This window comes from Anomalospiza imberbis, chromosome 5, assembly GCF_031753505.1.
Source record: "Anomalospiza imberbis isolate Cuckoo-Finch-1a 21T00152 chromosome 5, ASM3175350v1, whole genome shotgun sequence".
In the NCBI taxonomy this organism is placed as follows: domain Eukaryota; kingdom Metazoa; phylum Chordata; class Aves; order Passeriformes; family Viduidae; genus Anomalospiza; species Anomalospiza imberbis.
Window position 1 is genome coordinate 69,448,867 of NC_089685.1, and position 109,349 is coordinate 69,558,215.

Here is a 109,349-nt window from a genome sequence, read left to right on the forward strand (position 1 = left end):
GATGATCTCCACGGCTTAGTTGTGGGATGGTCGACTTGTTTTCAGCCTCAATTATCTTTTCAAATAATAAGGTCCTTTGTTAACCTCTGACTTGCTGAGCACTGTGTAGGCAGCCTATTAAGTACTTCACAGTCCTCTTTTCACCCTATGATTCGGGCAGCTCTAGAGATTTAGTGCCATGATTGTCCTATTTCCGACCAGTCTGAATCTTCAACTGCCACATGAACAGCAACACCAGAGAACCTGCTTTGACCGTGGCAAGCTTAGGAAAATAAACCACGGTGGCTGGGAAGATCGAGGCAGAACCTACGTGCTTATTATAGAAAGTGTTTTAATGCTTTCAGCCTAACTTTTGGTATTGATTTACAGGGCATGCTTCCCTGCTAAGACTATTTAGAGTCAGCTCCTTTGGGGATTTAGGATGCCGTGATCCTATCTCCTAAAATTATTCTACTAACTTTCTAGTATTGAATTTCTCCTGGTGAGCACACCTTTTGGAATGAGACAGCCTTGCAAGGGGAGCTCAGAATAGACATATTGTTCCAGCAGCTCAGAGTGCATTGGAAATGTGAACTGCTGTGAACTGCTGCTTGATTTGACACAGAAAGACCATGTAGAGTCCTGACGTGGACAAGTGTTCTTGAATACAAATTTGAGTTATTTAAGGTTTTGTTTCCAATCATCAGAGCTATCATCAGTCATGTCTGTCCATCCACTCTCCCTTTCAAATTCACCATGACCTCCTCATGGCCTTATTTCACTTAACCTTGCTGTGTTTACAGTGACCTCCATCCTCATGACTTTGTTGTACTCGGAGTGCCAGGCTGACACACCAGCATGCAGCTCTCTCACTCACAAAGACACTCCATGAGAAAAGTAAGGGCAGCTGCTGTCTATCCCTGAGAGCAATAATTAAGTTCCCAATCCCTGGCAGAATCCACCCCATTTTCCATCCTTGAAGGTCTGGTCAGAGTTCATACATTACTTTGCTGTGGAGGGATTTTATTTTGGTGGTGTACACAGCTGCAGTGTACTCGTGACCCTTTACCCTCATCCATTTCTTTTCATTCAGATATATCATAACACTCTATAAATACAACTGAAATTACAAATCAAATAAGCCTTCTGTTAGGTAGGAAAGACAACGACATTATCCTCTCTGTTCCCCTGGCTACATCTGCTGAAGGATGGTGGCAGTGGGAGACAGGAGAGCTACAGCCTAAAGTTCACTTTGATAAGCTAAAAATATTAGAAATACAACTTGTCCCATCTAGGGTGTAGTTCCAAAATATATTAATTACAGCTTAGTAGTTTTTCTGCCACGTTTCAAGCAAGTTCTTTCAGGCTGTCTACACTGAGTCATTTTTTTGGAAATAAACTTTTTGGATCTAACATTAAATGAGAAATTATTTCAGATTTGGTAATACAGACTGGGTTTTCAACTTCCTCCTTGAACAGGCATCTGGAACAAAAATGTGTCTAGAAAATTTTGGCTTGCCTTTTGAGTCTGCCTGGGCTCAGACTGCTCCCAAAGCTGAAAACATCACTGAGAGACAAGGGCTGGATTCCTCACGGGCTGCCCTTCCCCCAGTGCCAAGAAGTAACCATGTATGTCTAAGGCTACATTAACTAATTAGACATCTAATCCTACCTTTGTCTGCACCTGGCATTGCCAAGAAAGACGAGAAGGAGCAGCAAGTACGGGAGGTACAGAGGGCAAGAGAACATCAGCTCGTCAGGGAAACAGGGCAATACACTGCTTGAGACATTAATCCCACACACAGTGTAAGCACACCTCTCAAACAGGTGAGACCCTGAAATAGCACGCAGATCTTCCAGAGGACAGGAGAAATCCTCCCAGAAGAAAGGTGCTGCACATTCATTGACTGCGTTAAAAAAAAAAACAAAAACCAAAAAAAAAAAAAAAAAAAAAAACCCACAAACAAACCACAACAACCTAAAAACATCACACGCTGTTCACTAACAAGCAATTACCAGTTAATTACTGTATCAAGTTCACCAGCACAAACAGCAGTAGTATATTCTGGAATTTTCAAGTCAAGATGCAGGAGATGCATTGCCTGCTTGTAGAGATAATTAACGCAGATCACAGTAAATGTGCATTCAGAATGAGGGACGGATGACTGACAGACACTGTGAAAAGTAATACCGACGTGTCAGGAAGTTAGGTCAAAAATGAGAAGAACCATTTTCTCAAATCACCTTGTTAGCCTTGTGGTGCAAATAGTTCCAGGATTCACACTGTCAAGCCTTTCTCCCCTTCATGAGAGCACAAGGCTAGCTTTTGAAAAAAGAGGAAAGGTGGAGACTAATGGATGAGAGTTGATTTTGGCAAGCTGGGCCTTGAGAAGTGGTATTAACTGTTGGAGGGGTTGTGACTCTAAAGCGATGAGCAAAGAGACGCTGTGCTAGGCAAACAGGGTGTAATTGACCCACAGTGATGACAGGCTTCAGTATTTTCTCACAGATAATAACTAGCTGAAGAAAAGAAGATGCCTTAGGCCTCTAGCCAAATTGGTCACCTTACAGCTATGAAATACCCCACCCAGCACTAATGATGACTGTTATAATAGTAACAATTAAATCAAAGTAACTGCTCCTATTCTTTGACAGCTGCCTTGCCAAGGCCAGCATTTTGTTTGATTATGAAGCAAAGAAAGGAACTTAACTTAAAATTGCCCTTTGTTTCGGAAAGGTTCTGTTATTATCTGAGTAAAACTCAAGTTTTGACAAGTTGTGAACACAGCCCGGTGTTCCCAGTTTGTTTCCAGTGTTCCCACCTCACACAGCGTTTGTGCATCTGTGATAAAGGCCAAGACAGAGATTGGCTCTTCTGTTTTATGTGATACCCCCCAGGCTGGGCTGTGGCTGTGGCTGCCCCGTAGTTGTCTCTTCTGCCTTCTACTGCCCTCGCCTGTTGTTTACGTAGGTTTGGATATAGCCAAAATCACACATGAGTGCATTTAAATACACTAAGAACATTAGCAGGTGTGCCCAAAATCAGGTGAGCCTCCTCTAAACAGTTCTATTTTTGAAACAAAGCCCAGGTTTGATGCTGTGCCACAACGCTTGGTGAGATAAGAAAGCACCACCATGGGCCATCTGTTCAAAGCACAGCCGGAGAGCGTTCACCTTCCCCCAGCCCCGGGCTCTGCCAGCAGCTAGGGAAGCCCTGAATCTGGGCTAATTGAGGGGATCTGCAGCCAGCCAGCTTCATATTTAATAGGGATTTACTGCTGATGGAAATTACAAGTGAATTACAGATTCCAGCACGTCATGGTCTCGCCAGAGTCAAACAAAAGCACGTGGTGATAAGAACAGGGTGCTGCACACTGGGACCTGAGGTCTCCATGGGCCTCATTGCTTTGTTAAAGTATTGCTGATAAGCTGTGGGGTACTACAGAGATCCACATCTTTCCTAGAGACTACGCTTTCCTCAGTTGTGTTTATAATGCCGTTTATAACTTCCAGTTCTTCTGTTTGTTTTTATAGGAGTGTAGGAGGGTTTCTTTCTCTTCAAATCAAATCATAGGGCCTCACCATTTCTAGCTCAAAGTCTCCCTAATGCTGCTAATCTCCTATTAACAGCCTACTGACACAGAAGAGACAACAGAAAAAGACTGATTGCCAGCCCTCTGGCCCTGTGACCGTGTGCTGGTCAGATCTGGATTAATAGTTGAGGCGATTTACCTCAGGAGGCCGTGTCACAGGTGCCTGAAACTCTAAACTCTCCTCGAACTGCCTGGCAGGAGAGGGAGGAGGGGAACCACTAAATCCACAGATGATGCACACACAAGCAAGGCCCTGATGAAAATAATTTTTCTTTTCCTATAGAAAAATCAGGATGACTGTGGGAAAAAAAACTCCTTGACTTCATAAAAAAGGCAACGAGCTGGGCATGGACATTCCACCCAGGACACAAAACCCACTGTGGTACTGGCTCATACTGCCCTGTCACTGACAGCAAGTTCGTTTGGCTTTTCTGGTCGCTAGAAATTGCTATCCAAGAGCACAGGCAAACACCCTGCTTCCCTCCAGTGCTTGTGTAGTAGGATAGGTTGCCCTGCTGGGCAGCTGGTTCAAGTACAAAAGGGACCCTTTCAGCTTTAAGACAATTTAAGCCGCTCCCGTTCAAGGAAAGATGGAAAAACAGCATCATTCTTATTTGGCAACAAGCATCCGTGTGACAGCTCCGTTCAGCAGCCCAAGCAGTCTCAGGCTCCCCTCCCGGGCTGGACCGCACCGCCTACATTGGCCGTGCCGGCTGTGCTGCTCCATGACGCTACAGAGCAGGAGGAGGGTGCTGGGATGCCGGGTGCAGCCGGCCAGCTGCACTTGACATCACCCAGCAGCGGAGTGTCCGCACAGAGCATCTGAGCTGCACCTGGAGTCTGCCAGCGAGAGAAACAGAGGCAGGAGCTGCTGCTGCTGCTGCTGCCTGGGGCCAGGTCAGCCGCAGAGGCTTCACGTGTGCCCGACAATTTGAGCTCCAGCATGTCTCATCTCCACGAAGGCGATTATATTGCAGAATTATTTCATTTTGGTTGTTAACAAATTGCCGGTAAAATAGGTAATTGTTCCTGGCCTGAAGTTCAACAATCCTGTTACTGAGTGTTATTTGCAGGTCAGAGAGCTGCAAGAGGTTTGGCCTTCAAGGCACCACACTGTCCTCTCTAGGAAGAGGGGTGAAGTACAAAAACATTCTACCATGCCTTGCAGAGAAATTAATTTAACCTATAATCACTGGTACTACAAGGCTGCTTGTCTCCTTACACAGCCACACCCTGCAGCTCATGCGGAGCTGCCGTTCAGAGCAACTCCCACCACTGCCTGACCCTTCCCAGCCCCTCACACAATGCGGCAATGCTGCAGCTCGCTGCCTTTCCATAGGTCTTTATTCATCAGGCGCATCCGCAGGGAAACGGGATCTGACTGGCTCCGCTGCTCGCTCCCCCACCTGAAACAACAGCCCCGTCCCAAAAGCTGCCTCCGCGACCGCAACACCTGCTGCAAACATCACCAGAGCGGTGCTGGGCTGCCCTAAGGGACACAACGCTACTAAGAAATCCTTCAACAGCGTCTTTGCCCAACACAAACTTACCTTGTTTTTGTGCTGTCTCACTCCTTTGCTGAGTCTCAGTGAGGAGCATCCAGCCAGTGTGAGTCTTTTTCAAACTTGATTCCTTATCCTTTTTTGGGAATTTGTGCTGGGCACTAGCTGGTGCGAGGCACGTTCTTCCCACAGTGCACTTTGGGACTTGTAGTTCCCAAAAAGGAATGTTGTTTTCCAAATTGCGAGTGTCGAGCAACAGAAACAGAAATCTGAAACGCCTTTACCTCTGCCTTCGCTTGCTGATGGGCCCTTCCTTTCGCATGTGTCTGTGCGGTGGTTTCACCTTAGCCAGCCCCAATCCTTCAGGAACCTCTTCCACAGTTAAGGGCGGTGTGCCAACCCCTTGGATACGCCACTGTGTAAAAGCTGCTACTGCAGAGTGCTCCTGCTGCAGCCGAGAGGGGCAGGTACATGGTCCTGCCTCCTGGAAACAGCTACCTAGAAAAAGAGAGCTCTGATCAAGTTTTTAATCGTATTCGCCACACTGAAATGGCATAGAAAATCCCCTTTGAAAGATGTGTTTCACTCTTCTGCATGTTTTGTATTTAGCCCATTTGATTTTTAATTAAATAATCATAGTCGGGGGACAGATAAATGTGTCAGTTGTTTAAAAAGGTCACAGGATAAATCAATCCTGTCTCTCCTGTAGAGATCCATTTTTGAAGAGCGTTTGCACTGACAGCGGTAATTACCTTGTAACCAAGACACCCTGTTGTTTTTAAATAACAACCAAAGGAGAGTGGGAATCGCTGCCTGCCGGGTGCTGCTCTAGACGCTGTTACTACGGCCGAACTCCATTAACAGCGTAAATGTGCTTAGAACTGCGGGCACGGGGAGCGTGAGGAGAGGCGCTCGGAGGAAGAGGCGGCCGGGAGCGGAGAGCATCCATCAGCCGGGCGGAGCGGAGCGGAGCGGCGGGGAGCGCTCTCCCGTTAGCGCCGCGCCGAGCCCCTTCTCCCGGGGCCACGAGAGCTGGGACACGCTCGGGGCTGGGACACGCTCGGGGCTGGGACACGCTCGGGGCTGGGCTGACGCCCGGCGGCCGCGGGGAGAGCAGCCGAGGCGGGCTGTGCCCTCGGCCCCTTTCCCTCGGCAGCCACACGAGGGAGAAGATGAAGGGAGCGCGTTTGGGCAGGGACGGGCTCCCATGTCGGTCCCAGAGCCGCGGCCCCGGGAGCGCCCCCGGTAGCCCGCTTTCCACCGCTAATCCCCGGAGAGTCACAGCAGGGGTCAGCTGGAAGGGACCGCAGTGGGTCATCCCGTCCCACCTCCCTGCTCACTCAGGGTCACTGCAGAGCACATGGCACGGCAACGCATCCAGGCGATTCTGGAATAGCTCCATTAAAGGGAGACTCCGCACCTTCTCTGGGCAATCTGTTTCCGTGCATGGTCACCGCACAGCAAAGAAGTTCCTTCCCCTGTCCAGGTGCAACTTCTTGTGCATCAGTTTCTGCCCGTTGCCTCTTGTCCTATTGCTTGGTACCACAGGGCAGAGCCTGCCTTTATCTTCTTAGCACCTCCCTTTAGGTATTTATACACATCAAAGAGGTCCCCTCTCGGTCGTCTCTTCCCAAGGCTGAACAGACCCAGCTCCCTCAGCCTTTCCTGGTAAGAGATGCTCCAGCCCTGCAGCCATGCCCGCTGCCCCCCGCCCGGCCCGCCAGCAGTGACTACACGTCCCGGCGGCCCGCGGGGCCGGGGATGCTCCCCGGGACGGCCCTTCCGCTGCCGGGCGGCTCCATCCCGGCTTTCCGGTGCCTGCCCGAGTGGAGCGGAGCCGGGCCCCGGCGGGGGCAGTGGCGGCGCTGGAGCCCGAGGCTGAGCCGGAGCCGTGCGGGGCCGGGGAGAGCCCTCCCGCCGGCGCCATGCGGGGCGAGCCGCCCGCCTGGGCCCCGGCGCCGGCGGCCGCGCTGCTGGAGGAGGCGGCGGACCTGCTGGTGCTGCACCGCGACTTCGCCGCCGCCGTGGAGCGGTGCGAGGCGGGCTGCGACAGCCTGGGCCCCGGCCCCGGCCCCGGCCCCGGCCCCGGCCGCGAGAGGTGCGGGCGCACGGAGCGGACGGGGTGGCGCCGGGAAGCTGCTCGGTGCCGCTTCAGCGCCGGGCTGGCTTCGAACTTCAGGCCACGCCTGCGCTGCTTTGGGGTTTCTTTTAGCCCTGTCGATACGAACGCGTTTCATCTGTGCGTTTTTGAGGGAAGTGCGGCGTGCCCAGGAGCCTTCCCTGCGTTCTCTCAGAGATACAGTCACAGCGCGTATCCTCGGAGCTGGAATTGGCCTTTTTGTAGGGGGCACCTAGAGGGGAAGGAGCGGAAGCAGAGAACTGTGTGGTAGCTGGGCTGCACTGAAGCGCACTGGAAGGGATGCAAGGGGAAATACGGTTGTAAGAAGCGCTTAACTTAGCTTGTCTGTTCCTTACCAGTTTTGCCGAAGTGAAATGCTCCCTTTGTGTTGTGGGGATTCAGGCGCTGGCCGAGATGAACCGGTGGAGAGAAGTTCTGTCTTGGGTCCTACAGTACTACCATGTCCCTGAACATCTGCCTCCAAAAGTTCTGGAGCTGTGGTGAGTTTCTGTCTGTTGCTGTTGGATATACACACGGGGCTCGTGTTAGGTTTGACTTGGGTATTGTGTGATAGTTCACTTGGTGTGGTGTGAGTGAGATCTGGGACAGGCCTGTTCTCCGTGTGCTGGAGCATGCCTGCGAGATTGCTTCATGGTGATCAAGTCTAAAAGGGGTCTTGCTGAGAGAGTAACATCAAAAGCCGCTCTGTTTTCTGCCTCAGAATTCTCTCTGTGCTTTGATGTCGACCCTGACCGATACCTCATGAGAGCTGCTTGTGGGTAGTAGCTGTCAGTGATGTCAGCTTCCACGAAGACTCAGGGTTTTCTCATACTTCTCCCTTGCATCTCAGTATCCTGCTGTACAGCAAAGTGGGAGAGCCGCAGGTGATGCTGGAGGTCGGCAGCAGCTGGCTGAGAGCCCACGCCAACCAGAGGCTCCCCGAGTTCGGGTCGCTGCTGGAGCTGTACCTGGCGCAGGTGCTGCTGCCGCTGGGGCGCTTCGAGGGCGCGGAGGAGCTGGTGCGGGGCTGTGCCGCGTTTGACAGCGAGCAGCAGCTGGAGTTCCTCGGCACCATCTGCGAGAGCCGCTGCCGCTGGACTCGGCGGGAAGAGACGCGCTCGGCTGCTGAGGAGCAGCAGGACCCAGCCACAGAAACTCTCCTGGGTGGGCTTTCCCTCTGCTGTTTGTGCTCCTTTTTTGCAGTTTCATTTCAAGTTGGTCCCTTACTGGCAAAGGGTAGCAAGTGTTAACTACCTATTAAGAATACTGCCATGATAAACAGGCCATGAGGAAGTTCCCTTGTGTATCACAGCAGGAAATAAAAGACTTAGTGATACCTTTGCTGAGAATTGCAAAGCATATTTAGTCTCTGCCAGCGTCAGGAGATGACAATTAATGCCCAGGATTGAAAGCGCCGTGGAGGTTTGTTTTTTTTTTGGTTTTTTTTTTTTTTTTGGTTTTTTTTTTAAAGTAAAAAAGACAAAGATTACCTGGCAATCCTTTAGGGGCATGTTTTGTTGGCTCTGTGTACAGTTTGCTTCATTTCCATTTACAGTTGAGTCCCAGTAGAACAATGCCTGTCTCACATTTAAAGTACTGCTTCTTCTCCAGAGCTGTAAATCATTTGATGTTTTCTCCCAGGACAGAAGCTGGCACTACTGTGGTATAAGATCATACTGTAGTAAAGTAGATGCCTAAAAAAGGAACTATAATGAAGTGTATTACAAAGTTATACTCTTTCTCTGTCATATAAAAAACCAAACCCAACCCAACTCTCATGCAATCAGACTTCTTGTATCTTATTTCTTATTGGCTCTATCTGTGAGATTACTTTTTAAACTTTACTTTGCCCTAACAGCCTTTCTGTTCTTGTTTTCCAGGAGTGCTGTCCCAAAAGCTCCTGACCATGTTGACGTTGCTACGTAGAGCACTGAGCTCCATGTCAAACCACTTCTATTTACTTCCTTACAAGAAGATGCTCTTGGCTACTTTTTTGCTGTACCTGGTGGTGGTGAGATTAGATCCAGGTACAGGATTAAGATTTCCGATTTTAAAAATTCCATTATGGTTACAGAGAAGAAATGAGTTGCTTTTAATAAATCTGGTCTGTGTAAATGTCTCAGGGAGACAAAAAAGCTGGGTGACTAGGAACTTAATGTGTTTAATGTTTCCAGCTGAAGTGCATGTAGAAAGATGAAGCTCCACAAATGCCAGTTTTCTGCAGACTCTTTCCAGCAGCCAAGGTACAGGCTGTGAGAGGCAGGCAGAGCTGTCCTAGACTCAGCCTTTTCCTCATTGAAGGAAGGAAGAGAACTAGGTTTTTATTAATTCTAGTTGGGGGTCGTTCTTTCTTAATATGTTTAGTGTATGCTAGTTTTACCTAGTTAGTTTTACCAAGTTAGTTTTACCTTTTTGTTCTGCTTTGCAGCTTCTCCCACATCACTGCCATTCATTTACAAACTGGTCCAGCTCTTCCGACAGGCTTGGGCAGCTGTGCTTTCTCCAATCCATAGGCCTCCAGTTCGAGACTAAGTGTCTTCCTCCACTGAAAGTGTCACCTTGTCTTGGGCATGTTACCAGGCTCTTCAGGGGCTGTCCAAATCTGAGATGTGGACTCCTGGAATCTCTTCAGACAGGGAATGGTGGTGTATGAATTTCGAAGCCACAGCAAGTATTCCTGACATTTTGCTTGATCCTGTCCAACGCTAGGGTACAGCCACTCCGTCCATATCTACAAGTGAATAAGAATCCTCCTTTTCAAACACTTTGCTTTGGATGTGTCTCTTGAGTGAGGGTTGTGTAGCCAGTTATGAACTACGGAAGAAGTTCTCATCCTTGCAAATGCTGAGCAGTTCTCTGAACAAGTGCAATTCCTGGAGGACCAGTGACTGGGGGAATATTCTCTTTTCCCTGAGGACATCTGAAAAGCCCAGTTCCTGCAGCATGGGATTTAGGACAAGCACATGGAAGAAAAAACACTGGAGAAATTAAAGCCTACTGCATTGTGAAAGCCATGTTTTCTCTTGTGATTGATGCCTCTTTGGACAGGCACACTGGATTTTAGTCATTTAAGCCAGAAAAAAGAGGAGTTGGGCCAAAAAGACTGTTGTGTTGTATCTATTCTTCTTAAATGCAAATTACAGCACTCAGTGCTTGCCTGATGCATAGTCATTCCTAGAAGCACTTCGTGGTGGTGGTAAGGAAATAAACTTATTTTTTAAAATTATTGTTGCATCCCGGGATGCTCACAAATTATATGCTATGTTATTGTCTAGTTGAACAACTGAAGCTGTGGCTTTGTTTTACTCTTTACCTACCTCTTGCTTTGTTTATGTAGATGTCAAAAAGTCTCTCTGTATATCTAGAATTGCTCCCCGAGCCCCAGTATCCAGAATCCTGGATTAGATGGGAGTAATTTAGTAGTGCTCTGTCAGTCAGAACAAAAGTTTATTTTTTATAGAAAGAGATACTTCTCTGACATCACAAGACCTTCCCCAGATCATTGGTAAGAGAATTGTACACCTGCAGGTCTGTCACCAGACAGCTCCATTTCTGACCACTTGGGGCAGAAATTGGAGGTTTGGGCTGGAACATTCATTTCTCCTCCATCCATTCATCCATCTGTCATTAGTTGACAAAAGGTAAATTCCAAGGAGGGAGCACTGATCTAACAAAATACTGCTTTTAAACGGTTGTGTGCTGGAGGGGACAAGTTAAAGGTGAGAAGCCAGGGACAAATTAGCCTCTGTCATCCCAGCACCTGTGCCAAAAGGGTGTGTAAACTCAAGGATGTCAGCCCAAACTACAGAATGTTGTCAGAGCAGCCTTTGTGGTGGGACCACACCAAACCCATGAGAAGTAGCCAGTGAAGATCCCAGTGTGGTGTCTGACAGCAGTAGTGCCCTTTGTCTCTAGCAGTAACTATACTCCAAGCTGGTGGCTGTTGCTGTTTTCTTCACACAGGGTGTGTTGGTACCCTCAGACTGTGTGTGATCTGTCGCTTTGCTCCCTACTGGGGCACTTGGCAAACAGTGTCATCTTCAGTAGTAAAAACAGTTGTCTGTTTCCTCATAAATTATCCCAAAAAGAACTACACCCCAGCATAATTGTCAGACAAACTCAGGTTATTCGTGAGTGTAATAATGACCTTTCCTAGTTGTGTCAAGAGATTTTAAACCCCAAAGCAATCCCATATGCCTCCCCAAAGTTTTTGTCTGCCAGGTTAAGTAGCACATAGCTTTTCCATATAAAAAAGTAATTTCTTATATACTGCACACACAGGGAAGAGCAGCCTTTGATATTGCTTTGATATTGACATTTCAGTTTATTACTGAAACCAACACTTGATGTCAAATCAGATAGCATGAAACACAGAAGCTCTGTCTGGAGTTGAGCTCTTCCAAGAAATGACCAGGATCAGTCCTCTGCCCCGCTGCTTTGCAAGGCCTCCGGTTAAATCCTTTGTGAGCCAGTTAATGAAATGGCAAACTTCACTCTGAAGTCAGGCCAAATTCTTATCAAAGTGACTGTTAGGTAATGAACACTTTTTGCTGTAGTCTTCTGGCATCATTTTTACTTGGATGGCAGAGATGCTGTTTTGGAGGTTGGTTTGGACCAGTGGTTTCAGCAGGCCATACATAGATTTTAGGATGCTGTTAAGTGTCCTTTACTAGGACTTTTAACATTCAACTTTATTTTAAGTGTAGGTTGGTAACCTTGACTTTATCGGAGTACTACTGATTTAGAATTTATATTGTTTTTAATGCATCATGAGAGAGCAAGAAGACAGAAATAAGCTATCAGAGGGTTTTTTTTGCAATTAATACTAAAACTGCAGTATCTAATTTTTATAATAAAGTGACTACTGATTTACCTCTGTAGAGTTGCTTGTTTGTGCTGTGATTTGAGTATATGAAAAGAAAAGTGTTTATTGTATCGATACACTACAAAGTATATCAAAGTATTCAAGAATTGTTTCACATTGTTTCATAGTTTCAGCATATTTGAATTAAATAGAGAATGTCTTCAGTGTGAATCTGATGAGATCTAATCCACTGATGATTTTGGTAGAGTGTAAGCCTGCATTTTGGCATGGCCAAGACCAATACTACCAAGAATAAAGTATCTGGTATTCATCATTATTAGATTAATGTATCTTTATATTAGAACTAACTACAGTTCTGACCTTACTGTATTAGGGGAGAAAATTATGCAAATAAAAAGTAAAAATGCATAGCACAGTTCTCTGTTTCAGGGATAATGCCTGAAACCAGTATTTTTATCAGTGTAGCAGTGTTATACAGGTACTTAATTACTGGACTTCGGAAGTTCAGAAATCCTGAAGTGACTTGCTGCTGCTTCTCCCAGCAGGTGGCAACAAACCAACAGAAAACAATTATACAGAGAACACAAGGAAAGTGTTAAAATCTTCATTCACTTGCTGAGGAAGGTGTTAAAATGTGTGGGAAAGGCAAAGACTTACACGTCCCAAATTAAAAGCAAAAGAGGATTTTGTGTGATCACCAAAGAACTTACTAAGAGTTCACTGTTTTGTAAAATGGCATAATAATGTTATAAAATAATCCATGATTCTGACACTGTTGGTGAGTCATGTAGGTAACCAGCCTGTAGGGAGGGAGTGATGTACATCCAGTTGAGGATAAAAAAAGCATTTAACTGTCCTTCATTTGCCTCTTGATGTATTTCAATCTCCATCATATTGAGTTGTGGGAAGAAGGAGAAATCACATCACATTCAGGGTGATGGTGTTTGTCTTCCCAAGGCAGTGATGGAGCCCTGCAGTCCTGGCTGTAGCTGAACACCTGCCTGCCCATGGGAAGTGTGAATCCACTCCTTGGTTTGCTTTGCTTGTGTGCACAACTTTTGCTTTGTGTGTTAAACTACACCTCAGTGCACAGGTTCTCTCTGACTCTTCTGATTTAGTGCTCAGTTGCCACCTGGGGTGAAACCAGTGCAACAGTACTTCCGCGTTCTAGATTATTCAAAAATGGCATTTTCAGAGATGTGTCTATCTTTAATTAGAGAAAAAGTCTTTAGGTTTCATATGGCAGCTCACTATCTGCCCACAGAGGTTGAATGCCGGCATCCATCAAGATTACTTACTTTCCAAGAATCCAGGTCCAGGCCATATCTGCCTCACGTCTCTGTGGACTCCCACTGGCAGAGAAAATGCCACAAAGGACTGTTGCAAATTATTTAGTAAGTCACCGACCTCTTTTAGATTTTGTTGCTGCTAGATCTGACACATTGACTCAAAGTGTGCCTAAGAGGTTTTGGGTGGTGGACTGCTCAAAGTATTTGCTGTGAGACCTTTTCCTGATTCTCTGTTAGCATTTCAGATTGTCCAGAGCACGAGAGCTTGTCTGGAATGTTACCACTTCCACTAGAAGAAGAACACTAGAGCAACCTATTCCTTAGTCTCAAAGCAATGATCTAATGGTTTTCTGAAGAACTCTGAGATTCAGCTTAAGCAAAGCAGCAGATGGAAATTATCATGAATATTCTTTGTTAAAAACCAATTATGGCTCCAGGAATTATGTCTCTGTAGCTTTTCCCAGCCAAAATCAAAGAGTAATGATTTGCAAACACGAGGATTTCTCTACTGAGAGAAGCTGCTGCTTTCCAGTGGTGAACTAGTGCAGAAGGAGCAAAGTGGTGGAGGCAACTGCACTAATTTGGTGTCAGAATGTTCCAGATCTGTCCTGCAATAAACACTGCAATAAGAATCAAATTTCTTTCTGCGTTTGGGCAGAGAAGTGAGAGTCTGTACTGAAAGCTGTCCCATACTGCTGACAGCCTGGATGACTGCACATGGAAAGAGAAGTAATAGAAGTAAATTGAAATGTTAATAGAGAAGCCAGGAGATAATTTAAAAGTGCTAGTAGAGCACACTTAAGAATGGTAATTATGTTTACTTTCCAGATCTGTATTTTTGTTTTTCTTCTATCCTTCTCTTTTCCATTCATTTGCTCTCTTGTGCCTTCTGTACTGGAATTTAAGTGTGATTTTCATCTACAGAAGTGATGTTGCTATTGGACATGAAATGAGTACACAGAAGCTTGGTAAGTTCAAAAGAGAAAAAAAAGAGAAAGTTTTATTCGAACATCTGGTATTTATAGAACTCCAAGGGTGACCGTGGATTAGAGGATGGAATTGCCACCTCTCCAACCACACTGGTCCAGAGATCAATCAATCATTTCTCTCCACTTACAGAGAAATAAGTAAACTATTCTATTTATACATGAAACTGTGTGGGAACTCTGACTCTCAAATATGTAAACATTATCAGAAGGCTAAAGAAGTTTTCTGAGAACTTTAAACCTTTCAAAAGAACTATAAAAGAAAACACTTTTAAAAATCAGGGCAACAAAGTATGTGTTGGCAGAGTGGGGAACTGGGATGGTGTGTGCATTGCAGGTGATGTAAAACCCTGAGGTGTGAGAAAGCACAGCGTACAATGTGTTACGTGGCCACGCTCCAAATCAGTAAGCGTGCCAGCCCTGGCTGCACGGAGTTTGAAGCCTGGGCTGTCTCTGAGCCCGGGCTCTGTGGGTGGATTTGCACAGGAGGGGTGGTGGAGGCAGCAGGGTGACCTCTTCGCGCAGCGCGGTGACGCTGAAGCGCAGCAGCAGGTGCCGGGGCCGGGCCCAGGGTGCCTGCTGCCCTGCAGCCCAGAGCCAGGCTCCGGCACAGACCTGCCACCAGTGATCCCTAAGGGAGGGAAGCACCTCTGGAGACACCATGGTAAGGGGGATGGGGGAGCACGGGGACTGGGAGGGCCGTGGGCGAGGGAGGGCAGTGGGGTCTGCTGTCGTTATCAGCAGGTTTTGCCACCGAACCCTGATCTCACACACCACTCACCACGTAAGAAAATGGGAAGGGAGTGCAGAAAATCTCACTGAAGCATTACTGCCTTAAGTTTCTTCAGAGAGTCCCTAACTAGTGGGATTATAAGATAAATTATATGTGGAGTCTTAGCTGTTTGGTACTTTCTGTTGTGACTGCATTTTCTCAACACCAGTTCATCTTCATACGAGACAATTTTTTTTTTTAGAAATAAACCAAAAAAGGTTTTTTACCTTTGTGTCTGTTTCAAATTAATTTAGCCCCAATGGCTATACTGTCCATAGCTATACAAGGTATGCATGTGTGTTTCTGGAGTCCATGAATCCTTTTATATATGTATGCATTTGAGTCAGTGAAAAATGCCCTTTGTTTTTAAGTGTTGGGCGTTTGTTATAAATTTGTAGAAATCTTTCAAAATGTGAAAAAAATCTTCGAATGTGAAAAATCCATTTCACCTTTTATCCCAGTATATCTGTAGCACTGGGTCTAATTTTGGTGCAGAGGAAGAACTATGATACTTTCTGCCAGCTCATCTCACGGGCAAAATACTTCCACAGGCTTCCCAGACCTAGGGAAGTGAGAGTGTTTGTGGAACAGCTGGAAGACTAAAGTCTGCCTTTTGCAGTAAATCCTGGAGCCAGGTATTAGTTTGTTTTTTTAAGAGCCAAAGCTGTCCCAAAGATTTAGTTTCACAAAGGATCTGGTCCTTTCTACTGTTTCTTTATTAGACCTGTCCTGGGTCTACAGACGTTAGTGGTGAGATGTGAAACATGAGTTTGGAATAGGCTCCAAATTAAAATATCACACAAAGATCAGTTTACTCTGACTGTGACGCTGAAGAAGGCCCACCCTCTTCCCTAGTGAAAGACTGGCCTCTATTTTAATGCTGTTCACTATGCAAAGTCAGAAACCTCTTTTTCACTCTCTTCTCTCTTTGGCAGAGTATTTCCAAATTCCAGAATATTTTCTGCTGGGGAAGGAGAAGTTGAAATGGCTCAAAATGCAGAGTTGAGATGTAGTTTCAAACTAGTGCAGCTGAAAACTCAGTCTGAAATGTCTTCAACTGCAGTCCTATATGAAGCTTTACAGTATTAACTTCCTCAGGCAGCATTTACTTGTTCTATCTGTGAAAAAAACAGACCAATTCCTCTACAGTTGAAGACATTCCTCTGAAATGTCTTCAACTACAGTCCTATATGAAGCTTTACAATATTAACTTCCTAAGGCAGCATTTACTTGTTCTATCTGTGAAAAAAACAGACCAATTCCTCTAAATCCTCCAGGTTTTATGTTTAAAATACTGCTTGACTTGTAATTGTAGTTTTGCTTTAAAAGGTATTCTTTTTAAAAGCCAGCTGGCTTCATTGCTGTGTTTGAAAAGAAAATAAACCCTTATTTTTCTGGCTGCCTGCCAGCCTCACAGATTCACACTGGGATTTGAAAGAAAAGGCAGGAGCCTGCCCTGTGACGAGTCAGCATTAATTGAATTCTCTAAGCCCAAATATGCCTTAGGTGTCTCCTGAATAATCCTCCAGATTGCAACACACTGACTTATGAAGCCCCATTGTCACTCAAATAACTCAGAGACTTTAGCACTACTCAGTTGACAAAAACAGGGTTGTGCAAGTACGCTTGAGAGCACGTGCATTTGCAGAGTCAAACAAAATTTTCAGCTTAGAAATTAGTACTGAATAGAAATAATTTGTTTCACTGAATTAAAGATTTAAATTGAGCTTTCATGTTCATTTGAACTTCTGGGGATGACTAGCTGGGGCAGTGCTGACTTTTGAAATTCTAGTTGCTTCTGAAAAAATGTCTTCAGTCGTGTTTCTTAAACATGAATTTATGTCAATTTGTGAAGAAAACGCTGCTCCAGAGATGTAGCTGGTGACACATTGTGACTGAAAATTTAGTTTTTGGGGAGGATAAATTTAATTCTCAGATCACAGAATGATTTTGCTGGGTAAGCAGTTACAGAATTTAATTAAAAAAAAAAAAAACAAACAAAAAACTGGTCAAATCTGAGAGCGCCATTGGTTATCTCTAAATGCAATATTACAAAACAAGAATGAGTGAGAACCATCCCCTGCCCTTAAAGCCAGGCCTGCTTCATAGCTGGGCATCTCAATTCTCCTCCCCTCTCCAAAGCCTGGCACTGGTCAGTGAGCTGCTCACTGGAAAGCATTCTTGACAATGAATTGTTTTCTGCATGGTGCCCAAGCATTGTCTGGAAAAATATTAACTGGCCTAAGCCAAAACGGTGCCAATCTTTTTGAATTATCAATCAGCACAGGAGATCACAGGCCAGCGTTCAGTACTATGACCTGACTTTTTTTTTTTACTCCCTAGTATAGACAGGGCCCTGGGGATCACAAAACCAGAGCTCAGGCAGCTTTAATTGCTCCAAAGCAGAAACCAAATCTGAAAAATTCCACATGCCTGAAACCACTCTCTCCTCAAAAAAATGCCTTTCGCTACACCCAGTGTTGCAATTGATGGGACTAACCCAGAAGTATTTGCTTTATAATTCTGCTTGTGAACTTGTGAAATCCAGCACCGGGGCCTTCATGCTCCCGTACTTTTAAGTGTACAGGATTTTGGAGCAATTGACACCTGCCTGCTTTAGCCTGGTGTTACACAGTTTTCTCCTCCTGGCTGCCACAGAAACAATGCTGGAAGTCATGCAAATACACTGTACTGCAATGGCACTGCCTGACAAGCAATGGACCCCTGATGTAAAATTAATGCCTGCTCAGGAGCTGGAAGGAACATTTGTTTAGACCAAGAAAATCTGGAATAATTTCCTTAGGTGAAAGCAACTCTTCCAAGTTTCCACGCTAGCCTGCTATCAGAGGGTAGAAGGATCAAAAGACATCACCTGCCATGGGTTACATAAGGGTGAAGGATGCCACATGGCTGTGTCAGGTTCCAGCCAGGAGTAAAAATAAACTAAACTGGGATGTGCTTCTCAGCAGGGCCAATCCAGGAAGAAAGGTGGGGTTTGTGTAATTGAAATTGATTTTTCCTGACTGTTTTATAATATACTTCTGTAGTACAGCACACAGATCTCAATTTTGTAAAGAACTGTCCAAATATCTGGCATGTGCATGTGCAATCTCATTGTGGTCATGGGACTGAACAACCAAATGAACAGCTGACAGTGACAATTCACTGATTTTTTGGAAAAGCAATACACTGGGAAAAGCTAACCACAAGGAACAAGGAGGGCTAAGGTACACTGATTTTTCTGACCCTGCCTCTCCTCTCTCCCCTCAGCGTGAGTGCATCTCTGTCCACGTTGGCCAGGCTGGAGTGCAGATAGGAAATGCGTGCTGGGAACTCTTCTGTCTGGAGCACGGCATTCAGCCTGATGGCACCTTCAAGGACCTGCAGGACAAACTCAGCTCTGATGACTCTTTTACCACATTTTTCAATGAAACAGCCACTGGGAAGCATGTGCCACGGGCTGTAATGGTGGACTTAGAACCAACTGTGGTAGGTCAGTATAGAAATAAACCTGCAAAATGGAGATGAGATTGCTTTTCCCCCATATCACCATGCTGTGCCACCAGTCTTCACTGGCACAAAGTGGCCCTTTGCATCTCAGGCTACCACTAGGTAGCATGAAATGAATTTTCTTGTGGATGCCAGATTCTATCACAGGTGTTTACAAACATAAAAACAAGAGGATCCCCAGCAGTTTAATAGCTGGTACACGTGTTGTGTACAACTTCCCTTTGCATCAATAATTAACTTTAAGTTTGTTTATCATTACATTTTTGCCATTCAGATTCTGCTTTTCTTCAGTTTAGATTCAAAGCGGGAGCCTGACCTCTTCCCTCCAATAACAGAAGAATGTCTAAAAATTGGGACACCTGAATTTCTTCACACTTTTTTTTCTGGGGCCTTGTGGATGCAGGCTGTACTTGTCACCGACAAGCTCATGAGAAGATAAGTGGCTGTATTGAAGATGCACAATAAACCAAACAAATGCAGCAATGAAAAAATGCTCCAGAGACATTTCCCTTCTCCATCAGCATCTGTCTTTTGGCATCATGAGCTCCTGTGACTGAGAGCGTGCACTGGTGCCAACAACAACCAGAATTTTCTTACAATTTCTCTTTCTTCTTCAGATGAAGTACGGGCTGGCACCTTCCGGGAACTTTTTCATCCAGAACAGCTGATCACTGGAAAGGAAGATGCAGCCAATAACTATGCCCGTGGCCACTACACCATTGGCAAGGAAAGCATTGATATGGTGCTGGATCGTGTCCGTAAGCTGGTAAGTCCCAGTAGTTCTGAAACAGCAGTTTGGACTCCGCAGAAGAAAGAAGGGCAGAACTAACAGCTTGTTAATTGCAAATGATACCAATGGTTCAGAAAAGAGATTGCAAGTCATACAGACGGTATCTTGGACATACCAGAAGAGAGAAGCCCAGTAGCTGACTTCCCAGCTGCATGCCTCCAGGCATTTTTATAAAGTGGTTACAAATATGTAATTTTTAAATATTAGCACAGCCCTACAGCACCAATACTGAAGGGTGGATTATGCAGTTGTACATTGCTGGTTTCAGCTAGAATAACAGAGCGGTGTGAAGATCAGAGAGAGAGAGGCCCGGACAGATCCCTCTGTCACAAGCTGAGACAGTGAGGAAAGGAAAGGTTGGAACTATCACCAGCCCTTTCCCAGGAAAACTTGACATGAAATCCATGCTGTATACTGCCTAGGACTGCTCACTCCTTCAGCTCACATAGCAAAGTCTTTTCCACATTTTTCAGCTGCTGCTGTTTCACTTTCTCTTTTGCCTTCTAGACTGATGCCTGTTCTGGGCTGCAAGGATTCCTGATCTTCCACAGCTTTGGTGGTGGTACCGGCTCTGGATTTACCTCCTTGCTGATGGAACGCCTCTCTGTGGATTATGGAAAGAAATCCAAACTGGAGTTTGCCATCTACCCAGCCCCTCAGGTCTCCACTGCTGTGGTGGAACCGTACAATTCCATCCTGACCACGCACACCACACTGGAGCATTCTGACTGTGCCTTCATGGTGGACAACGAGGCCATCTACGACATCTGCCGCCGGAACCTGGACATCGAGCGCCCCACCTACACCAACCTCAACCGCCTGATCAGCCAGATCGTGTCCTCCATCACCGCCTCGCTGCGGTTCGACGGCGCCCTCAACGTGGACCTGACGGAGTTCCAGACCAACCTGGTGCCCTACCCGCGCATCCACTTCCCCTTGGTGACCTACGCCCCCATCATCTCCTCCGACAGAGCGCACCACGAGCAGCTCTCGGTGGCCGAGATCACCAACGCCTGCTTCGAGCCCAGCAACCAGATGGTGAAGTGTGACCCGAGGCACGGCAAGTACATGGCCTGCTGCATGCTCTACCGGGGCGATGTCGTCCCCAAGGACGTCAACGTGGCCATTGCTGCCATCAAGACCAAGAGAACCATCCAGTTTGTTGACTGGTGTCCAACAGGCTTCAAGGTGAGTAGGGCTGCCACAAGCTTCTCTTTAGTGTTGAAAGGGGAGGTTCAGTCTAGTAGAAAACTTGTATTTAAAGTTTTCTATCTCATCTATTTCTCCTATTTCCCCTGGAACACAGGGGAATATAGATATTTCCCAATGAACATAAGAAGGATGCATTTATATAAAACGTGCCTTTTCTCCTTTGGACATCCCACTGACACAGGCTCTTAAATATTTAAATAAGTGGAAATTCAAAGTGTGTATATTAAAATTGAAAGAAGTTTTAATTTCAGATTTGACCTTTGGAACAGCCAATGAGCATTGCCTCTGAGGCACAATCTAAAATGGAGGAAATACCAAAGCTGATAAAATTAATACAGGAAATGCTGATATTAGGGAATCGCTTAGTTAACCTAGAAATATTATACAGCCTCTCCCCACTGGTTACACAGCAGTGTCTGGAAATATATTTTCAACAATAATACAGGCATTACCAGTGGAAAAGTATTTGTCACACAAACAGCTCCTTCAACAATGAAAACTTCCAAGTGGGAACCAACGTTTTATGTTAGTTTCTAGTGAGTATCTTGGTGAAACTCTGTGTTCAGTAGCTGTTAAGAAAGCTACAAACTTGTCAGTGTGCATTAAACAGTAGAATAGTATAGATATTAGAGTGTGTTTCATGCTCTTTGACATTTGTAATGGCATTTGCCATCTGGCACCACTCTAGTGGTGAGTATCTGTAACTTCACAAAGTTACAGATACTACAAAGGTGAGTATCTGTAACTTCACTCACCTTTCTTCAGCTCTCTGAATGCCTCCTGCTGTTTTACAGCCTTGTCTCACATTCCTGTTTCCAGGTTGGGATCAACTACCAGCCTCCTACAGTTGTTCCTGGTGGAGACCTAGCCCAAGTTCAGCGGGCAGTCTGCATGCTGAGCAACACCACGGCCATCGCCGAGGCTTGGGCAAGGCTTGACCACAAGTTTGACCTGATGTACGCCAAGAGAGCTTTTGTGCACTGGTATGTGGGTGAAGGCATGGAGGAGGGAGAGTTTGCAGAGGCCCGAGAGGACCTGGCTGCCCTGGAAAAGGACTATGAAGAAGTGGGAACTGACTCGTTTGAAGAAGAGAATGATGGGGAGTAATTTTAAAATACATTTTGTTCCTGGTGAGCACAGAGCTGTCTCTGCATCACTGTACTGCATTCGTCAACAATTAGGTCAGCTTTTCTGTACGTTAAATTTATAAACATAAATTGAGGAGAAGACATTTTTTATTGCATAAATGACAGGCAAATTATCCTGTACGATATCATCAGCTGTGGTAATGCCCCACCACTCCCAGTAATGTAAAAAGACTTGCTCTCCCTTGCACACTTAATGGGAGCCTCTCTAAGCTCTTGTGTACACGATGAACTCACTACATTCCATGTAGGTCATCCCAAAAAGCTGCAGAACCCTGCTTCCTGCTCCTGCATAGGAGCAGCAGAGCCAACAGGGACACCTGCCCAAGCCGGGATTCTATGGAATCCCCAGTCAGCTGTGACACTCTGCGGGATATTTGAAAAGTCGTGGCAATCAGGTGAAGTCCCAGGGGACTGGAAAAAGAGAAACATTGTCCCCAGTGTTAAAAAGGGCAGAAAGGAGGGTCCTGGTGACTGCCAACCTCTTGGACTCACCTCTGTGCCTGGGAAGATCGTGGAAGAAGTCCTCCAAGAAGCTATGCTAAAGCATAAGGAAAGTAGATTTAATTGGATGCTCATGGAAAAATTAATTGGGCACTTATGCATGAAGTACCTAGGTGCTCATGCATAAACTAGTTGGGAATTTATTAACACCTTTGTGCAACAAGTGAGATATTGTCCTGCTTTTAGATTGGGTTCTCCTACATGCATTTATGATCCTCCTTGCTCATTTCAGAATCTGGATTATTTTATGATGCTAATACAGAATTCCTTTCAAGAAGGACCTGCCTATAAAAAGTAAGGCAATTCTTAGAAATACCCAAGTTGCCTTTCTTTCAAGACTGCGAACTTTCAGACCTGAAAACCTTTCTGGGACTGATTCTGCCAGATTTTCTCTCAAAAAGTGAGACAATATCTCTCCTTTGTTCACAGTTGTGTTCATAAATTCTCAGTTAATTAACGCATGAGTGTTAATTACCTCACATTTCCCAGCCTTTCCCCCTTATATTACTCATCCTTTTTCCACCTCATGTTTTCTGCCCTTTTTTCCTCTCCTTTTTCACCTCACCTTTCCTGCCATTTTTTCTCTATGTTCTGCCCTTTCCTCCTCTGTTTAAATACCAAATGTTGGAAAAAGGGAGATTTTCCCCTCAGTTAAACCCTAAATAATGGAAAAGGCAAGTTTTTCTTTAATTGATACCCTTAAAATCACAGGTGAAGGTGGATCCCCTTCAATTTAAACACATAGAATAATGAAAAAGGAGGTTTTGCCCTCAATTTAAACCCCTTTTCCATTGGGGCACACTAGGCAGGGACTGGGCAGGGGACTAGAGGCACTGGGATGGGATTGGGAAGCTGAAATCAAAAAGAGAAAGAAAAAGGATCGTGCCTGCACTGCCCCACCTGCTCAGGTGTGCTGCTCCCCTCTCCTGTCCTGGGGCACAGGGATTGTCCCTTGGCACAGCCTGAGCAGCGCCCCAGGAGCACCCAGGAGTTCCCCCTGCCCTGCAAATGCTGTCACTGTTGTCCTTTGAGAGATTCCCGGAGGTCACCCACTCCAGCAGGGACAGTAACCCCCCTGAGAGCTGCCCTTAGCAGGGCCGGGCCCTCCTCACCATCACTGACCACACCTGGGGCTGCCCTGCCCCTCCTCATCCTCACTCACCACACCTGGGGCTGTCCTGCCCCTCCTCATCCTCACTGACCCCACCTGGGGCTGCCCTGCCCCTCCTCATCCTCACTGACCACACCTGGGGCTGGTCTGACCCTCCTCATCCTCACTGACCACACCTGGGGCTGGTCTGACCCTCCTCATCCTCACTGACCACACCTGGGGCTGGTCTGACCCTCCTCATCCTCACTGACCACACCTGGGGCTGGTCTGACCCTCCTCATCCTCACTGACCACACCTGGGGCTGGTCTGACCCTCCTCACCCTCACTGACCACACCTGGGGCTGCCCTGACCCTCCTCATCCTCACTGACCACACCTGGGGCTGGTCTGACCCTCCTCATCCTCACTGACCACACCTGGGGCTGCCCTGACCCTCCTCACCCTCACTGACCACACCTGGGGCTGCCCTGACCCTCCTCATCCTCACTGACCACACCTGGGGCTGCCCTGCCCCTCCTCATCCTCACTGACCACACCTGGGGCTGCCCTGCCCCTCCTCATCCTCACTGACCACACCTGGGGCTGGTCTGACCCTCCTCATCCTCACTGACCACACCTGGGGCTGCCCTGCCCCTCCTCATCCTCACTGAGCACACCTGGGGCTGGTCTGACCCTCCTCATCCTCACTGACCACACCTGTGGCTGCCCTGCCCCTCCTCATCCTCACTGACCACACCTGGGGCTGGTCTGCCCCTCCTCATCCTCACTGACCACACCTGGGGCTGGTCTGCCCCTCCTCATCCTCACTGACCACACCTGGGGCTGCCCTGACCCTCCTCATCCTCACTGACCACACCTGGGGCTGGTCTGACCCTCCTCATCCTCACTGACCACACCTGGGGCTGTCCTGCCCCTCCTCATCCTCACTGACCACACCTGGGGCTGGTCTGACCCTCCTCATCCTCACTGACCACACCTGGGGCTGTCCTGCCCCTCCTCATCCTCACTGATCACACCTGGGGCTGGTCTGACCCTCCTCATCCTCACTGACCACACCTGGGGCTGGTCTGACCCTCCCCATCCTCACTGAGCACACCTGGGGCTGGTCTGACCCTCCTCATCCTCACTGACCACACCTGGGGCTGCCCTGACCCTCCCCATCCTCACTGACCACACCTGGGGCTGTCCTGCTCCTCCTCCTCCTCACTGAGCACACCTGGGGCTGGTCTGACCCTCCTCATCCTCACTGACCACACCTGGGGCTGGTCTGACCCTCCTCATCCTCACTGACCACACCTGGGGCTGTCCTGCTCCTCCTCCTCCTCGCTGACGCCCCGGAGCTTCCCTGGACGCTGATTTTCGCAGGAATTTCACTAATCCCACCCTGAGTCTCACTCAATAAGTGGAGCAAGCCTTGCTGCTGTTCACACCACACCTGAAACTGACCCAGATGAAGAAAATCGAATGGATCGGGGTTGCTGCTCACCGGCCTAAAGGTGCCGGGATTGGCATCGCGGAAAAACGGGACCGGATTTTTCCGGAATATGGACTGGTGGGAAAACCGGACTGGATTTTTCCCGAAATACGGAATGGGGGAAAACTCGGACTGGATTTTTTCCCAGGATACAGAATGGTGAAAAACCCAGACTGGATTTTTTTCCCGGATTGCAGAATGGGGGAAAACTTGGACTAGACTTTTCCCAGAATACAGAATGGTGAAAAAACCTGGACTAGGTTTTTCCCAGAATGCAGAATGGGCGAAAAACCGGACTGGATTTTTCCCAGAATACGGACTGGTGGGAAAACCCGGAATGGATTTTTCCCAGAATATGGAATGGTGGGAAAACCCGGACTGGGTTTTCCTAGAATACGGAATGGTGGGAAAACCCGGAATGGATTTTTCCCAGAATATGGAATGGTGGAAAAACCCGGACTGGATTTTTTCCCGGAATACGGAATGGTGGGAAAACCCGGACTGGGTTTTTCCCAGAATACGGAATTGGGGAAACCTGGGGGGAAATGGGGTTTGATCCCAGCCTTGTGTACAGAGGTGTAGAGCAGAAAAAATGCTCCTAAACCAAGAAAACCAAGTTGCTCCAGCAGTGCACGCTGCTCAAACACTGGACCATCGCTGGAACGGCCTAGGTGCTGTAAGAGACTGGACTGCTGGTGCTCACGGCTTGGAAAACCGCTGCGTGCTTCTCCAGTGATGCACGGAGGGGCCTCCCAGGTGCAGAAGGGCGTGCTCACCTGAGGCTTCAGCCTGGGTTTCCAGATAAAGAAGGGGCTGATAAGAGGCGAGAATCCTGCGAGGTGGGATAAGTCCCTTACACTATGACTCAGCTGTGGAAACTCTCCGAAGTACTGGGACATTCACAGCTGGGATGAGGCAATTCATGTCGGCTGATTTGCCACAGCACTGGGTGTGGATTTCTTAATTTGCCTAAGGCTTTTTAGACCTCATCCTGGCCACCAACATTACAATTGATTTTATTTGTAAGGACACTCAGTGACCAGGAGCCGTGCTCTTGAAGCAGTCAATGCCTTTTCTGGAGCTGTTTGGACATTTAGGAGTGTCATGGCAATTATCAGGAGCTAGCAGCTTTCGTCCAAGGGGCAGTGTGTTTGGATACTCAAACACTGCCCCTTTCAGCTGGGGCCATCCCTTCATCTGAGCCCGTTTCCTGGGCTCAGGCTTCTGCCTGCTGCCTGCTTTGGAAGTGGCGTGTCGTGACCGAGTTCCGCAGGCAAAGCTTAAAACATTCTTAAGACGTAATTCTCCTAACTAAACGCCCATGAAATAGAGAGTTTTGGAATTCCCTTAAGTTAACAAAGTAAATTAAGCATTTATATTTTAGCTTGTAGGGTTATGTGTTGAATTTTAACCTTTTACTTAAGAAACCTCGGCCATGGTTCAAAGGGCATAAGAAAACGCAAATTTCTGAAGCTTCTTGCATAAAAGAACAATCCCGAGGGATGCAAAGAACCCAGATAAAGAAGCCCCTCTGTCTCCAAGCCTATCAAGACTGACAGACGTTCACAGATAAGCACTGAAGGGCCGAAAGCGCACACACAAAGAGGAGAAGTTCAAAAGTTCAGTAATGAGGAAGACCAAAATCTTCAGCCTCAGAAGACCCCCGAGACCCCCGTGCGACCACCACAGCAAACCACGCCTGCCCAGAAGGGCGTGGACATATTTAGCATGAGAGGCGAGGGCAGGTGGGGCCAGGGGTTGAATATGCATGGCAAAGTTGTGTAATGTATTGCATATGGAACATCTTTGGGAATAAAGATGCGGGTCCGACTGAGGCTCGGGGCACAAGTTTTTGGAGAGCTATCTCACCTGTGCGGGGCAGTGACATACATACCCACTTCATAACTACCCCAGGTTGTGGACTCTCTTTATTTATTCTGCGTATCGCTTCACCCAGGCCCTCACAGGGGTCATTACCAAAAGCAGTTTCAACTGCACGCTGCTTTACTAACTTGCACCTGGCAGATCTAGTTCCTGTTTAACCTCCAGTGTCCTTTTGCACTTTGCTCAGGTGGTTTCATTCTCTGTAGGCAATTTATGGCTTAGCGGTTCTTCTCTCTCCCTTCCTTCCTCCTCTTGGGCAGTTGCCACACAAGCCAGTAATAGAAAGGGAACATCACTAAATTTAAACTATTGCTCAGAGCCTCTGCCACAAAGCCACTGAGTCATTTGTGCTCAGAAGTCGCTGCACGTACCCGCATCCCCCTTGTGACGATTCAGGACGGTTTTTACTGTCCCTGTGCCTCGACTGAAGACCTCAGACTGCTAAGAACTGCAGAGTTGTGCTTCCTCCGACTGAGGCAGGCAGTGTGAGCAGGCTCCCCATTACCTGCCCAGAGGGTTTGCAGCTGGGACTTCTCCACAAGGACAGCTGTGACGGGCTCCAGACAGCGCCGCTGAAAGCCTCCCGTGCGCTGTGTCCTCCCCACGGCTCAGCGAAGCCGGCTAGGGCTGCACAGAGGTTCCTGACACGGGGCTGGGAGCGCCTGCTGTCCTCAGCTGTTTGTGGACGGTGTTAAAGACGGGACCACTCTCCCGGTATTAAAAGTGATTTCAGCATTTGTTATAATACAAAGAAAGGCCTAAAGCATGCGGGCCCGCGGGCCAAGCAGGAATATTCCCACCGGGATGCTGCAGGGCCGGGACTGGGTCCTCTTCCTTGAGCAGCTATGTTCCCGATATTCCAAGTGAAGCGGCACGGGTTCAGTGGGTAAGATGCCCCCTTTTTATCATGTTTTTTGTTCCTTTGGATTGGTTTCTGGTGGGATCCTTCATTTACATGAAGGTTTAAGGTGCTTGATTGGCCCATGACACTTCTGTCCAGGCTGGCTCGTTTCGCCTGGGGGGGGGGGGGGGGTTGCGCTTTACTCAGGTGCAAATGCTCCTAACTACCCTTTTAACCCCTTTTACAATAACCAAACGAACAGTACGTGCTTAACAAGTACCAGCTATTTCACATCAGCTTCTAAGCTATTTTTGACAGACAGTTTAGCCCCAGAAGGCACACGCGAGGTGATCTGTATTAAGGGACAGAGAACCGGCAGTGAAAACCCCTGGGCTCCTTTCTCCCAGCCCTCTCGGTGCCGGGAGGCGGCGCAGGGCGGCTCCGAGTTTCACTTTCTGTGCCTGCTCCCGGCCGAGCGGGAAATGAAAACTGCGCGGCGGGGCTGGAGCTGACGCGGCGGGGCCGCCCCGCTCCGCTGCGCTCCGCCCGCAGCCCTGCCGAGCCCCGCAGCCCCGCCGAGCCCCGCCGGCTCCCGCAGCCCCGCCGAGCCCCGCAGCCCCGCCGAGCCCCGCAGCCCCGCCGAGCCCCGCAGCCCCGCCGGCTCCCGCAGCCCCGCCGAGCCCCGCAGCCCCGCCGAGCCCCGCAGCCCCGCCGGCTCCCGCAGCCCCGCCGAGCTCCCGCAGCCCCGCCGAGCTCCCGCAGCCCCGCCGAGCCCCGCAGCCCCGCCGGCTCCCGCAGCCCCGCCGAGCCCCGCAGCCCCGCCGAGCTCCCGCAGCCCCGCCGAGCTCCCGCAGCCCCGCCGAGCTCCCGCAGCCCCGCCGAGCTCCCGCAGCCCCGCCGGCTCCCGCAGCCCCGCCGAGCCCCGCAGCCCCGCCGAGCTCCCGCAGCCCCGCCGAGCCCCGCAGCCCCGCCGAGCCCCCCGAGGAGCGGCTCCTCCGCTGCGGGCAGACGCGCTGCGCCGTCCGCCGCTGCCCCTCGCCAGCAGGTGCGCGGTGAGCGCGAATGGGTAAGGAGCCGTTTTGCTGGTTTGTGAGACTGGATCCCGGAGGCGCAGTGTGTCAGGAGGGAAGGAAATAGAGAGGGGAATAATAACGGAGAGTAGTTTGGCAGCTGAGTGGGAAGTCTCCTTTCAGTCGCATCCCAGAGAAGTGTGGAGGTGATGCGCTCTTAGGTGCTTCCTTCTCCTCAAGGGTGAGTCTCTGCTGGAGCCAGCACCTCAGGGGGACCATAGAAACATAGAATAGTTTGGGTTGGAAGGGACCTTGAAATCATCTCATTCCAAGCCCCGTGCTGAGGGCAGGGACACCATCCTCAGCAGGTGAACAGATTATTCTGCTAGAATAGATTGCTCAGAGCCCCGTCCAACCTGGCCTCCCTGCTGCAGCCCACCACCTGCCTTAGCGTCATGGGCACCCCAAGATTCCCAGGAAGGAAAAGGAGCTGAGAGGGAAGGGACAGCAAGCGGCAGAGCTGGGAGCCCTTCTCGGGCACAGGGGTACGGGGAGTGAAGGGACAGCTCGGAGTTTGTCATGAGAAACCGGTGTCTTGGGAGGGCGGACGGAGACTGGAGCAGGCCAGGGAGAAAGGGAGGGCGCTGGGCTGGCTGAGGGAGAGGAGTGTGAGGGTAGATGATTATGGGGTGGAGGGTACGAGGAGGGTATCACTGCTCCCTGATCTCTGCCCAGTGCCGGTGCCAGCTGGTGCGCTGAGGTACCCAGTCCTACCCCGACCTGCAAAGGAAACCGAGAAGCAACGCTGCTCCTCCACTGAGAGAGGAGAAATGGGGGGCAGGAGGAGAGCCTGCTGCTCAGCTCCTTGGCTCACTCACCAGCTGTTTTAGATACCTGTGCAGGGAGAAAAGGAGGTCCAGTGCAAGTCTTAGGAAGCCTGTATTTCTGATAGCTGAAACGAGGAGGTTTCAAGGGTTGGGAAATTCTGTTTGTGTCCCTGCTCCCACAACAGGATCCCTGATAGTGGCGACTGGGCGAAAATTTCGTGAAACCAGACACACAAATCCTCCTGTATTCCCCTGCACCTTCCTGCCCTAAGATCCCTAAGATCTTTCTACCTTTTCCTCAAGCCGCTCAAAGTCATTCAGCCCCCACTTGCTCTTTAATCCCACTCTTAGTCCTCCTCTTCCTGACAAAACCTGTGTCTTGCAGGTTTTCTTCATCCCCACCACAGCCCTAGCTATGTTTAGCTACCTCTGCGCGGCCTGCCCCTCTCCTTTCTGTCTCTTTTGACATCCCCACTGCCTGGGAGCATCCCTTACCTCCTGGCTGATTCTACACCAGTTAAACCCACCAGCCTGAGACGGGCTCCCACTCCAGCTCCGCTTTCAGAAACTTGAACGTGTCGTTACATCATCTCCAGGAAAACAGGCAGTCAGTGCACAGGCTCTGTGTTGGCAAGAGAGAAATCAGATGAAATTTATCTTTTCCTGCATTCTAATCTGTTCTAATCACCGGGTTTGGGTATAAAATGTAATGGTCTTGAATCTGCCTTTCAGAGTTTGTTGTTTGTTTTTTTTTTTTTTTTTCACAATAAAAACTCAGCAAATCCGACAATACTTGGTGAATCTTAGTGTGCCACACTTAGAGATCAAAAGTAATCTTCAAAAGTAAACAATCAAAAGTACAATAGGAAATACCTATACTTAAAGGTAATAACCAGGGAAAAAAATCCATTTCTAGCTTTTCTGTCTGAATCTTCAGTAACTTTGATATTTGATGCTATTAGGCATAGTTAACCCAAAATCATGCTTTTAAAACAAAGACTTTTTTTTTTATGAAAGGCAGAACGAGGATTTTGCTTATTTCCCTTTCTTAGTAGCTTTTCTTCATTCTTTCAGTGCTTGGCCTTGGGTTGATTTTATGCGCTGTTTAATATTTGTAGAATAATAATTTCTGAGCGTTTTTTGGGTCTCCACCCTGCCCTTCCCCATGAATATCTGCTCTCTTCTGATTCTGTCTCCATGTTGGCAGTGGGCTTTTAGAAAGTTTAATTTTTGTATAGTTGCATTTGAACTTTTGTCAGATGGTTTTGTTTGTGTATTTTGATTTTGCTTTAGTAGCTGAGTCGCAGGAGAGTGTCAGAGTAATGGTCTGTTGAATACTCCCTTAAAAATTAAGGCATTACAATGGTTCTCTTGCATGGACAGTTACTTTGCCTGTGATCACTTGAAGGAACAGAAAAAGAAACTGATATGTTGGTACTTAAATGTGTTTCAGAATTACACAGTAGTGCTGTGACTCAGGCGCTTAAAACCAGTGCAGGTAGCCCAGCACAGAAACCAAACGTGCTTAGCAGGTCAGAAGAGAAGGTGAAATTTGACCTTTTCAATACTTGGGCTACTTTTTTTTTTTGATAAAAGATTGCTTTTTTTCAAACAGACGAGTTTTGCAACATCTGCTTTTGGGCAATTTTAATCATCTTATTTACCAAATATTTCCGAACAGGGATATGTGGAGTTCCTTGGCTAGATGGAGCTGTTTCTGTGGAACTGAAGGCTCATTTATTTATTTAGCCACAAGAGGAAGACAGGATGAGCAATTGTCGTCAGACTGCGTTTCTGTTCCCTTAGCAATTGCCTGCACTCTTCAACACCCATGTTAATTCAAATACCCCACATGCTGTTGCAGTAATCTTTATTGATATTCCAGGCCAGGCTGGATGGGGCCCCGAGCAACCTGATCTAGTGGATGACATGCCTGCCTGTGGCAGGGGGCTTAAATTAGATTATCTTTAAGGCTCCTTTCCACCGTTCCAACCCAAACCATTCAATGTTTTTTTGATTTCACTTTTTTCATAATGAAAAGGTCTCTTCTGTCCTTGAGCAATATTGTTGATGGGACAAACAAGTGGACGTCAAGAAAGAAGCAAGAAACCAGAGGTGGCACCAAGCGAGATCATGGAGGCGGAAATTGAAGTACAACATAATAAAGAGGAAACCGAAGAGGTGAAGGCCAAAAACCAGAAGGTGACATCAGTCTTTGGTCTGGCAGACTTAAAAAATGGTAATAATGTTTTGCCTATTCTTCACTGTCATATTTTCTGTTTCTTGTGCCTGCTGTTCTGTTCTCTGTCCATAGGCTTAATTTTCTCCTATTCCCTATCTCTTCACTGAGGATAATTCTCATTTTGCCTTGCCAAGTAACCATTCTGAGTTTTTTTAGAATGAATTACATGAAGATCTCAGAGCTTTTTCTGTCTTTAAGTCCTCAAATTGGCCATTGCAGCCAAAAAGGCCCAGTTGATGGCTCTGACTCTTTCCAAACACAGCCAGCATTGCTGGATTTGCTAAACCATGGACTAGGCCCTGGTTATTCTCCTCATACAGGCAGCCTTTGCCTCCTGTTGTTCTATTTTATGTTTAGGTGTGTTATGAGAGGACTGAAAGTAGAGGAACTGGGAGAAATCTGAGAATCATTAGCCAGATTTACTTGGATTTTTTTCTGTCAGTTGCCAAACAAAACCAAATTTTATCTCCTTGATCAACAGAAGAAGAGATTGAACACTTTTTCAGGTCTGACCAAGATGCTGAGCCACTACGCTGAATTACTGAATGTGCACAAGAAGAGTTTGCCACTTCCAAATAACTTTCACTTTCCTTTCTTGTACCCATCCCCAGGCCTCACTTTGTCTTCTTCTCCCCTACAGAAGCTATTGGACTGTACAACCTTGGGCAGAGCTGCTGTCTGAACTCTCTGCTCCAGGTGTTCCTCATGAACATACACTTCACAAGGATACTCCGAAGGTACCTCCTGTTTGAACTCCCTGAGATATTTCCATTGTTGCACTGTTGTCTCCACTCCTTCTTTTATATGGGATGTACATTTGAAGGCTTGGATCACTGAGGTGCTGTCAGGATGCTTTTGGTCCCTCAGCAAGGTCTCTGCCTTGTCGTGTCTGTCACGCACTGACAGGCCCTGCAAAGGTAGAAGTTGCAGTGTTCAGACTGGTTAATCATCCCTGATTCATGTCCTGAACTGAGTCTGTATGGCTTGTATCTCTCTCCTTTCCCTAACAGGATATAATTTTATTCCAGGTTTACTCACAGGCCGTTATAATAAAGGGTGTGTCACCTGTAGCCATATCCACTATTAATTTTGTCACTTGAAGCATGTAAACACAAACATACCCTAATCCCTTGCCTCCAGGCCCTGGCTGCCCTGGCTAGCCCCTGACAGAGAAGTGTTGCTGCAGATCATGAATACCTAGCATTACTTTGTTTGACTGTTGTCCCTGAGTGTTTTGAGGAGGATTTGGGCTTCTGTCTCCCTACTGACCACACTAAGAACTGGTTTGATGTGTTTTCAGTTTATTCACTTCACTGCAGATTTAGTAATCTAAGTGGATCATTCCTATTCAGTCCTTTCTTACCTGCTCACTGCTGAGCAGAGGAGAAAGAAGACAAATTTCAGATATGCAGAAATAATAAGTGTCATAAATGGGCAAAGCTAAATAATGTAGACTGTAGGTTACCACGCTTATTTGAAGAAAGAAAAACCTGTGGGCTACAGTAAATTTAGGGAGAATTAAGATTTTTGTTGGCATATTGTTGAAATACAATCATTATGATATACATGCTCATGAAATTTTGAGGGCATGTTGAGAGTGAGGACGTCGATGAGTGGGAAGCAATAAAGGTCTGGAATTGGCTGTAACTAATGCTGTTCCTAGAGGCCAGAAAGCACTTGAGGTCCTGCTTGGCTTGTCTCTTATTCAGGAGCAAGCCAACTTAAAATTTTGGCCTTTTACTTTAGAACTGTCAGCCTGCACTGTGGGATTCCCTTTCCCTTTTCCCTTCTTTTGCTGAAAATGTTCCCATTCTGGTTCCTCTTGAGCTGCTGTCTCTGCTACTGACTTGTGCTCCTTCAGGTGTGATGTCTGATATTTCTCCAGTGAACCTCTAATTACCACGGGTGCTGCTTCTTCCCCTTTCAGGATCACAGTGCCATCATCTCCTGCGCAGAGGAGGAAAAATGTCCCGTACCAAATGCTCCTGCTGTTGGAGAAGATGCAGTGTGGCAAGTGCAAAGCTGTTAGTCCCACAGACCTGGCTTGCTGCCTTTCAGAGCACAGAGTGAAATGTAAGCAGCCCTGCCTCGTGCCCACCTCTGTCTGCATTATCCAGCACTTACCAGCAGCCCAGACTCCAACATCTCCTCCAGGAATTCAGAAATGCCAGCACTTAGGTACACAATGACACAGTGCTCCCTGTAGCTGCCTCCAGGCTGAGTGCAGTGCTGTGTCTTACTTGTGAAGAGAGGAAAAAACACAAACCCTGCTGGATGCATTTGCTGATATCCAAAGGGTGGGAGGACTATCAGGCTGCTAGAAGATTCAGCTGTGGGTGCTGTGCAGGGCAGAGAGGACAGTTCATTGTTTGATTTGTTTTGCTGTACTGCATCATGAGAGTGAAATAGCTGCTGTTACTTATTAAAAAGAAGGGATAGTGTGGAAAAGGAATGACTTTGCACAGATCCTCCTCCTGCTCCTTCTTATAAGGGCAGAGAGAAGAATTTGCAGGCTAAATCTCCCAGCTGGTTGAAGTTCTAAAAGAGGGAGGTTTTTAATGCATGAGTGACCAGTGACAATGGGATGCCAAGAGTCTGTCTATGTGTACAATACACAGGGTATAACCAAATGCCCTTCTCTGTGTCATATAAAAGCCCAAACAGGAGAGTACTGAAAAGGGAGGTGGCCTGACCTTTATGAAAGAGGGATACTGAGTTTATCTTGTGTTCCTCTTTTCTTGTGTTCAGTTCTCTACTGACTCTGAGTAGATTTGCAGTCAGCCATCTCTCTTCCAGTTAAAGAGAGATAGGGATCAAGTGGTTTATCCTATCTGGTGTATGAGACATAGGGATAGGCCCTCCTGTCATTTTAATCTCAGTACTCAGGAGCATTTTAGCCTTCCTGGGGCATGAGGGGATGGGGAAAACAAGTCTGTGAGTAATAAAGGTGAAAAGGAGAACAGAATCTTCCTTGTATTGCTTCTAAGCAGGATTCAAAGGGGACTATTTGCAAGGGTGTGGTAGGACATGTGACATGGAACTGACAGGACAGGGGGTTATGGTGTGAAATGGAGAGCTGCCTTCGATCAAATATTGGGAAGAAGTTTTTTCCAGTGGGAGTGGTGAGACACTGATGCAGGATGCCCAGAGAAGCTGTGGGTGCTGTGTCCCTGCCAGTGTTCAAGGCCAGATGGGAAGGTGCTTGCTGGTCTAGTGGAAAGGTGTCTTTGCCCGTGGTGGGGGGAGTGGAACCAGATGATGTTTAGGGCTCCTTCCAACCCAAACCATTCTCTGATGCTATGAAATGCACCCCCCAGATCAGTGAGCCATCTGAGCCATCCTCTGGTAGGTACTGAGCATCCTCTTGTCCCTGCATCTGGTGACAAGGACACGACTTTTGCACTGGGTGGTACAAACACTCCTGTCTTTTCCCACTGCCTGCTCAGGTCACATGGAGAAATTGCAGCTGGTGCCCAGTCTAAGCTCTGTCTCTGCAGGGAGGAGCAAGGGACAAGAGGCTGGATCTAAGGCGGGGGGACAAAAAGATCTGTCTGTGCTCGGTGCTGTTCATGATAATGATTGAGGCTGTGTTTTCTGCTCGTGCAGTGTTTGTGCAGCATGATGCTGCTCAGCTCTTTCTGACTCTCTGGAACTTGTTAAAGAAGCAGATGAAAAAGCCAGAGCTGGTAAGGATGGTGACTGAAATGAACCTTTGGCCCTTATCATGTGTGGTTTCCTCTGCTCCTTGAAGGATCCTATTCACTGGCAATTGTCCTAAGTTAAATTTTTAAAAGTATCTCTTCTTTCATAGCATCTTTCAAATGGGACAGAGAATCTTTGTTTCATAAGCTTTGACATTTTGAATCACAGTTAAGTTTTGCTCATCCTGCTTTCAGGGCATGCCAGTCTCCATTCTAATGGGAAAGCTGATTAATAACTAAAAGATTGATCTTTTTGCAGCATTGCATTTAGTTATATGTAATTTCTTTTCCCCCCAAATTTCTGTCAGCATTTATTGGTGTATCTTGAAACAGCTTTTCTATTCTTTGAAGTCAGCCACATGAATTTCACTATAATTAGTCACTGATAGTATGTGATGTATATAACTCCTATGGGACTGGGAAGAGAAAAGTGACTCTTCCCTGATTGACTGTCACAGTTTTAGTAATACAGAAGACAGGCTCCTGCTGCAGTTTCAAGCAAAATAGAACAATTCTGCATCAAAGCAGATATTTAACCCTCTGATCTTATGGGGTGTGTCTTTCCCCTCTGTTAGGGAATGAGGGGAAGGAGTTGTTCTCCTTCAAATTGTGGAAGTACCCTGTCCACATAAGTCATTGTCACATCTTGGTTCCAACCTCAAAGGAATAACCTTGCTTGAAATGTGTGACCAGAGGGGCTTTTCCCACCCACAGGGAAACAGCTCAGCTGTCTTCTTCATAAACCTTGTTTTGGCCTTTTTTTTTCACCCCTCCAGGTTGAAGAGCTGAGTGATTTGTACACGATCTGCATACAGGAGCACCTGGCCTGTCAGAGGTGCTCTTTTGAAGTAAAGAGCAACAGCACCATGTTAACCCTTCCACTCCCTGTGCTGGATGCCAATTCTTACAGGCTGAAGACTCTGGTAAGTTTAGCAGCAGCACTGTTTCCTTAGGAGATGATTCCCCTCTGTTCAGAGTGGATTTTTCAAATGCCAGTGGTCCACTGGACCTTATAGATTCTCTGACCACTTTATACTATTTCAGCATAAAGGAGCTGCTTTGAAAACCACTAAGGCTTTGAAGTAGGTATAAAAGACATTTATACATCAATACCTTCTTTGTGGAATATGTGTACTCTTTTTTTTTTCCCAATGATTGCAATCACAGCAGCAGCTAGGAGAAATGAGGTACCTTTTCTTTCAGGCTGCTGGGCAGTGTTTTTTCCTTTGAATAAAACATGCCTCCTCTAACTTTGCTGGCTTGGACCCTCTGAAATAATGTAGAAATAAAAATCCATCTGAAGGAATTCAGTTGAAGGAAGTCTCTGTCTTTTTAGGAGGACTGTCTGCAATACTTCTTCCATCCAGAGGAGCTGACTGGACAAAACATGTGTTTCTGTCAACAGTGTGGGAGGAAAACAACTTTTCTGCAGGTAATCGGAGAATTATTTCCCCATGTTTCATACCCAGACCTCCCTTGAGGACTGGGGAGGGTGGGGAAAGGACTCAACCATACCGAGTTTAAGAGGAGATCAACAACTCAGATTTGCCAGGACAGCAGTGTCAGTGAGATATAAACCACAGACACCATTCCTCCTGTTGGGAAGGAGGTCCTGTGGTCTAATGTCACAAGGAAGTTGATTTGCTTCTCCTTGCTTTCCTTGTGCTACCAGCCTAGGGCTAGGAAAGCACATGAGAAGTGAAGCAGCCCTTGAGACACCCAAGGCTGGGTGCTGGTGACACTAAAGCTGAGAAACTTGGATATCACAGCTCTGCTGTGTGGATGTGCCTTGTGTGCAGATGGACTACCAAGGTTTGGCCTCTGCTGTCCCCTGGAACTGGCAAATATTCACTGGAGCATTGGCTGTTCTCCATTCTACACACACTGGGGGGCAGTGGCTCTCCAGGGTTTGTCCCCAGGGTTTGTCCCCAGTTTTCAGTTGCATTATTGACTGTTTTACAGAGCATGAAGCTCGTCCATCTGCCACAGACTCTGACCTTGCACCTAAAGCGCTTCTGCTTTGAGAGATCCTCTTGCACGCACAAGCTGAGTCACCACCTGCCATTCCCACAAGAACTTGATCTCAGGGAAGTCTTGACAGAAAGTCAGTGCCAAGCAGATGACAGTGAAAAGGTGAGATACTCCTGTTCAAAAAGGGCAGATTTTCTTCTCCTCTCTGCTCCGTTCTCATAAAAACTTAAGAGATCACACCAATACTTGTCTCAGTTCAAAGTACCCGTCTTAAAAATTTGTGTCTCAAACTTTACCTGTGCCTGGTGTTGTCTCACATCCCATAGTTTTAACTGATTCAGCCATTATTTAACATTCTGTACTCAGATTAAATCACCAAAGGCACCATAACTGGAGCTTCCTGCCTTAAGGACAAAAGCCAGGCTTTGCAGATCTCACCTGTCCAAGACAGGGGAACTCTGTTCCTGGTATTTCCCATGCAGTATTGTTTATATTGTTGGCCACGACAGCTTTGCTAGGTAGCTGAGATGGATCAGCCCCACTGTGGGTCTGTTTCTTTTCCTGGGAAATAACAAGGGGAAGTGTGGCAACAACAGAAGTCACCGCTGCAGCGTTGGCTGTGATGAACCTCTTTGCTGTCCTGCTGCCTTTCTCACCACCCTCTGGTCTCCAGGGAGGCTGCCAGCCCATAGCTGATGGGCAAACCTGAGAGCAAGAGCACGAAAGGATTCTCAAGGCAAATCTGATCTTTTTTCCTTACAAAATGCCCGTCCTTGCTGCCCTGGCTGCTGCTTCTCTACGCTCCGTGGCAGATGAGAATTGCTGGACTGGAAGTTGCTCTTTGTGTCCCTTTGCAGGCTACCTGGCAGTATGAGCTGTTTGCTGTCGTCGCTCATTCGGGATCAAGCAGCTGTGGACATTACTGTGCCTACATTCGGAGGCTCACAGACTGTAAATGGTACTGCTTCAACGACTCTGAGGTCTGCCAGGTGAGCAGATCCAGCCACGTTTCTCTTGTACCTTCCTGGACACTCCTCCAGGTCTCATCCAATCTGACTGGTGCTGACTAGAGAGAACCAGGAAAGGAAACTGAGGCTGCAGAGCTTTGTTCATCTCTGCTACAGGATGCTCTGGGCTGAGGGCAGAGTGACTCTCACTTCTGCACCAAACAAGGCCTCAGGTTCTGTTTTGTGCATTGCAAAATGCAGAAGCATTCTGAATATTGCAGAATATTCAGGATATTTGCTGAATATCCTACTTGATGTATCCTACATCTGTTTAATGTATACATTCAGAACTGTTTTTCCTCAAAGACTCAAAGCAACAAACCAATTTATTGAAAGGTGTTTAGGTCATGGAAGTGCCACTTATGCCACTCTTATGAGAACTCCTGGGATGGTATCAGAATTTTTCCATCTCTTAAGAGTTTTTACCAGGCTCCTCCTGTGTGTTTGTCTTCTCTAGGTATCGTGGGATGATGTTAAATGCACCTATGGACATTCCAACCTCTGCTGGTATGCAAATGCATCCCTGATTTTTCCTAATGCTGCTCTGGACTTTGGAATGAGGGTAGCAAAGAGAGGGGAGACAAACTGGTTTGGGAACATATTGCCTGGGGTCTAGTGGGGATGCAGGAGATGTGCCAGTCAGGATTTCTCCACGCTTTTTGTTTTGATGCATTGTAAGAAATGAGCTCACAGGAGGGAGATAATCTCTCCTATAAACCACAGCACTGCCAGCAAGTCTTGGGAACACTGGAGAGGACCAGTGTAGTTGACCTAAAGCTCAGAAAGCTGAGCAGGAGCAATTCTGGGATGTTAGCTGCAACCTAGATCTTCAAACATACCTTGTGATGTGCTTTCCCTTTGCCTCCACAGGAGAGAAACAGCCTATCTCTTGTTTTATGTGAAAAAGCACCCTCAGCAGCCCTGGCCAGGAGTATCAGAATGTCTCTGAAAGCTGTGCATTGTCTCTGGAGCTCAGCACCTCTGTGCCAGTGAGGACATGTACAAATGTTTCAGAGGAAAGACATTCTGCACCCAGCAACCTCAGGCGTCACGTTTTGTGAAAAACGTGCAGCAGACACTCAGCTGGGGAAAGGACCTAGGAACTGTTGCAGCTAGAGACTTTTTCTTTCGTGTACTTTTTATATTCATGTGACTCTACATGTCCATTTCCTCTTTAAAAGATGGTGAAGCTAGTCCTTGTCTCTGCTGCCTTACTATTTTCCTTAATGCTGATGCCTGGATCCCATTCCAGGGGAAGTGTTTGGCCTGAAAGCCAGTGTGATGTGCCAGGGAGGTGTGTGGTATGACTGGAGAGCTGTGGGAGCCACACAGAGCCAGTAAGAGCTCGAGATTTACTTTATCCTTTTACCACTGTGTTAGATGCTGGAAAGCTGGGCAGGCAACCCCAAAAATCACCCCAGAAACAACTGGAGGAAGGATCAGAAGCCTTATGACACACACATCAGTGGCACACACTCCTTAAAACCTCCCAGAAAATGAATCACTGCAGGGGCTGAGATGTGTCAAGAGGTGTTTTAAATCAGGAGCTATTGGAGCAGTTCTGATTTCCAAGATGATTTGTTTAAAATTGTGCAGGTGATTATTATTTCAACAGGCATATCGGGCTTTTAGAAGCATTTTCTTTCTTGTAGAGGAAAATATTCAGAGCAGCAGAGATTCTGAAGCTGGTTAGTGATTTTGCACAATACAGGCCATACATGGTGATAAGGGAAGTGAGATGCCTTGATATGCTTGAATTTCTGGGATTTTTGATTGTGTGGCTTTTAAAATACTCGTGGCGTTAACTCTTGCTGATCCTCTTGGATTGAGGATCCCAGCAGTTTATGATCTGGAAATACCTTCACCCTAATACACCCTATGACTGTATCTTTACAAAGGTGCTGTTTTTGTGGGCTGAGCAATTATAAAATTATATTAAAATGATATAAATTATATAAAACTATAAAACTAATTTAGATATATTGCCATCTATGTATAACCTAATTTTATTTTGGTAATGATGGTGGAGTTCACAAATCATGTCAATTTTCTGAAGTTAAACTGAAAAATCTTAGAGCATAGCTGGGAAATTACTCATGGTGTAGCAGGTATTTATTTCACTGCATTAGCAAGGTCCATTATTCTGTTTAGCTGTGTATTTGTTTTATTTATTCTGTGGTAAAAAAATCCCAGTGTATTATTTGCCATCAGGATGAGGAATTTTCAGCCTCTTCTCCTTCAGGAATGCATTGGACCCTTTCTAAAGCATCTTGCAATGGGTGAGTAAGAAAACCAAGTCTCTGTTTGCTTTTCCAACACTTTGCCTCTGTAAAGGAGCTGTAAAAAGCTGCATTTTTCTTAGTTGAACTGAGAAGTTAATGGGATAAGAGAACTGACATTTCTAATTAGCTATAACTTTAAATTTCAAAACTTATGCTTATGAAAAATGCCTTAAATGCATCGTAACCTTCCAGGGATGTCACCCATCAAGGAAACAATTGCAGAGATATATTTAAGAATATTTTCAATCAGTAAAAAAAACCTCATTTAATTCCAATGACAAGTAGTCAGTGTTTTTTTGAATAAAATATTATGGGATGCATCCCTTAAAATCAGTCTTGTGGTTTATTCTTGATCTATTCTTCCTAAACACTGAATGCAGATCGAGTATTCAGGGTAGAGCTGCTGCTAATGTTTATCTCCAAGAGCCATGGTGTCTTGATTTGAAAAGAAAGGTGTTTGTTAAGGAAGGCAGGAGCCTTCCTTGAAATGGAAAATGTAAACCCCCTCCCTCCGAATTATTATAATTTTTGAAATTAAGAGGCTCTCAGGCAAAGATATGGGAATAGGAATAACAGTTCTTTACCAGGAAAATTAAAATACAAACACAATAGTACAAACAAATTAAAAGCCACTGCCAGAGTCAGAGCAGGCCCTGACCCCCTGTGGGTCAGGGTGGTGGCAGCAGTCCCATCCCATGGTGGCTCAGCCCTCCTGCAGTGCCAGCTGTGCTTCTGCTGGAGCAGGGATCCTGGACAAGGGTGGAGTTTTCCTCTGAAGCTCCAGGGCTGCTGGAGATGGGCCTGGGCTTCCTCTGGGAATGCAGTGGGGAAGAAAGCTGCTCCTGTGAGAATGCAGTGGGCAAAGGCTGCTGTGGTGTCCCAAAGGTCAGATTGTATCCAGGTAGGAATGCTTGGCTCCTCCCCTGGGTGGAGCATCTCCCCATGGGATGATGGAATTTTCTCAGCCATGCAGGGACACTCACAGAAGAGATCTCCTGGAGGGAGGATGGGTGGTAGAAGAGATAAATAAAACTGCCCAATGAACAGGGGATAACTGCCCCACCTCTGACAGATGGCAATAGAATACGTCCAAACCATGTCTTACAACTCAGGACCCAGGGAAAATCAGCTGAACCTGGACACTTCACCCTTGTGCTGGAGGCACAGTGAGTTTGTTTTCAGGTTTGCTGTCACGTGAAAGCTTAAACTGCTTCCACACGGAGCTGGGCCGTGGGAGAGCGGGAGGGTGAGCGAACTGCAGCGCAAAAACTCCGGTTTAAAAACTCCTGAGCTGAGCTTCTTCTGCAAAAAATCACCTTGGCTGCTCCTGTGTCCACAGCAAAGCCCAGCCTTGCGCTGGATAAACTGCCCAAGGAGTTATTTTCATCCAAGGAAGCCCCTTTCAGCCCAGTGCCTGGGGTTAAGTGCTGGTGTGCTGCTGAACAGGAGAGTGGTGGGAACCTTGCCCCAGGGCTGCTGACATAAAACAGCTCCTGGCATTTCTGCCAGAAACACTTTTCTACCAAAAAACTGCTGCAAAGGAGCTGCAATTATTTGTTCTGTGTTTGAGTCATTGTGCAAATGAAGCCCAGCACCAACAGCAAGAGCTTTGAAAAGCCAGATAAAGCCAAGAGGATGCGTTTGGAGAGATTACTGGAGGTCCTGGTAACTCCTCATTTCCTTTTTTTGTTTGGTTTAGGATTACCATGCAGTAGCAAATTACACATTCTCTGCTTCATCCCTGCCAGACTCTTCCTGAGATTCAGATATTCCTCACCTTCAAGAAACACACAGAATACCAGGGGAAAAAAATAAATGCATCTAATAAATGTCTCACAAAGGTGTCATTTCTAAAATGTCAATATGTAATTTACAAAATCACTGAAGGATGGGGAAACAATGATTCGGAGAGTCATGGTCATCACAGATCTCTATGTAATCCCCTTTTCTCACAAATAAGGAGAAAATCCATGTAGGGGAATGAAATCTCTACCTAGCAGCCCTGGGCACTACAATTGCTGGTTAAACCCTGCTTTCATTGCAGAATTCAGGCCAACAGCAGGTCAACAGACCTGATCTTTTATTTCAAAACCTGGTCTTTCAGAATTTAATTAAAAGGGTTCTGAATGGAGTGACCACTCACCAGACAGCGGCTGACAGCAAAAGCTATGGGGAGCCTTGAGATCAAATATATATATATATATGTAAAAGAAATACAAAAAGGTATAAAAACATAGGTGCCTGATGCTGTGGGGATGAAGCCATATTGGGAATTAAAAAAAATTATTCCTCCTGTGGACAGGGTAATGCTTCTTCCTGAGAAAAGCAGCTATCTGGCATCTTCTGGTGATGTGTTCACAACAGGTGAGATGAGAAAAGGTTTTGGGGCATGCGCCAACTCCCCAAATACCACTTTTCTTGCAGAAAAGCTGAACCTGCAACCTCAACCAATGCAAAATTGCCAAAATTGCCAAAACTGCCACAATGAGCTCACTCAATAAATTCATGAGGAGGCTGTAATCAGTTTTTAAGTTCTTCAAAGGGTGAGATAACCCAAAATCCCTGCCTCCTCTTATTATAGCACTTCTGCCCATATTTTCCTTGTCTGCAGCCAGTCAGCAGGCAGGAGGGAGGGGCCAAGCTGATTTAAAAGGTTTTGCAAGAGTCCACAGCCTCTCCTTGCCTGCGGTGCTGGGAGGAGACTGCACATGGCCACTTACCTGGAGCTGCCCACTCGTGGGAGGATGCCCATCCTGGGACTGGGGACCTGGCAGGTACCTGCTGCAGCTGGGGAGCTCTGGGCAGGCAGGTGACCCCAGCAGATTGCTGAGAATCACACTACATTTCTTCAGTAATCTCCTCTTCGGGTCAGGAGAATGCAGCAAGTCCTGTGTGCAATATGTCCTTTTGAAATATCTCAGGTAATGCAGGTATTTATTCCTGGCCTTCAGGAAATCTTAGGAGCGGGTGGAGGTAGTCAAGTAGGTACAAGATTTTTTTTCTTAGCTATGGAAAAAAAAAAATTACGTGCTGCAAAAGTAAAAACTTCTGCCCAGCTCGTTTTTATTTTTTTTTTTGTTCTGTTTTGTTTTTCTTTTTCTTTTTTTTTTTTTGTTTTTCTTTGGCACTGGGTGTTAATATGTCATGTAGGTGTCATCTGTGATGGGTGTGTGTAGATACAGGAACTTAAGGGGCAATAAGTAGATTTGGAAATGGGAACTCACAATAATCCCTTAGAGACTGAGGATAACTTATTTTTATTGGCAGCAGATGAGTGTGCAGCACTTTGCAGGGATATAGCTTGGGTGGTTCTTTACCTGCAAATGTTACCTAGTGGACTTTCAGTAAGAGAGAGTAGGTTAAAATATATATTGAATTATACATGTAAAAGGAGTCTGGAAATGAGCTGAAAAATTTAAGAAACTAATCTTCTTAAGCAAGATAAAAAGATTAACAAAAAGTAGATTTTCCCCTGGATCTGAGACTGGAAACAAAATATGTCAAATCACAACTACCCAGCCCCATCAATATTTTCCAGTCATCACAAAAATATCTTAAATACTTGCCATATTTTTGGGTCAGTTGATCTAACCAGCATTTAACTATGTGCACAAACAGGGGTGAATTTGTTTAACCCTTTCAGTCTTTATTTTTCTGATGACAAAGGACACTGAGAAGCCTAAAGTAGTTAAAGTAGGCTTTAAAAACCAAACTGTGCCTTGCAGGGGGGCTCTTAGGGCCCAACGCTGTGATGGGGGAGCTCTCTGAAGGAACTTGTTAAGCTGCTAATAGAAACCGGTTAGGACTGAGTAGGAGGAAAATTTTGGGCACACGACCCCTGCCACCACAAAATAACGTCTTCTGTTATGTAATGAAAACAAGGCCCAAGCCCGTGGTGATAATTTCATTAAAGCGGTTTGATTTCAAGGTTTCCACAGCAGCCTCAGAGTTTTGGTGCCTTAACGGGGCCTCCCCTTTTCCCAGCAGCTCTGACTTGAAGCCGAGCTCAGTGAGCGCCCTGGAAAATGAAACTATGGGTTATTTTCTCTGGAAAACATCTCACAGGGCAGAGTTTTATGTAATCTCAAGGGTAGGTTGTTGCCTTTGCTCTCCACCCCTCAGCAGCGATACCGATCGCTCCTGCATGGCAGCTTTCCCAAGCTGCAGCAGCACCCAGAGATCAGGGGCTCCAAAATGCCACCATTTGGCCACTGGTAGCCTGCTTGCCCGTGCCTGCTTCTTCCTGCTGCCCTGGGAGGCTCACATGTAGGAAGGGATGGGATGGGGAAAGGGGCTGGAAAAAAGAAAACCTGTAAGACTTTCAACTGGCTCTTTAGTTGTGTGTAGCCTTGTGGGGGAAAAAATTGCTGCGTTTTCTATGTTTTTGTTGTGAATTTAGGTGAGCCAACTAAACACCCTTTGACTGGAAAAATTTGGAGAAGTGATATAATTAAAAAAAAAGCGTAGGAGGTGGTCATGGTTTTAAATCACCTTTCTGTTTGGAGTGCCATTTTCTGGATTCGGTCATCAAACAGCTCTTTGGTGTCTCCAAGCCAAGAATCTGAAGTGATTTATTTTGCTCTTAAGTACCAAGTGTGTATTTTACCCAGGAGGTGGCACTGTCTGTAGTGTTTTGAGTCCCCTCACGTCCCTGTCCTGTGTCAACAAGAGCTGGATTGTTTTTGTGCAGGGCCAGCGCGCATTCCAGAGGTGATTGGTTTCCTCACGTCACCAGTATGTCACACTAAAGTTGCTTTTCATTTCTGAGGAAATTAGAACTTATTTCAAGATAGCCTCGTGTCCCAAGGTGAACTTCCAACACTTAGAAAAGGGCGGATCAGCTCAGACACCTCATCAGTGACTCCCGTTGCCGTTTGATTTCACAAAACTAGTGAAAGCCATAACCAGGCTGGAGCACCTCGTTATTCGGGGGCTTAAAACTGCCAGCTTTGCAGAACAGCAAAGCTCTTAATCTGCTATTTGGCAAATCACTGGCTTCTCTTCTGGTTTCAGGCTCTCCAGGGGACAGCAAGGGACGCAGTGAAGTTTGCCATCGACGTTGGGTACCGCCACTTCGACTGTGCCTACATGTACCAGAACGAGAGCGAGATCGGGGACGCGCTGCGACAAAAAATGGAGGAGGGCGTGGTGAGGCGAGAAGAGCTCTTTATTGTCAGCAAGGTGCGTCCTTGGATAATAGTTCTCACTTGGGGCCAGCTCTAGGGAGGAGAGACAAAGTCCTGACATGGAAAGTGCCATGGGATGAAGCTGGGAATGACCTCCTCTCTGTCAGGGCAAAGCAATTTGTGGATGGTGAGGGGAAGGAATAGGTCAACCCCTGAGAAACAAAAGGCTTGGTTTGAGAGGGGTTTTTTGTAGTCCTTGCCCATTGTCAGCCATGGAGACAGGAACTGAGGCCGTGCTCCTGGTGGCCTCTGGGATAGGAAGCAGGGCTATTGTTTTTGTGGTCACTCCCGCTGCGCCGCCGGCCTCAGCCTGTCAACTCCTGTATGTTATGCTTTGTTTTGTTTTTTCCCCCCAACAACAATGGTAGGAAAAATAAAGTAACTTCTATCTGCTGGAAGCTGGTGGGTCGATTTTCACCAGGTTCACTTATTTTCTTTGTTTTAATTGTTGCAATAATTGATGGAATTTCAGAGTGTCCCATTCTCATTTTACTTACTTAACAGTACCACAAATAGATTGAGGTGCCTCAAGTGGCGCTTCCTCAAGAAGAGAAGATGTGCCACACCCTGAGCTGCCTCTGTGTCTGTGCCCTGTGTTTCCCTGCCAGGGATGCTCCGCTGTAGTGAGGGCGGGAGAGCAGCTCCCAGGCTTTGTGTTTCCCCACAGCTGTGGTCCACCTTCCACGAGAGATCCCTGGTGAAGGAGGTGTGCCAGAAAACACTTGCTGCCCTCCAGCTGGATTATTTGGATCTCTACCTGATGCACTGTCCCATGGGATTCAAGGTATTACAACTTTAAATCCTGGGATCCATCTGTCAGGGCTTTGCCCCTTTTGCCTTTGGGACCAGACATCCCTTTAGTCTCCTCCAAAGAGAAGTGTTGGTAAACCTCATTAGGACATAATGATAAACCTCTGCAGGGAGAGCCCAGGAGGAAAGGTAGGGTCATGGCTGCTTAAACTAGGTCAGTCTTGTAGTACAAAAACCACCTTATTTTTCCCTGCACAGCATTTCCAAGTCCTGGATCACATTACCATCCAGATCACGTTCCTCTTACAGTGTGGGGTTTGGATGCCATTTCCTTATCAAGAATCAAACATGTGAACTACTTAGTTCCTATTTTTCTCTTCTCTCTCTACTCCCAGGTTAAATAAATCCTGCTTTCCCCACCGTGTCACCTCCCCGGCCTTTTCCCAACCTGAGGCACACAGAAGTGCCTGCCCTTCCTCTGCCTGCAGGACAGAGCCTCAAGAGACAGATGCTCTTGAAGATTTCTCTGTTGATACAGGCTAGTCATTTCAGCCATGTCTCACCCCGCCACAAACATAATTCAGGATATCCAGCTCAGTGTCTCCAGCTCCACTCGCTTGCCCAAATTTCTAAATGATTTCTTGAAGTATTTATAATTCAGCTGACCTTAATGTTGCTTTCCCATTTGTGCTCATAGGCAGGAGAGGAGCTATTTCCTGCAGATGGAAACGGCACGATCATTCCCAGCGATACAGATTTTCTGGACACGTGGGAGGTACATTCATTTACAGGCCAGAAATATCTTGCTAGTTTGAAACAACAGCCTGAAAACTCTAAGCTTTCCACTGTGGGAATTGTTTGGAGAGAATTTCTAATATAAAGTATTCGACATTGCTGATTTCTCTGTGTCCTTGGGCTCCTTTTTGTGTCACTGTGCCAAAATTTAGGTATTTTTATATCTACTGCTTAATAAACTGGCTGGGTTGGCATGACAGGAGGAAATCTTTGACTGCAGTGGCTTCAACTAACAAATGCTGTCACTCTCATCCCTACCCCATTCTGGGCAATTTTTGGTGGCTTTAGTTGTAGCCATGCTTATCTCTTGTTGCACCTGAGCCATCCAGACCCCAGCAAAGCCAACATGCCTGTACCAGAGCACCCAAATTTCTGTCTCTGGAAGGTAGTGGGGCTTGGCCAAAATCCTTTGCTAAGCTCTGTGTGCAGCACAGGCTGCGTGGCAGACCAGGCTTGGGTGCGAATTCGAATTCCTGCTTGGCCGGTACTTTGGGCTTCCTTTGCCTTCCACTCCCGCCCTGTGCTCAGCACAGCCAGGCCAAGAGCAGGTAAGAAACTCACCAGAGTCAGAAGAATTCACTGGTGCTTTTTGCCTTCCATCAAATGAAGAATAAGGCACATTTTTGTTGTTCATTTGAGGGGAAAAAAAAAAAAAAAGTGGAATTTTCAGACTACTGCTTATGACAGCAATTTAAAATTATTTCTGCTTTGGAACAAGGGTATCTTCTGCACTAAAGGCTGGTAGTAGATAATTATTTTCCCTTTTCTGCTGGATGTGACAATCTAATTAGGGCTGTCTGGCTGTTTTATTGCTCATTAGTGTGAAAGAAAATAGGTGATGGAGGGGGAACACAGTGCTGCTTATCCTATAATCCAACTGCTAAATGGTACATCTCTCCCGGGAAATTAATCAGTGCTGACCACCAGTAGCCATCCTGTTCCAGCTGTCTTGTAACAGCTTGTTGAACTGCTCTGTTCCAAAGAAGGTGCTTTTTATTATGGGATGATTATTTGTGTAGCTGAGGAATTACTCTAAAAGAATGTCTTTCATCTATGTGAAGGTCTACCTAGGGATACTATTTTAAAAGTCATATTTTACTGAAATAATAATAGTTTAGGGGTTGTGTGAATATTGCTGTTATTTGTCTGTATGGTGACAGACAATGTGAGATCCTGAGTCTGAGCAGAGCCCCACTGTTCAGGTACAGATCTCACAGCACAGCACAGGAGGAGTCCAGCCAGGAAGATTTTTAGCACTCAAGTTTTTGTGTGGGCATATTTTTCCATGTGGAAATGAAAGAACTTCATGGGAAGTGTGATTCTGTGGTGTTTCTAGGCTATGGAAGAGCTCGTGGATGTGGGAATGGTGAAGGCTATTGGAGTCTCCAACTTCAATCACAAACAGATGGGTCGGCTCCTGGGCAAACCAGGCTTAAGACACAAACCTGCAAACAATCAGGTAAACTGTCCTCCAGCTCCTCAACACTGACATCACACCTGTCTGGGGTGTTGCACTGGATGGAACACCTCCTAAAGTCCCTTAAAAACCCCACACCTGCAAAAAAAAAACACCTTATCAAAGATGATGGGCACAGTGATGCTAAACCTTGAAGTACCTTCTGCTTTTGAGAGGTGAAAGCTATTTTTTTTTTTTTTTTGAGATTGAGAGCCACCCCTGTCTTCCTCAGGAAGAGCTGATTAAGTTTTGCCAATCCAAAGGGATCTCTGTCACTGCATATTGTCCCCTTGGAGCACCCAACTGGCCAGGGTAAGAACGTTTAGTGAGATTTCTTCCTTAGACTAGACTGGAGTCAATGCAGTAAACCAGTCTCAGGATGTGGATGAAACCTCAGAGAAAAACTACTGTAATTGGAAAAAGACTTACTAATTCATTAAAAATCACACCCACAGAAATCTCACACTTGTTTCATGCTTTGAAGAAAAACAATCAATTGGTTGATGAAAGCAGAGAAGAGAATTCTTAAATGAGCTTTGGTGAGCTTATTAAACATGTAGGAGGTTTTCTGAACAAAAAAACAAAAAAACAACAACAAAAAAAAAAACCACCCACAACAAACCAAACAAAAAACCAAGGCAGCAGATGCTTATGAAAATAGCAACTCTGCAGTCCTGCTGAGACAAAGGGATTAGGTTTGTAAATGGGGAAGTTGCAGAAATTTTGCCTGTACTCCCATCTTCATGGCTTCCTCTGACCCAGGACAAGGCTTTTGCCAGAGCAGCTGTGCTTGTAAAGGACAAGATGAAATTCTTGGGATCTGGATCAAAGAAATTCCCAGCCTGATCTCAGGCTGGACATAAATGTGTTACAGTGACCTGTTTTTACTAGAAACTACAGGCCTCTTCTCATGTGCTCACTTGTTATAAAAGGAAAGAATTGAAGGCAGGAACTGAAGTAACAAGATGTTAAATTAAAGTGTGCAAGATGATGCTTTTTAATCATTTAAACAGTAGTCTTGTGATATAAGGCTTGAGGGAGAACACAATGGGTTATTCAACTACTGAAGCCTGTTTTTTTTTTTTTATTTTTACAGGTCCAAGCCTGACCATATTTCCCTTTTTGATGATCCTCAAATTAAGGAAATTGCACTCAAGCACAACAAAACCCCAGCTCAGGTTAATACTGGCCAGAGTTGTTTTCCCTGCTGACATTTATTCTTCCCACTTGTGCTAAAGTAACTACTTACAGAGGTAATATGGAATAATAATATGGAGTTCCAGCTGTGTCTTGCACACAGATTAATGCTTTAGAAAAATATTCCCTCTACCTTAGTGATGGACAGAAGATTACCAGTGGCTTTGGGCTTTAACTGGCACACTGGCTGCCCCTCCAACACAGCATCCCTGCCAATCCTGAACTCTTGCTCAATGCACTTTCTTGTTGTCATCTCAGCTTCAGAGATGGATAAAGATTTAATGAGCTCATGTAGTAATTAGGAAGGGTCTAGGTAGTGCTTCTCCTCTGTGAGCCCTCTCTGGTTACCAGTAGAGCTGCTCTCTGTAACCATGCAGACACCTTTGGTTTTCAGCTTTCAGAAGACAAGCAGCACTTCTCATGTGTAAATTCCCTATGTGCTCCTGCAGGTGCTTATCCGGCTCCAAATCCAAAGAAATGTGAGTGTGATTCCCAAATCTGTCACTCCACAGCATATTGAAGAAAATTTTAAGGTAAGAGAGTACCTTACAGAGTCATTAATGGTGTTAAACTACACATGAAGAAACCTCACTCTGCCAATGGTACAAACCAACCCCCTCAAACTTTGAGCCACCAAAACCTTTGTCAGATACCACATAAGTTATCACTTTATGAATGCAAAAAGTCACTTTGAAAGTAAGGAGCCACATCTTCATTAGAACACATCAGGTAAAAGCCAAACACTTCCACCTTGTGGCACAATTATTCTGCAGGCAGACCCTACCAGCACTGTATCCTTACACATTTATTTACTGCTCTCCACACACGGATTTATTGTGTCCCCTGCACACCTCCTAGTGCTTCAGCCTGCTTTTGCTATTCTTTCTGCAAATAAACTTGTCTCACTACAAAGTGAAGCAACCTAGCAGTTTGGGACCTTCATGCAGGTGTTTGACTTTGAACTGACTGAGGAGGAGATGGAGACCCTCCTTGGTTTCAAGAAGCGCTACCGCATCTGTGCATTAAGCGAGTGAGTACCTCCTCCTCCTCCAGGCTTTAGCAGGGTTGGATTACCACTGGATAGCTTGGATTACCACTGGCTATCCTCTTAACAGACACTATCTGATAGCCCCACTTAAAAAGAGAGGGAGCCTTAGCCAACATCTGGTCACATCTGCTGGAATCTCACCCTTGGGTTTATTAGAGCATTGCCCATCCTGTACAGGTTGGGAACACTGGGATTTCTGCAGGCACAATGTTCCTAAGATGTCCTGTACTGGATGCATACCAAACTGCTGTCTGAAAATCAAAATCAGCTGGAAATTCCAAAAATAAATAAGCGGCCATTTCCCCCATCCGTTTTCTTTGGCTCCTTTACATAAGGGACAGTCAGAGTAAATAAACTCCATTTTAAGAATGAGAGTTGTAAGCTTTTTTTGGAGGGAAGAGCTGTGCCTATGTACTCCTGCCAACATTATCTAGATAAGAGAATGGTTACAGACTCACCAAGAGCTGCATTTTATTCAGTTTTCCCAGGTTACCCACTTGTCTAACCACATCCTGGGGGCTTGGGAGTTCCCAAGAGAGAGGTTTAATATCTCAGGGAACTTTGGCAATTTCAGCCGAGCATAAGATACATTATCCTTTGAGAAGGAGGTCACTGATACATGCAAGGGTTACAGAGAATTCACTTTCCCTGCCCCAGATACACTAAGCAGACAATGTGTTTTTAAGGTAGTTCAGTTTCAGTTCTTTTATCAGGAAAAAAAAAAAAGCAAGCTTTTTCTCTAAGCTATATCCTTAAAATGTTTTAATCATGCTCTCTTTTTCTAGATGCAAAAATCACAAGGACTATCCTTTTTCAGAAGACTGACGTACACATCACCTTCAGATCCTCCAGGGATCCAGACCATTTATTGTTGTTTCAAGCAATTTGCAATACTTTGTGTTTTAATTCATGATTGAAGAAGAATATGTATTAAAAATGGAAGAAGGTAACTCACAGGCATTCTGAAGAGTCATCTTTGAACATGGATACATTTACTTCCTTTATATCAACCAGCTGTATCAGTCCTTTATCTGTTCTTGTAACACAATTTTCAGTTGCAGCAAAATACATATTCTATCTTAATTTAGTAATGATAATGAAGTTTAATAAACCCATATATTGGGATTAGGGAAAAGCATTCTTCGTCATAACTATAAATTCTGACTAAGTTTAGAGAAGATTTAAATTCTCTGATTGGTTATACTTTTGGACAAAAGGTCAATAGACACACTATCTTTTAATTATCTGTACAAGACAATCCATTTAACATCAGAAGATCTCAATGACATGACATGCTACTTGAGATGCTGAGTTCAGTGTAACACCAATTTCAGTGTAGCAGACTGAAAGCTCTTTATGGGACACTGCTGAATTATGATTCAGGAGCTCTTAATGAGGTTTCCTATTTATGAACTGCTAAAAACTAATAAACTACTAAGAGATTTGTATGTTTGGTTTATAGTATCTGCAAGAGTATATAAATACTGCCTTTATCAGTAGAACGGCTGCAGTTGAGACTGTGAAACTCCTAGAAAATCCAAAGTCTGATAAAGGAGACGCACAGGAATTATTTTGTTTGGCAACTGTCATATTTAGCAAGCAGAAAAGCTGGGCAGCTCCACAGAAGCCAACAGCAGATTTTCACTCTCCTGTACTGTTCCCTAGGTACTGTTTGCTTGTGTTTTTACTGAAAGGATGTCTCTGGATGCTGTTGTCTCTGGTTAAAAACAAAAAAAAAAACCCACCAACAAAGTAGGTGCTGCTGCAGCCCATGCTGGTGTTTTAATGAGGTTTCTGTTAATTAAGACTTGCTTTTTAACAATTGACTCAAAACTCCTGTACTTGCTTTAGGCTCTTACAGATCAGGATAAGAACAATGTGGCTCAGCACTGCATACACAGAGAAGGACAAGTGCGTAATTAAGGTTCAGGACTAGGATGCACACTTTATGGATATTCTTTTCCAACTGATTTTTTTCTGTAGCTGATAAAGGAAATTATGACATATCTTTGAGCTACTTCAGACTCTTCCAAGATGTTTGAATAACATACCCTAGAAACAACAGAGCAAATTCCCATCAAACTGGATTTCCCACAGCAAGTCTTCTAAAGTAAGAGGTCTGAAAAATCTATCAGGAATTGACACTGAACAGTTATAATGCAGAGATATGGACAGCAAGGTGCCTGTGTAATGGACATTCTCTTTTTTCTCCTCCTGAGCATGCTACATTTACATGGCCAGTTGCAGGATATCATCCTAGATGCAATTAGGAAGTGAACTCTGTGGAAGGTGCTCTGCTGCCAGGTTTTCAGCCTGTGGTCACTTGTCAATCCACAGCAGTAGCAGAAATACCCACTTAGGGCTGCAGCATACAGCCTGTCTTGAAATATTCTCTACTTCATAGGAATTTTCTAACCACATTCCAATTTAATCACAGCTATCAGACTTGAAGCTATTGACAGGATGTTTATAGACTGTGGTAGGCAGGAAGTCAGACTAGATGATCACAGTAGCCATATAATAGTAAAAAATTCAAAACAAGTTAGAAGCCAGAGATTGTGCATTTGTTTCAGAGACAATAGATCTTTTTCAGCTGCAGAGACTTTAGTAAAGGTAAAAGGAGAAGAATTTGGGTGGTGTCAGTTGCTGGGAAATAAAGCCCCCTTGTTTTGCAGCAGAGCCACAGCCCTATTTACAATTTTTTGTATTTATTTGCCTTTCTAGAAGAGAGTTGCTGCCTCACAGCAAGCACAGCCCTAAGCCTGCTGCTAGGAGCTGTATGGAAAGGTTTATAGTATCCCAAGTTAATTTTCTGTTTCTATCAGCTGTGTAGCAGTGCTCTTGCACCAAACCCACACATACATCATTCCTAGTCAGCAGTGACATTATCTGTGCCAATGAGCCCAGTAAAATGAAAACACCTTAGCTTAGCATTTTGTCTTTGTATCACAACACATTGTCCCATGACTTCAGCTTTTCATTGTGGAGTTCATCCATTCTGGTAGAGTCAAGCCTCATGAAAAGTTCCAAAGGGACTGGGTGAAAAAAGTAAAATGTTATGTCTGTTTTGGAGGGAAAACCGGATAACACAGGTCATGAACATCAGGTATAAATCCAAAACTCTTTGCTGATTATCGCTGCTCAAGTTCTCCATCTATTGTAATTCCAAGCTCTCTCATATTGAGGTCAACACAGTTCAAAAGAAAACTGATTAAGAAGCCAAAGACAGTCAGATACAAACCTACTTCATTAACTTTTTGCATGCAATCCTACACAAGAAGTACTGGTCCTTGCCTTCCTCTAAACCTTAAAAGAAAGACTTACAGAAGACTGATTAGGATAATCAATGGCCTAGGAGTAATTTATACAGGTGGCAATTAAGTAGACTAAGACTTTCCTTGACCTGACACCAGTACAAGCAGCTGTGCCAGATGTTTATCAAACCTGGAGCAGCTTGCAAAGTGTTACTGGAAATAGACCAGGTATTATTTCCTCTGCTGTCAAAACCAGTAGAATCAAATGAATCTATCAGCAAATCAGCCCTAAACAAATAGATGGCAATTCGTCACAAACTGTGAGTGTGAAGCATCATTCCCTTGGAACATAACAGATTCACAAGGTAACTGAACAAGAAAGAGTTAACTGATGGCTGTTAAACATAAAAGAACAAGCTGCTATCAGAATATTTAAATAACACTTCGCTGCAATGCTCAATTTACTAATCTTTAGCAACTTATTTTGACCACAGCTGGAGACAAGACGCTGCAATATGTAGATACTGAGTCTGATTCAGTTCAGCTGCTCCTATGAGCAACTACCAGCTGGCTTGTGATCAGGACTGTTTCAGTTCAGAAAAGCTTTTGCATTCAGCTTTTTTTTTTTTCCCCTTAAGAATTTGGGGGAAAAAAAGGAGTTTTGCAGCTGTTTGCACTGGTGGTTCTGTACCATGCACTTTAACATGTTAAATGCAAGAGCAATGTGGCCCATTTAAGGGTTTTAAGAGCTGCCTCCCAGCTAAAATAAACAAGGTCCTGACCGAATATGACTGGGCTCTGTACTTTTAAAGAAACCAAGGACAAGGCAGAGGGAGGGATGACACACTAGGGCAGTATTAAGTGACTGAAATGAAAATAATTTGTCCAAGTTAACTGTTCTGTGCCCCAGTTAAGCAAAGGACTCCAGATTTCTAGCTCTATCTTCAAAACAGTAAATACAGATTAAAATCCAGAGACAGGATTTTCTTTTCCCATTTTGAATACTGTAATTTCCTGTGCCCCAGTTTTCACAACTCTGAAACAAGTGCATTCCATAGCATTTGTGCAGTCTTGTAAGCTCAGCAAGAGGAGAGGTCCTGTCTCCTTTTTCCCTGAGGGAAGCAAACACCAAGTTAGAAAGCATCATGTGAAAAGTGATTCCAGCCAGGCAGGCCTGTGTATTTGTGTTCCAATACCAGAAGTAAAGCTATTTTCTCTCAAAGGACCATCAACTGCAACCTGAAACAAACATGCTGTGCCTGTCAGACTGTGCTGTCCTACCTTCAACCAGCAAGATGCCAATTCCAAATAATTCTTGTGTTCTCCTCTACTACACAAAAAAAAAACTTGCAAAAACAGTACCTTGCCTTCTCTAATGAGATAATTACTCATTTTCTCTACCTGTTTTCTGTGATAAATCAGTTCACCATCATTCTTTGGTACCAAGTAAATGGATCTGTCCTGTGAGAGCCGTTTTCTTCTAAACAAGAAATAAAGGCCTGCTAATCTGGTATCATTTGGAGCAGTGAGTGCAGCTGCAAGTGAAACAAATCTTGTGCAAGTACTGCTTTTACCAGTTCCAAGGACATTTTTTTTCTGATAGCTGCTCTTAATCTTTCCTGTAGGCTGGAAATGCTACTGTGCTACAGTATCAGCTCAGCTGCTGCAGCAGAGTCCCCAGAATGTCTAGGAAGAGGCCGACAAGGTGGAGCTGAACTACGAGTTCTTAAATTAAGAACACAAAACAAAACACAACCAACTTTTCATTGGAAGAGCTACAAGACTGTATTTGTCCTTAAAAATGTCTTTGATCAGAAACCCCAAGATCTGTCAAATCACAATAGAAAAACAAATGCTGTGAACAGTTTCAGCAGGAAGAGCTCAGTTGGCAGGAATGCTGAGCTCCGGATATTGAGCTCTTTGATCTTTCCACTTTACCTTTCAGGAGATGAAAGGAAATCTCTGCTCTTGTAGGCAGAGAGTATGGCACAAGCATGGGGGTACAAAAGACTATTTTACTGTAAGAAGTCCTAGATCAACCTAGACTAAAGGAAGACTGCCTCTTCCTCCATCTCAGCCTTGATTATATCTACCCTTGGAGAAGCAATCCAAAGCCATTAAGGGTGACAGGGTTTCCTGTCACTCCCTTGCCATGCTTTCTGACAACAGCCTGCTTTCTGTTCGAGCTTGTGCATCATCACCCCTGCACTCAGGTGCTTCTCTGCTTTTTCCCTCTATTCCCACTCTGACACTTCAAGATCCAAGCCCTCTGCCGGCGAAGTGCTGCACTGTGTCCCAGAACGACCCTTTCCAAATTCCTTCCCACGAAGTCATCCAGTGAAATACAGAGAGAGCCTGTTACAATGCCACTCCACCCCGAGTGCTCTCCCTTCTGCTGTCTCCAAGCTGTCTCCAGTAAAATTCCTACTTCCAGAATGGAAAATTTCATTTCAAACTTCCATAAAGTTGCAGTGAAATGAAAACAGAGGAAGCTAACAGAACCTGATGTACTATTTTGGAAACCCCGACCCTCAAAGGAGCTTCTTGCCAGAACACACTTGTCACAAAAATGTTATTTGCAAGTAAATCAACATTGCCCCAAACAGTTTTCTGTCACAGCTCAGACTAAGCAAAGAGCATCACCTCTTCTGTCTTTTTTAGATGCCTTAGGGCTTTTGTTTATCACATTAGAGATTCCCAAAAACACTCACAGAGCTGAAGCTTTTTGTATGTGCTTTTAAGTCCAGAATTTAAAGTGATTTATAATCAATTTATATTAGAAGAACCAGCATTAGAAGAGCATACTGCTTCAAGTTCAGACACTTATTCTTTCCTCCTCATATTGTAAGTTAACTCAATCTTGTCTGTTCAGCCTATTGTAAATTATTGTGTTGCATGCTAATTCTGGTCTCAACATTACTGGAAAGATTTTAAAATACGTAATTTTTTTTTTTCTAATAGCAACTAACCATTACATTGAGAAAGCAGATTTTTTTTTGTACTTTTCAATCAGTACGGCTCCTTAGACTCCTTTTGCTCAGAACCAGGAAACAAACCACCTATTTCACAAATACTTTGATATCAAATTGCCTTCATGTTACATTTTAACCTGGCTAAGTTCACTTTAAGGTTTGCCACACAGTTATGGAATCACAATTCTACATTTACCATTTAGATTGGTTATGCATTAACAGCCCTGGTGTCTCCCTTCTTCCACCTGTTCAGAGAGAACCCCCTTTCTGCCAGGCCTACATAACCTCCTCAGAGGGACCACTCACATCCCAGATCTACTCAGACATCTGAAAAACTCTCACAGGAATATGCAAGAGAGTCACCCAACATTAGCCACTGCTCTGGTAAAAGACTAAAGGAAGTGTACTTGTAATGTTGACTTACTTGCAAATAACATTTTTGTGACAAGTGTGTTCTGGCAAGAAGCTCCTTTGAGGGTCAGGGTTTCCAAAATAGTACATCAGGTTCTGTTAGCTTCCTCTGTTTTCATTTCACTGCAACTTTATGGAAGTTTGAAATGAAATTTTCCATTCTGGAAGTAGGAATTTTACTGGAGACAGCTTGGAGACAGCAGAAGGGAGAGCCCACATGCATTTTGTGAACAGTCTTGAGCAGCTCTCAGGTGGCAACAGCTTTAAAACCACTGCAAGTATTGTGAAAAGCACAAAGAGACAAACACACCTCAGAAACCAGAAGTTCAGGTATCAGCCTGTTTTTCTGTGCTCCCTGAACAAAGCATTAACTTTGATTGCTAGCTCAATGACACAGGATTTTCTTGGAAACCCATTTTTACTATATTTGCCAGTGGTATTTTGTACAAGCACAGAATTCCTTCCTGCATCATGTGCTCCCTGCTGGACAGAGCAAGTTTTCTACTGCTTATTAAAGCAATCCCACAGGATGCTGTGTAGGCTTCAAGTCTTCAGTGAAATTAATTTTCTACTAGCAAAAGTATACTTATCACCTCAGTAAGATAAAAACTGAATCAAACATGACTGTATTGCTTGTCAGAACCAAACCAGTTCTGTTTAAAGAGAACTACAAACAGACTCACTGGCCACAAGTTAAACCATGGGAACAGCAGGCAGCTCCCAGGGCACATGTAGGAAGTCAACATTAATGGATGATTCTGTGGGGCATGGCCATTTTCTTGCTTTTGTGTAATCTCTAGAGACAGCTGATATTATCCAGCTGCTCCAGCATTACCACCATTAGAGAATTACTGAAATAACCATCTCATTACACACAGTAATGAAACTGTATTTTATTGTAAGCAAAACAGCTTTTATATCACCAAGAAACCAGGATCTATACACTTTTCAAGAGCTACCCATGTAGAAATCACTTAGAAATCAACTTATACTTCCAATTAGAGGGGGAAAAAAAAGGTATGGAGTGTTACAAAGAAACAAAACCAACCCCAATCGTAACCAGAAAAAAAAAAGCAGACCTCATCATGCAACATCTGCCAATATCCTGGTCCTTCCAGACAGCCATAGCTAGCTCCAAATCACAGTATTCCAAAATAAAAGTGACTGCTTGCTCAAACTTGCTCAATGCTTTCTGCTTACCGATTCCAGACTTGCTCTTTGGCAAAGAAAATCTACTAGTCCACACAGTGTGCTCTTCAGAACCATTTCAGCATTTCCTTCTTCCAAAAAAGAAAACAGCACAGAGTCACAGAGTACATATACTGCAACTTTGTAGGGAAAAAAGAAGGGAAAAAATGGGAGTGTGGAGGGGTGTCTGATGCAGTGAAAAAGCTACACAGACAACTCATAGACAAAAGCAGAAGCATATCTGGGAAGCCTGAAGAAAGGCAGGGAACCATCTTCAGTATTCTGCATTGAAAGGGTAGCCCTTGTGAGTTTTGCACCTGGAGGAAATCAAAAACCAAAGATTATTTCACATCCCAGAGGCATTGTATGCATCTGTAACCACTTCAAAGAACGACCAAGGGAAGAGATCAACTGTATAAAAGTAAAGTCTGTTTCTCTTTTCCTTGGCGACATGCTGCATTTCCAAACAAAAAGATTTTGAGTGTCTTCTGCTGTTTGGGTGATGGGACTTAGAGGTGCTTTGTAGACAACTAAGTCAAGGTTTTGCTATTTGCCGACAGGAAAGTAGCAAAATCTGCAGCCTGCCAAAAAATTTCATATCTGGATCTACGCTTCCAAGCAGCAAATCCTCACGTTGTATTTTGAATGTTCATCTACCTTCCCAACAACTCCTGAAGAACACAAAGATTTTGTAATGTACTTAAGACAAAACACCACAAGCAAAGCTAATCAAGATTTTAAGTCTGCATCATGCTCATTCCTCCAATATGGACCAGAAAAATTACGAGTAAGAAGCCTCCTGATGCAATTCCAGCTACAAAGAGTTTCTTGGCAACTGAACTGAAAATGAAGCTTGCTCAATGCTCATCATGTTTTGGTTCATAAAATGAACATTTAAAAATCTTACTCTGGAAAGTTATTTTGAGGAAGACCCCTTTGAAAACTGAGTTTGCATATCCTGAATTTCAGTCAAGACTACCACCTGTAACTTCATTTACTGAACTATGTGATAACTTAATAGTTTAAAGAAAAGGAAGTGCCACTTACATCAACATTTCGCAGACTCTCCAGTTTCTATTAAAACTGAGAACAGTTGCCATCTCCTCTTTAGTCAATTCAAAGTCAAACACCTAACAGGAGAAAAAGCCAGAAATCACCTCTTTGAACAAATCAGTGTTTGTAAGAAAAAAAAAAAAAAAAATTAGGAAAAAAAAAAATCACAAAATTAAAGAACAAGACCACAGTGTAGGTGCTTGTTGGAAGTGACTGCTTCATGAAGGGAAAGGAAAAATCATGACCCTCTGGATTTCTGAGCCTCCCCTAGCTAGAGTGGGAGAGGGAGGTGAGCAGGGAGAGGCAGGAATTACAGAATCTCAAGTTGCAGTTACACATGCCAGTTGCTTTAAGAACTTTGGGGAGCACTGTGTAGCAGAATGCCTCCATCTCCCATTTGCAAAGAATACATCTTTCTGTGCCAAGCCAAAGGAGTAGCTGCAAGACCTCCTTATTCCACCTAAAGCCATCGAGTGTTTGGAAGCAAAATCCTAATACTGGGTCCAGTCTAGGCTCACTGAATCCAGAGCAGCAACATGGTTTAGGGACACTAGGACTATTTCCTTAAAAGTGCTTGCTCTACAGAAGTCTTTTGGGGTGTGCTACTGCACTCAGGCCCCAAATAAGCTGTCAAATGACTCAGTCACATGACAGAAAACAGGAAGAATCACAATGTGACTGCTCAGATTATCAGGATACAGCATTTCCCAAAGCTCTGGTCACTCCTGCTCTCCCACTGTAATCTTAAATTCAGCCCTCAGGAGACTGTAAGTAAACACACAGAGGAAAAGCCCAGTCCTCTTGATAGAAGAGCACCTGGGAAGGGTGAGAAAGGATCACTGCTTGCTGTGCAAGGAGAAGCCAAGCCTTCCCTGGACATGCCATGCACTCAGCTCACTCCTAATGACTCACCTGGAAGTTCTCCACAATGCGCTGCGGTGTGACGGATTTGGGGATCACAACCACGTTTCTCTGGATGTGGAACCGGATGAGAACCTGCAAGAGGCACATCTCTGCATCAGAGAGGGGATGGCTCTTGCTGCATGCAAGCAGAGCCTGTTTAGCAGTTGCTTACTGGAAATGGTACAGTTCAGCAGAATTAACCCACTCTTTGGAGCTGCTTTTCAAATTACAGCTGAATTCTAAACAGCACTTCCTGAAGTGCATGTAAAGGACTGGTGAAATCCCACAAGGCTTCCTTTCTCCTCTCCCCTGCAATTTAGTGACACTCAATTCCTTTCCTTCTCACCCAGATTTTGAGCAGGCTAATCAAATGTTCCCTGCTTTGCAACAGCACTTGAGATGGGAAGACAAACACAGCAACATCTGAAGATGGGTCAAGAAAATGTTTCTTGTGATGATCAGAGCACCCTTGCAAGCATGCATGGAAGGCCACAAAAGGAACAAACCTGCATTGCTACCTAACACCACAGGTGACAGGGAACAAAGAGCCAGCCTGTCCTCTACACTGTCATTACCTTGTGCTGCAGGAGGGGGTACTCTGGCACCTACTCACCTGTGCGGGGGTTTTGTTGTGCTTGGCTGCAATCTCCTTGATCTTGGGGTCATCCAGCAGGGAAGGATCATCGGGCTTAGCCCTACACAGAGGAAAGAAGATCAGTGGTAAGAAACCTCCATAGGTCCAACCTAGTAAAGATCTGTATCTGGACGAGAAATTAATGCTGCACATGTAGTCTCAGTGCTTCCAGAATAATCCACACCAGCTCCCTGGCAAAGCAATCTTACCATGGTCTGTCAGGAGAGCCAAGGGGGCTGTATGCTGTCACAGCAATCCCTTTGGATTGGCAGTACTTGATCAGCTTCTCCTGGGTAAGGTATGGATGACACTCCACCTGCCAACACAAAAAGTATACAGACTGACAGTGACTTAACTGCTTTAACATGTTCCAGGGATTAGTTTTTAATCAAAGGCTGATTTTTGTGCTAACTCAATAGTCTCTAAGCAATATTAATACAGTCTTTATTTTCTCTATGCCCCACCTCCTTACTACTATTTATGGTAGCTCTCCTTGCAGTGAAGGGTCCAAGGACTGTGACAACAAACTTTGCTGATCCAGATCATCTCCAGCATATGGGTGACCAGCTACACAATTGCTTCAATGGGCAGTAAAATGCACACCCAGGAGAGCTGTAAAATCACAGCAATAGAATTGCAGACCAGGGAAGTACAAAGTTCTTTTTTCACACCTAATTAAACATGCCATAATATTTTTTTACAGCTACCATATTAACTTCAAGGTCAGCATTCTTTCATTAGTCTTTCTTTGCTATGTGTCAATACTCACATTAATCACCTCTAGTTTGAAAATGTTGAGAGTGGTTGCCTGGTACAGATTTTAGACCTTCAGCCCACTGCCCATTACAGACCTTTTGCAAACACACATGCACTTAGCATGAACTTCCGTAAGAATAGCTGCATAATGGAATACAGGCTCCTTCCCAGTGGGTCTGTGTTCTGGCAGGCAAATGCACAGATAGGGAGTATGGAACAGGAACTGCTCATGTGTCAGGAGGCAGTGAATGAGCATGAATATTTGATTCTTTGCACAGAGGGACTTTCAGGATAGCTACACACCAGGGAATACTACTTTTCTTCCAGCAGGCAACAGCAAGAACCGTTTGGACTACACTGCCATTTGAGCCTCCTGCAGCTGCACTCTGAGGGCAATCCCTGGAAACTTGTGCTGCTGGCAGGTGGAGAAAGGGAGTGCAAAGCATGGAATCAGTTTACAGCCTCGAGCGCTTTATTTGTGGTTCTAGCTGCCTGCTGTTATCAGAGGCCTGCATGCCTCTTTCCCCTCTGAGACATGTTGGAATATTAAACAGAACAGAGCTCCATTTTTAGGACATATTAGACATATTTATTTTGCTTCAGCCGTTGCAGAAAGACAGCTATTTAAGAGTAATAGAGCATCTAGTTTTCCCAACTATTCAATAAGTCAAATTTATGCAACATAAGCAAGGCACAGTCATCCTCACCTCTCCACTGGCACTCAAAGTTGAAAAATTAAATTAAGTACTAGCATCATCGTTATGTAATTACTACCTTGCCAAATTAATGTCTCACTACAATTGAAACCAACACAACCTGGCTGCATTCAAATAAAGAATGGGAATGACAAGACAGTGGATTACATGTGAAATATCTGCACAGAGAAAGTGCTTTCAGGAAGCACTCTCACTATTAGCCCAACTGGTAAGTGTTAGTAACAGCAAGCTTTCAGGCTTGCAAGCATTTCTTCAGAAGCAGTAGTTTATGAAGGACAGGGACCAAAGACCCAATGCTTTGTGCTAGACTTGATTATAGTCAATCATTTAGAGCCCGAGGACATTGACAAGTGTGAGAGGTCCAAGATCAGTGACCCCTAGGCCAGAGATAAGGTCATTGATATGATAATAATGATATTAATGATATAAATTATAACAACATAATTGTCATATAGTGATCATGACAACGAGGTGTGGCAGATGTTGAAAGGTTACCTTAAAACTTACACTAAGTTTTCTGAAAGTGCTTTGGGGCAGCTAATGCTTAAGTTAACACAATAAATGACCCAGTTTTACTAATCAGTAATTGATTAGAGTCCTTCAAATGCCATAAGAGTCAAGGTCAACTCTAGGCAGACCCCACTGGAGACTATCCTGGGACTTGTCCTCTTCAGCAACCCGTGCCAGTCTATAATCATGTCAATCTGGCAGGACTGCCACTGCAGCAGGACCCATTCAGGCAGAAACAACAGGCAAACAAAAACCCAAAGGAACTCAAGGCTGCACACAAAGCCATGCACCTGGGAAGGAAAAGCCCCTGGCAATAGCACAGGCTGGAACCTGACTACCTGTAAAGCAGCCATGCTAGAAAGGACTTGGGGGGTGGTCATAACAGACTGAGCGGGACACGAGCCAGCAGTGAGCCCTGGCAGCAGAAACACAGCCAGTAAATTGTGAGAAGTGATCATTTGCCTCTACTCATCCTTGCCAGACCACCTTCATAATACTGTGTCCAGTCTTCCTCTTCCCAGCTCCCCTCAGTAGCAGAAATACTGACAGACTGCCATCAATTCAGCAGAGAAACTCCAGAATGGGTAAGGGCTGGAGAACTGCCATACTGGGAAAGGCTGAGAGAGCTGGGCTTGTTGTGCCTGGGGAAGGGAAGGCTTCAGGCCTCCTAGTAGCAGCTTTGCAGTACTTAAGAGGAGGTCATTCAAAGACAAGCCAAGCTCTTTAATGGTGCTCGGAGGAAGGCAACAGATGCAAGCTGAAAACAAGAGAGGTTGAGACTGGATGTAGGAGAACTCCCCCTCCCTGTCATACACTCCAGGGGGTCAGGGAGCAGAGCACACTGCCAAGGGAGGCTGTGCAGACTCCATCCTCTCAGGTTTTCGAGATGGATAAAGCCCTGGACAACCTGGTCTGATCTCAGGGCTGATGTTCCTCTGAGCAGATCATCTCCCAAGATCTCCTGCCATCTGAATTTTCCTAAGATTTCATTCAAGTGCTGTCTGTACAATTTCTACTCTATTGCCCACCCTGCAACTCCATCTCCTCCTTCGCCTCATTAACTCTTGAGTCCATAAAGCATGTTTCTGACCAATTCCCTCAGTCATCAGCAACAGGAACTGGCTTCTCCACAGAAGTGTCATGAAAAGGTCATCCAATTCTCTATATATACATACACCAAGACTTTACTGCAAGGAAGTTTTTAGAGCTCATAATAGTTCCCCCTCCTTTCCTCCTACAAAGAGGGATTCTGGAGCTGCTCACTGCCAGATTTCCAAGCAGTGGCACAGAGTTCATAAAAAAACAGCACCCTGGCATCACCTGGAGGGTGAGATTGAAGAATACATAGTCTGTGAAGTAGAATATGTCTACTCAAAGTAAGATCTTTGTAATTTTCTTAAAAAAAAAACCCAACAAATGACCTCACAAAAAAGAATACCACCAAACACTTGCCTCTGCCACTTTGCAGCTCACCTGATTATTTGCAGGTTTGTACTTCAGTCCTGGCTTGTTCAAGATTCTTTCAATCTGCTCATGGTTGAAGTTGGAGATTCCAATGGCCTTTACCAGGCCAGCATCCACCAGCTCTTCCATGGCCTGGCAGAAAGAAACACAAAGTCAGCATCTAATATACAAAGGCAGGGCCTGAACAGCACATGCTTCCTGACATGCCTTGCTTCCTTCATAAGAAACCTAAATGAAGTGTTTACCTTTTCAGAGCTCAGGCTTGGAAGAGAAAAATCCCAGAGCACTGGTGTATATGTGCCATGCTTCCCATACTCAAAGCACTCATTCTTGAGATTATGGAAATTCACAGCCAGTTAGAAGTGGAAAATGAGGAACTGATACATGACAATTTGCTATTGTACCAGTGAGTCTTTCCAAGTAATTCTAAGTACATGAGATTGTCTTCTGTTCTCAGCAGTCTTTGATGCTCCTATTACCTTCATCAGTCTAAACTTTCTCCTGCAGTGGCTGAACTTACCTCCCATGTCTGTAGAATATCTGTGTTGCTGGAGATAGCCATGCCTTTGTCATCTACAGGGAACAGGTCCTCTCCTGCCTGTCAGTGAGAGAAAAATTGCTTGAAACACACATTATTGGGAGGTTGGGTTAACACCAGCTGAAGACCATGATCCCATAAACTCTTATTACAGGACAAACTAATCCTTATGATACTAATTATCTACACATGTTTTAGACTTTAATACTCACTATCTCTAGTCTTCAGTCTTTTCTTTTGTGTTCTCATGGTACTGTGGTGGGGTTTTTTTGCCTACAGTCAAGCCATGAACATTGTGTCCCCTGACTCACCAAAATCCACATGGTGAAAAACTTAAGTCTCCGCTTGTAATACAGAAAGTAGAATTATAGCCAGTTTACAAAAATATACAGTTGTTACCTGCTCATAATGAAGTGTTTCAGTGAAATGCATAATAAGGACCCACTTAGGACTTGGAATATGTTCACCTTATACTGGACCAGATTTCCTGACAGATCTTTCATGGGGAACCTCATTGTTTAAGCTGCTGGCACAGGGAAGGTTAGAACACCCTGTGTCCCAGTTAGGACTATCTGCCAGGTATCAACTTCATTCAAAACCAGTTATTTTCTACTCATTCATTATTTATACCACAACACATTTTCACTTTGATAGTTCTGTCCATGGGAAACCAATTTTAAAAATACAGATGTTATGAAGAACAGTTCATCTTGGTAGCAAGAGGTAGAGAGAAAATTTTGATCAAGTTCTCACTGAAAGCCTAAGCTTGGACATATTCAAACTGAGACATCAGTTCCTTTGCATGCAGACAGCGGAAGAGTTAGGAACTAAAAAGTTTAACTCTAGAGCCTGTGGAATGCTAAAGCTCCTATAGCAAAGGTCACTTTAAGCTGGATTGTATTTAAGGATTCAGTGATTAAATTTAGAAATAAAAGACAATCTCTTATTCTGTAACATACAGAGGAAAGAACTTCGGTCAGACAGCAAAGTATAGCCCTCTTCCACAAAGAGAGAACAACACTAAGCATAGCTTTGGATTTGCAGAAGACAACACAAGCAATAATCAAAAGGAAAGAGATATAACTTCTGCTTCCAGCAGGGAAACCCATCCCTACGGTTTAAGGTCTGCCTCTTCAATGGCAGTACATGCCATGCAAGCAGGGATCTCAGAGGCAAAAATCAACAGCCTGGCTTCACATGGCCACAGTAAAGCTGAGCACCAGAGCAGTTCTGTTACACAACACACAGAGAATGATCTGTGCAACTGCAGCAACCACTGGGCTGTAAAGCCATATAGCTCCTCATAACTGCCACTCATAGACAAAGTCAAGGGCCCTGCTGTTACTGTACCTTGAAACCGAGAGGCCAGTGGATGAGGTACAGATCCAGGTAATCCAGTTTCAGGGCAGCAAGAGTCTTCTGGCAGGCTCCCTTCACCAGATGCTTCTCATGAAACGTGCACCACAGCTGGAGACAAAGAGCCAAAGCACATTGTGACCTCTTGGGTTAAAACTCTTGGAACTCTTCTGTATTGTTCAGCAGGGTGCCTGTCCCCTTGGGAAAGTGATGTGAAATCAGGTCATCCTACAGCTCTTCAAGTGGGGCTTGCTCTGTGAGCAGCACTGGCCTGTGACACTGGGCAATGTGTGCGGTGGCAGCACACGTGAGTGCACGGTGTCCTGGCAGATAGCAGAAGTAGTCTTGTTTCACTTTTTAAGACTTAAATTGAAAGTTTAACCCAAATTTGTGGTATGGACCCTGCATAATTCTCAATACAGGACGACCAAGTAGGAATCTCAGGAATGGCTTAAGTGATGTTCTGAACTGTTCCACACTACACAACAGAGCGGGCAAGTAAAGAAGTGGGCAGTTACTTTAACATAAAGAGGTATCCCCTGGTATATCCTGTATTACCAGACCCGTACCTTACTGACGATGAAGAGGTCCTCTCGTTTCACAACGCCTTCCTTGATTTTCTGCTGGATCCCTTCCCCAACCTCATTTTCATTCTGGTACACGTAGGCACAGTCGAAGTGGCGGTACCCGGCATCGATGGCAGCCGTCACCGCAGCTGTCACCTTCCCTGGCTGGGACTGAAAAAAGCGATGGCAAAAAAAAAAAAAAAAAGCTCTCATCGGCACAGTATTGAAGACCTTACTCACGGCAAGATAAAACTGAGAAAGCCACCACATCCAAAGCAAGCCCCAACTAAAATATAGCCAAATCCCGGCGGCGGCCCGGCCGGGTGTCGGCGGCGCCGGCAGCGCTCTCAGGGCCCGAGCCCCGCTCCTTCCGTCCCCCATCGCCCTCACGCCGCCAGCCCAAGGAGCGCGTCCCGGTACCTTCCACGTGCCCAGCCCCAGGATGGGCATCTTGGCCCCGGTGTTGAGCTGCACGTAGCTCGCCATGGCCGCGCCAGCAGCTCCGCCGCGGCTGCGGCCGAACCCCGCGCCTTTAATAGCGAGCGGGGCCGGGCCCGCCCCGCCCGCCCGGCGCGGCGCTGCCGGGGCGGCGCCGAGCCCGGGCCGCTGCCGGCGTGCGGAGCAGGCCGCGGCCGCGGCTCCGTGCCGGGGGAGCGGCCCGCGGGCCCCGCGCTGCGCTCTCCGCACACGGAGCCTCGTCCCCGGGTGGGGGTGACAGAGGGGACATGAGACACGGCTGCCTCCCGCGCCCCGAGAGTTGCTGGCGCGCTGAGCCCCGTGTCCCCGCCGCAGGGGTGGTGGCCATGGCTGCTGCCCCTTGCCCGAGTCTTGTGGCCCTGTGGGCTGCTGCAGCGACACGACAGCAGAAACCTCGGTGGTTTCTGAGAGCCAGGAGAAGCTGTTCCTCCGCCAAGTGGGACACATGTAACTTCCTCTGGGAGCTGTGGCTTAGGAGTAATTTTTACGATAGAGTGCATCTAAAAAAACCCCAGCTTTATTTTGAATTTTGGAGGAGATTTTTTGAAAGTGTTTCGAAAGTCTCAGAAGAGGAACAGTGACTTTTTAATGAGTGGCATAATGATCACGTTGTCCCTCTGTCTTTAGGGAGGTGCTGAGGACATGGCAGAATAAAATGCACGACTGTAATCACAGGCGGTAGCGGCCAGCAGTCTCCCATCACAAACTGGCTTTGGTGCTTTTGCAGACAGGCGTTCGCTGTTCTGCTGAACACGTCACAGCGCAATGGAAAAACCCAGACTTGCCTGGGAGGCTTTGCTGCTTATTCACATGGGAAGGGTTTCTTCAGGTGCGAGCGTTTGCTCTGGATGCCTCTCCCTGCTATCTGCAGTTTCATATTTTTTGCTCCATTTAGCTAAGGACAGCAAGGTAATTGGTTTTCCTCTTTAATGTTCCTCCTGTTTCGTGTCAGCACCATCAGGCGTCCCTGGTAGGGTGTGATGTGCTTTCACTTGGATCACAAAATCTTTGCACAACTTGGTGCTTATCTCTTGCCGCTTGGGTTGAATTTTCCCTCATGTCAGAGAGATGCCTCCATCCTGTCACAAGAGGCTTCAGGCAGAAGTTCTGTGTTTTGTTTTTGCTGTTAGCTCTTGCTAGTTGGAGCCTTTCCCCTCAGAGCTGTAAGGCCAGCCAGCTTTCCACTGTTGGCCTCTGCCGAAGGTCTGGTGGGGGCCTTGGGGGAAGATGAAGTACTGCACGAGTCACCCTGTGACAGCCAGCCTGCTAAATCTTGTGCCCTGTGTCCTTGATAGCATGGCCACGTCTTTACAGAGAGCGCTGACATTGAGGAACTGCGAGGAGGAGGAGGGTCTTGCTTTATTTTTTTTTTTTTCCTTGATCCACGTGCACTGGAGCAGGAGGAGTAATCTCGTGAGTTTTCAGTTTGTTTTGCTGACTTTGCATTTAGTAACGGTAATTTCACCACAAGTTGTGACTTTGATGACCAGTGGTGTTTGGAATCTGAGGACAGGACCCAAAATAAGGGAAGTGGGTATGTCCTTATGGACAGTGTTTACCAGAGAGACCCAGTGGCCCACTGAGAACACCTGAAGGCAAAGTAGGGAGGTGACAGTGTTGCGAGGTGTGATCATATCTACAACTAAGGGGAAGAGCTGCAGGGGTCTGCAGCTTCAGAGCTACCCACAGACACAGGGCACAGGGCACAGACACAGGCACGGCTCACACCAGGGTTTGGAGGTGAGGGCATGCAGGCTTCATGCTTGAATTGCGGGGAAGCACAGCAGGAATTTCTGCTTTGCTTGGAGGGGAGATTTATCTTGCTCAGTGGGGGGTTCCAGTTCAATCTCTGGATGCCAGGAGGCAGATCTCAGGGGCTTGGCCAGCTCTGACTGTAGAAGGCCTCTGTTTCACTCTGAGCCCAGGAGCATATCTTGGTGGATCTCCCATATTCTCAGAGGTGATGATGCTTTTTGTCTTCACGCTTTTGTCCCTTAATTGCACCTGCTGAAATAGCAAGCTCCGGGCACAGCCAAAGATGAGGAAGTAATCTTGCCAGCCCTCTGTGGTGATTATTGTGTGAGAAGGGCAGTTTTAGTGCAGGAGACAGCCTGGACAGGAGGAAACCATGAACTGCCCCAGGCTGGTCAGGACTGATTCTGGCTGGCTCTGAAACAGGTGCTGTACCTGGGATGACTGAGTTCTGGAAGATGGGAAGCACCTATGTGTCCCCTACAGTCCCCCTGGGCCCTGAGAAGGAGGGCAGCACCTCACTCCAAAGGGGGGTCCTGTGGGCTGGGCCACCCCTGCTGGGCAGGACGGTGGCAGCCCTGGGGACAGCAGACTGCCCACGCAGGAGCTCTAGGACACAGTAAGCAGGACTGAGTGGTGAAAGGAAGCATCAGGCACCCAGATCACCCTCTGAGCCACCCTTGGTTCTGGGTGGGGGACTGGGATGGCTTGGATGTAATCTGTGGTGACAAAGGCAGGGTGGAGAGGAGGACAGAGAGCGGATTGGTGTTTGGCTTAAACAGAGGCTGGGGAAGGGGGAGAAAGGCATTTACTCATTTCTTCTTCTGTGTTCTTTTTTCTCTCCTCAGTTACCCTGAGTCACAGCCCTGAAGTGGAGTAGTGAGAAGAGCTCTGGAAGGAGCAATTATCCTGGCCCTGGGAATACACAGTCCTGGAAGTAGAGCAGCCAGTGCATGTCCAGGGGGGATTACACACAGTGTGCAATGGCCTGAAGAGAGGAGGCACCTGGGCAGACCAGGTGCAGGGCTCTTGGCTGGGTAGGAAGATGACTTGGGAGAGAGAAACAGATGCTTTCTGAAAGCTGATGGCAAAGTGAAAACAAAGCCTCTTCAGGCAGACAGAGTTGCAAGGTTAGGTAGGCCTGTGGAGGTGGGAGTGCTGCTCCCCAGAATCTGAGTGCTCTCTTGATAGTCCTTTGCTCAGAATGAAACTGCAGAAATACTGAACACTTGCAGCAACTGTCCCTGCAGTGACTATGTCAGTGCTGGGAAACCGAAGCAAACGGGATACAAGTTTTTGCCGTGTAAGAGCAGAGTTCTGGGAAATTTGGGGTCTCTGCTACTAGCAGGCACTGTCCTTCCCAATGCAGCAAGGCTTTAGGAGCCACCAGTGAAGGGTTGTGGGGAGAAATCGTCTGATTCTGCTGATCCCACAGGTGAGACTCCCCCTTAGTTTCTCAGACTGCTGGGTTGTATTTACAGGAAAGGGGGAAGGGACCCTGAAATGTGGTGATCACTGATGCTGTTGCCTGAAAGCTGCAAGGTCTGAGCATGGTTACTAGTGGTACCACTTGATAAGCTCTTGGGATATCAAGGAGTAACTAACTTACACGCCTTGTTCTGGATGGTGCATGCCAGAAGATGGGCAGAGTAGTGGCATGACCAAGGATAGTGCTGGGAGTTCAGCTTGGAAAGCATTTTAGAAGTGGTTGGAAAATATGTTGACTGTTGCAGTGTTGACCCTGATAATTTTGTCTGTGGGAGAAGGGGTGGATTTGGGATATGTGTCTTATGTTTGCACTGGTGAGGTGTTAACTACACTGGTCTGCAGGGGTAAGGGGTGTAGTTTTTAATGAATATGCAGTAAGATGATGATTATGTTAAAGATGGAGTTTGAATAAGGCTGAAACAATTCTTAACATACCTTTCAATAAAGTGCAGGGTGGAATGCAAAGAACATAAACTGCAGATGGTATCAAGGGATGGCAGTGATAACCTGTGTGGAGACCACCTAAACAGATATAAACACCCTGTCCCATGCCAGCATTTAAGCTCACAGTACTGTGACTCAGGAATACTTCTGGAGACACAGGTGCACTTTTTGAAGGAGATGCATGCGGAAAGGACTTAATTCCAAGGGGACTGCAGCTGGTGGATGAGTTATGCTTGAACAAGGAAACCACTGAGGGAGGAACAAGGAAAACACTGGGTAACCCGTGTTGGAGTAGGTATTCTCTAAAAAGACAGTGCTCCAAACTTGTGCATCATAGTAACATTGTACCTTTATTGTCCAATAAAAATGAGTATTTGATCTCAGCAAAGTCTTGCCTCAGCCTGGGCATTACAGAAGGTTTTATGGGATGCTTCGTTTTAGGAAGCTGCAAAGCAAATGTTCTTGGATTATGTTTTCACAAATTGAAAGTGGAAATTTTGGAAAGAAGTCCATGAGGTGCTCGTTTTCTTCAGCAAAGGTTTTGATCTTTTGCCTTGAAACCCAGTGTGCAACTTCATGATTGTGTTTGGCCACCTGCCCAGGTGTTGGGAGCGGAAAGGTGACACAGCCCCAAAAGCAAATACCTCCTGATGTCACCTGGGGCTGTGGGGCCAAGGGCAGTGGCAGATGGGTGGCTGGGCTGAAGAGGGAGGTGGATGGAGCTAGAGGGGCATTGGAGAATTTGGCCCCGAGGCTGACAGGGCCAGAGGGGATGCTGGCACTTCGGGGGCTGAGCTCCAGCAGCCAGACCCCCGGGCTGTGTGACATCAGGGATGTCCCTGCACTGGCAGGGAGGGGAACGTAGGTGGCTGAGGGATGGCCGCCCTCTGCTGCCCGCAGGGAAAGGGGAATGTGTCCTGTTCCAGGGAAAATCCACACACTCAGGAGGAAACCTGGCTGAAAATAGTGCTGACCATGCACCTGTGTATTTTCTGCTTATGGAGTTGGTTGGTGTTTTTTTTTTTTGTTTTTGTTTTTGTTTTTTTTTCCCCCTAAGGAAAAGTTTTTTCCTAAGTAGGAAAAACTCCTTTCTCAGTTACTTCTGGAGTGATAAAACTGCTGGCCTTTAGTTCACATTTCTCAGATTTTTTTCTCCCATAACTGCCACCATCTATCCTCAGCCTGTTGTGTTGAAGCAAGAGAAATTAAAAATGGGAATGTGTAGTTCAAAGTCTCTCGCTCGCTAAATGTGGATTACTCAATTCACATTTTGACAGAAAATTATTACAGCCCCCATTTTATTATTTTGGAGCAACTTTACTGTTTCTTTCAGAAAGAATAAACAAAAGATGATCACTGAATACATATGCTGTGACTTCACTGGCTGCAGGAGGAGAAATGCAATAAGAAATTCAGATCGACAGGAAGAATATCAGACCAAGCTCTGAAGGAGGGCAGGATATGAGCATCTTCAGTATTCTGCATTGAATGGGTAGTCCTTGTGAGTTTTGCCCCTGCAGGGAATAGAAGACTTTGTTTTAGTCATAATTTTCCTTTCCAGTTTTGCTTAAAGAAGCCACTAATGTGGGATCTGAACTCTGTAATTGAAGCATGGGTTCAGTCCAGATTTGTTTTCCTCTATAGTATGTCTTTTTTTTTTTTACACTTGGAACATCCCAATTACTTCATCATTCAGGCTTCTTGGCATTCTAGGCTGTATTTAGATGTAAAACCTCTGTGCATATAGTATTCTTAACTTATGGGTTTGGAGAAAAATACTGAATGCTACCACTTACATGCTCATTGTATAGACTCTCCAGTTTCTGTTAAAGCTGAAAATAGTTGCCATCTCCTCTTTAGTCAATTTGAACTCAAACACCTGAAAAGAGAAACAGCTGGGAATCACCTCTTTGAACAAACCAGAGGCTGTAAGCAAAATCCACAAAATTAAAGAGGAAGTCTGCAAGGGAGGGTAGCTGGTTAGAAGACATGACTGCTTCATGAAAAAGGCATCTCTCTGTATCACCAAGAATGCATTGGCAGAAAGAATAGAAAAATTCATCCAAAGTTGCAATTACACATGCCAGCTGTTGCAGGACACTTGGCAGGCTCTTGCATCTGCCACTTGTGAGAGATGCATCTTTCTGTCCTATTCCAAAGACACAACTAGAAGATTTCCACATTTCACTTAGTCTATCTAGGCTTTTTGAAATCCCAATGACCAGCTGCAGTCAAAGACCACTGAATTAAAAATAGAGCAGCGTGGTTTGTGAACACCACAACTGTTTTCTTAACGCTGCTTGCTCTACATAAGCCTTTTGTGGTGTGCTGCTGCACTCCAGTGCCAGGGAAAAAACATGTGGCAATTCATCTTCAATCTGCAGAATACAAGACACCATGTAAAGTGACTGCTAGAATTACCAGCATACTAAAAAAAGGCTTGGTTCATTCCTGCTCTCCAACTGTAACCTTAAGTTTAGCCCTTAATAGAGTGTGTAAACAGACAAAAAGCCTGGTGTTCTTGCCTGAGCAGGGAAGAATGATAAAGGATCGTCTCCCTAGCTGTGCAGGGAGAAGCCAAACCATCCCTGAGGGACAGCTCCCAGCTCACTCCTGATCCCTCACCTTGAAGTTCTCTGCAATACGCTGTGGGGTGACAGATTTGGGAATCACAATCACGTTTCTCTGTATCTGGAAGCGAAGGAGAACCTGCAAGGACAGACAACTGGATCATTCCTCTTGCTCTGGAGGAAGCAGAGCCTGTTCCAACAGCTGTTATCCCTGTCCCCAGTCATTCCTGTCCCTGCAGCCCTGGTTGCCCTGCCTGAAAAGCAGAGAGGGAAGTGGTGGAGCCTCACATGAAAGGCCTCCTTTCCCATTCAGTTTTGGGCCAGTCAAGCCATCCTGCTCTCTCAGGCTTCTATCAAGATTTCATTCTCTGCAAGAGGACTTGAGATGAAGACCAAAACATTCCAGCATGAACACAGGTCAAGAAAATGTTTCATGTTGACAGTCAGAGCACACTTGAGAGTGTGCATTGCAGGCCACACAGAAAACAGACCCTGCACTGCTGCTTCTCACCACAGGTGACAGGGAACAAAGAGCCAGCCTGACCTCTACATTGTCATTAGCTGTCCTGTGTTACAGGAAGGGGTACCCACAGTCTGGCATCCATGTACCTGGGCTGTGGATTTGTTGTGTTTGGCTGCAATTTCCTTGATCTTGGGGTCATCCAGAAGGGAAGGATCCTCTGGCTTAGCCCTACACAGTGGAGAGATAACACCAGAAGTCTGTTTTGAGATCAATGGCTAATAGTTCACTTACTGTCTCAGTGCTCCACGCATTATCCATGCCAGCTCCCTCACAAATTGCAAAGCAATCTTACCATGGTCTGTCAGGAGAGCCAAGGGGGCTGTATGCCGTCACAGCAATCCCTTTGGATTGGCAGTAGTTCACCAGCTTCTCCTGGGTAAGGTATGGATTGCATTCAATCTGCCAGCAGAAGAGTGGAGAGATAGAATCCAGCTGTAACTCACTGCAGGGATTATCTCCTCGTGCACTTAAAGGCTGCTGTTTGTCCTCATGGGCCAGTCTTTGCAAGGTATTATCATCCATAGTGTTCTACTGTGAGATTTCTTGTACCTCTGGGTCTTTGCTCTGGGGAAGGAGCACTTCATAAGGCTCACTTCTGGGTTCTTTGGCATGTTCTGAGGTCCTTCTCAGATTTCTAAGCAGTAGCTTAGGAGATATTGAAAACCCCAGTGCCTCGTATATTCAGCAATAATGTGGAGTGGGATGAGAGAAACATGCTGCATCTGCTCTGTTCTCCCCCCCAGTCTAGACATAAAAGGTCCCTTTCTCTGGAATTGGTGCCCCCTTTTCCTAACCTATAGCACATGAGAAAGATGCTTTTTTTTTTTTTTCCTTTTGGCATCTCTTGTTTTGGTAACTACATGCAGAGGAAGGACTGGCAGGCTCTGGAGACTGGGGGAACTCAGTACTCTCAGTGTATATGCAAGAAGTACTGAATTCAGAACTGTAAGAGATGTCTGAGTCTGTCCAAGACCCCTTGAAGGGATAAACTTCTGCAGCACCTGCATACAAAGAGGCAGTGGCTGCTGTCTGCAGACAAAGACAAGGTGATTTTTTTATATACATATATATGTGTATAAAACCACTTTATTTTTTATTTTACATAAATCAGGGTAGATACCAGGAAGTCACTAGTGTGTCAGTAAATGCTGCTTCTGTGTAGAAGTTAAAACTGACCTCCCTTTCCAACTGGGTGACTAAATTGTGGATTCCTGCATGAGAAAAAACACATGTTGCATGAACAATTATCTTAACAGCTTGATGCCATTACTAATAACAGAACAAGTATTTTAAGAAGTTCTTGTTGTAATTTGTGTACCACAACTACATTCCCTATCAGAACACAGATCTACAGCATCTTTATGTGTACTCAGAAGTAATCACAGGGCGTAATTCTGCCGTGTCTGCTTTGTTCTCGCTTTTTCCACCTCCTCATGCAACTGTAATTGCATCTTCATAATCCCACAAAACCTGCAGTCACTTTGCAGCTCACCTGGACATTTGCAGGCTTGTGCTTCAGTCCTGGCTTGTTCAAGATTCTTTCAATCTGCTCATGGTTGAAGTTGGAGACACCAATGGCTTTTACCAGGCCAGCATCCACCAGCTCCTCCATGGCCTGGCACAAAGAGGAGCACAGTCAGCACCAGTGTACGAGACAGGCCCTGAAGGAATTATTCCTTGTGTGGCTTCATTTCCTTTCATGGGCGAGGAAAGACAACTGTTTGGAGCTGCAAAGATTGTCTCTTGGGGGAGAGTGACCTCTGGTGTATTTGTGCCATGCCTTCCATCTCACCCAAACCCAAGGGCTCCTTTCTTGACATGGCAGAAGTTCACTCTCAGATAAATTCACATGGCAAATAAGGAAAATCAGTGATGTGCTCTTGAGCCAGCACCAGAGGGCTCTAGTGCAGGCTGTGGGTATGATCACAACCTAATTTATTTCAGCAGAGTGTACTTGAGCAATTCAAGAATAGTGGTGAGGACAGTTCTGTTATAGTCAAGCAGTCTGGCTTGCAGCTTCACTAAAGATTATGAACTTGATTGAGCATGTTTGTTTTGAAGAGGCTACATTGTATATGGTGCAATAAATGCATAAGAACCTTGTGACTGCTGAAGGCAATGAAAGCATGGAAAAGACTGCCAAGTAATAGAAAACATGATTTCCCACCCTGGCTGAACTTACCTCCCACGTATCTAGAAAATCTGTGTTGCTGGGTATAGCCATGCTTTTGTCATCTGCAGGAAACAGCTCTTCTCCTGCCTGTCAGTTTAAAAAAAAAATTAAACACTCTTTTTATTGGCCAATTAATACCAAGACAACTGAAGACCGTGATGGCTTGGTACTAGTTCTGGTAGTACAGAAAATATTAATATTTGTCTACATTGGTCCTGGCAATTTTACCAGCAATCATTCCTAGTAGGAATGATGCAGAATCATTCCTACTAGGAATGTCAGGTGTATCTCCTAGACCAAGCAAAGTGGTGACTCACTAAAACACTTGACTTGTTTATTGTGATACAAACAAGCTTCCTGTAGTCCTCTACTAATCCTTTAGGACAGAACTGGGGTAGGTTTTTTTGAAGGATCTGTTAAGGTCCCAGGAACATTTAAGTCAGGTGTAAGCCAAGCCACATCTACTGAGGAAGGTATTATGTTATAGTAAAAAAAGGCAGCACTGACAGGGAAGAAATGATGATGTCTGGCTCCAGATCAGAAGGCTGCAGAGTAGCTTTATTAAAACTATACTATATTACATTAATATGCTATTTAAAGAGAGACTATCCTATTCTACATAGTTACTTCTTAATTACCTAGCTATCAACTCACTAACAACTCGTGACTGCCTGCTGAGAGTCCAACACAGCTGGATCCCATTGGTCATTGAACCCAAACAACCTTTACTAGAATCCAATCCAGCCATCACTTCAGGTAAACAATCTCCATACCGAATTCCACATGGGGAAAACAAAGGAGCAGAGATAAAGATTGTTTTATCTTCTTCTCTCTGTGCTTCTCCTGAGAGACAGAATTATGTCTCTCTGTCCAGAGAATGTGAATGCCACATTATGTAAACACACAGGTGTCCTGTGAGGGGAGCCTCAGCTTAAGTTGGTGGCAAATCAGAACACCCCAGATGAACAAACTCAGAAATAGAACCCCACATCTCCACATTGCTCCACATCCAGTGCGCAGCTGTCAGAGTATTATGCCATGACACTTTTACTCAAGCTCTTTGTTCATATACAACTAACCATGACAGCTTTGCAAGTGTGACAGTTGACAAGCTCAAAAGCAACAGATAGGATGGAGGTCTTAACCTATCTGCAGCAGAAAGAAAAAGCCAAGACTAGACACAGACCGAGACATCAGATCCTTTGAAGTACATGAAGGATGAGATGTATTTCATGTACTTCTGACATGGATGTCAGAAAATCTCACCTTTTGAAATCCAAGGCCTGTGGAACAACTTTAAGGCTCCTAGAGCAAAGGCCAGCTCAATCTGTACTGTATTAAGGACTCAGTGATTAAAGAAAGAAATGGAAGACAGAAACATTCTCTTGTTCTGTGATTCTGTAACACGCAGAAGAATTTCTGTCAGGCAGCAAAGCACATCCTTCCTTCCCTCAAAGCAGGAAAGGATGATTTAGCCTAAAGTAAAGCAGCATGAGTCAATCTTGCAGCTGGGAGTGCTGACCTTGTTGCTGGGTCTGCCTCTCCGTTATCAGGAGGGCAGAGGACGCTGTGCAGGCGGAGCTCTCGGACAGAGATCAGGGGCACAGCAGAGCAGTGCTGGCACAGCAGGCACGGGCTCTTTCTGGAGCAGCAAGTGCTCCTGGCACTGCTGAGGAGCTCTCCCAGGAGAGAAAACCAAGGGCCCTGCTGCTACTGTACCTTGAACCCCAGAGGCCAGTGCATGAGGTACAGATCCAGGTAATCCAATTTCAGGTCAGCAAGAGTCTTCTGGCAGGCTCCCTTCACCAGAGGCTTCTCATGAAAAGTGGACCACAGCTAGAGGAAAAAAAAACAAGGTAGATTGTGACCTCCTGGGTTAAAGTTTTTTCCTGAAGAAGGAAAAAAAAGCCAGCACACTTTCTGGGACCATTTCTGCTTAACACCTATTTTGAACAGTACCATGAAAATGGAGAATGTGGAACACATCTTAAATAATACTCTACAAAATACAGTGACAAAAAAAAAAAAAGATTGAACAAGTATGGGCCTGAACTATTCTCCTAATTACTCCACACTATAGCACACAGCCTTTCCCCACTACTCTGAATTTTCCTCTATGCATATGTTGTCACAAAGCTTCCCCCTGGATCCTAGGTCACCTTACCTTGCTGACAACGAAGAGGTCCTCTCTTTTCACAACGCCTTCCTTGATTTTCTGCTGGATCCCTTCCCCAATCTCACTCTCATTCTGGTACACGTAGGCACAGTCGAAGTGGCGGTACCCGGCATCGATGGCAGCCGTCACCGCAGCTTTTACTTGCCCAGCTTCAGACTGGAAAAGGAAGGTTAAGATCCCAAATCAAAGCATACAGGCCATTTCTTAGTTACCTAGCAACTAAAGAAACACATACAGCGGGGTTTTAAGTAGAGTTTTTCCATGCCATGTTCTTAAAGCTCTCTTAAAAATGCAGGCTGCTGGGTTTCAAGCCAGCCTCCAGCCCTTTATCCATAAGCCCAGTCCCAAGCAGGCTCAGCCAACAGCCAGGTAGAGCAGAGCCCCCTGCACTGCCCGAGATGGACCAGGGGGAACCAAGTTTGGTGCCAGGGAGCTCTGCAGCACTGCTCTTGCTCAAAACTCATCGCTTCCCAGTGCTGTGTCTAAGAAGAGAAACAGTCAAATGGCCCAGCTGGGAGAATTTTAGTTCTATGGTGAGGGCAATGGTCTACACCTTAGTCATCCACTGTGCAATAGCCCAGCTTGTCCTGGGGTACATCCCACCCATCCTGTAATTGGAACTTCATGTCAGCTGCTGCCTTCAGAGACAGAGGAGTGCAATTCTGTGTTTCTTTACCCTGCAAGGGCATGTAAGAGCTGTGCACAAGGAAATGTTGGCATATCTAGTTCACACAAATCCAGCAATGTTTGTCTCTAGGCTTTGTATAGATCAGTGGTTTTGTAGTCATCGTAACAACAGTGAAAACGTCTTTGTCAGAACTTGCTCGAAACGCATGAATGGTCTTCTAAAGCCATACCTTGTTACTGGATGATTCCCGGGGACCTCGCCCAGATTACACAGCACGGAAGCAGCACGGAAATGCTCCAGTGCAGTGGCACGGGAAGGGGCAGGGAGAGGGGCCCAGGGAGCCGCGGGAGCCTGGTCGGGATAGCAGGGGATGGGTGGGATCCGCGCATCCCTGGCGGGTACGGCAGGGACGGAGCCGCCGCCTCTCCCCGGCTGGGGACACGCCAGCGTCGCCTCTCCCCCGCGGCAAGGGGGGCACGGCAGGGACGGAGGGCACGACAGGGACAGCGGCTTCAAAAGCAGCGCCGGGGCTGTGCCTGCGGAAACCACCGGAGGGACAGGGCATCCCCGGCAGCATCCCGGGCGGGATGGCGGGGACGGAGGCGGGGACGCGTCACCGAGCCGAGCTGTCCCCGCTCCCTGCCCACCCCCGAGCGCTCCGGACCCCTCCGGAGGAGATGGCACCGGGCGCGCACTCCGCCCCTCTGCCCCCGTTACCTTCCACGTGCCCAGCCCCAGGAGCGGCATGCTGGCCCCGGTGCAGAGCTGCACGCAGGTGGCCATGGCTCCAGCCGGGAATGCCGCCCGCTGGTGCCGCCCGCCGGGCCCTGGAACGGCGGCAGCGCCGTGCCCGCCCCGTCCCGGGCCCCGCCCGCCCGGGACAGCCACGGCCCCGCAGCCCGGGGGAACGGTTTTCCTACCACACCCACCACAAATAAGTGACCAATAAAATGGGAAGTGTACACGGTGCACTCGAAGCAAGATCAAGTTTACCACTTGGTGGCACTTTGTACTCACTGGTTGTGTGGAAGGAGTTCTGTGTTTTCTACGTGACAGATGTCCCTCAGGGCCCAAGAACAGAACTATGCGCTGCTGTACATCAGCAATTGAGAATCTCATTCAAACATTTCAACAAAAGTAGCTCTGAGTTAACCAGGCACAGGTTAGGACACAGTTTAGAAAGACTGCAAATCTGTTTTTTGCTGAAGAAAAAGTGGAGGCACTAAACAAGCTATGTCATTCTGAGAAAGAAGACCTTAAATTTTAACATTTTATGACATTATTTGTTGTTCTGCAATCTAGAAGCTGCATAGTTTAAAGTGGTTTTGAGCAAAAGATCCTCCAAATCCACATAGATAAATTATTTGTGTCCACCAAGACCTATATTAAAACACTATCCTAGTAATGCTATAAGAAAACAATTGGATTCAGAATGTTAGCAGAATCTACCTGGAATTACATCTCCAAACCTTAAAAGTGAGCAAAACCAGTTTGGGATGTGAAGGTGAGTTTCTCATACATGCTGAAGTGAAAAGTAACGTGTTGACACAGAGCTAACAAGGGTGTGTACATGCTGTCCATTGCTCATATTTGCAATGTATTTCCTGCTAAACAGAAGGAAGAAAAAGTGGAAATGTTGGTTCTTTCAAGATTATTTTTGTCCTCTGTATATATTTCTACTAGAAAAACGGTGTAAAGCGGTAAGTGAAATTAGAATTAGGAAATATTTTCTTGTAATTTTGGTGACTTATCAATTCAATAACCAGAATGTTCTTGAACAAAATTTCTCACCCAAAATATTCAGCTACTTCTTATTTTTGTATATATAACTTGAAAAACCAAATAAAAAGGAAAACCTCAGGTTACATGTTCATCACTTTTCAACTGTTTTACTCCAGACTGTATAACTCTAATATTGGGGTATCATTTTTCTAATAGGGAACTTGGTTGCTTTTCGACATCAAATTCCTCAAGTGTTTTGGAGACCTGTAGGAGAAAGGGAAGTATTTAAAAATATGGATCATTTACCCATTTCTTCTTCTAAAGCTTTTGACAGAGGTGCTGTGTTCATTTATAGTAAAAAAGTCACAACGTAAAGCCCATATTGTCTGAAAATGTGTTATCATGTTAAAAGTTGCTAAAAGTTTATTTTTTGATACAGAATCTTTTCATGCCTGTTCCTGGTTGAAGAGTCAAAGTACTACATGTTAATCCTAAAGATAGAGATTAAGCAAAAATGGAGAACACTGGCAGTTGCTCTAACTGCTACAATGTTTTATTCCATAAAGAAGTGTATTAAAGAGTTGTTAACACTGCTTTTTCATTTATGTGACGTAGTGTTAAAATCCTGGTTTTTCTCTTTTGTAACTTTGATAAAATAACTCATCCAGAGCCACTACCTGATATTTCAGAGACCTAGGGGGAGATGGACTTAGGGGCTGCACTGTTGCAGCCTGGTGACCTGAGCCAGGTGCTGCAATGAGTCAGGACAAGTGGACAAAGCCCTCCTCTGATTACAGCCACCACGATGGGGATGCTGAGCAACCTGGTGCAGGTAGCTTGGTCTGCAAGCTGCAGGTTGAGCTCTGGGTGGGGGCCAGAGACAAGAGGCCAGGAACACTGTGTCAACAAAGGGCAAGAAAAGGTGTGGTGCCAAAGCAGGAGCAGAGGAGTCAAGGGGAGGGCTTGCATGTTGCTTGGACTGTGAGAGGATAAAAGCCCACAGACCTTTGTCTGGGGTCCCTCCTCAGAGGCACCAGCTTGAGCTGTTTCTGCATTATTGTGCTGTGAAGAAATGGCTTTATGGAACGAGAGACAGCTGAGACTCTGCTGAAGGAAATCTCAGCTTGAACTGTCACCAGATCCACTGAAAACTAGTGGAGTAAGACTCCTTAACACAAATTTAAAGCTAAGAAGGACATAATTTATTCAGCCACCTGGTTACATGAGTGATAACTGCTAACTTTGTGTGCACACATGATTTTACAAGTGTGTTGCTTGCATATTACAATTTGCATGTGTTAAATGCATGTTACAATTTGGCCATTACCATAAAACCCTCCCCAAGTTCCCAAACTCAGTCCTTGTTTTGGCTATTGCTGCATTCCTGAGCCAGATGTCTTCCCCTTCTCTTCCAGCTGTCCTTGCTGACAAAGCAGATTTTACATGCTTTATTTCTCAGCTAAAAGTTCACAGGCACAGGAGAAATTGAGTTAACCCTCATGGCACCAATTCCCCCATTTGAAACTTCTCTGCTTTTGTAAGATGATTTGGTAAGTTTCAATTCAATTTCTACCTCCAATCGCATACATTCTCACAAGACCACAATTGATTGTTTTGTAAACATGATCAATAGCAAGACCAATAACTACTACAATTACAGTATAATAAGGGTACAATATAATACTACAATTACAAGGGTTTCCAGTATTTTAGCCAGCCATCCTCTCAGGGACTGTTACAGGTAAAAATTGACCCAGCCAAATTCAAATTAAAAACCAATTTTATTATAGCGACCAAATTCTATCTGAGCCAGCCACAAAGAGAAGGACAGTGCCGAGCCCGGGATCAGCACTGGGTGAGACACAGGTTTGACCGCTCCAGCAGAGGGTCTCCTATGCTTCACACCATGCAGTTTTTATACAGTTTATTTTGCTCGAGGCCGGGATTTCGGAGATCACCCTTTTCTTTCCATTCAAAGTCCCACATATTCATAAAGTCTCTTTTCTCTGCGCGGAGTTGAAGAATTCGAGGTCCGGGAAGCAGTGTACATCGATGATGGAGTTACGGAACCCGGCATCGAGATGCATCCTCCGGAGGTTCCAGCGATCCCAGTCTCGGGTAGTTGTTGGGACGATCATCGCCTGGGAGTTCCTAGATCATCTCAGGAAACGGCCCATCTCTGAGTGAGCCATGTTATAAATGAAAAATGATCCAGCCAAATTAAAAAAATAAAAAGAATTTATTTTAGCAATAGAGATCTCACTTAGCCAGCCACACGGAAAAGGACAGTGCCGAGCCCGGGATCGGCGCTGGGTGCAAGACACAGAGATCAGCCTCAGCAGAGGTTTCACTCTATGCCCCCACACCACCATCCTGGTACAAGCCATTTTTATAGGGAAAATTTTGCCTGAGGCCAGGATTTCGGCATTCAGTCCTTTGTTTCATTCAAAGTCCCATAAGTTGATGAGATTTCCTTCTCGGTGACAAGGCAGAGAAATTCAAAGTCTGGTGTCGTGGAAACTCTTGATGAAATTTAGGGGACCAGAGTATTCACATGTATCGGCCTGGGGGGATGATCCTGATGATGATCAGCGCCTGGGTGTCTCCATATCGCTTCAGATAAGGCCCATCTCCTGGCGAGCCACATCCCCTTGCTTGTAAATCAGGTTTCAACACACACTCAGTTTTGCCTGAGAAGGGGGGGGCTTCTAATGCCAAGAGGTACATCCTAACAACTATTTAACATTATATATATATGAAGCAAGAAAATGGTGCGAATTATACCTGTTACATATAACAGCCACATGTATTAACTTGTAAATGAAGCCTTGTCTACAATGGTCTCAACATAAGTGAGGCAACCCCCTGGCTCTGGCTCGCATGCTTTATGTCTGCATTTTAATTTTATAAAACTTTACCCATGTATCACCTTATAGGCGGGAATTATCCATATTACACATAACAATCCCTCCCCTTCTACATTAACACCTTAATTCGTGCCTTTTCTAAAAAACTCTATATTTAGTGATTTTCTTACCGATCCTGTGTAGCTATCTTATAGTGTTATCTAATATTAGGAAAGAAAATTCTCTGCTCCTTGTGATCCCATCACCACCTCCTTCCCTTGGAATTTCCTGGTAAAACTTATAAGTGTCCCCTTCTCCCTTTATTTGCCCTTCGAACCTGGCCAAGGCCTCGGCTGCTCTGGTGTGTGGATTTTCTCCTCCTAATTTCATGATTTTTGATACCTGATTAAATTTTCCCGTTGCACATTCTGGATCCGTGGGCATGGCCGCCAACCTGCGTCCCCTGTACCACTGAGTGGATTAATCTGATAAAACAGGGTATCAAGTAGGGCAGGAATATGATCCTGGCTATTGAACATAAAATAAGGAATATTACCTTTTTCCACCATGCCCCATCAAACAAATGATCCCACCAGGATGCTTGGAGTATTGATTTCCATTTTTGTACTGGGAGATGTGCCACACGTTTGATTTCAGTTGCTAGGTCTCAAATGGTTTCTCCATAATCATAAATTTCTATACAACATTCCGCCTTGTTAGATTTCCCACAAACTCCCCCTTCCTTGGCCAGCAAATAGTTGAGAGCTATCCTATTTTAATATATGAAAGCTCTCATTTGGGAGTGTTGCTTAGATAGCAGTTCAAGGGCATCTGAGGTGTGGTTGGATACAATTTCTACCACAGCCTGTAGTATTCTATTATCCTTTCTGCAAGCCACTCCTCCTCACCCCAGGTCTGACCCCCACCAAAGATAGAGAACTTCTTTTTCAAACCCCTCTTTTTCCTGCTTAAGGTCTCATATAAGGGGCCTCTAATGAACTGTGCTCAGAGTGGGGCAGGGTAAAGAAAGCAGGCCTTATTAATCCTACTGTGCATGATCCCTTCCATCGCTGAAGTAGTTCACTGTATGCTTTCTTTCCACAAATCCAACACAAACCATTTGGGGCTTTCCACCTAACTTTCATGCTTTCGGGCTCCTTCCAGTATTTACTTAATTCATTTAGGGATTGGTAAGGGTTAGCTCCAGGGCTTTTGTTCCAACAGAGTCCAATCTTATCACTCCATTCACACTGACCCCCTTTTTCTCGGCTCCAGTACCCTGCTGGGTTCTCTGGCTGCCAGATCCTGCTTTTGTTAAAATAATTCACAGTTAAAGTGGATACACACGGGGTGTATCCCACCACTTCAGGGTACTCTTTTCCCTCCCGGCTAAGGCAGAATATTCCAATTACCCTTTTGTCTAAGATCCATCCCTCAGGCCTCTGAATTATTCTCGAGGTGTTAGTATCTTCCCATTTTAGCAATTACTCTGGTGCTAAACCCTCACCTTTCCAAGGCTATTTCTCAGTGGACTTGAGCCCTCCGCAGATCCAACAATTGGACAGACCTAATTCCTTTGCAATTTCTTGCATCAGATCCACAAATTTTGATCTGATGCAGGCAAGCCCCCATTAGTGTATTGTTTTTCCAGCTGATCTTATTGTTCACTCAAGGTTTTTAACCTCTCCTGTTCCATCCTCCTTTTCCTCATCTCTGCCTCCTGTCTTTTTAACACCTGTGTCACCTGTTTTATTTTGCTTTCCGGGTCCACCGCTTCCTTATTCCTTGAAAGGCAAAATATCCTGTCATACTGGAAGCAAGCTCTGTCATCCTGATCCTCTAAAAGATCAAGGATAACTGGTTCATTTTTGAGGGACTTCTTGCTCTCATAGTTCAAATTCTTCCCAACCCAGTGTGTTTTGCCTCCCATTACACACATTCCCAATTGGTTGTTGTCATAGCACAGGGGTTTTTCCTGGAAATAAGCTACAAATACTGACTCCATTTTCCCCCCAACCCATACGGTGCGGTTACATTTATCACAGGCTGAGACTGATACAGGTTCGGCATTCCTCTTATGTATTTTGTGCACTGACTGCCCGTCCTTGGGGGTCGCTCCTTGCAAGTGAAATTTGGTCCTTCCTTTTACTTTGTGTTCCCCCTGCTGAGTGCCGCTCATGAAGCAAAGTTCCTTTGCCCTACCCCTGCTGCAGTTTCTTGGGGCTGGGGATGTCGGACCCTCCGACTCCTCCTGTCCTTCCCGGACAGTCAGTACGTTTTGTCCGCACCCACCGTCGGGGCATTGCCCCTCCAGGTCGGACGTGTTTCTTATTTGTGTACTAATGTTGAGGCATGTTGCTAGACTCAGGTACATCAGGATTACTCCCACCACTAACATTCCTCTGCCTTCACCGACGCCCACTGGGTGGCAACCAGCGGCGGGGTAAGCCATCTTCTTGGCAGCAGGAATAGTTTCCTGTGGTTTCATGCCAGGACCGAGCTGCATACCTCCATTTAAAAATGCCCCACCTGTGTAGTTTAACAGTGTCTGCACTGCAGGGTACCTTGTTTAACCTCTGGCACTCAACAGTAATGATTCGAGCCTTTGACCGTAGTTTGCTCCTTAGCCCGTCCTGAAATAGGCGAAACCAAATTGCAGAGTCTTGTTCAATTATTTCCAACCTCATAGCGAGCCCCAAACACGGCTAGTCAGGCACTGCTCCTGTTCCAGACACTTATCACACAACCCTCCCGGCCAGTTTCCCCTTCTGCAGTGCTTTACCCAAACCTCGTTACAATATTCACAAATAAAATGCACAAACTGATAACATTCACAATCTGCTACGGGGCACCTTATCAAGTCCCTATCAGTCATTTACTTGGCCAGCGCAGGGTTAATTTCAGGTCTCCAGTGGGGGAGGTGATTTTCCACTACGGTGTCCCTTCCCGGAGCTCAATCTTCTTCACTCCCGATGCGTGTGTGTGTCCACCCGTTTTCTGCTGTCTGTACTGCTGTATCTGTGGTCAGGAGGAAAAGAATCCTTTAATACCGGTAACATCCTTTAATACCGGTAACATAAAGGGTTCCCCTTTTGCCCCAATAACTACCATTGAATCTTTACTTTTTGTACACCTAGGTGGCAGTTGTTGGACCGTGGTCCTTTCTGCCCCTGAATCAACTGAGAAAACCAGTTCCTGTTTCTGGGGTCCAATTTTTAATTTTATCAAGGGCTCTCCAGGTGCTCTGGACCCCAAATTATAGAGCCCCGACACCTCTAATCCTCCTGGAAGATCCTTTCATCTTTTATTATTTTCTTGCACTCTCTCTTAAAGTGCCCTTTCTGCTTACATTAAAAGCATTCAGGTCTGCTTACCTGTTTGTTTATGTTCTTCTTTGGCTTTCCCTGGGGCCGTTGGGCTTATGTTGGCTTCACAGGGTTTTGAGCTTCTCTGACCGCCGCCACCAACACTCTTGCCTGTGCCTTTTGCTTTTCAGCCTCCCGTCTCATATAAACCTTCTGGGCTTCCCTTAGCAACTCCTGTAGGCTTTTCTCTTGCCAATTCTCTATTTTTTCTATTTTTTTTTTCCGAATATCCTCCCACAATTTGGCAACAAATTGGGTTTTTAACAAAATTCCCCCAAAGAGAGAGTTAGGATCCGTCCCCGAATACATTTGGAGGCTCTTTCTAAGCCTCTCTAGCCATTCGGTGGGCATCTTGTCCCTCACTTGGCAGTCCCCCAATGCTTTCCTAATACTTTGTCCCTTCCATACTTCCTTAGTCCTGTCATTTTTAGCCGGTCCTCCTCCGCCTGGGCGTTCCACAATGGCCTCTTTGAAAAAGCCCATGGAAGAACCCCAAGGATCACCCTCCCACCCCCTGCCAGACCCACCTTAAAGGTACAGCAACCATTTTGGGCACAAAACAGATGATCAGGGAATAGACTATAATAATAAAATCACCCAAGACACTGGTTTAATTTCAAACAAGCAAAGCATCAAAAAATGAAGTTACTTGAGTGTAACCAAGGAATAACGGTATGGGGTTTTTGCAAGTGTTGCTTATATTTGGATGTAAGAGGAGTAGGCATTATTTTAAACATGCATTGGTGGCCTATTCCAGACAATATGGGATACCACTGGCTTAGCAGAAGTCAAGCTAGAAAAGCTTAACTCCATAAATGGAAAGGAATATGCACCCATAGTTGGGGAATATTTGGACTGTAGTTCCAGAAAAGTTCTCAAAAGGATAGCTGGCTACTCCAACTTGTTGCCTACATGGTGCTGATCAGTATTGTCAGGGTACTAGATAATTTCAGTTTCATTAGTGATTGTTGCATTTTTGATGTCTTGTAAGTTTGTTTTTACAGACTGCTATAAGTTTGTTGCCAGAAGATTTTACTGAAAGTTGTTCCCCACTGACTTTTTCCTCTTTCCCTGGGTATAGTTTCTGGGGATCTCCCTGAAACCTGGTTAGTGGGAGGGATAATGGTGGTAATCTGGGATATGTATGCTTAGTTGGGTTCTGGTGGTACCTGGATGTAACTAAAAGTATGTATTATATCATCATCTTCATAAGCAGTTAAAATCCAAGTGGGGCAGTGTTCTTTATCTCCTCCATGACTCATCCCTGATAACTCCCTCAGGGGAGTTAACTTCTGCTTAATGGGCCATTGAGTCTCACTGCATGACTGATAAAATGACATCATCCCATTGTGAGATGCTCTGCCCAGGGGGAGGAGCCAAGAATTCCTACCTGGATATAAAATGAGCTGTGGAACACAACAGGCAGCTTTACCTACTGGACTCCCAGAGGACAAAAGCCACGTAACCACCACTGAAGCTTCAGAGGAAGACCAGACCCTTCTACAGGATCACTGCTCTAAGAGAACCACACCTATAACTCCAGGAGGACTGCAGCCACCATTTAATGGGATTGTTGCCACTACACTGACCCACAGGCTGTAAGGTTGTATCCTAACTCTGTCAGTTTAAGCCAGCGTTTTCTGCCTTTATTTTTTAATCAGCAACACATGATGGCAGATGAGAGCAGCATCTGCAGCTTTGTGTTCAAGAAGCGGGTGAGGGCCGTGGGCAGTGGCCAGCGGAAACGGCTCGGCAGTGAGCAGGAGCAGGACAGTAATGGGGAGGAGGGCAGCACCGTGGTGCAGAAGAAGTTGCCCAGGGACACCCCCAACCCCATGATCCAGAAGACCAGGCGCTACATGAGGGAAAGGCTGGAGTATCCGCCAAGCAGCAGCGAGGATGAGGATCCTGCCAAGGAGATAAGGGTCACCTACAAATCGACCAGGTCGGCAAAACCTGTTGGCCCAGAAGACATGGGGGCCACAGCAGTGTATGAACTGGACACGGAGAAGGAGAAGGATGCCCAGGCTATCTTTGAGCGCAGCCAAAAAATCCAGGAGGAGCTGAGAGGAAAGGAAGATCATAAAATTTATCGTGGCATTAATAACTACCAGAAGTATGTGAAGCCCAAGGACACATCAATGGGAAATGCCTCTTCAGGAGGGGTCAGGAAAGGCCCCATCCGTGCTCCAGAGCACCTGCGCGCCACAGTGCGCTGGGACTACCAGCCTGACATCTGCAAGGACTACAAAGAGACTGGGTTCTGCGGCTTCGGAGACAGCTGCAAATTCCTGCACGACCGCTCAGACTACAAGCACGGCTGGCAGATTGAACGGGAGCTGGACGAGGGCCACTACGGCGTCAATGACAATGGAAACTACGAGGTGAGCAGTGATGAGGAGGACATACCTTTCAAATGCTTCATCTGCAGAGGCTCCTTCCAAAACCCCGTGGTCACCAAGTGTCGGCACTATTTCTGTGAGAGCTGTGCCCTCCAGCACTACCGCAAATCTCAGCGCTGCTATGTCTGTGAGAAGCAAACCAATGGGGTCTTCAACCCTGCAAAAGAGCTCATGACAAAATTGGAAAAACACAAAGGGGAGGAAGAAGAGGAGCAAGAGTCCGATCATGAAGAGGATCCACAGCAGCAGAACGGATTTTGTACATAACCGTCTTGTGTGCTCTCATGTTTTTCACTTGCATTCAACATGACCCAGGATGCTGACAGTTTGTCAGATGCAGAATGTTGTCGACAATGGCAAGACAATCTACCCATCACCCTACTTGAACCCTAAGACTTAAACATTTGATAAACATCAGTAGCAGAAGGATGCGTGTTTTCAATTGAGATGGTTTTGAGTTGAATAGTTTCTTGCTTGTAGTGTTGAGTTGTAATTTGTAGATATATTTGGGATATGGGGACTTAAGGATCTATTTAAGGACATGGGTCACAAACCTGAACTAAGACAACTGTTTCTTCTGTTAGTTGTTTTTTTCTGACAGTTCTGAAGTTGAATTGTTTCTTGTTTGTAGTGTTAAGTTTTAATTTGTCGTTTCTAAGTAATGAGCCTGCAAGCATGCTAGCCTGGAAGATTGTAATACTGGTGATCTCGTTTGACTGCTCCTGGATGATACATGGGATACATCCCTGCCTGGGGGGTATGGGATTGTCCAGTTGGGTAGACAGCCTTATTTGACCTGGGCTTATCATCTGTGACATCATGCTGTCTTTGTCATCCTGTCACACTGCAGTTGATCTGAAGCTGCCCCCCAAACTCAACCAGCCTAGAAGAAAGCAAGTCCCTGAGTGAACAAGGATAGTCTGGATTCAAATCTACACAGGGACCCTCAGTAATTGTCATTCAGCCCTAAATGCAGGTGTATTATTGGTCAGACAGTTGGTCAGTGTTAAGACCTCGATGAATCATGTGTGTAATCTTGGGAAATTTGAAGCTCCTATAAAAGGAGCTGTGAGAATAAACTTGAGGCTCTTTCTCACAAGTACCTTTGAGAATTGTGTGCTGTGTATGTCTCTGATATATGTCAGTCACTTTGCCCTTTTTGAACAGAGAATGGGGGAACTGTCACAGCCACAACTGGCCTGTGGGATGTACAGATAAATTGGCCATAACAGACCTTAACTCGACCAGCCTAGCTGGTATTGAGTAGAAGTAAACGAGTCCCCGGATAAGACAATCACAGGTTGCATTTGAACTCAAACAGGGACCCCAGCCAACCTCATTCAAGCCTGAATGCAGACAGCTAAGTCTGCAGTGAGGCCAGTGAGCTGACCTTGACAAATCAGATGTGTAAGCACAGGAATTCTGAAACCCCTATAAAAGAATTATTAAGAATTTTTGAGATTATTTATAAGTTTAGCAAATTAGCATAGTTGACAAGAATCCCAATTAGAAGTACAGTTACTGAAGTAACTCTCCCTCTTGGTTTGGCCCCCTGCTGAAGCATCCCCTTGCTTCTAGCTCCACATTTATATCTAAATACATGGGAAAGTGGAATGGTTTTGCTTCACTAAAGCACCAAGATTAGAATAGGATTCCAGAAATGTGTTTTTCTAACAAAACACTGGAATTAGCTCAATAAACTATATAACTGTACAATAATAGTCTACAGAGCTACAAATATATGAAAAATGTATAAAAAACAAAAATATTTTGGCATCAATGGTATAATTGGATAATGAAAATAAATTACTAGTGATGGTATAATTTGCTGCCCTCTATTAAATACATATGTGAAGTTATATAAGTGACTAACAAAAATGAGTTTGAGCCTTGGTGCCAGGTTAAAAGTATAAAATGTAATTGCATGGTGAATTCTAAAGTCTTCGGTGCACATACCAGTTTGGTTTTAGTTGCAAAAGCTAAGACAAGAGTTTTGTTGTGGAAATTAGGGTTCCTTCTGTAGGAACTCACAGAAATTTGATTTTGTATAAGGGTATACCAAATCTTGTAATTGCCTGGGTGAATTGGAAATTTTGCAGCTGTGGTTTTGTGGGGTTGAAGTCCCCCCTTGTGCCTTTTTGCATGGTTTGTTATGGAATAGCCAGAACTGGCAGGTCTGAGTCCTGAAGCAAATTCTGCAGCTCTTGCCTTGTGGGGTTCAGTACCTTCTGTGCTGTTTGTGCTGTTTTGTGGAAGCATTGAGTCTCAGCTGTGGGTAAAACAGAAAAAAAAAAAAGGAATTGCAGGTTTGAGTGTTGCAGGGTACACTGTGAGTTTGTTTGTTAGGAATATCTGTGTCTGCATGTGTACGGGAATAGATTGTGTGTGTTTAACCTCACCAGCACTGAGGCATTGAAACAGGAACGCCTCAGACAGAAAAGATCTTTTATTGAAAAAGTGTTTGTCTTAGGTTGCAATGCAAGATGTAACCAAAAGTATGCATACTATTACCATCTGTTAGAACCAGGTGGGGAAGTTTTCTTTATCTCTTCCAGGACCCATCCTCCCTCCAGGGGGATATCATCTGTTGATGGGCCATTGAGTGTAATTGCATGGCTGATAAGAATGACATCATCCCATTGTGAGAAGCTCCACCCAGAGGGAGGAGCCAAGCATTCCTAACTGGATATAATCTAAGCTGTGAAACACCAGAGTCAGCCTTCTCCACTGGATTCCCAGAGGAAGACCAGATCTGCGCTGGACCTGAAGAGGAAAAATCCACCCTTCTCCAGGATCACAGAAGCACAGCTGTCACTGCAGGAGGACTGCAGCCACCATTTTTTGGGACTGCTGCCACCACCCTGACCCACAGGCTGTCAGGTTGCATTCTGACTCTGTCAGTGGTTCTTATACTACTGCATTTTATTTTAATTTTCTTAGTAAAGACCCGTTATTCCTATTCTCATATCTTTTCCTCAGAGCATGGCGGTGCTGCTGGAGACCACAATGGGCGACCTGGTCATCGACCTGTACACAGAGGAGCGGCCCCGCGCTTGTCTGAATTTCCTGAAGCTCTGCAAAGTCAAGTACTACAACTATTGTCTTATTTATAATGTACAGCGGGATTTTATTATACAAACTGGTGACCCCATGGGTACTGGCCGTGGAGGGGAATCCGTATTTTGTCAACTGTATGGTGATCAAGCCAGATTTTTTGAGGCAGAAAAGGTGCCCAGAATCAAGCACAAGAAGAAAGGAACTGTGTCAATGGTGAACAATGGCAGGGATCAGCATGGATCACAGTTCCTCATTACCACAGGGGAAAACCTGGATTATCTTGATGGTGTACATACGGTATTTGGAGAAGTGACAGAAGGCATGGATGTATTGAAGAAAATTAATGAAACCTTTGTAGATAAGGATTTTATCCCCTATCAAGATATCAGGATAAATCATACAGTAATTTTACATGATCCCTTTGATGATCCATCTGGCTTGTGTGTTCCTGATCGCTCACCAGAACCTACAAAGGAACAGCTTGACAGTGGCAGAATAGGAGCAGATGAAGAAATTGATGACATGAAAGGACGGTCTGCAGATGAAATACAAGAAGTTCAGGCTGAAAAAGAAGCAAAAACTCGTGCTATTCTTCTGGAAATGGTGGGAGACTTACCAGATGCTGACATCAAGCCTCCAGAAAATGTGCTGTTTGTTTGTAAACTGAATCCTGTGACCACAGGTGAAGATCTGGAGATAATATTTTCACGATTTGGTCCCATTAAAAGTTGCGAAGTGATCCGAGACTGGAAGACTGGTGAATCTCTTTGTTATGCTTTCATTGAGTTTGAAAAGGAGGAAGACTGTGAGAAAGCCTACTTCAAAATGGACAATGTGCTGATAGATGACAGACGGATACATGTGGATTTTAGCCAGTCTGTTGCAAAGATTAAATGGAAGGGAAAAGGTGGGCGGTATACCAAGGAAGATTTCAACGACTATGAGAATGAAAGTGACAAACCTTTGAAATTTGCTCTGAAAGAAAAAGTAAAACCAAAGAAAGATGCCAAGTATGACCTTATGCTGGATGAGGATGTAGAAGAGTCTCACACAAGTCAGTCACACTTGGCTAAAAAGCAGAAGAAGAAAAAGCACCACCACTCCAAAGAAGATGACAAGAGGACCAAGAAATCTAAGGATTCTGACAGAAAGCATGAAGAACGCTCTAGGGAGAGGACTAAAGGTGTGAAGAAAAACAGGCATCGGAGCCGTAGCCATTCTCAGGAGAGAGATTACACTTACAAAAAAACAAGTACAGGTGAAGGAAAAAGCAGAGGGAAACTAAAATAATAAATTTAACTTTTTTCTTAAAAAAAAAATGGCAGAGCTGCAGTGGCTAAGCCTCAGTCAGTCTGTAGGCAGAAAGATTCTCTTGTAATTTTAAGTTGTTTCCTCCTTCCCATTAGGAAACTGCTCCTTCCTAATGGGAAGGAGATGTGTGTTGTTACCAGTTACTGTGTGTTTTGATCTGTCCCCTGTTCATGGGGAAGATAAGCTCTTGTGAAGTCACATTCCTAACTGATATTAATTAAGGTTTGCTTGTAGGTATTTAGGGAAAGCCTCCCAGTCAAGACTTAGGCCTTGGCCTGGCTCTGGCCTTGGCTGGTTGGGAATGATGCCATTAGACACAGGTGTTTCTGTACTAAAAATGTAATCAAGTCACTTTGACTTGCTCATTTGGTCTCATAAAAGCTGGACCCCCTTTTGGGGTAAACTTGGAAATCTTTCCTGGGAAAGGCTATCCAGGTCCTTGCTGTGAAATGGGGAGAATCCTCTCCATAGGGGGAATTTCTGCTGGATCTTTCTGCTGGAAGCTGCCAGACACCTGAACCCATGATCACCTCATATAAGGACATTAAGAAGGCGTGTTGCTGATGTGGCAATGTGTGATAGAGTAAAACACCATATAAGGAAATACTGTGTCTTGAAGTGTATAAATATGTCTCGTTTCTCTCAATAAACGTCTCAGTATCACTGTGGGTCTGAGTCCATTCCTCGGTCTTTACATGCATACACACACTAGTAAAGAACTGTTATTCTTTTTCTCATATCTTTGCCTGAACACCCTTTAATTTCTAAATTACAACAATTTGGAGGGAAGGGGGTGTAGTGGTTTTGGTTTGCCAATTGGATTTGACAACCCCTTGGCAAGATGACTCGGCAGCTTGTGGCAGGAGCTGCTCGCAGGGCCTGGTGGCGGAGCAGGGCCCGGCTCTGTGGCAGAGCCAGGCATGGCCGGGCCAGCGCTGCAGCACAGCAAGGCCGGGCCCAGCCCCGGTAGGACACACGGCTAAGCGGGGCCTGGCTGGGCCAGCGCTGCAGCACAGCAAGGCCGGGCCCAGCCCTGGTAGGACACACGGCTAAGCGGGGCCTGGCTGGGCCAGCGCTGCAGCACAGCAAGGCCGGGCCCAGCCCCGGTAGGCCATGCAGCTAAGCGGGGCCTGGCTGGGCCAGCGCTGCAGTGGAGCAAGGCCCAGCCTAGCCCCGGTAGGCCACGCGGCTAAGCGGGGCCTGGCTGGGCCAGCATCCAGTTACCTGTGCAAGGGCCGGAAGCAAGAGAGTTTTTCCCGGGCTTTCTTTGCTTTTAAGTGTGATTTTCACAGAGGCATGGTCAGCTTTTTAAGTGGTTTAACAGGGTGTGAATAATCAAAACTAGCCAGCTGATTGGTTCTGTCAGGTCCAAAGGAAACTGCCAAAGTCCTTATAGGGAATCACTTCTGTAGCTCGTGGATTTTTTTCCTTAACTAAAAACCAAGCTATGTTAAATCACGACAGGGGGTCATATTTTCCATTTCAAGGGAGGCTCCTGCCTTCCTAAGGAGTCAGCTGTTCACAGACTCTGGGACAATAGTACAATATTTCAGAGATTACTAATTACCCAATTTCACATGTGTTAATAATTATGTCTATTATCTGAAATATTCCTAATTGTTATATCTGAATTAGTCCTTATTGCTGTAAGTTTCTAGTTTCATTACATATATTGTTTTGTTTTATTGTTACCTTCATGTTCATAGCAAGAATCATGCATGCTGTTTTTAAAACAAAAAGAAAGGAAACAACTAAAAGGGGGAGATGTTGCAGACAGGTAGAGAAATTATAAAAGAAAGGCCTCATAAAATCAGGCCTTGCTTTGCTAAATTAATAACTGGCATGTCACTTCTTCTAAGTGTAGCTAAGTAGTTTTCAAGTTCCCATGCGAAAACATCTTGAGAATGAGAGTTTGTTAACATAACAATCTCTTCCTAGGGTGAAAAACAAGGGGTTGTCAGAGAGTGGAAAGATTGATGTCCAGGCTGATGGCATTATGAGAATTTAAATGTTGTATCTGATTCTCAGTATGTTTGCAATGTAGTTGGTTGATTGGATCGTGCTGTTCTGAGAGAGGTAAATAAAAAGGAATTGTTTTATTTACTTGAAAACATTATAGCATATTTTATGTCAATAAACTGCACCATTTTATATTCTTCATGTTTGTAGTCATACCAGCTTGCCTAGGTTCATTGTAGAAGGAAATGACTGTGCAGATAACAGCCCTAGCATGGGCTGCCCCAGTACCTGATAGATTACAACAGGCAATTCAGTCACATCAGTTTTTCCATCAAGAGGCTCGTGCCCAAGACATCAATTCCATCTTACATCTGCAGCAGCATGTGATATCATTGTCTCATGCCCTGATTGTCAGCAACAGGTCACCATGACTCAGGATGGAACAAAGCCCAGCAGGCTACAAGCTCTTCAACTATGGCAATCTGACGTTACTCATGTTTCAGAATTTGGTCACCTTGAATATGTGCATGTTTCTGTGGACACCTACTCTAAGGCCTGTGGTGTGTACATGCGGACTTAGATACAAGGAAGAAATTTTTTTAGATTGAGGGTGGTGAAACCCTGGAACAGGTTACCCAGAGAGGCTGTAGATGGTCAATCTGTCATGCTTCCAGACAGGAAGGGTAATTTTTGCAGTAGCATGATGGGCGTGTGGCCCGGACCCCGAGGTTATTCACTCCCACCTTACATCACTGGCAGGGGCAGGGGGAAGGAGGAAAAGGGGTCACTTTTGGTCAAATAAGCATAGCAGAGAGAGTGTGGTGGCCTTGGTTCCAAGCCAAAGGGAGCAGGTTCAATGTAAATAATTTTTCCCCCAAAGGCCAGAATGAACAAGGGATGGGCAAGAGGTTGGTAGGAAACACATCCAGGACAGCTGACCCTAACAGACCAAAGGGATATTCCCAGAGTCACAGAATGGCTGAGGTTGGAAGGGACCTCCAGAGGTCTGTAAGGACTTAAAGAGCAGTTACCTGTCCCAAACACTGTCAAGATCACAGTGGAAGGAACTTGCCATAAGATAAACCACAGCACCACAGCAGGAACTTGAGATAAGCAGAGAAGAGAGACATTTGTGACAGAAAGGTGCTCATTCCAGGCCAGGCAGAGGTGAGATCTGGTTAGCACAGGCAAACAGGACTGAATATATATTCCAAATTAAATTCATTGCCTCTGATGTTATCATGAAATAAGCATAGTATATTAACAAAGCAATTTTGATTCCTCTCCCTGGCCTTAAAAAGGTCATCACGATGAGCAAATAGTTCCCTAGATGTGTGGAAATAGATACAGGGTAAAGTACAAGATCCATGTGAATATATTGGGCATCCTGACGATTAGGGACTTTCTGTAACCCAATACACAAATGCTTTAGAAAAAAATTGTTATTCCAGCTTCTCTCTCTCGTTCCACACTGGGTACCAAAAGATATGCTGGTTTCTAAGTAAGCTAGTGGGAGAATAAGCCCCACTCAATCACATTAAGAGAGATTTCAGGCTGGAGTTACCTGTGTCAGAGACTGGGAAAGGTGATCTCTTTCGAGACATCTTGGGAGCTTGGAATTTGTGGTAGGGGGTAGGTCAGACCTTGCTCTGGCAAGGTGGTGCCCTGTCCCCATACACACCATCTCCACAGACAGGCTGAGAGAGTTGGGGGTGTTCTGGGGAGATCTTGCAGCAGCCTTCCAGCACATTAAGGGAACCAACAAGAAGGCTGGGGAGGGACTTTTTGTCAGGGCATGTACTGACAGGACAAAGGCAAATGACCTTAAGCAGAAGTTCTACAACAGGGGGCTTTGTGGTGACTGGGAGTGGGGCTGTGGCCCAGCCTCATCCCTAACTGGCTCCAGCTGTGCAGGACAGGTGAGCAGCATTGAAGGGAAGGAGCCATGGAGTGCCCAGGTGCCCTGACCAACCCCAGAGGAACAGAGGGCACACAGGTGCAGTGCATCAGCATCAGGGGTATAAAAGGCTGGGCTGAAGGGCAATAAAGGGCTGATGCTTGAAGCCTTCTGAGGTGATATGATGTTACTCTGTATGGGTTGAAGCTTTCTGATATTGTATGGTGACAATCTGTGTATTGTGGCTGTCTCAGCTGTGACATATATATATATAGGGACTCTGACAGCTGAAACCTTTGAACTTTCTGAATTTAAGGGTACCAGCCCTCAAGTAAACACCTCGTTTGACCTGAGACCTTGGAAAAGGCTTCAAAATTTGAATGATAGCACAGAAACGGTGTGTATGTAGTTTGGATAGTATTGTGTGATCTCACAGGGTGAAAAAACTTAGATTTGGGATTTCAGTATACGGTGATATATGGGAGCCAAGATGGAGAAATTTGGGTGTGGGTTAGATGCCTTTTTTGCACCTTCTTCTTCATGAATCTGGGTGGTTTTCTCTAATTTGGTGAAAGATACCTATGTTGTGGGTTTTGGGTGATCATAATTGGGTTAGAAGTGTAAATAATATAGATGTCAACAGTCTGTTGGGTAATTGGAACTTAAATAGCCTTGCATAGACATGATTTTAGCTTACTTTCTTGACTTGTTAGAGAGAGAGCTCACATCTTGTGAGTTTGTGATAGATAAGGATAATAAACTTCAGAGTGAGACTTCAAAAACATCTCCTGAGTTTTATTTGCCCTGACCTTGGAGCAAGCAAGAGCCTGGTATTCCAACATATATACACACACACATACATACATATATATATATATACATAAAATAAAAATTTAGTTTTTCTCTATGGACAAAACTAAATGGACAGCCAATCTAGTGTGGTGGTGTATCTCCTCCCCTGTGTCCCCCCTGCCCACATGCTGCACTATGATCAGAGCAATGCCGATTAGGCCTTGGCCTTGATGGACAGCACCTGGGCTCAGCTCCTCCTGAGCTTATCACTGCTCTCAGGAGCTCCTGTTTTTTTATGACTAAAGCCCACTGTGTTGTTGCCCTTTAAACAGTGGTCCAAAATGGGACCTTTTGAGCCTTTCTTGACTGCAGAGGCTGTGGCCAGCAACCTCCCTCTGAGTGGGGCCTCTCAGGGAGTGAACTCTCAAGTTTACTGCACTCAGAGAATCCCTGAACGACAATGAATCCTTGGCTGAGACCTCCACTCCTCGAGGCTCGACCCTTGGCTTGTTGAGAAGATGCAAAGGCATCTGAAGTGAGTATTTCACTACCTTTGAGGAAATTTTTTTTGCAGGTACCTTGTACAGACTCTTTATGTCTGTGTGCATGCAAGTGTGCATATGCTATAGCAAATGTGGGAGAAATGCTTGTCACAGCTATAGCTGCACAGTTAAATTTGGCCACAACAGAAACCCAATTTGGCTAGCCTAATTTGTAAAGAAGTTCCCAGGTGAGGCAATGATAGGTTCTCCTATTGGAAAATATATCAGTTTGAATTTTTTTTGTATAACTTTAGCCAGGGTTGTTCACTTTTGCCCTGGGGGAAGAGAACTGAAGGTTCTTTCCAGGGCACTGTTTATCTGTGTGAGGCCTGATGAACTCAGTATATCAACAGACTGGGAACAGCCCCAGAGAGATAAAGGCCATCAACAGAACATCAGCAGCCATCTAGGAACATCTGCCCTGGACTCTGCCTCTGCCACAGTTGGAGACACATCCTGAATATCCTCATAAGAAAATCAAGGAATGAAAATCTAATTAACATCACAAGCAAAGAAATCTGGATCCAATAGGACACCAAATAAAAGAACTTTGCAACCTGGGACCAATGAATGCTGACCCAATTAATTTCTATGAGTTTTGACTGTATAAAACATCTGAAAAATCTTGTAAAAGCGGTGTGTGATGGAATGATTCTCTCTGCACACCTGGGCTATGTGTGTGGATGAGATGATTTCTATGGGACACCCTGGCCAGATAATAAAGTAATGCCTAGATTCTCTAACTTTAGAAATGTTGTTGGAGAGCATCTTAGGTTGCAATGCAAGATGTAACCAAAAGTATGCATAATATTGCTATCTGTTAAAACCAGGTGGGGCAGGTTTCTTTATCTCTTTCACAACTCATCCTATCTCCAGGAGATAGCTTCTGTTAATGGACCATTGAGTGTCACTGCATGGCTGATAAAATTCCATCATGTCATTGTGAGAAGCTCCACCCAGAGGTAGGAGCCAAGCATTCCTACCTGGATATAAGTTGAGCTGTGGAACACCACACCAGCCATTTCCCACTGAATTCCCAGAGGAACACCAGGCCCATCTACACCACCCCTGGAGCTTCCGAGGAAAACTCCACTCCGCTACAGGATCAGTGCTCCAACAGAACCACAGCTGTCACTGCAGGAGGACTGCAGCCACCATTTTTTGGGACTGCTGCCACCACCCTGACCCACAGGCTGTCAGGTTGTCAGTGGTTTTTTTTTTTTTTTTTTTTTTTACTACTTCATTTAATTTTAATTTTCCTATTAAATTGTAGTTCTGACTTGGGATCTGCCACTGGTTTGCTTTCAAACCAGCACAGAGGGTTTTTGTTTTTTCCTGCAGCTGTGGTTCCAACATTCCTGAGTACTTTAATATTTTGAAGTAAGATAGGGCTGTAAGTAAATTGCTATTTAGTAATTGGCCACTGCCACTTCCGGAGGGGGCAGGATCTGGACAGGCACAGTGTTGGGAGCGGGACCAGGACAGGACCGGTGCCATGGGAAAGTCAGACTTCCTCAGCCCCAAGGCCATCGCCAACCACATCAAGTCCAAGGGGCTGCAGAAGCTGCGCTGGTACTGCCAGATGTGCCAGAAGCAGTGCCGCGATGAGAACGGCTTCAAGTGTCACTGCACGTCCGAGTCCCACCAGAGGCAGCTGCTGCTGGCTTCTGAAAATCCTCAGCAATTCGTGGATTACTTCTCTGAGGAATTCCGAAGGGATTTCCTGGAATTGCTCAGGAGGCGATTTGGAACAAGGAGAGTCCACAATAATATTGTGTACAATGAGTACATCAGCCATAGGGAACACATCCACATGAATGCCACGCAATGGGAGACACTCACTGATTTTACAAAGTGGCTGGGAAGAGAAGGTCTTTGCAAGGTTGGTGAGACTCCTAAAGGCTGGTACATTCAGTACATCGACAGGGACCCAGAGACCATTCACAGGCAGCAAGAACAAGAGAGGAAGAAGAAACAGGACCTTGATGATGAAGAAAAAACTGCTAAATTCATTGAACAACAAGTTAGAAGAGGTTTGGAGGGGAAAGATGTGGAAATGCCAGTCTATACTGAACTGAACAGAGAAAATGAAGAAGAAAAAGTTACATTTAAATTAAACAACGGAGCAAGTACTTCAGTTGCAGCATCTACTAAAACAAGTGTCCTTGGACAGAATGCACTGAAGATGGTGGAGGGTGCAGTGAAAAGAAGACAAGCAGCTCATTGCTCTGGTCAGCCCAAAGAGAAAAAGAAGAAATCTGCACTTGATGAGATCATGGAGCTTGAAGAGGAGAAGAAAAGAATATCTCGAAGAGATGACTGGTTGCACCCTGAAATAATTGTAAAAATTGTAACAAAAAAGCTTGCAGAGAAATACCACAAGAAGAAGGCAGTTGTTAAGGAAGTGATTGACAAATACACAGCAATTGTGAAGGTGATTGACTCTGGGGACAGTCTGAAGCTTGATCAGACACATCTAGAAACTGTAATACCAGCACCCGGCAAGAAAGTACTGATATTAAATGGTGGGTACCGGGGAAATGAAGGCATTTTGGAATCCATCAATGAGAAGAGGTTTTCAGTGACAGTAACCATAAACTCGGGACCTTTAAAAGGGCACAGAGTCAAAGATATCCAGTATGAAGATGTTTCCAAACTTGCCTGAGGTGCATCAGAGAAGATTTGGGTTCTCAAAACCTTCTTTCTGACATTTTCAGGCAGACACAAGACACTAGTATAGGAAATCCTGAACTAGTCATTTGCTAAATTACTGCATTTAAGTTATAAGTTAAGTTTAAAGTGCTCTTAAGTTTAAAGTGCTCTTAAGTTTAAAGTGCTGTTAAGTTTAAATGTTGTAAAGTGCTATTGAACCTTTAGGTCATACTCCTTTTTATCCTTGCCCCTTTCTCCTTTTGTCACACCCCCCTCCTACACCCCTCTGCATAAATAGTTTTCAGTTTATCATGGTTTGGACTGATTGACTCTGGATCTTTGTTTCTTGCTTTTCCTTGGTTTGCTTTCACCATCTAATAAGTAGTAGAGTGAACCTTGCAAATGATTAATGTTATAAATGGCAATATTTGCTTTCATTTATGTATTTGTTTTTGCAAGTTATTATTGATCACAATTATTTTAATATAGTACTATTTGTAACCCATTTTAACTGCTTTAACATAATATAATCTGTCGGCTTTTGCAGCCACTGCTCTGGCCATGTGGAATTTATAAATAGTGTGATAAATATATTATAGCTTAGACTTTTGCATAATATTAAAATAGAAACGATTTACTGTTAAATACTTTTATTTGTGTAACTAACTCAAAGTTGTGAAATAATTATGTTGATTCAATGTATTTGTGGACTATCTTATCTAAATTATGAGATAACAGTGACAAGAAACAGGACACCAAGAGGAAGATTACTACTGACTCTCCAGTTATCAGGAACTGTCAGAACAACAGAATGGAACATCACAACCTCGAGAAGAAATAAAATATATTGATTTAATCTACAGGATGGCCTGCAGACAAGTCGAAGGTTAAAACCAAGCAAAAGAATTCTCAGAACATGTAAAAATCACAGGAGTGTTTGAATATGTTTTGTATTTAACCAATGTAATGAAAAGTACATAATAAAAAATTGTTTTGAGCAAAAGGTGTGCTTTTGGTAGATTGCCAAGCACCCCAGCACTTGGCTATCGTCCTTTTTATCCCTTATTAAACTTCTACAAATTTTAAAGAGTGATTAATTAAGAGTTAATTGCACATTGATGAAACAGGCATGAAAAAAGACACCCGTTAGAAGGAAACAGCAGTCACACACATATCTTCCTGCATTAGCCATCACAGGGAGGGTTGTACATATCCCCAACACCAGGTGCTGCTCATCTACAGCCTGGGCATGGCCAGATTTTTTTAAAGGTGTTTTTTTTTTTTTTTAATTTTTTAAACTTTTAAAAAGTTTCACTTTTTAAAAGCTGCCAGCCCCTGTACGGCTGCAGGTTCACTCCCTAGCTTTACTCTCTTGCATGCCACAGCCCACGCCGTTTCTCACAGGCCCAGCAGGGCTGTGCCAGAGGGAGGGAATGTGCCCACTGGCAGCCCTGTGTTGTGGTCCAGGATTATGGTCTCAGCCATGCAGTCTGAGCCACGGAGCTGGCACAGTGCAGCCATGTGAGAAATGGATTTGTAAAGGATTCTCAAAACCTGACTGAACCTGACTCACACAGCCTTGTACTTCTGTATGCAAACTCTGAGATAACTCTGTGTGCTGATTTAGGAAGGCCATGGAATCGAAATGACATTGTTGAGAGAGAGACTGAACTAGAAAAAAGTTCCAGAAGATGGCCTTGCAAAAAGAACAGATATTTTGGAGAATTAGGACTGTGAAAGATGCATTGCAGCAGGACCACGTGGGGTAAAACAACAGGTGATTAGAAGTGTTAGGTGTTAGAAGTGTTAGCAGCATTGTTTGGCAAAGCTAATAGGCTGAAAAACATAAAGTATTTATCCAGGAAATAGGGTGGCTTCTGATAGAATGGCATTGAGTTTTACATCTCTTATGTCTTACTCTTCTAGGAGACTGATAAAGGAGTCAAATATTTTAAAATGCCTCTCCGTTGCCCCGTCTCTATAGAGCTGGGATTTTCCAGCACAGCACCCTCATGTCTCCCACAGCCAGCACCTGGGCTTGAGTGCCTGATGTCCTTGAGAGGAAAGCTAATTTTCACGACTCCTCTGTCTCCTTTTTGGACATAAATCTCTGGCGTTTGTGGATTTTCCTGATTTTTCCTGACACCCTGAAGGACTATTTTTCCCTAGACCTAGTTAAATTTTAGTAAGCACTAAATCATGCATTTCTCACCAGTGGTGATCGTCACCCACAATAGACCGGGCAGCCTTCAGGCTGCGAGAAACAATCCGAATTTTCGGCTCTCCCCGCCTCATTCCCCCCAGTAGGTTAACATTCATCCCTTTATTCTTGGTGCAATGGCCACGTATTTCCATCCCTCAGGGTCTGGATACCCTCGACAGATGAGCTGCAGGAGAGGCACAGCCCACTGCCGACATGCCAGCACCCGGCCATCCCGGGAAAGGGCCGCCCGCCGCCCTCCTGCTCTTCCTGCTACTCGCAGCCGGGAGAAGCTGGCAGGCTAAAGAGGCACCTCCCCACACCCAAACCCACCCCCCTTTCCCCGTCCCTTTCCCGAAGGACCGCCGGGTCTTTCCTGACGGCACGTCCCCGCCCGTGATCGCAGCAGCGCTCCTGCAAGCGGCCCGGGGCGACGGGTGCGCCCCGCTCCGCTCGTCCCTGGCAGCCCCCATCCCGGGAGGCACCGCCGTGCCCGGAGTTCCCAAGCCAGGGGAAGCGGCTGCCGGCCGGGCATGATGGAGCCGGGCCGTGTTCGGGTCAGCGCAGCTCGGTCCCGGCCGCTCTGCGGGGCTGCAGTGTCACTGTCCCCGAACCACGGGGACAGCCTGGGGACAGCCCCCGCGCCTAAGTCCCGGCCCGCCCGGGGCCCCGTTCCCGCTCCGGAGCGGCGATTGCATGGAAACCCTCCCGGTGCCCGGTGCCGCTCCGGAGCGCTGTTTCCAGAAGGATCCCTCCCTGTGCCCGCTCCAGAGCGGTGTTTCCAGGGGATCCCTCCCTGTGCCTGCTCCGGAGCGCTGTTTCCAGGGGGATCCCCTCCCTGTTCCCTCTCCAGAGCGGTGTTCCTGAAATAGAGATTTTTGGAGTTCACTTGAATTAACAAAATAGATTAATTTTAACCTTTTACTTGAGAAACCCCTGCCATTGTACAAAGGGCATAGGAAAGTGCAAATCTCTGAAGCCTCTTGCATAAAGGACAATGCCAGAGAAGGCCAGGAGAGATGCAAAGAACCCAGATAAAGGGGCTCCTCTGTCTCCAAGCTTATCAAAACCGACAGACGCACTCAGGCACCAAAGGACCAAAAACGCACGGGCAGAGGAGAAAAGTTCAATAGTTCAATCCTGAGGAAGACCACAATCTTCAGCCTCAAGAGACCACCAGAGACCACCGCGCGACCACCACAGCAAACCACGACTGCCCAGAAGGGCGGGGACCTATTTAGCATGAGAGGCGAGGGCAGGTAGAGCCAGGGGTTGCATATGCATGGTAAAGTCGTGTAATGTATTGCATATGGAACACCTTTGTGAATAAAGATGTGGGCCAGACTGAGGCTCGGGGCACAAGTTTTTGGAGAACTATCTCGCTTGTGCCGAGCGCTGACATACATACCCACTTCATAACTACATCGAGTTGTGGAGTCTATTCCACATATCGCTTCATTCCCAGAGGGATCCCTCCCTGTCCCGCTCCGGAGCGATGTTACCAGGGGGATCCCTCCCTGTGCCCGCTCCGTAGAGTTGTTTCCAGGGGATCCCCCCCTGTGCCCGCTCCGGAGAGTTGTTTCCAGGGGGATCCCTCTCGGTGCCCGCTCCAGAGCGGTGTTTCCAGGGGGATCCCTCCCTGTCCCGCTCCAGAGCAGTGTTTCCAGGGGATCCCTCCCTGTCCCGCTCCGGAGCAGTGTTTCCAGGGGATCCCTCCCTGTGCCCGCTCCGGAGAGTTGTTTCCAGGGCATCCCTCCCTGTCCCGCTCCAGAGCGCTGTTTCCAGAAGGATCCCTCCCTGTCCCGCTCCGGAGCGCTGTTTCCAGGGGGATCCCTCCCGGTGCCCGCTCCGGAGCGCTGTTTCCAGGGGATCCCTCCCTGTCCCGCTCCGGAGCGCTGTTTCCAGGGGATCCCTCCCTGTCCCGCTCCAGAGCGGTGTTTCCAGGGGGATCCCTCCCTGTGCCCGCTCCAGAGCGGTGTTTCCAGGGGGATCCCTCCCTGTCCCGCTCCGGAGCGCTGTTTCCAGGGGATCCCTCCCTGTCCCGCTCCGGAGCGCTGTTTCCAGGGGGATCCCTCCCTGTGCCCGCTCCGGAGCGGTGTTCCCAGAGGGATCCCTCCCTGTCCCGCTCCAGAGCGGTGTTTCCAGGGGATCCCTCCCTGTCCCGCTCCAGAGCGGTGTTTCCAGGGGGATCCCTCCCTGTGCCCGCTCCGGAGAGTTGTTTCCAGGGCATCCCTCCCTGTCCCGCTCCAGAGCGATGTTACCAGGGGGATCCCTCCCTGTCCCGCTCCGGAGCGCTGTTTCCAGGGGGATCCCTCCCTGTGCCCGCTCCGGAGCGGTGTTCCCAGAGGGATCCGTCCCTGTCCCGCTCCAGAGTGGTGTTTCCAGGGCATCCCTCCCTGTGCCCGCTCCAGAGCGCTGTTTCCAGGGGGATCCCTCCCTGTGCCCGCTCCGGAGAGTTGTTTCCAGGGGATCCCTCCCTGTCCCGCTCCAGAGCGATGTTACCAGGGGGATCCCTCCCTGTGCCCGCTCCGGAGAGTTGTTTCCAGGGCATCCCTCCCTGTCCCGCTCCGGAGCGGTGTTTCCAGGGGATGCAGCCTGCAGCAGGCTGGGAGTGATGCCTGGGGCTATGGCCCCCGCATGAGCTGAGCTCTCATGGCTTTACTATCGAGCAAACCCCCATGGCCAGAGCTAGGAGGGGAGAAGTGCGGACAATCTTACGGCTCTGCAGGAGTTGGGAACGCCGGGCGGTGCGGGCTCGGTCCGGGCTGCCATCGAGTCGGGACACTGGGTTGGTCTGGTCGGCGGAAGGGTTACCTGGCGCCGTGGTCTTTTGGACTCTTATAGGGTTCTCCTAGCTGAAAACATTTCTGTTAATCATTTCTACTGTCAAACAAAGAGATCTTCTCATGAGAACTCGCTGCAGTCCTAGATAAAGGCAAGGCCACGCAGTTGGTGCAATCGCCTGTGCTGAGTGGGAGCTGACAAGAGACTCCTCGCTACATTTTCTACACTTTCGAGCTACAATTCATCCTGAGACCCAGGAATGTGTGCAGGATGGAGACCAGGCTGTACCCGCACTGCAGCACACACCTGAACCTGCCGAGCCAGGACAGCTGTTCTGTGCAATGCTGACTCCTAAATGTTCACTAGGCTGCTTGGAAATGCCTCTCTAATGTGCTTGTGCATTCTATTGTCATTTCACTGCATTCAAAAGCAGAGTTTAGCTGCTTTTGGTGTATTCTTCAACAAGATATCCAGAGATTAGTATGTTTTCTTTATTTCTGCAATGATTACTACTAGGATTTTATCTCTAGAGACATTTGTATGCCAAGCATTGTAATTTTAACACATTGGACTTGAAAATAAATTAATACCTAGTTAAATACCAGCTAAATGAATGTTTTGTGCTGTCATATTATTTTCATTATTTGAAACCACAGCAGTTAGCAAAAACATTCAGGAGTTTGCCAGTGAAAATATGTTGACTGGGTTGTGCTTTCATTTCTGTGAGTGAGAGTAAACATTATTACCATGGATCTGTGAGAAGTTTATTTTCCTATGGCTCTTACTGGAACATTAATTTTTAAGCTTGCTTTTGTTAGGAGAAAGCAGAAAATATGTGAGCCTCTAACGAGCAATTCATTCATGACCACTTTTCATGAATCTTCACGTGTCTGAGATGACCAGTTATTCTGATGGTCTCTTTAGCTAATTCACAGTCAGAAAGTGCTTCAATTAAATATAAGAAATCAGTATTGTCCTGTATACACCTAAGCATGCCATATGAAGCCCTTCTAATTGTTTTTTTGTAAGGCACCTGTAGCTGACTGGGAGAAAAATGCAAATTTTGCATTTTTCAATTCTCGTACCATTTTGCAGGACTTTTTTTCTTGGAAGCAGACAATGTACTCATTTTTTAACCTCCTGGTGTGAAGGGACTGCTAATCCGCATGGAGAATATTTTACTTTATGAATAGTATGATTTGTTTTGGGATTGGTGTATTTGCCAAATAAAATATTAATGTAACACCCTTTGTGTGGCTTGTGTTCTAGCTTTTCAAAATGAAATCTGGATAGCTCTCCATTTCTTTGGGATTGTCTGGACAAAAGCAAATACCTAAACAAGCTCAGAATTTAGAAACAGGATAAAAGACATATGAAAAGTATAACTGGACCAACCAACTGCTGAGGGAAGCCAATATAGTTTCCCCAGAAATGGGGAAACCTGTGAATAACATTTAAGGATTAACTGAGTCTTGTAGCCACTCTGTAACCCACTCATTGAGAGTCAACCATGTGGAGAGCAAAATAATAGTTGGAATGGATTTGTTCTTAGATATGGAGAAAGGCCTGTTTGCTCAGGGAGAAGAGCAGGGAGATTTTCAGTGTGCACAATGAGGTGGTACATAGCAAGAATGCAAGCCAAATGTATGCAATATAACAGTAACCTCATTTTTTTATTCTTGGGTGTAATACCTTTTCATTCTCCTTCTCTAATTTGTGTGGTTAAAGCTTGCTTCTCACGTGGAACATGCTGAAACAGAGATGACATCGTTCATCATTGCCCTGGGAAGCACAGTGACAGTTCTATTCTGTTACCTCATTTTCAGACCACAGTTGTGTCACTTCCCATTAATTGTCACTGCCTGTGGCAGCCGAGATTAGTTCTGCCAGGGAAATTTACAGTATTAGGGGTCATGACACTCTCCCTTTGCAGGCACCCTCTTCCCTTGTCACCTGCACTGCCCCTGGACAGATGGTCATCAGTGAAGAGAAGCCTGGCTCCAGCTGGGTCAAGCACAGAGCCACCTCAGCATCTGGCTGGTAATTCAGCTTTGGGGAGTGATAAGCTTTCAGGGTAGAAAGTTTGTTTTTCCCCATATAGGTTTATATTTGTGTATGTGTTTCCCCCTCCCTCCCCTCCCCTCCTCTCCAGCATCACTTCATCTGTGTATTTCCTGCTGTCCTGAGCACTTCCAGCTGCTGTTCCCACAGCAATGCTTTCTCTGAACTATTAATAAAAGAGTCTGGATTTTTCTAAGGT

The 109,349-nt window shown here is 45.7% G+C and overlaps 7 protein-coding genes, 2 long non-coding RNA genes and 2 pseudogenes across 14 annotated transcripts; 8 read left to right on the forward strand and 3 right to left on the reverse strand.

The window, feature by feature from the left end:
- Positions 1–6,869: 6,869 nt before the first annotated feature.
- Positions 6,870–10,415, forward strand: PEX26 (peroxisomal biogenesis factor 26). Its single transcript, XM_068191880.1, has 5 exons — positions 6,870–7,172; positions 7,553–7,693; positions 8,044–8,357; positions 9,074–9,220; positions 9,622–10,415. Exons 1-5 carry the CDS (start codon positions 7,000–7,002, stop codon positions 9,723–9,725), a joined length of 879 nt encoding a protein of 292 aa, XP_068047981.1. The 5' UTR covers positions 6,870–6,999; the 3' UTR covers positions 9,726–10,415.
- A 4,235-nt stretch (positions 10,416–14,650) lies between these two features.
- On the forward strand, positions 14,651–21,716 carry TUBA8 (tubulin alpha 8). 2 transcript variants are annotated; one of them, XM_068191851.1, is made up of 5 exons: positions 14,651–14,698; positions 18,336–18,558; positions 19,193–19,341; positions 19,873–20,553; positions 21,397–21,716. In XM_068191851.1, exons 2-5 carry the CDS (start codon positions 18,531–18,533, stop codon positions 21,682–21,684), a joined length of 1,146 nt encoding a protein of 381 aa, XP_068047952.1. In that variant the 5' UTR covers positions 14,651–14,698; positions 18,336–18,530; the 3' UTR covers positions 21,685–21,716. The 2 variants fall into 2 exon arrangements, with proteins under 2 accessions (XP_068047952.1, XP_068047950.1); XM_068191849.1 differs by lacking the exon at positions 14,651–14,698 and adding an exon at positions 14,753–14,957.
- A 9,688-nt stretch (positions 21,717–31,404) lies between these two features.
- Positions 31,405–40,368, forward strand: USP18 (ubiquitin specific peptidase 18). Of its 2 annotated transcripts, none has more exons than XM_068191852.1 (10): positions 31,405–31,612; positions 32,256–32,352; positions 33,543–33,688; positions 35,222–35,301; positions 36,093–36,239; positions 36,653–36,748; positions 37,279–37,449; positions 38,145–38,276; positions 38,752–38,801; positions 39,165–40,368. In XM_068191852.1, the coding sequence occupies exons 1-10, from the start codon at positions 31,444–31,446 to the stop codon at positions 39,241–39,243; spliced, it is 1,167 nt and encodes a 388-aa protein (XP_068047953.1). In that variant the 5' UTR covers positions 31,405–31,443; the 3' UTR covers positions 39,244–40,368. The 2 variants fall into 2 exon arrangements, with proteins under 2 accessions (XP_068047953.1, XP_068047954.1); XM_068191853.1 differs by having other exon boundaries at positions 31,416–31,612; positions 38,752–38,856; positions 39,120–40,368.
- Positions 40,369–43,258: 2,890 nt separating this feature from the next.
- LOC137474856 (aldo-keto reductase family 1 member B1-like) lies at positions 43,259–52,456 on the forward strand. Of its 2 annotated transcripts, XM_068191855.1 has the most exons (10): positions 43,283–43,350; positions 45,590–45,757; positions 46,430–46,546; positions 47,210–47,287; positions 48,644–48,766; positions 48,969–49,075; positions 49,860–49,941; positions 50,410–50,493; positions 50,908–50,990; positions 51,794–52,456. In XM_068191855.1, the coding sequence occupies exons 1-10, from the start codon at positions 43,285–43,287 to the stop codon at positions 51,831–51,833; spliced, it is 948 nt and encodes a 315-aa protein (XP_068047956.1). In that variant the 5' UTR covers positions 43,283–43,284; the 3' UTR covers positions 51,834–52,456. The 2 variants fall into 2 exon arrangements, with proteins under 2 accessions (XP_068047955.1, XP_068047956.1); XM_068191854.1 differs by lacking the exon at positions 47,210–47,287 and having other exon boundaries at positions 43,259–43,350.
- Positions 52,457–58,523: 6,067 nt separating this feature from the next.
- On the reverse strand, positions 58,524–67,906 carry LOC137474859 (aldo-keto reductase family 1 member B1-like). The gene is made up of 10 exons (XM_068191856.1): positions 67,750–67,906; positions 67,333–67,500; positions 66,758–66,874; positions 65,390–65,467; positions 64,879–65,001; positions 61,633–61,739; positions 61,403–61,484; positions 60,799–60,882; positions 59,881–59,963; positions 58,524–59,150 (listed from the first exon to the last, which is right to left on the reverse strand). The coding sequence occupies exons 1-10, from the start codon at positions 67,813–67,815 to the stop codon at positions 59,108–59,110; spliced, it is 951 nt and encodes a 316-aa protein (XP_068047957.1). The 5' UTR covers positions 67,816–67,906; the 3' UTR covers positions 58,524–59,107.
- A 452-nt stretch (positions 67,907–68,358) lies between these two features.
- LOC137474858 (uncharacterized) lies at positions 68,359–70,524 on the reverse strand. The gene is made up of 2 exons (XR_010999532.1): positions 70,421–70,524; positions 68,359–68,728 (listed from the first exon to the last, which is right to left on the reverse strand). It is a non-coding gene; the product is annotated as an uncharacterized lncRNA (long non-coding RNA).
- Positions 68,582–70,784, forward strand: LOC137474857 (uncharacterized). The gene is made up of 2 exons (XR_010999531.1): positions 68,582–68,715; positions 70,407–70,784. It is a non-coding gene; the product is annotated as an uncharacterized lncRNA (long non-coding RNA).
- Positions 70,785–72,570: 1,786 nt separating this feature from the next.
- On the reverse strand, positions 72,571–80,396 carry LOC137474860 (aldo-keto reductase family 1 member B1-like). Of its 2 annotated transcripts, XM_068191858.1 has the most exons (10): positions 80,278–80,396; positions 78,921–79,088; positions 78,476–78,592; positions 76,766–76,843; positions 76,076–76,198; positions 74,876–74,982; positions 74,670–74,751; positions 74,116–74,199; positions 73,287–73,369; positions 72,571–73,004 (listed from the first exon to the last, which is right to left on the reverse strand). In XM_068191858.1, exons 1-10 carry the CDS (start codon positions 80,341–80,343, stop codon positions 72,962–72,964), a joined length of 951 nt encoding a protein of 316 aa, XP_068047959.1. In that variant the 5' UTR covers positions 80,344–80,396; the 3' UTR covers positions 72,571–72,961. The 2 variants fall into 2 exon arrangements, with proteins under 2 accessions (XP_068047959.1, XP_068047960.1); XM_068191859.1 differs by lacking the exons at positions 78,476–78,592; positions 78,921–79,088; positions 80,278–80,396 and adding an exon at positions 78,023–78,083.
- An 8,762-nt stretch (positions 80,397–89,158) lies between these two features.
- Positions 89,159–90,162, forward strand: LOC137474917 (E3 ubiquitin-protein ligase RNF113A-like). The gene has a single exon (XM_068191974.1). It carries the CDS (start codon positions 89,161–89,163, stop codon positions 90,160–90,162), a length of 1,002 nt encoding a protein of 333 aa, XP_068048075.1. The 5' UTR covers positions 89,159–89,160.
- Positions 90,163–92,855: 2,693 nt separating this feature from the next.
- Positions 92,856–94,242, forward strand: LOC137474918 (peptidyl-prolyl cis-trans isomerase-like 4 pseudogene; annotated as a pseudogene). The gene has a single exon (XR_010999555.1). The product of XR_010999555.1 is annotated as a peptidyl-prolyl cis-trans isomerase-like 4 pseudogene (transcript).
- A 6,580-nt stretch (positions 94,243–100,822) lies between these two features.
- On the forward strand, positions 100,823–102,118 carry LOC137474861 (DNA/RNA-binding protein KIN17 pseudogene; annotated as a pseudogene).
- The last annotated feature ends 7,231 nt before the right edge of the window (positions 102,119–109,349 follow it).

Excerpts from the sequence above, each read along its gene's own strand:
- PEX26 (XM_068191880.1), top strand. The coding sequence starts at position 7,000 with ATGCGGGGCGAGCCGCCCGCCTGGGCCCCGGCGCCGGCGGCCGCGCTG. Across the intron at positions 7,173-7,552 it reads CCCGGCCCCGGCCGCGAGAG|TTTTGCCGAAGTGAAATGCT; the intron begins GTGCGGGCGCAC and ends GTTCCTTACCAG. Across the intron at positions 8,358-9,073 it reads AGCCACAGAAACTCTCCTGG|GAGTGCTGTCCCAAAAGCTC; the intron begins GTGGGCTTTCCC and ends CTTGTTTTCCAG.
- TUBA8 (XM_068191849.1), top strand. Across the intron at positions 19,342-19,872 it reads TGGATCGTGTCCGTAAGCTG|ACTGATGCCTGTTCTGGGCT; the intron begins GTAAGTCCCAGT and ends TTTGCCTTCTAG. Across the intron at positions 20,554-21,396 it reads GGTGTCCAACAGGCTTCAAG|GTTGGGATCAACTACCAGCC; the intron begins GTGAGTAGGGCT and ends TCCTGTTTCCAG.
- USP18 (XM_068191852.1), top strand. The coding sequence starts at position 31,444 with ATGGGACAAACAAGTGGACGTCAAGAAAGAAGCAAGAAACCAGAGGTG. Across the intron at positions 36,749-37,278 it reads GGAAAACAACTTTTCTGCAG|AGCATGAAGCTCGTCCATCT; the intron begins GTAATCGGAGAA and ends ACTGTTTTACAG. Across the intron at positions 38,802-39,164 it reads GGACATTCCAACCTCTGCTG|GAGAGAAACAGCCTATCTCT; the intron begins GTATGCAAATGC and ends TTGCCTCCACAG.
- LOC137474856 (XM_068191855.1), top strand. The coding sequence starts at position 43,285 with ATGGCCACTTACCTGGAGCTGCCCACTCGTGGGAGGATGCCCATCCTG. Across the intron at positions 46,547-47,209 it reads ACTGTCCCATGGGATTCAAG|GCAGGAGAGGAGCTATTTCC; the intron begins GTATTACAACTT and ends TTGTGCTCATAG. Across the intron at positions 49,942-50,409 it reads ACAACAAAACCCCAGCTCAG|GTGCTTATCCGGCTCCAAAT; the intron begins GTTAATACTGGC and ends GTGCTCCTGCAG.
- LOC137474859 (XM_068191856.1), bottom strand. The coding sequence starts at position 67,815 with ATGGCGAGCTACGTGCAGCTCAACACCGGGGCCAAGATGCCCATCCTG. Across the intron at positions 67,501-67,749 it reads TGGGGCTGGGCACGTGGAAG|TCCCAGCCAGGGAAGGTGAC; the intron begins GTACCGGGACGC and ends CGCTTTTTTCAG. Across the intron at positions 60,883-61,402 it reads ACAACAAAACCCCCGCACAG|GTTCTCATCCGGTTCCACAT; the intron begins GTGAGTAGGTGC and ends TGCCTCTTGCAG.
- LOC137474860 (XM_068191858.1), bottom strand. The coding sequence starts at position 80,343 with ATGGCCACCTGCGTGCAGCTCTGCACCGGGGCCAGCATGCCGCTCCTG. Across the intron at positions 78,593-78,920 it reads ACCTCTTCGTTGTCAGCAAG|CTGTGGTCCACTTTTCATGA; the intron begins GTAAGGTGACCT and ends TTTTTCCTCTAG. Across the intron at positions 74,752-74,875 it reads GGCTCTCCTGACAGACCATG|GGCTAAGCCAGAGGATCCTT; the intron begins GTAAGATTGCTT and ends TCCACTGTGTAG.
- LOC137474917 (XM_068191974.1), top strand. The coding sequence starts at position 89,161 with ATGATGGCAGATGAGAGCAGCATCTGCAGCTTTGTGTTCAAGAAGCGG.